The following is a 130,108-nucleotide window of genomic DNA, read 5'->3' as shown; positions in this document are numbered from 1 at the left end:
GGTGGAAGCCAGGAGCCGGGAACTCCATCGGGTTCTCCCATATGAGAGGCAGGGCAGAGCACTTCAGCCGTCCCTTGCTGTCTCCCAGGGTGTGCACCAGCAGGAAGCTGGAACTGGGAGCAGAGCTGGGATTCAAACCCAGGCAGTCAGATGTGGGAGGCAGGCCCCAAGCAGTGACTTGACCATTAGGCCAAATGCCTACCCCTGTGTGTTTCTATTTTTAATATGGTTTCTTGCAAATTTTAAATTTAAAGTTGAAAATTCCTGGGGCTGAAGCTGTGGCACAGTGAGTTAAAGCCCAAGCCTGCAGTGCCGGTATCCCATATGGGTGCCAGTTTGAGTCCCGGCTGCTCCACTTCCGACTTAGCTCCTTGCTATTGCCTGGGAAAGCAGCAGAAGATGCCCCAAAGGCTTGGGTTCCTGCATCCCTGTGGGGACCCAGAAGAAGCTTCTAGCTCCTGGCTTCGGATCAGCACAGCTCCAGCCACTTCGGCTGTTTGGGGAGTGAACCAGCAGAGGAAGACCTCTCTCTCTGCCTCTGCCTCTCTGTAACTCTACCTTTCAAATAAATAAATCTTAAAAAAAAAGAAAGGAAGGAAGGAAGGAAGGAAGGAAGGAAGGAAGGAAGGAAGGAAGGAAGGAAGGAAGGAAAGGAAAATTCCTAATCTGAAAAGCCAAAATCTGAAACTTTTGATTTCACAGCCATTTTAGGCTTCAGGTTTTTTTAATTAGGGACACTCGGAGAGTGAAGTCCATGCAAACATTCCAAAGTCTGCAAGGCTGAAATCTGAAACGCTCTGTCTCGAGCACTCTGGGTAAGACACTCAGCCTGCACGTGGCTCAGGTTATCCCCTACCAAATACAGAGCCCGGGACCCGGTTGGTCGTACCAGGTTCTCAGGAACAGGGGACAGGGCCTCGAGCTCACAGAAGGTGGAGACCTGAGCCCCTGAAGAGCCACAGCAACTGCCGGGAGACAGTCACAAGGAGAACTCAGTAGCCTGCAGGAGAGCGAAAAGGGAGACAACGGAACAGGGCAAACTGAGCACAGGGAAAGAACAAACACATCCAAAATGAAATAAACAGAGCTTCTAAACATAAAAGACCTTAAAATGTAAAACTCCCTGGAAGGGTTAACAGCACATTAAACACCTACAGGTGGAGCCGTTTGAGGAACCCCTGGGACTCGGCACACCGAGGTTTTGGAATGGAAAACAGGAACAAGCAGTTGAGAAAATATGAACGGAGAAGCAGATGTGAAAGCCCCAACAGAGGCCCCAAAAGGACAAAGAAAATAGAGGGGAGATGGCATCTTAAAAAAAAAGTGAGGAGGCTGGCATCAGCACAGTGGGTTAAGCTGCCACCTGTGATACTGGCATCTACAGGAGCGCCTGTTCAAGTCCTGGCTGCTCCACTTCTTCTTCTTCTTTTTTTAAAGATTTATTTATTTATTTGAAAGAGCTACACAGAGAGAAGTAGAGGCAGAGAGAGAGAGAGAGAGAGAGAGAGAGAGGTCTTCCAACTGTTGGTTCACTCCCCAATTGGCTGTAATGGCCAGAGCTGGGCTGATCCAAAGCCAGGAGCCAGGAGCTTCTTCCAGGTCTCCCATGTCGTTGCAGGGGCACAAGCACTTGGGCCATCTTCCATTGCTTTCCCAGGCCATAGCGGAGAGCTGGATAGGAAGTGGAGCAGCCAGGACTCGAACTGGCACCCATATGGGATGTCGGCACTGTAGGCGGCGGCTTTTACCTGCTATGCCACAGCGCTGGCCCCAGCTCCACTTCTGATCCAGCTCCCTGCTAATGTGCCTGGGAAAGCAGTGGAAGATGGCCCAAGTGCTTGGGCCTCCACCACACATGTGGTAGATGTGGCTGGAGCTCTTGGGTCCTGGCTTCTGCCTGGAGGTCAACAACTAGATCTCTCTCTCTCTCTCTCTCTGACTCTGCCTTCCAGACAAATAAATAAATCTTTTTTTAACAATGAGCGAGTCCCTGGCTCCAGCTCCCAGCTCGAGCTTCCGGCTAGTGCAGACCCTGGGAGGCAGCAGTGGTGACTCACGTAGCTGGCTCCCTGCCATGCGCATGGGAGACCGGGATGGAGTTCCTGGCAGTGGGGGGGAGCTCTCACTCCCTGTGTCTTTCTCAGATAAGTAATTTTTACACAGAAGAATGGTGGGTGAATGTCTAGAATTACAGAACTACATGAGTCTAGACTTGAAGATTTGACTCTTCAAGATATACGGTTTGTAAAAACAAGCACATATGTGGGTAGCTGTGACCAAGCATTTCAAGGCCAAAGCAGGATAATTAAAAGTAAAATGCAGTGCTTGACACACATCAGTAGAAACGCAGAACACCAAAGACCAAGAGAACCTCAGAACCCACCAGAAAGAGGCGGCAGCTGCAGAGGGATGACGACAACGCTATCAGCAGCGGAGGACGAGCAGGAGCCAGCACAGAGCTCAGCACACAGGGAGGGGCAGGCGAGGCCTTGGGGTTTAGCTCACAGACCCTGGTTCAAAATCGACTAGAGGCAGGTGCTGTGACACAACAGGCTGAAGCCCTGGTCTGCGGTGCCGGCATCTCACGTGGGCACCAGTTGGAGTCCCAGCTGCTCTACTTCCCATCCAGCTCTCTGCTGTGGCCAGGGAAAGCAGTAGAAGATGGCCCAAGTGCTTGGGCCCTGCACCCAAGTGAGAGACCCAGAGGAAGCTCCAGGCTCCTGGCTTTCAATCAGCCCAGCTCTGTTGTGGCCATTTGGAGAGTGAACCAGCAGATGGAAGACCTCTCTAACTCTGCCTTTCAAATAATTTAAAAAATCTAAAAAAAAAAAAAAAAAAAAAAAAAGACTAAAGGCTTTGAATCATTCAGAAAAAGAAAAAGATGGGCCGACGCCACAGCTCACTAGGCTAATCCTCTGCCTGTGGCGCCGGCACCCCGGGTTCTAGTCCCAGTTGGGGCGCCGGATTCTGTCCCGGCTGCTCCTCTTCCAATCTAGCTCTCTCTCTGCTATGGCCTGGGAAAGCAGTGGAAGACGGCCCAGGTCCTTGGGCCCTGTACCTGCATGGGAGACCAGGAGGAAGCACCTGGCTCCTGGCTTCTGATCAGCGCAGCACGCCGGCTACAACGCGCCGGCCATAGCGACCACTTTGGGGGGTGAACCAAAGGAAAAAGGAAGACCTTTCTCTCTGTCTGTCTGTCTCTCTCTCACTGTCTAACTCTGCCTGTCAAAAAAAAAAAAAAAGAGAGAGAGAGAGAGAAAGATGATGATTAACTTCATGTTTTAAATATATGTGTTAAAAGAATCCAAGTGTAACTCCAGGAGGAAAGAAACAAACCATGCAGCATCTAAACTAGTAGAATGTATCCCTCCAAATCTGAGCAGGATTTGCTTTAAAATACTGCAGATAGAGATACAGAGACAGAGACAGAGACAGAGACAGAGACAGAGATAGGGAGAGAGAGAGAGAGAGAGAGAGAGAGAGAGAGAGAGAGAGAGAACTGAAATCACTAAAAGCAGGAAAGAGAGGAAGGGACATCACTAATGCTGTACAAAAATAAAATAGCTTACAAAGGAATACTATGAATAACTATCTAGTTAATTTGCTAACAAATCAGGTAACTTAGAAAAATTAACTTCAACAATTAGCTACCTAAATTAGGCACAACCAACCAAACAACTTAAATAAAAATGGGCAAATTCCTAGGAAGATACAAATTACCAAAACTGACTCAAGAAGAAACAGAGTAACTGAACAGATCTGAAAGAAGCAAAAAGATCAAATCGGTAATTTTAAAACTTTCCACCCATGCCAGTACAGAAACAACAGCACAAAAGTCAACTTTCTCAAAGCCTTGGCAAAGACTCAAAGCTTCACGGCAACCAAAGCAACCTCATCCAGAACAAGATGACAGGTGCCGGTGTTGGGAGGCAGCGAGGCAAGTGGGTGCCTGTGACGCCCGCATCGCACATGGGAGCACCGGTTCAGGTCTCAGCTGCTCCACTTCCGATCCAGCTCCCTACTAATGCACCTGGGGAGCAGCAGAAGACAGCCCAAGTGCCTGGGCCCCTGCACCCACATGGGAGACCTGGATGGAATTCCTGGCTCCTGGCCCAGCCCTAACTGTGGTGGCCATTTGGGGAGTGAACCAGTGAATAGTTCCTCTCTTTCAAGAAAATAAATAAATAAATCTTTTTTAAAAAAGAAGAGACAGAAACCCAGCAGGAGCAGAGCTCTGTGGCATGTGACCTTCCCCTGGCCCCATCTCCCGCCCCCACTGAGCAGTGGACATGAAGGTAGCAGGGTATGTGGCCTGGGTTCCTGGGGCCAGAGCCAACAGAGAGGAACTCAGAGCCATCTGAGCTGCCAGTGGGGCCCTCGAGCCAGAAGCCGAGGTCTTGTCTTTACTCTACCTCGGGTCGGAGTAGCTATGGGGAGGGCAGATGAACCAGCTGCCACAGCCTGGGACAAGGATATAAATTGGGACAAACAACTGAAAGGTGGAGGGCAGGGAGGAAAAGCCGGGCAGCAGGTGCTTTGGAGGTAAGGGCTGAGAAGCTTCCACACTGGCAGCTTCCCGCAGAGCCTGACACAGCCTCACCTGCAGTCCAGCAATCACTCTCGTAGATACCGACCACTGAGCTGAAAACTACGTCCACAAAAATCCTGCACACAAAGGTGCATTGCAGCTTGATCTACAACCAACCAAGCTGGAAGCAATCAAGAGATCCCTCAGTGCCTGTGGCACAATCCATCCGGACAACACAACACCATTCAGCAGTGCCGAGCCACAGACGGACATGGGGGAACGCCATGTGCAGATCACTAGCTGCAAGAAGCCAGTATGCACGGGCTCGGTATTGCATGAGCCAGCTCCACAACATTCTAGAGAGGGCAACACCATAGCGACGATAAAAAGATCAGAGGCTGCCCGGGTTTGGAGTGAGGAGGGGTGAGCTCAGCATGATGCCGTAGTGGTCGGCGCGTGACATCACACGCTGGTCTAAACCCATGGACAGAGGACACTGCCGTGTAAAACACACTTCATTTACTGAAACAAAACAAAGCAAACCTCACACATTCTGGGAATCCAGATGGCCACGTGGTCAGGGTAGGGACATGCTCAAAATAAACAAACAAACAAACCCAAAACTCAGAAGGGTCTAGGCTCTAGCCTCTGGCTGACCTTGGTTCTGTGCAAGCTAAGGCAGGGCTGAAGGCAAGCCCCAGCTCTCACACAGCAAAGGGTGCAAAGCTTTGTTTTGTTTTTGTGGCTCCAGGCATCTAGGGGCAGCTCTGAGTCACTAGCTCAACACGGCAGTAACAGGACACAGAGCACTGACTACACACAACAAGGAATACAGTCCTTACAATATTCACTCAAGAGAGCCACTAAACCAACAAAAATGTACAGCTGACAACAGGCAAAAACCAACTCCAGGGGCGTGGGGAGGAATGTGATTCCCAGCGTCAGCAGATTAATCGTCTTTAAAAAAAAAAAAAAAAAAAAAAAGACAGGGCACACCAAGAAACAAGAAGTACGGCCCATCCAGAGGGACATCCACTTCAGACAGATGGACTCGTACGAGTCTGTGCCTGGCCTCCTTTGCCCCTGTTGTAGTGTCATCAGCACTGCATTCCCTTTCTTTTCCTTTTTTTTAAAATAAAGATTTTATTTATTTATTTGAGAGGTAAAGTTACAGACAGAAAGAGGCAGACACAGAAAGGTTTTCCATCCACTGGTTCACTCCCTAAATGGCCGCAATGGCAGGAACTGAGCTGATCTGAAGCCAGGAGCCAGGAGCATCTCCCAGGTCTCCCACATGGGTGCAGAGACCCAAGCACTTGGGCCATCTTCTACTGCCTTCCCAGGCCATAGCAGAGAGCCGGATTGAAAGAGGAGCAGCCGGGACATGAAACAGTACCCATATGGGATGCCAGAGCCGCAGAGGGAGGCTTAGCCCACTACGCCACAGCGCCGACCCGATGTATATATATATTTTTAAGTTGAATACAGGTCTATCATCCTATACAACTCTGAAACCCAAGTGAGTTTCAGAATCCAGAGTTTCGGGGAATCTTAGAAAGGTAAGCCAATGCATTCACTGTGTTCCTAGTAACCCCAGGGGTAAGAGAAGCAGCCTTTTCATGTAAAGACTTAGACATCTGTGGGTTTTGGTGCTGTGGCGGGTCCTGAGGCCACCTCTGGTCAACGTTGGCGACAACTGCACTGTCAACAGCAACAGAGGGGCAGGGTTGGCCGCTGAGTTCTCAGAGCTCGGGGGCCGGAGAACAAAGTGTGGATCTTTAAGCAAAGCGAGTTTCTCCACCCGCTCCAAAGTGCCTCCCACAGTGCTCCTCCTCTCCCACCTCCCAATAATAAAAACAGGCCAATACAAGCCATGTTTGTGAAGCCCTTCCTCCATGGCAGGAACTATGCCAAGAGCTTCGTGCCCCGAACTCGCTCCTCACAACAACCCGCACGCAGGTTCTGTTGTCACTCCCTTTCCGCAGGTCACGTTCCTAACAGGAGGCTGGGCCAGCTCTCCAGCCCCAGTGTTCTGACTTTGGAGTATGTGTCCTCACCTATACAGCGCTGACTCCGCTATGCTAAACTGGATGCTGCCCCGCTCCAGCTAACCCAGGAAACATGAAGGGCATGGGGCTGGGGAGACGCAATGTCTCTGGACTCCCAAACACAGAATCACCTGCTTCCCAACACGCTCCCACAGTCCACACACCCAACTGGTCTGCTTACAGCCTCAGGAAGGCAGGCCAAAGGCCCAAAGGGCATGCTTTGATATTTATATTATTTTCCAGATAGCAAAGCAACCCCTCCCTGAAAGCCAAGTTCCAAGAGTTTTAGCACCTGCCTCGGTACAGAGAGCTCCTGCAGGACCTGTGGTGGTTCCCAAGGGCGCAAACACTCCTAAGAATTTTATAGCTTGGGGCCGGCGCTGTGGGTTAACGCCCTGGCCTGAAGCGCCGGCATCCCATATGGGCGCCAGTTCTAGTCCTGGCTGCTCCTCTTCCGATCCAGCTCTCTGCTATGGTCTGGGAAAGCAGTGGAAGATGGCCCAAGTCCTTGGGCGCCTGCACCCGTGTGGGAGACCCGGAGGAAGCTCCTGGCTCCTAGCTTCAGATCAGCACAGCTCCGGCCATTTCAGCCAATTGGGGAGTGAACCATTGGATGGAAGACCTCTCTCTCTCTGCCTCTTCTCTTTCTGTGTAACTCTGACTTTCAAATAAATAAATAAATAAATCTTTTTTTTAAAAAAAGAATTTTATAGCTTTGTTTCCAAATGAGAATAAGCTAAGAGAGAAAAGGCCCAGTACATGTGGACCACAGGATGACACTGCATACCCGAGCAGGACAGACCGTGTGGTCTCAACGCCTGGGTGTGCTGGCGATGGCACGTGTGAAGCACCATTTAACTGCCACAGGTGAATGAGAAGGGGGCAGGTGTGGATTTAGCTCATAATAATGTCTCCGGGGCCGGGCAGAGGCCAGCAGGCCCCATGGCACACAGGGAGCTTCTGCTGCAGCTCACACGGAGAGGAGGGCCAGGAGGACTTGCCGTGATGGGCCCTTCCAACCCCAGGCGCCAGGCAGGGAGCAGTGACTTCTCAGCGAAGCCCCATCCCTTTCTGGGACTTAACACTGTCACTTCTATCACATTGGTCCGGCTGCTTTGCTTGCAATTGATTTGCAAGTTGATTTTGGCTTTATAGCTGTAGGAGAGTCACACCTTGTTTCCTTGTTTCATCATCATTTATGCCTTTTTAGTAGTGTTTTTTTTTTTTTTTTTGACAGGCAGAGTGGACAGTGAGAGGGAGACAGAGAGAAAGGTCTTCCTTTACCGTTGGTTTACCCTCCAATGGCTGCCGCGGTAGGCATGCTGCGGCCGGCGCACCGCGCTGATCCGATGGCAGGAGCCAGGTGCTTCCTCCTGGTCTCCCATGGGGTGCAGGGCCCAAGCACTTGGGCCATCCTCCATCTGCACTCCCTGGCCACAGCAGAGAGCTGGCCTGGAAGAGGGGCAACCGGGACAGGATCGGTGCCCCGACTGGGACTAGAACCTGGTGTGCCGGCGCCGCAAGGCGGAGGATTAGCCTGTTGAGCCGCGGCGCCGGCCGCCTTTTTAGTAGTTTTAAAAAACAATTTAAGGGGCCGGTGCTGTGGTGTAGCAGGTAAAGTCACCGCCAGAAGTACTGGCATCCCATACGGGTGCTGGTTCGAGTCCCGGCTGCTCCACTTCTGATCCAGCTGTCTGCTATGGCCTGGGAAAGCAGTAGAAGATGCACAGGTCCTTGGGCCCCTGCACCAATGTGGGAGACCCGGAAGGAGCTCCTGGCCTCAGATTGGCCCAGCTCCAGCTGTTGCAGCCATTTGGGGAGTGAACCATCAGATGGAAGACCTCTCTCTTTCTCTCTCTGCCTCTCTAACTCCTTTTCAAATAAATAAATAAATCTTTTTCTAAAAAAATTAACTCAACACCAGAGATCTGAAGCTATTTTAATTTTTTTTTAAGTCCTGTCACTCCATGGCTGGTGGGGGTGGAGGATAAAGGACTCTCCTGTGAAATGCTACAGCCGCCTGGGGAAGGAGCCCACTGTAAGATTCTCCACTGCAGAAGCAAACCCACACAAGTCTGTAACACTCACTGTCGCATTATCTGGAGTGAACAATCTGAAATCCTACCTTGTGTACAGAGATATTTTATTAAAGCCTGCAGTACACTGAAACATTTTCAACTAGTTATCAAGGAAAAAACAAAAAACAAAAAACACAGAGCAGCACTGTCCAAAAGAACTTCCTGTGCTGATGGAACATTCTAAACCTGCCCTGTCCAGTACAGATATGCAGCTACTGCCACTGAGGAGCTAAAGTCTCCATCTTAGTGGACTTAAATTGAATTTAAATAGTCTCAAGTGAGGGGGCCGGCGTCGTGGTGAAGTGGGTTAAGCTGCCACCTGCAGCACCGGCATCCCGTATGGCCACCAGTTCAATTCTTGATGCTCCATTTCTGAGCCAGCTCCCTGCTAAAACACCTGGGAAAGCAGTGGAAGGTGGCCCAAGTCCTGGGCCCCTGCACCCACATAGGAGACCCAGAGGAAGCTCCTGGCTTTGGTCTGGCCCGGCCCTGACCATTGCGGCCATTTGGGGCGTGAACCAGCAGATGGATGCTCTGACTCCCCCTCTCTCTGTAACTTTGCCTTGCAAACAAATAAAATAAAGATTTTTAAAAATATATAAACAGGGGCCAATGCCTTCAGTGCCAGCATCCCATATAGGTGCTTGCTAGAGTCCCGGCTGCTCCACTTCTGATCCATCTCCCTGCTATGGCCTGGGAAAGCAGTGGAAGATGACTCAAGTGCTTGGGCCTCTGCACTCACGTGGGAGACCCAGAAGAAGCACTTGGCTCCTGGCCTCGGATCAGCCCCGTTTCGGTTGTTGCAGCCATCTGGGGAGTGAACCAGTGGATGGAAGACCTCTCTCTCTCTCTCTGCCTCTGCCTCTTTGTAACTCTGTCTTTCAAATAAATAAATAAATCTCTAAAAATAAATAAATAGATAAGCAGATAGTCACGAGCGGCTAATGGCAACTACACTGGATACTGCAGGTCTAGAGACTTCTTGTTACATTCTGCTTCCTGAGTTCCGTTTAAATATCTGAAAATAAAACAAAGCTGAGTGCACATCCCCCCACAGCAACAACTGGCTGGAGCGTAGGCTGCAGCTGCCTTCAGATGGGGCACGTCACTCTCTGCTCTGCCATAGACCCCGCCGCTCCCTCCTCTCTGTCTCCAGCTCCCACTGCCCTCACTCACACACCCGCCCGGCCCCTGTGGCCTCTGAGTTGACGACCCTGATTTGTGCCATTTCCCTGGGACAAATGCTCTTGGCAGCTCTACGAAATGAACCCTTCAACCCCAGCCTGCATGCCACCTCTGCACTAGTCTAAGATCTGTTCTTCCGCCCCAAATCCTGGCAAGCACCTGACAACCCCCCTCACACACATCCTATTCGCCTGTGGAAGTGGGCTCCCTGGCGCGGCCAGGCTCTGCCTCGTGTCTATACGCCTCACATCTCGCCAGGCCCAGAACTTTGATCACAGAAGGCCCGCAGCCCCCTTTTCTCTCCACCTCTTTCCTCTGAAAAGTTCCAACCCTTGTTCCCCCGAGCAGCCCCCTCACCTTCCCCTCGGGGTCCACCACCAGGAAGAGGGTGATCAAGTCTGAGCAACCGAAGGTTGTTGGCAGCTGGGAGCTGGAGCTGAGAGCTGGGAGACAGGAAAGACTCGAAGCTTCACCCTCACTGTGCACCCTCCTTCCCCACTGTCCCACTCCCAATAGTCATGCGAATTGTAGACACATCCTGTTCGGTCGACGCAGACTTTTCACAAATTGAATTAACTGTGAGGTTCCATCTACAAATGCAGATTTCTGGGTTCTCTGAAATTACTGGCTTTGCTATTCCCTGACAAGGATGGAGCTGAGGCCCAGCTGTCGGCCTCCAGTCCCCACAATCCTGCCTGGCCCTTGCTTACAACAGCCATCTTTGTGATAAGAACATCAGGTACCTCAGCCAAGGTTTGTTGCGGTCTTACATGGCAGGTACAATTATAATCCCTTATGTGTTCTTATTTAATTTCTACATCTCTTTGAGGCATATTCTGTACTGTCAACTCTACTTCATGGATGAAGTAAATAAAGTTCAGAGAAGTAAGCTGCTCAAAATCAGAGTTAGAAGGGACCATCGCCGTGGTATAGCAGGTAAAGCCGTTGCCTGCAGTGCGGGCATCCCATATGGGCACCAGTTCAAGTCCTGGCTGCTCCACTTCTGATCCAGCTCTCTGCTATGACCTTAGAAAGCAGAAGAAGATGGCCCAAGTCCTTGGGCCCCTGCACCTGTGTGGGAGACCCAAAGGAGGCTCCAGGCTCCTGTCTTTGGATTGGCCCAGCTCCAGCTGTTGCAGCCATCTAGGGAGTGAACCAGTGGACAGAAGACACACACCCCTCTCTGCCTCTCCGTAATTCTACTTTTCAAATAAATAAATAAATCTTAAAAACAAAAAAATTCATGGGGCCAGTGCCGTGGCTCACTTGGTTAATCCTCCACCTGCGGTGCTGGCATCCCTTGTGGGCACCGGGTTATGGTCCCGGTTGCTCCTCTTCCAATCCAGCTCTCTGCTGTGGCCCAGGAGGGCAGTGGAGGATGACCTGAGCCCTTGGGCCCCTGTACCCATATGGGAGACCGGGAAGAGGCCCCTGGCTCCTGGCTTCGGATCAGTGCAGCGCTGGCCGTGGCAGCCATTTGGGGAGTGAAACAACGGAGGGAAGACCTCTCTCTCTGTCTCTCTCTCTCACTGTCTATAACTCTACCTGTCAAATAAAAAAAAATTCACCCTGGTGATCTGATCCTAGAGACCTGAACACCTCACCACTCCACTAGGCTGTTATTACGTACTTGAGACTCCTGCCCTACACTTGGTACCCACATTTTTAAGTTGAGCAACTAACAAAGATTCCTACCTGCAGCTATGTAACCAGTATGTTATTTTTAAAAATTATTTATTTACTTCATTTTATTTTATTTGAGGGAGACAGAGAACTCCCACCCACTGTACACACCCCAAATACCCACAACAGCAGGGGATGGGCCGGGCCAAAGTCAGGAGCAAGAAACTCAACACAGGCCTCCAGTGTGGGCGACAGGAACCCAGACGCTTACAGCCTCCCTGTGCACAAGAGCAGGAATCTGGGATTGGCAGCAGAGCTGGGACCCAAACCCAGGCCCTCCAGTGTAGGATGCTGGGCTTCCCAGCAGCGTCTTAGGCCAAACACCGCCCCCAATGTATAATTTTAACCAGAATTAGATGAATTGATCGATTCAGTTCCTCTGATGCTCATTAAAAGAGTGGATTTAAAGCTTATATTGGGGGAAAGGAAGACACAGACGAAACAGAAGGATACTAACTAACTGACCCAGAGGTAAGTAAAGGGGGGGGTGTCTTACTTTTACAGAGAGCGAATAAGCATTAACATCTACAACAGTGATTTTCATAGTGAGGTGGAATGGGGACTCCTCAGGACTCTCAGGAGCCTTCCAGGGAGTGGGTGAGGTCAGCAGCCCTTCGTAAGAATACTCTGACGGTTCCTGCCTCTTGCCTTCCCAGTGACGCTTCCCAGAGGATGGCGCCAGGACTGCAGAAGCAGATCCGAGAATCCAGATCACCGTTAGAGGGAAATCACTGCCATCCTTCTCACCGGGTTTTTCCAAAATGGTTTTTTTTTTTTTTAAATAAAAATATCAGTTACATTTGTACATAATGGGTTTATGATTGCTACTTTAAAATCAGATAATAATGGCCGGCGCCATGGCTCAACAGGCTAATCCTCCGCCTTGCGGCGCCAGCACATCGGGTTCTAGTCCCGGTTGGGGTGCCGGATTCTGTCCCGGTTGCCCCTCTTCCAGGCCAGCTCTCTGCTGTGGCCAGGGAGTGCAGTGGAGGATGGCCCAAGTGCTTGGGCCCTGCACCCCATGGGAGACCAGGAGAAGCACCTGGCTCCTGCCATCGGATCAGCGCGGTGCGCCAGCTGCAGTGCACTGGCCGCGGCGGCCACTGGAGGGTGAACCAACGGCAAAAAGGAAGACCTTTCTCTCTGTCTCTGTCTCTGTCTCTCTCTCACTGTCCACTCTGCCTGTCAAAAAAAAAAAAAAATCAGATAATAAATGCCTTGAGAGTTTATTAGTATACACCTCTACCACAGTAAATACCAGTAGGTATAGTTCACGTAAACAAAAATTCTCTGGGATCCTCAATGATTTTTAAGTGTTCCGGGTCTTAAGAGCCAAAGTTTGAGGAGCACTGCTTTAAGGAGATATGTCTTGCATGTACACATGTGCCTAAGCGGGTGAAATTTAACACAACAAAGAATCCTTAACCCCAAACTCCAAACTGGTATTCCATTTTTAGATAACTAAATATGTGGTTCACATTGAAACCAGGTTTAGGCCGGTGCTGTGGCTCAATAGGCTAATCCTCCGCCTTGCGGCGCCGGCACACCGGGTTCTAGTCCCGGTCGGGGTACCGATCCTGTCGCGGTTGCCCCTCTTCCAGGCCAGCTCTCTGCTGTGGCCAGGGAGTGCAGTGGAGGATGGCCCAAGTGCTTGGGCCCTGCACCCCATGGGCAACCAGGAGAAGCACCTGGCTCCTGCCTTCGGATCAGCGCGGTGTGCCGGCCGCAGCGTGCGGCTGCGGCGGCCATTGGAGGGTGAACCAACGGCAAAGAAAGACCTTTCTCTCTATCTCTCTCTCTCTCACTGTCCACTCCACCTGTCAAAAGAATTTAAAAAAAACAGGTTTAATGGATAAATACAGGTTCTTTTTAAAGATACTAAAGCAAAAATTAGAAAAGTTCACATCATTTTCGGGATTCTTCTCCAAAAAAGAAAAATCAAAACTGGCAATGCCGGCCTAGCATTTCCACATGGCTACCTTCACATTGGCGTCAACCAGATGGGGCACCTGATCTTCAGTTCACCACGAAACCTACCACTACCGTCCTCCACCTTCCCACCCCTCTAAGTATCTGACTGGCTACCTGAGCCAGAGAAGGAAAAACCCTGCAGTCAAGTTTGCATTCCCCAGAGGTCAACATGTGGCTCAATAACCCTTCTCCTTCTCCGACTTCCCAGAGCGACAGCTTGCTGGCGCCTCCAATTCGTGGGAGAGGTGGGTGTCTTTGGGCAAGCCCAAAGGGAGGAAACTCACCAGGAGACGAGTGAGGCAATCTCCCAGGGGGTGGTGGGGTCCAGCTCTGGCCCTACAGGGAGGGGGTGCAGGTGGCCGTCAGAGCACTGGCTACTGCCTCAGAAGCTGGGTGGTCATGTCAGGACACTCATCCAATTTCTACTGCCCTAAAAACACGGGGTGGAGAGGGAGGCCCAATCAGAACTTGGGTCCCCAAAGGCACAAGGCCGCAGAGGTGAAACCGGGGGGTGGGGGGGGTGGGGGTGGGGGGAGAGGGTCAATGTTCCAAAGAAGCAAGAAAGCAACACTGAACTGGGGCTGTCTGGGAGGCGGTGCAGGGAAGAGGAAATTATTATTTTTTTCCTTTCTTTCCTTATTGTTCCCCCAGGGGGAAGGGACTTGGTTTTGTTGGGAGAAACCAAATTCGGGGAGGGGGGAGGCGGGAAAGGTGAAACTGGCGGTGAAAAGGGATTTTTGTTGGAAAGTGTTTTGGGGGTAGGGAGGAGAGTGTTGGAAAAATAAAATACTAAATGAGAGAGAGAGAGAGAGACTGGAAGTATGGAGCTGTCTAAGTGGAAAGATGTTCCCCAGGGGGAATCTCTAGGTGATAAAAAAAAAAAAATCGCTTTTGCTGGAAAGTGATCCTAAACGGACGGGCGGGGTCAAGCTTGGGTATAAATACGATTTTTTTCTTGGCCAGGGAAAATTCCTACGAGGCGTGGGGGAGGGGCGCAGCCAAAGGCAGACCCCAGAGCGTTTTGGTTTTGCTGGAAGATTCTAAAGCGAGACCCAGCTGGGTCCCCTACAGGGGGGGGACTGAAGGGGAGCCAGGGGCTTTCAGCAGAAGGGGCCCGGACGGGGGGGACGGCGGCTGCAAGGCCGAGGTGCAGAAAGTGCGGAGGTCGGGTAGGGCCCGCGCGCGAGCTGGGGGGCCTGCGGGGGGCAGTTGGGGCCTCGGGGGCGGGGAAGGAAGGGAGAGGGGGTGCAGCGGGCCCCGGGGCGCCCGAGGAGGCCCCTCCAAGAGGCGAGGCGCTGCGGGGGTGCAGCGGGGCCGGGAGCTGTTGGGGTGCAGAAGGTGCGTGCGTGACGCGGGCTACGGGGCGCCCGCCGCGCCTGCTGCGCCCCTCGAGAGGGAGACGGGGCCCCCTAAAAAGGAAACACAGGAGCGAGGGAGGGCGTCAGAGGAGGAGGGGGTGAAATACGAGGAAGGGGCAGGAAAAGGGGGGTAGGGAGGAAGGGGAGGGGGCAGGGGCAGCAGCAACCGGGTTTTACCCGCCCCCGGGGGCTCGCGCGCCGGGCCTCGCGCCTCGCGCCTCGCGCCTCGCGGGGCTCCCAGCGTCCCCGCGCCGCCCGGCCGCCCGACGCGCACGCGCAGCCCCGGTCGCCCCCGGAGCGCCCCGCTCCCCCGCGGCGCAAGCGCCTCGCGCCGGCCTCGCGCCGGCCTCGCGTCGCCCCGGCTGCCAGCGCGTGCCGCCCGCCGGTCCGCGCAGACTCGGTGGCTCGCGCGAGGGGCGGGGCCGCGCGAGGGGGCGGGGCTTTGCCGCGGTCAGGTGACCTGCCGCGGGCGGGAAAGGAGGCAGTTGGTCGCCATTTTGGGAGCGGGGAAGCGGTTGAGGCGGGAGAGTGTGAAGGAGACCGGGAAGGGGTTGCGGGGGAGGTGGGGGAGGGGCCGGCGCCCTACCACCCGTGCGACGAGGCCGGGGGAGCTTCGGCTGCGGCCATTGTTCCTGGAGGGCGGCGTTAGAACGCAGTGGCGGTGGCCTGGGGAGGCCGCACTGGGAGGGTCGCGGTGCCCCCCCACACACACCCGGGAAAGCCGCGGCTCCTGTGCCCCAGGCAGGGGTCGCAGGAGGCACGGAGTCCTGCCCTTCTCCGGGGCCGGGGCATATGCCAGGGACTGGAGCTCTGCCGGTTTGGGGCGCCGCTCAGTGCCTCGGCGGCCCCGGGGGAGGGGCTGCTGGCCGGGCCCAGGAGCGTGAACCCCAGCGGCTGAGCTTGGGGGAGAAGGGGTCGTGCCTGAGAACTTGAACATGGGTGGGGACTGAGAGCAAATTAGCGGGTAGCCTGGGGGTGGGAGGGGTCTTCCGGGGGGCGATGGTGGCTGGACTTTCTAAAGCTAGGTGACAGGGGTGGTCGCGCGTCTCTGTAATGTGCCAAACCCTGTAGTGTTATCCGAGGGAAATGGGTGCCTTGTAAGACCTCAACGTTTAAGATCGACTTACTTATTTGAAAGGCAGAGTGACAAAGAGAAAGGGAGAGGCCGAGAGCTTCCCCTGCTGGTTCACTCCCCAGATGGCCACAGGAGCCTGGCCCTGCATCCGGGTCTCCCACGTGGTCGGCAGAGGTCCACGCCCTTGGCCATCTTCCTCTGTCTTCCTGGAAGCATTCGCAGGGAGCTGCATCGGTGGTGGAGCAGGGACTGCACCAGGGCTTACTGTGCCCTCACGGAGGCCCTGATAAAGCTTGTGTTTTTGTTGAGTTTGCGCTCTAGTGCTGAGAGAAGCCATGCCTGGGTCGAACATCCCCAAAGCTTTTCAAGACCCAGAGACTGGCAGAGAGCACGCACCCATTGTTTCACAGCCCAGATGCCTGCACGGCCAGGGCGGGACTGGGCCGAAGCCAGGAGTGCAACATTCAGGTCTCCCATGTGGGTGGCAGGGACCCGCTGCCTCCCAGGATCTTCGTTAGCGGGAAGCCAGAGTCAGGAGCCGGAGCTGGGAGCTGACCCCAGTCACCCTGCCGTGAGACGTGGGCTGGCACTGGCTTCCGGAACTTAACGTTTTAGACGAGTGCTGTTCAACAGAAATATAATGCAAGGGGGCCGGGATTGTGGTGCTGCAGGTAAAGCTGCCGCCTGCAAGTCCCGCTGTTCCACTTCCAATCCAGCTCCCTGCGAATGCACCTGGGAGTGCAGCAGAAGATGGCCCAAGTGTTTGAGGCCCCGCACCCACACCCACATGGGAGACCCTGAAGAAGCCTTTGGCTCCTGGCTTCCGCCTGGCCCAGCCACGGCTGTTGAGGCCATTTGGGGGATGAACCAGCAGGTGAAAGATCTCTCTTGGTAATGCCGCCTTTCAGATAAGTAAATATTAAATATATAACTCAAGCCCTGCGCACCAGCAGCATGTTTTACATTCTCTAGTAGCCAGGCTTATAGCTAAAAGGACGAAAAAGGTGAAACCGATTTTAGCATTAAAGTAGTATTTCAGTGTTACCTATATGAACATTTTTAATAAAGTAGTTGACAGTTTTTGGACTACATCTTTAAGATCCAGCGTATACTGGACATTCGCAGTACATCTTACTTTGGACCAGCCACAGTGAAGATCCCATAGCCGTGCACACCTCCAGAGGGGAGACGGGCAGATGCGTATTGTAATGCAATGTGGTTGTCCTCCTATCGATAGTATCGGAGAGTGCTGTTTTATCCCCCACCAGCACGGGCCTCTCTGGTGAGAGTGCGTTCCACAGGCGCCTCAAGGAGATGACGTAGGTGCCTACCAAGATACCTAGGGGGAGAGGAGCGGGAGCAGGAAGCGCAGAGGCTCTGAGGCAGAAGGATGTGGGACCCCCATAGAAGCAACAGAGAGCAGCGTGGCGAGAAAAGACACGGCCAAGCAGGTGTGCAGGACCTCGTGGTCACGGAAGGGGTCTTCCTTTATCTAGCACACATTGAAAGAAACGCTTCGCTGCAGCCATGCGATAAATGCTCCTGGTGGAGGAACTGACCCTGACTGCTGGGAAGACGGCAGTTTAGTTAGAGACAAGAACGTAGCCTCTAAAGTAAGCTGACGTATTTCCTCGGAACACCTCGTGGATGGAGACGGGAGACACCCGCAACAAAAACACAAAGAATTAGCATCAGGATTTGTTCTAAAAAGCCACAAATGAGATAAAGTAATTTGAAAGGAGTAAAAATCAGGAGAAGTGCTTCCTACCAGAGGAAACATGAAATCAGGGGGTAACCACAGTCAGAAGGGAATGCAAACTGAAACCACAAAGAGCTGCGGCTCGCTCACCGGCTCAGCCCGTCTCTGTTTCTGCTCTGACGGGCAAGCGCAACACACACAGCGCTGGGCACAGGTAGAACTGGAGAGCAAGCTTGTCTTTCTGTGTAAGATGAAAGACGTTACACGCCCTGTGCGCCACCAGATCCCACACGCAGGGGCTGACTCTGGAGAATGTTGTTGATAAACAGAGGTTTCTCTAGGCTCACGGTTCTGGTGCACGTTGGAGGGCTGCATCGGGTGATGGCCTCGCTGGCAGAGGCCTGAGGTGCCGGGCATCACATCTCTATAGAAATTCTAGATCCGGGGTACCAGCAGATGCACGCAGAGCAGTCATGAGCTGCGGTGATGGTAAGGGTTAGGCCGGCTACAAGCCCAGGGCCCCTGCCCCCTCAGTGCAACAAGATTGCTCTCTATTGAGAACCTCTGCAGTAATGTTTTATTTGTTTCTGTTTTAGAGAGGTGGAGAAACATATATGGAAAGAAACCACATCCGCCAGTTGGCTCCCGTAAGGTCCACAACGATCAGGGCTGGGCCAGAGCTACAGTCAGGAGCTGGGAACCCAATCCGGGTCTCCCAGGTGGGTGGCAGGAGCCCAGTCACTTAAGTGGAGTCAGGAGCCAGAGCCAACAGTCTACCCGGGCACCATGTGGACCGAAGCCCGCTTCCCCAGTGTCCTGCCCGCTAGGCTGAGCCCGCCCGCCCTGCAGCAGTGACTTTTGAATAGTAGAGGGACAGAAAAGGAACCTGGGCCTGGAATGACAGGTCTGAGACGTCAGACTTAGGGCTCAGGGCTTAGTGGATCACTCGCTCAGTGAGCCACGCTCAGGCGGCTGAAAATAAGTCAGGGTTGGCTCCAAAATGAGTTTTCAGACTTTCTTCTTCTCTCGGAGGGGAAGGGAGGCTCGGGGAGGAGGACGGAGGGACAGGTGGGCCGGCATGACCGGAAGGGCGACACCGCACGTTAATGGCTGTGGTTCAATGCCCCTGGACTGTGCCTGGGGCCAGTGATATGCTGGGACTCACGGGAGTGGGCAGAGCTGTTACACTCGCGGTTACTGGATCCTGGCATTAGATACAGATCAAAAGCACCAACAGGGAAAGGTGCCCAGGGCAGCGTCCAGGGGAGACCAGCGGCAAGCTCTGGGTTGTCCCCGGCTAGTGGAGTCCCACACACCGCGCTTCTACCTCCCAGGAATAACGAGGGACAGACAATAGGTAGGGACGCGGCCCACAGGGGGCGCACCTGAGCCTTGGTGTCCAGGGTGTTTGTAGGCACCGCTGAGTCCCCATGTGCCTGACCTCGAAGGCCACCCCCGCAGAGGTCAAGCTGCTGCTTCGAAGGCCAAAACCCCACCGTCCATCACACTGTTGCATGGCCGGCCTGGCATAGTGCAAGGCCCCAGGTGGAAAACAAAACAAAACAAAAAAACAGGGTAAGCATCTGGTGCGGCAGGTCACTACTTGGGACACCTGCATCCCACAGCAGAGGGAGATTTGAGTCCCAGCTGCTCCACTCCCCAGCCAGCTCCCTGCTAATGCTCTTGGGGAGGCAGTAGATGGTGACCGGTGTACCTGGGCCCCTGGCATCCACGAGGGTGGAGTTCCAGGCTCCTGGCTTCAGCCTAGCCCAGCCTGGCCATTGTGGCCATTCGGGGAATGAACTACTGGACGGAAAATATCTCTTTCTCTCTCCCTCTCTCCCCTATCCCCTGTCTCTTTTCCCCACTCTTTGATGCTCTGCCTTTCTTTCTTTCTTTCTTTCTTTCTTTCTTTCTTTCTTTCTTTCTTTCTTTCTTTCTTTCTTTTTTTTTAATTTGACAGAGATAGTGAGAAAGAGACAGAGAGAAAGGTCTTCCTTCCATTGGTTCACCCCCCAAATGGCCGCTACGGCAGGCACACTCTGCCGATGCGAAGCCAGGAGCCAGGAGCTTCCTCCTGGTCTCCCATGTGGGTGCAGGTGCCCAAATACTTGGGCCATCCTCCACTGCACTCCCGGGCCACAGCAGAGAGCTGGATTGGAAGAGAAGCAACCGGGACTAGAATCTGGTGCCCATATGGGATGCCGGCGCCACAGGTGGAGGATCAACCAAGTGAGCCACAGTGCCAGCCCCTGATGCTCTGCCTTTCAAATAGATAAATCAGTCTTTAAAAGGAATGAGTGGTGAGGGTGTGGAAACAGTGGGGGGGTGTGGGGAGCAGATGACAGTGTGGGGCACAGCCATGGGCTTTGATGTGTGGGTAGCCAGTGACCCGGGTCCTGCAGGCAGTGTGGTAATATATCAAGTTTTGCCCACCTGGTCACCAGGGTTGTGTCTTTGTCCATGATACTATAACAAAATGTTGGGGCTGCCATCTGCAGTGCCAGCATCCCATATGGGCGCCGGATCAAGTTCCGGCTGTTCCACTTCCAATCCAGCTCTCTGCTATGGCCTGGGAAAGCAGTAGAAGATGGTCCAAGTCCTTGGGCCCCTGCACCTGCGTGGGAGACCTGGAGGAAGCTCCTGGCTTTGGATTGGCATGGCTCTGGCCATTGTGGCTGATGGGGGAGTGAACCAGCAGATGGAAGACCTCCCTTCCCCTCCTCCTCCCCCCTTCCCCTCTCTCTCTCCCTCTCTCTCTATTTCTCTGTCTGCCTCTCCTCTCTATGTGTAACTCTGACTTTCAAATAAATAAATCTTTTTGGAGCCGGTGCCGCAGCTCACTAGGCTAATCCTCCGCCTGTGGCGCCAAAACCCCAGTTCTAGTCCCGGTCGGGGCGCCGGATTCTGTCCCAGTTGCTCCTCTTCCAGTCCAGCTCTCTGCTATGGCCAGGGAGTGCAGTGGAGGATGGCCCAAGTGCTTGGGCCCTGCACCCTCATGGGAGACCAGGAGGAAGCACCTGGCTCCTGGCTTCAGATCGGCGCAGTGTGCCTGCCGTAGCGGCCATTTGGGGGGTGAACCAATGGAAGGAAGACCTTTCTCTCTGTCTCTCTCTCTCTCTGTCTAACTCTGCCTGTCAAAAATAAATAAATAAATAAATAAATAAATAAATAAATATTTGTTAAAATTTTATTTTTCACAATGCAGGAAGCTGCGAAGTTCAAGATGAAGGTGTTGGCTGCTCTCTTTCCAAGCTGGTCGCTTGAACTCAGCCCCCTCTACAGGAGATGAATGTCAGGTCCTAAGGAGGCAGAAGCCACAAGGGCACAGAGGGAGGAACTCCCTTTGTGAAGCCCTTTTGTACATTTAGAATAAAGTTAATTTTGTGTTTCTATCAGAGGCAGAGAGTTAAGAGAGGCAAAGAGAATGCTCCCATTTGCTGGTTCACGTCCCAAGTGCCCGGAGCCGAGAAATGGGTCCAGATCTCTCACATGGGTGCCAGGGACATGACCACTTGTGCCAGCCATCCCCACTGCCTCCCAGGGTCTGCAGTAGCAGGGAGCTGGAGTCAGGAGCCAGAGCCGGGCACCAGACCCGGGTGCTGCTATGAGATGTGGGCATCGTTGTCACCGCCTGGCTTCAGCCTGGCCCAGCCCTGGCCGTGGTGGCCATTAGGACAGGAAGCCAGTGGATTGAGGATCTCTCTCTCCCTTGAGTGCGTGTTACTGAGTGAGAGAAGCCGATCTAGAAAGGCCCCACGCTGATTGCAGCTCTGCAGCACTCTGGGACAGATCAGCTGTCGCCAGGGCTGTGGCTGGGGTGGGGTGGGGGAGCGGGCACACAGGGGGACGTTCAGAGCCAGGAACTGCTCTGTAGGCTCCCCAGTGGTGGGCTCGTGTTACGATGTTTTCCTCCAAACCCACAGGACCTGTGGCACCAAGGGTGAGCCCCAGGAGAACGGTGGCCCCCAGCTGGCAGTGGTGGCCCTGTGGATTCATCAGTTGCAACCGGTACACTCCTGTGGTGGGGGTGGGGGTGGGGGTAATAGGGACAGGGTGTCCATGGGAACTCTTTGTGCCTCCTGGCCAGATTTTCCTGTCAAACTAAAATTACAGAGGCTGGCGCTGTGGCGTAGCCGGTAAAGCAGCCGCCTGCAGCGCCAGCATCCCGTGTGGGTACCGGTTCAAGTACTGGCTGCTGCACCTCTGATCCAGCCCCATGCTCATGGCCTGGCAAAGCAGAGAAAATGGCCCAGGTTCCTGGGCCCCTGCACCTACGTGGGAGACCTGGAAGAAGTTCCTGGCTCCTGGCTTCTGATCAGCCAAGCTCTGGCTGTTGCGGCTGATTGGGGAGTGAACCAGCGGATGGAAGACCCTTCTCTTTCTCTCTCTCTCTCTCTGTCTCTCTCTCTCTCTCTCTGCCTTTCCTCTCTCTGTGTGTGACTCTGACTTTTAAATAAATAAATCTTTAAAAAAAACTGCATAAAAACATTACAAATGGCCAGCGCCGTGGCTCAACAGGCTAATCCTCCACCTTGCGGCGCCGGCACACCAGGTTCTAGTCCTGGTTGGGGCACCGGATTCTATCCCGGTTGCCCCTCTTCCAGGCCAGCTCTCTGCTATAGCCCGGGAAGGCAGTGGAGGATGGCCCAAGTCCTTGGGCCCTGCACCTGCATGGGAGACCAGGAGAAGCACCTGGCTCCTGGCTTCGGATTATCGAGATGTCCCGGCCGCAGCGGCCATTGGAGGATGAACCAACGGCAAAGGAAGACCTTTCTCTCTGTCTCTCTCTCACTATCCACTCTGCCTGTCAAAAAAGTGAAATCTAAATTTATTGATTGAATTAAGATGTGACAGTGCGGGCTGCACGCAACAGGACAACAGGGCTCAGGGGTGTAGGGGGCGGAGTCTGAGGAAGAGCTTACTCCAACATTCAAAGCGGGTGGAGCTGGAGGCGGGCTTGAGTACCGAGAATTTCTTCACCCTTTTCTTGGAAATGTCAAGAGTAGGTCAAGCTTCCTCCTGCAGTGCAAGCATCCCATATGGGCACCGGTTCGGGTTCCGGCTGCTCCACTTCCAATCCAGCTCCCTACTAATGCACCTAGGAAAGCAATGGAAGTGGCCCAAGTCCCTAGGTCCCTGCACCCCCATGAGAGACCCTGAAGAAGCTCTTGGCTCCTGGCTTTGTCCTGGCCCAGCCCTGCCTGGCTCTTGTGGCCATTTGGGGAGTGAACCAGTGCATGGAAGACCTCTCTCACTCCCTCTGCTTCTCTCTGTCTGTAACTCTGCCTCTCAAATAAATAAATCTTTAAAAAAAGAGAGAGAGAGAGAGAGAGAGAAAAGCCCATGGTTCACGTGCATGATGGAAATGGCAGTGTGGGCCTTGCTAATTTTATTATAATGGTCTTATAATTAAGTAAGGTCATCCCGGGACACTGGCTGGGGGAGGTGCTGGTCCCCTCCTGCCCACACTGGTAAGACGCCTGCGTTCCGTTCATGGCTCTGGCTCCTGCCTGTATCCAAGCAGAGAGCAATGATGGGTCAAGTAATTGGGTTCCTGCCACCCCTGTGGGATGCTTGGATTGAGGTCCTGACTCCTGGGTTCAGCTCTGGCCCAACTCTGCCTTCTGTGGGGTCTTGGGGACTGGAGCAGCAAATGGGAGCTCGCTCTATGCCTCTGTGCCCTTAATATTTTTTAATATTTATTTATTTACTTGAAAGACAGTTACAGATAGAGGGAGGGAGAGACAGAGAGAGAGGTCTTCTATCCGCAGGGTCACTCCCCAAATGGCCATAATGGTCAGGGCTCGGCCAATCCGAAGCCAGGAGCATCTTCTGGGTCTCCCATGTGGGTGCAGTGGCCCAAGATCTTCTACTGCTTTCCCAGGTGCATTAGCAAGGAGCTGGATGGGAAGTGGAGCAGCTGGGACTGGAACCCACACCCATATGGGATGCTGGCACTGCAGGCATCAGCTTAACCCGCTGCACCACAGCACCGGCCCCCCTCTCAAACATTTTTTTTTAAAATTTATTTGATAGATAGAGTTAGACAGTGAGAGAGACAGAGAGAAATGTCTTCCTTCACCCCCCCAAATGGCTGCCATGGCCAGAGCTGCACCTATCCGAAGCCAGGAGCCAGGCGCTTCCTCCTGGTGTCCCATGTGGGTGCAGGGCCCAGCACTTGGGCCATCCTCCACTGCCCTCCCAGGCCACAGCAGAGAGCTGGACTGGAAGAGGAACAACCGGGACAGAATCTGGCACCCCAACCGGGACTAGAACCCGGCACCCATATGGGATGCTGGCGCTTCAGGCGGAGGATTAACCAAGTGAGCCCCAACGCCGGGCCCCCTCAAACACTTTTTAAAAATTTAAATATGTTAATTATTAAACTTAAAGGCACAAATTAAGCTAAAACCTGTGTATTAAAATTACATTAAAATGGCCAACGCCGTGGCTCACTAGGCTAATCCTCTGCCTGTGGCGCCGAAACTCCAGTTCTAGTCCCTGCTGGGGTGCTGGATTCTGTCCCAATTGCTCCTCTTCCAGTCTAGCTCTCTACTGTGGCCCAGGAAGGCAGTGGAGGATGGCCCAAGTGCTTGGGCCCTGCACCCGCATGGGAGACCAGGAGGAGACACCTGGCTCCTGGCTTTGGATCGGCGCAGCACGCCGGTCGTACCGGCCATTTGGGGGGTGAACCAACGGAAAAGGAAGACCTTTCTCTCTGTCTCTCTCTGTCTGTCAAAAAAAAATACATTAAAATGTATTAAGTGAAAACATCTTGATTAGAATTAAATCTAACATCATTGATTTAAAACAAAGATATATTAATTTAAACGTATTGATTAAAACTAGGTTAAAGCAAAGCAGTTAAACTTGATTTAAACGTTTCCTGCTGATATGTTCTGTAATTACAATTACAAGAGTTTGGGCCACGTGCACACGGAAGCAGGGTCGCTGGCACCTGGGAGGTGCCCGAGTGAGTTCCAGGGCAGGCCCTGACCTGAGCCTCAGTGGGGAGGGGACACAGGCCACAGGGGACGGAGCCGATCCGAAGCCAGGAGCCAGGAGATTTTTGCAGGTTCTCTGTACATAGAAGCTCCAGAACCGGCAAACTCCCAGAGATGGAAGGTGGCACTGAGTGTGTCGGGGGAGACAGGAAGTGACTGCAGCTGCTGGGATGGTGCAGTTGTCCTGAAAGTAGGTGGTGGCTGGTTCCTCAGCAGCTGTGAATACGTGAAAAGACCACGGTTACTGGCCGGCGCCGTGGCTTAACAGGCTAATCCTCCGCCTTGCGGCACCAGCACACCGGGTTCTCGTCCCGGTCGGGGCACCGGATTCTGTCCCGGTTGCCCCTCTTCCAGGCCAGCTCTCTGCTGTGGCCCAGGAGAGCAGTGGAGGATGGCCCAAGTGCTTGGGCCCTGCACCCGCATGGGAGACCAGGAGAAGCACCTAGCTCCTGGCTTTGGATCAGTGCGATGCGCTGGCCGCAGCGGCCATTGGAGGGTGAACCAACGGCAAAAAGGAAGACCTTTCTCTCTGTGTCTCTCTCTCACTATCCACTCTGCCTGTCAAAAAAAAAAAAAAAAAAAAAAAAAAAAGACCACGGTTACAAGACAGTGATGGCTGTGATGGCTGTGAACTGCCCTGGCCAGCCTGCAAGGCCACCCAAGCCTGCCCTCCTGGGGTGCCAGCCCAGGGCCCCTGCTCTGAGGCTAACTCTGTTCAGCTTACAAGTGACCACCTTCGGGGAGGCCTGCCCAGGGCCCCAGGCCCCAGGCCGTGTTGGGGCTGGTTTCTGGACAGCTTATGTTCATGGCCATGGGTTCCCTTCAATGCAAACAAAAAGCATTTGTATTTCAGCAAGAATAAGCAGCCTGTTCCCTCTGTTTAAGGTGAGCCTTAAGCAGGCACTTGGAGGCCCCGGGTGAGGGCAACAGGAAGAGGTGGGCCTTTGCAGTCACAGCCACTTGGGGAGTCCTGGGTGCCACCAACCCCAGCTCTGCGCCCCATCCAGGAGGCGGCCTGGGAATCTTCATCTTTATCCCAGGTCCTTTTTTTTTTTTTTTTTTTGAGCTTTATTTGTTTTGAAAATCAGAGTTACAGACAGAACAAGGGAGAAACAGTGAGAGGTCTTCCTTTTGCTGGTTCACTCCCCAGATGGCCACAACAGCCAGGGCTGAGCCAGGCTGAAGCCAGGAGCCAGGAGCTTCTTCCAGGTCTCCCACGTCGGTGCAGGGGCCCAAGGACTTAGGCCATCTTCTGCTCCTTTCTCAAGCCTCTAAGCAGGGAGCTGGATTGGAAGTGGAGCGGCTGGGGCTCGAACTTGCATCCATATGGATATCAGCCTGGTAGGCAGCAGCTTTACCTGCTCGGCCACAGCACTGGCTGCAATTCCAGGTTCTTGCCCACAGAGATAAGAATTCAGAGCAGAGGCATCCACGTACAGTGGACAAGTGAGAGCAGGATTTATTTAAGAGAGAGAGAGGACATACATGCACAGGTGTGTGTGGGCCACCCACACGGAGACAACCACCACAGGTGGGCCTATGGGGAGAGAGACGGAAAGGAGGCCCGACAAGGCCCCACGCATGATCGAGGGCAAAAGAGGGCCACTCTACCAGTGTCAGTTCCTTTTATGGGGAACAGGGTGGTGCCTTAACTGAATCAACTAATGGGTAGGGTCTTAGCATGTGTGAAGCTTTCTGGGATTTTTTAAAAATTTATTTTAAAGATTTATTTATTTATTTGAAAGGCAGAGTTATAGAGAGGCAGAATTACAGAGTTAGAGAGAAGTCTTCCATCCGCTGGTTCACTCCCCAGATGGCCACAGCAGCTAGGGCTGGGCCAGGCTGAAGCCAGGAGCCAGGAGCTTCCTCCGGGTCTCCCACGCGGGTGCAGGGGCCCAAGCACTTGGGCCATCTTCCACTGCTTTCCCAGGTGCATCAGCCAGGAGCTGCTCGGGGAGTGGAGCACTGGGACCTGAGCCAGCACTCCCCGATGGGCAGCGGCTTTACCCACAGCACCCACGCCCTGTTCCTCTTTCGCTGGTGGTCATCCTGGTGGGTGTGGCTGGTATCTCACTGTGGTTCTGACTTGCGTTTTCCTAAAGACCGCGAGGTCTTGTCACGTGCTTGTGGGGCACCTTCTCGATTTCCGCATTCACTGGTCTTCATGGCTGCTCCCATCCTCCCCGCCCTTCTCCGTCCCCTGTCTCCTGCTCTCCCCACCCCCTCCCCCCTCCAGCCAGGCTCCATCTTCCCCTTTCTTTTCTGGAGAGAAATGTGGGACCTCAGACTTTTTTTTTTTTTTTGAAAGAGTTAAAGGAGAAAGAGAGGAGATCGATCTTCCACCGCTGGTTCACTCCCCAAATGACTGCAACTGTCAGGGCTGGGCCAAGTAGAAGCCAGGAACCAGGAACTCCATCTGGAAGCCAGGTGGAGGTGGGGGTAGGGGTAGGGAGCCTTGGCGCTGTGGCATAGTAGGCTAAACCTCGGCCTGCAGCGCCGGCATCCCATGTGGACGCAGGTTCGATTCCCGGCTGCTCCACTTCTGATCCAGCTTCCTGCCAATGTACACCTGAGAGGCAGAGCTTCAGCACAGGGCCCTACCACCCCCACGGGAAACTCAGAGTCCAGGTTGTTGTGGGCATTTGGGGATTGAACCCGCGGATGGCAGATTATCTCTCTCCCTTTGTGTCACCCTGATTTTGATGTGGAAAACGGAATTAAAAGATAATGGGCTTTAAAAAAATAAGATTATTTGTAAGGCAGAATGCCAGATAGAGGCCTTCCATCCTCTGGGTCACTCCCTAAAATGGGCACCAAGGCCGGAACTGGGGCTCCCACGTGGGTGCGGAGGTCCCAGCACCTGGGCAGGGAGCAGGACTGGAAGTGGAGCAGCAGGGGCCCGAACCAGCGCTGCCACGCGGGGTGCAGGCGTGGGTGGTGGGCTCCGTGTGTGTTGGCCGTGGCTTCGGGCACCCCCGGGGGTCGGGTGCGGCGCCTTCAGGGGTCTGGAGCTGGGCCCGCGGCGCCTGAGCCGGGGCGGGACGGAAGGGGTGCGGGTTTGGCGGCCGCGACCCCCGAAGTGCGGCCCAGAGCTCTGCAGGATGCTGGGGGCGGGGGGGGGGGGGTTCAGACTTTTTTTTTTTTTTAATTATTTACATCGCGTGCGTTTCTGCGACCGGGGAAAACGCCTACCATTTCGCGCCCCGCGTCCGCACGCGGCGCTCATCCCGTGCGGGTTCGCGGCACCGCTTCCTCACGTCACGGCCACTCGCGGCCCCCAAACACGGACAGCCGGGCGGTCCGGTCTTAGGATTTTTTTTTTTTTTTACACAAACAAAAACACTACCGTCACCCTCGCCCCGTAGCGCGTATCAGGAAACGCGCTGAAGCCCCGACCTGCGCCTTCCACGTTTCCCGCCCCCGGCGGCCGCCGAGGGTGCCCTCATCTCCTCCCGGGCGGTGCTCGGGGCAGCGCCGCCCGCGCAGGCCCGGCCTCCGCGAAGCTGTCAGGCGCCGGCCCGGGCCCCTCCGAAGCCCCGCCCCGCGGCCCGCCCGCAGTCGGCCCGATTCAAATCCAGCCAATGAGAGCGTGTAAACAAACCCAAGCTCCGCCCCACGATGAATAATTCCCCCGCGGCCGGGCGTCAGGCCCGTTTAACACAGCGGGGGCGGGGCAACTCCTTGTCCCGCCTCCACGCTTGGGCCAATAGGCGGGCAGACTCCGCCCCCCGCACTTGCCGCGCTGAGGACCCGAGGCCGGGCTGGGCTCGCAGCTGCCTGATTTGGTTGCAGCTCGCGGTGCGCGCGGCGCGGGCGGGTCCGCGGGGTCCGGCGGCTGGGGGTTGCGGGCTCTGCGGTAAGCAGCCACATCTGACGGACGCGCGGTCCGAAGGCAGAGATCGTCTGGGAGTCAGTGCCCTCTGAGTCCCCTTGTAACCTCCCGCCCGGCAACCAAAACCCGGATCCCAGTAGGATCTTTAGAGGAAACCCTGATTGTCCGGGGGAGCTTTGGGGTCGCGCAAGGCTTTGCGTTGGTTTCTCCCTGTTACTGGATGTTAGCTTGCAGGCAGCTGAACGCAGGAATCAGGAGCGCCGAAGACGGCCTGTTTTGAGCCGTTTGAAGTTGCTTTTGTTCCAAAACTGCCAGCAGCCTGCCAGCTCCGAGCAGCCGGTCAGGGGGGCCCCGCGTCCCAGCCGCTCCCCAAGAAAGGGGTCGCACAGGCGCGGCAGCCAGGCCCCGCCGGCCGGCAGGGGTGGAGGGGATTCGGCCCCGGCTGGGAGCGCTTGAGCTGGGCTGTGAGTGGGAGGGGTGGACAATGCCCTGGCTCTTGGCCAGAAGGGGAGCTCTTGGGACTGGATTTGGCACCGGGCACTTCCCGGGGACCAGACGCCTCTACAGCAGCAAGTCCCAAAGTGGCAGACGGGGACCTGTGCCAGCCGCAGACACGCGTAGGGCATCCTTGCAGGTGGGGGCTGGGCAGGGGAGCGCTCTCACCTTGTGTTGCCTGGACTCGGGACAGACAGGGCCGGGATGAGTCTCCAGCTGTGCCATCTTGACCTAATCTTTACCCTCCGTGAACCCATTTCTCCTTCAGCAAACGTGGACAAGTGTAGAATTGAGGTGTAGGGCTTAGAAAGGCATTCCGATTGCCTGGTTAATGCTGTGCAGGTGCCGGGGGGGGGGGGGCAGGGGGCGGTTAAACAGATGTTACAGCTTTCAAACCATCAAAAAAACAAGACAGGGGTGGTGCGAGTGTTTGGCCCAGCTACAGAGTTGTCGCTTGGGACTCCTGCATCCCACATCTGAGGACCTGGCTGGGAGTCTTGGCCTTGGCTCGGCTTCCAGCTAGCGGGCACCCTGGGAGGTGGCAGGTCCCTAATACCATGTGGGAGATATGGATGGAGTGCCTGGCTCAGGGCTGGCTGTTGTGGGCATTCGGGGAGTTAAACAGCAGATGGAACCTGTCTCTCCACCTTAAGTATAAATTTTACAACTAGGATGGATTCGGTGGACCGCACAGAGTGACAAAGCAAGCAGGTAACAGGCTGGTCACATGGAGTGGTGGGAACTGGAGTGTTGTTTCTTCTGAAAATCTCAAGATTTTCACACTGTAGTGTTTGGCGGGGAGGGGAGATTTCGGTTCTGTGCCGAGATGCCCACCCGGGCGCCCTCTTCATTCAGCTTGAGAGAGGGTCCGTGCTGCTACTCCTGCCTCTTGCAAAGACAAAGACCTCAAATCCAGCTGCCTCTGGAGGCACTGATAACCCTGAATGAAGCACAGCCAGTCGAGTCGAGGGGGCAGGTGCTGTAGCCTACATGGGAAAGCCGATGCCTGACGCCAGCAGCATCCCTTATGGATGCCGGTTCCAGTCCCGGCCGCTCCACTTCCGATCCGGCTCCCTGCTAACGCACCTGGGAAAGCAGCGGAAGATGGCCCAAGTGCTTGGGCCCCTGTACCCATTGTGGGAAACTGAGAAGCAACTCCTGGCTCCGGGCTTCTGCCTGGCCCAGCACCAGCCATTGCGACCATCTGGGGAGTGAACCAGTGGGTGGAAGATATCTCCTCCCCTCCACACCCCGTAACTTTGCCTTACAAATAAACAATTTTTTTTAAAGCATTTTATTCTCTGGGTGGGATTAGACACAGTGGCTAAGACGCTGTCCGGGTGCACACATCCCACACCACAGTGCCTGGTGTGTGTCCCAGCTAGTCCGCTTCTGACCCAGCTTCCGGCTAACAGCAGGCAGATTCCTGACGCTTGAGATGGGAGACCCAGCTCCTGGCTTTGGCCTGGCCCTGCCCTGGCTGTTGCAGGCACTTGGGGAGTGAACCAGAGTGTCTCTCTGCCTCTCAAATCAGGAAAGAGAAAGCACATTACTCTCTTGCTGCATGGGAACTGCTGAGCCAGGACTCAAATCCAATATGGGATGACCGCACAGTCCCACAGAGCAGATGGGAAAATGGAGGCACTGCAGCGAAGAGGTAGGTCATGTGACTCAGGGCAGCCCGTCAGGTCCGGCTGGACTGGATTAGTCCCCGCCCAGCCTGGGGAGCCCTGGGGCGTCAAACCTGTCTGGGTCCCATTGCCCAACTCGGTTCTTTCTTACCTGGGATTCCTAGCCTGCATCTGATTTCCAAGGGAAGATCTGTGTCACCCCCAAAGGCCTACAATGGTGCCCCCACGCTGGCCCCTGCTTCTAGAATGGTGTGGACAACACTGGTCTCCACTCTGAAACCCGGATGGGCTCTCAAAGATGCCAAGAGCCTGACTGCCTGTGTCCCGCAACCCTTTCTCCAGCACCTGCTGAGTGCTGGGTACCTTCCCGGGGGGCAAGGGACATACTACAGTGCAGTAAAGGAATCCGGCACAGCCCAGGGGGTAAACTGAGGCTATGGGGCTTACCCGCCTCCTCACTTCCTGTGTTGCCTAACAGACTTGGGAGCTGTGTGGCATTCAGGAGCCAGGGTGCCCACACACACACACACACACACACACACACACACACACACGACACTCAAGAACTACTTCCTGCATGAACGAATAAGCACAGGAAGTCCTCCCCACTGCCTCTGGGCTTGTCAACCCCCCCACCCCAAGTTCAGGTCCCCTGGGGCTGGCAGCTATGACACCCATTACCAGGTGTGCCAGGTCCCACCAAATACAATGACAGCGTCAGCAACTTCCTGGCTGGTGACCTTAGACAAAACACTGGCCCTCTCCCAGACAACTTAGGGCTTCGGGCAGCTCTGCGCTGGAAAAGGCCAGGCTGCACCACAGGCTGCGCCCGCCCTGTCCCCAGGGAGCCCCACGTCCCTCCAGTGGGCTGTGGGTGACCATGCGTAAGTCGCAGCGCACCGCGCTCTCATGTCTGGGGCACCCCATCTTGTGCCCACTTCCGGAACCCCCCCCCCACACGTTCTATAATCGGCCCCGGTAGCGGGTATAGCCGGTCAGGTCTGGTTCTCCCCCCACCCCGGCCCGCTTTCTCCCCATCCCCCCCACGAAGTGCGGCCTGCGACCCTCAGCCCTGGAGAAGCGGGGCGCGCCCAGAGGAAAAAGCAATCCGCCCAGCGCCACACAGCAAGGAGCGGCACCGGCCGGGGGTGAGCCGGGGAGGGGCCCTGGACCTTCGGGGTCTCTCCCAAACAATACGCCTCAGGAAATGTCGGCAGGCCGCGCCGAGGCCAGCCTCGCTCCCGCTCCTCCGGGGCCCCCCGCCGCGTGCACCGGCTCCCTCAGAACGCCGGGGAGGCTGCCGGGCGGCGCGGGGGGCGCTCGGCCGCTCCGCGCCGGGCCCAGTCCCGCCGGCGAGGCGCTCGCGACCGCGTGGGGCGGAGGAAGCCGAGCCGTCACCGCCGAGGCGCCCTGGGGCTTCCGGGAGTCCCACCGGCGCGGAACCCGAGGCCCGCGGCCCCGCCAGCTCCTCCGCCGGGCTCCTCGCCGTGCCGCCCTTCCTCCTCCAGCCCCGACTGCTGCGCCGCTGCCCCGGGACGCGTCCTCAGGGCCCCCCGAGCCCCTGTCCCCCGCCTCGGGGGCGCTCCGGGCGGCCCCTCCCCAGCCGGGCCGGGCGCCGGGGGTCTGCGAGAGCGAATCCCTGGAGCTGCTCTCCGCACTACCGGGAGCAGCACGGCTCGAGGCAGTAGACAAACGGTCCCGGAGCCCGCCAGGCGCACCCCGAAACCCCGAGACTAGGGCTGAGGAGGGGGCGGCGCCGGCGCAGGGCCCCCCCCCTCCTCCCCGGGCGTGCGCAGCCTCCCATTCGTTGCCGGGCCCGCCGCTCCGCCTGGCCGGGGCGTGACTGGCTCGCCGCGGCGTGGGGCGGGGCCTCCCGTAAGCCCCTCCCCCGGCGAGGGCGGAGGGAGGAGGAGGAAGAGGAGGAGGAGGAAGAGGAGGGGGGGCGGGACACAAAACCTGCAAGGTTTTTTTTTTTTTTCTTTTGCATTTAATTAAAAAAAAAAATTTTTTTTTTTTGCACACCCGAGGGGCGCTCCCCGGAGCGGGCGCGGGCCCGGGGCGCGCGGGCCGCGGCGCGGGGCGGCGGCAGGGGCCCGCGGCGCAGCCGAGCGGCCGCCATGCGATCAGGCAGTGCGCTGACCGGCCCGGCCGCCCGGCCCCGTCTGGGTCCTCCCTTTGCAGCCCGTGCGGGGCCGTCCCGGAGACCCCGCGCCGACGGCTGCTCAAACATCAGGGTGAGTTTCTCACAATGTAGCAATTTCTCTTTAAATCTCTTAACTCTCTCTACCTGCGAGTCGGGGCTGTGACAGGGCGCAAAAGCGAGGGGGGAGTGGGGGTTGGCGGCGAGGGTGTGTGTGGGGGGAGCCGGAGCCGCGGCCGAGCCCACCCCCCCGACGCTCGCACACTCAGCCCCCCAGCCGGGGCGCAGCGCCCGCCGCCGCTTGTTCTCCCGATCGGCGCCCACCGCCCCCGGCGCCCCCCACCCCGCGTCTCTCCCACCGTCACCGCCGCCCCGATCCGGCGGGAGCCCCCCCCCCGCGCCGCTCCCCTGCCCAGCCCTGGCGCCCGGTGCTCCCCGGCCCTCCCGCCGGCCGCCGGGGATACAAATGGATCGGCGGAGCGGGGAGACCGGCGTTCCACGGGGGGAGGGGCGGGAGACCCCCCCCGGCCCGGGCGCCCCCTCCCCTCTCTCCGATCCCCGCCTTTCGGGGAAGGCGAGGGCAGCGGGGCAGCGGGCGGTGATTTCCCGGCCCGAGGCGGCGAGTCTTCCCTCTCCCCGTCTGGCTCGTCCCCTGCAACCCCCTCCCCAAATCCCTCCCGGGGGTGCTGGGGAGGAACGGGGCCTCCGGCGAGCCGGGGAGCGCTGGATGGGGAAGGAGGCCAGCAGGTCTCCCCCTCCCCACGGCCCCTGAACAATGAAAGGGGTTCGCTTGGCCCCCCAGCCCCCAGCGGAGAGAGGGGTGGACCCCCGCCCACCCCCACCCCCGCGGCGGGCTGGGCCCGGGGCGCGGGGCGGGGGGAGGCGCCGCGGGGGTCGAGGGTCGAGGCGATCTCCGCTCCTGTCACCTCCCGGGGCCCGGGGCGGCCCCCACCTCCGCCGCCCGGCCTGGGAACCGGAGGCCAGGCCCGGCCCGGGCGCCGAGCTCGGGTGGTGACCTTTAGACAAAGGCGGCCCTCTCCCTGGGGTGAGCCGGGCCGCCCCGGGCTCCCGCGGAGGACGGCCAGGCCCGGGCACCGGCGAGAGGGACGGAGCCATCTGGTTTCCCCATCCCCGGCCGCCCCTCGCCTGGCTGCTCCGGCTCCTGTCAGGGGCGGCCGCCGGGGGACCAGGGGCGGCCCAGGCCTTGGTCGGCGGCCAGGCTGGGAGCCGGGCGAGGAGCCGCGGGCGGGCTCGGCTCGGCCCAGCGCCGGCGGGCAGTGGAAGGCACCGTAGCTCCTTCCTCTCGGCGCCCCTTTGTTTTGCTTTGTGGTTCTGAGCAGCTGAACTTCCCGGGAGGTGGGGTCAGAGGCCGCCGTGTCAGCTCTGGCGCTGGTGCCCGGTGACAGCCGCAGCCCTCAGGGGTCCGCAGCCCGCGTCCACACCTGCACCCCACTGCGTGGCCAGATCTGGGGGGTGAATTGTTGGCCCCTCGATTGCACTGGGTCAGGCAGACTGCAGGATGCCCAGGTTCTGGGCCTGCCACTCAGGATGGATTTAGCCTGGGCTGAGGGCCTGGGGTGTGGGGGGCAGGGGGGCTCCAGCGACTCCTATGTAGCCCTGGTGATGGAAAAAACCGGATCGGGTTGCCAGGGGAGGTGGGCAGCTCAGGACCTGCTCCCACCCCCAGCTGGAGGGACTGGTGGACTCTGCCTTCCCCGGACCACCCCCCTCCACCCACAGCTGGAAATCCCAGCATGTCCCTGCCCTGGGAGCTCTGTATTGGCTCCTGCTGAGTGTACTGTGGGCCGGCCACCATCGGGAAAGGAAGTAGAGGCAGTTGTCATTCCCGTTTTCCAGGCAGGCTCATGGAGGCTCCAGGGGCTGGCCCCGGGGTGCCCGACCCCAGGTCACGCCGAGCCCAGGTTGGTGCCCGCCTGGGTTTTCTCTGACTCAGTACAGCACCATCAGGGTCGCTTGTCTCTCTCTTTGGCACTTTGTCCCTTTGACTTCACTTTGACCTGGGTTTCAAATATACTTAATTCCTGGAAAGAGCTGCCGGGTTCTGGCCGCCCATTGTCCCCCCCCAGATCTGGTTTGGGGAAGGGATGAGGAATGCCTGGGAGCTGGGCCCAGGGTAGGTTCATTTCACCTGGGCTGGAGCAGCGCCTCTCACGCGCCGAGCTGACACTTGGAGGTGTGAGTTGGAGGAGTGGGCGCCCCAGGACCTGGCTGTGTCGGGGCCTCTGGGGAGCCTGGAAGCTGGCCGTACCTGAGTAGGGACTTAGCTACCTGCTGGGCTGTGTGGCGGCAGTGGTGGTGATGGTGATGCGTCTGCCCTGTGGCCTGCTGCTGGGGGAGACACGTGCCTGTCCGTGTCCACTTGGCCTGGGCCTCGGCCTTAGGTTGTTGACTGCTTGTCCTCAGTTTTCTCATCTGCAGAGTGGGATAACTCGTTGCCCTAAACTGACCTCCTAAGTGGGCACCGGTGCCCTCCGAAGGTGTGCCCGCACTTCCCACTCCGGTGACCAAAGGCCTCTGCCCCAGAGGAACTCCTGTACTGGGGGACAGCAGGCTTCCCACCCCGTGACACTCCCCGCTGGAGCTCTGGGGGCTGGGACGCCATCCCTGGGGCACTTACCGCTGCTGGAGAAGCGTGGGGCTGTGGGGGCTGGGAGAGTTGAAGGAGGTAGTACAGGCGAGCGTGCGGTTTTACAGGTGGGAGAACTGAGGCCAGGGGAGGCATGTCCCATGGCCGAGCTGGCTCCCTTAGCCCGACTACAGGGGCTGATGGGAGAGAGGGCCCCCCCACACTTGTTAGCAGTGCCTCAGCACTTCCCTGCTTGGTGTGACCTGTCTTCCTTGGTGAGACCACCTTGGGGGAGGGGTGCGGGAGCAGAGCAGAGGTCTCTGTCACTTCTTGAGAGTGAGCCGGGCTGGGGATGCACAGGGCAGGACCCAGGGAGGCAGCCCTGCCCCTCCCTGCTGAGTTCCTTCCCAGAGGCCTCTGGGGCCTGCCCAGCCTCTCCCCCTCCTAGCCTGCCTTTGGGATGTGAGGTCTGCCAGAGGCTACAGAAAGGCCTGGGGGTCCAGCATCAAGCCCCAGGGCTATGGGGAGCAGCCCCAGGGTCTGGGGGGTGGGAGAGGTCCCTGAGCCCCTCCGGGAGCAGCCCCAAGCCTTTCCAGCACCCGCTGTGTGGCCGCCTGGGCTCCTGGTCTCAAAGAATGCGAGGGCTGCTGGGGTGGGGGAGCTAATTGGAAACAGGAAAGCAGGGCAGTCCTTTCCAGCGGCCTGGGTGGACGGCGGGGGCCGCCGGATCCTGGCGGGGTCTTCTTTGGGTCCCCTCCCCTCGGGCACGACAGTGGAGCTCCGTACCCAGGATGCAGCGTCTCCCGCGGAGCCCCACGGAGCCCCACGGAGCCCCACGGCTCTTCCTCCCTCCCTCCCCTGAGTGAATCCCCAGCCAGGGGGGATGTGCCCACCAGAGTCACAGGGATTCCTGGGGCTCCTTGCCTGGCTGGGTCCCCTGCCTGCAGCCCTGTCCCCGCTGACTTGAGTCTTTGTGTCTCGGTGACACGCTGGTTCCTCCCCACGGAGCGGGAGCGCTTGCTAAGGCGTTTCTGGGTTGGTGACAATTAGCTCTGTGTGTGTGTGTTGAGGGGGTGGGGATTCGGTTGGCCGAGGAAGTAGAGTGCCTTTGTGAAACTTCCCGGGACCTACTGTGTGCTGGTCACAGTGGGACCCAGGCCAGGCCGCCTGGGTGGCCGGCAGGAGGCAGAGCCTCTGGCTCTCCCCCTGCCCCCTCTTGCTCTGGGAAGGACATGCGCAGCCGTGGGGTGTCCCCAGCCCCCCGCCCTCCATGCCTGCACTCTCCTGTGGGACGCCTGTCTGGAAGTGAGGCCATGGCTTTGCCTTTCTTCCAGCTTCTTCTTGCCTGCGTGGTATTTCGCTGAGCCTGCTACTCTGGTGCCTGGAGAGGCGCAAGTCTGTGCCGTGGGGCCGGGGCTTCCGGTCTGGCTCTTGGTGGCTCTCCCAGGGGTCTGACCCCAGGTGCCCTTGCCTCCGGTGGCCGCCTGCTGGCAGAGGAGCTCAGGAACCTGGTGGTGGGTTTGTATTCTGGCTCTGCCGCTTGCTGGCTGCCTGCCTGTGGGCAAGGGCTTGCGGAGCTGAGCCTCAGTCTTCCCCTCTGTGAAGTGGGTTCATCTCGGAACCTGCTCTGCGAGGTTCTGAGGGTTACATAGCACCCATTCGGTACCTAAGGCAGGCTTTCTGCCACATTGCAGCGTGGCCTGAGCACGTGATCCTTTCTCTGAGCCTCAGTTTCTTTGTCTGTAAAATGGGCCCACGAGGTGCTGCAGGGCTGCTCTGAGCTGGCCGTCGTCATCACTGCCTTTTTCTCCCGTGGGACCCGTGCTGACTCCCTGGTGATGCCTCGCTCCCCCCAGTCATCCCTTTGAAAGGTACAGGAGGTGCAGTGTTCAGGATAGATGCCCCAGGGTTTTAGGCCAGGGCCCTGCTCCAAGCTTCACTCTGCTTATTATTATTATTTTAATCTCTTATTATGGAAATTGTAACACCCCCCCCACCACCACCAGGCATCGAGAACAGCATCGGTCCCTGACCAATCCCCATGCACCATCCGAATTTTCCTCCTAGCTTTTCGGTCTCTGCCCTTCCCCCACCCCACACGTTATTTTATTTTATTTTTTTTTGGGGCTGCAATATTTTTAAGCTTTTCTGTGATTTTTTTTTTTTTTTTAATTCTTGTCGTTGATGGTGTTACGATTTCTGGGAATATCCAGAATGTGTCTCCAGAGGCTGTCCTGTGCCCTTGGAGGTGGCGGCATCAGCTCATATCACAGGCTGGGAAGACTGAGGCAGCAGGAAGCAGGCTGTGGCCATTTGTCTCCGTTCCCTTGAGGTCTCTGTCTTGGCCGCCGCAGGCCTGGCACCCTGGGCAGTGGGAGACAGGGAGGGAGTGTTTCTGCTGGTGCAGGTTTGGGGGTTCACACCTGGATGTGTGCAGCCTGGGGTGCAGTTTCTGCTCCTCCAGGCAGAATTTGTCGCTGTAGAGGAGGAGTCAGAGAAGTGGGATGACCACCTGCGTCTGCCTCCTCGCCCTGCGACTGGGGGGCAGGCGGCACCCTGCCCTGAGCCCAGGCTGAGGTGCTGCACACGCAGCAGTCACAGGTGCTGCTTTGAGCACCGCTTCTGAATCCGCTCTCGCGGGGAGCACGATTGAGCCTGGCTCAGAGTGCGGGCGGCAGGTCGCGATGGGCGGCGTCCTTGGTGGTGCTGGGACTGTGGGCACGCCCCAGCTGGCGGGCAGCAATGCCCTTCCGAGGTTGAAGAGGCTCCCAGGGGAGCTCAGTGACCCTGCTGCCCCCCAAGCCGGGTGTACCTGCCTTCACACCCCCCCCACACACACACCCCGGCCTGCCACTCTCCCTCTGAAGGGCTGCTCTGCTTGGGGGGGAGGAGTGCTGCTGGCTGCTGTGTGTGACCCTCTCTCAGCTTCCTGTGGACTCCCTGTCACAGCCTGGCAGCCCTGGGAGCTGAGCGAGCGGATATGGCTGCCAGAGGCTTCGGGACCCTGTGTTTTGTTTTTTATTTACTTGAGGGGACAGAGACAGGCAGGTGTATCTCCTATCTGCTGATTTACTCTCTTGCAAAGTCTGCAACAGCCAGAGCTGGGCCGGGGCTGGGAGCTGGGAACTCAGTCGAGACCTCCCTTGTGGGTGGCGGGTGCCCAATTATGCCAGCCACCACCGCTGCCTCCCCGGGCGCACATTAGCAGGACGCTGGGGAGGGCTGTTGAACCCAGGCACTTCCGTGGGTGACCCGACCTCTCACTGAACTGTGGTGCCAAATGCCCACTGCCGGCCCTCTTGCTAGTGACCCTGTGGGCCTCCCAAGCCCGGACATGGAGGGTGGCCCTGGATCCTGGGATCCACACAGCCGAAGCCCCCCGGAGTCACCTTCCCAGAGAGTGGAAGCTGTGTGATGGCAGAGTGGGCGGGCGATGGCCACAGCCCCCACCTCAACGGAGGCTGTGACTCCAGGTTTGGGGTGGGGATCTCCCTGGGGGAGACCTCAGCCCCTGAGCCCTCAGGTGCGGCTCCTGACGCTGCAGCAAGCCCTGGCCACCTGGCCTTGCTCCTCTCCCTGGAATGTGCCGGTGCAGTCGCAGTCGGGGCTGGCTGTGCGCATTTCCCCATTCGAAGTCTTCCATAGGCACTGAGCCCCCCTTACCTGGGCTCACGTCCCCAAAGCCAGTTAAGAAGGTGAGGGAGGGGTCCCCCAAGGCAGCTCGAGAGGGAAAACCGTGGCATTCAGCTAACTTTTATGGCAGTGTGCTATTGCCATTGTTCTATTTTATGATTAGTGTTCATCTCTCCCTGGGCCTCTTATAAACTGAACTTTATCACAGGTTGGGGGAGGGGGTGCTGGGTGCTGTGCCTGGATTTGGGCCTCCGCTGGGGGGGTCTAGGAACGCACACACTGGCCGAGGAGGAGGAGGAGGAGGAGGAGGAGGAAGAGGAGAGCTAGCCGCGTGTGCTTTCCCTCCGATCCCTGCTCACCTCCGTGTACTTTATAACAAGAGGCCTCTCGGTGAGGCCCATGTGGGTGACGCAGGCACATCGGGATCCGGCGTGTTGGGGCTGGCATTTGGCTGGTGGCTCAGGTCCAGATCAGATAGCACCGCCCACATCAGAGCGCCTGGGTCCAGCTCCCGGCCCGGCTCCTGCCTCCCGCTTCCCTCCATGGCAGACCCCAGGAGGCAGCGGCGACGACTCACGTGGTTGGGTCCCTGCCAGCTTGCGTCCCCGGCTCCTGGCACGGGTCTGGCCTAGTCCTGGCTGTTGCGGGCATTCGGGGAGTCGATGGGAGGTCTCTGTCTGTCTGTCTGGCAGCCTTTCAGATAAATGAAAAACAAAGAAGTTCCCTGTGCTGCTTTGACAACTCTGCCCAGAAGCAGGGCTGTGGACCCGCTGCCTCTCCTAGAATCTTAGGGACCCCAGGCGGGGTGGACATTACTCGGGGTTGAGCCCCTTCCTCTGAGACTCTTCTTCCTCCCCCATCCCTTTGCCCCATTTCCAGGCCCCCTGCACCTGACTGGGGCTCTCATCCCACACCCAGCCCCACCCCCTTGTCCAGGCACAGGCTCCGTTCCCTGCAGCCTGGTGGTGAGGTGGCAGGTGTCCCCGCAGGCTGCACCGGAAGCCGGAAGCCGAGGCTGCGTTCCCCGCCCTCTCAGCTCCTGGCTGGGCTGCCATGGGAGCCCAGGGATGCTCACCCAAAGAATGACTGGATGATGGTTGGATGAGTGCCTGGGGACCATGTCACCAGAGCAGAGAGCCCATGTGTGGAGTCCCTACCTGTTTCTCAGAATGGAGCTCACCTGCTTCCAGAGGACCAGCAATGTTTGCTAAAAAATGCCCGGCCCCGGGCCCCACCCAGACCCATCGGCTGGGATGCTCCAGTGGGCAGGCCCAGGAACCAGCATTTTCCCCCAAGGCCCATCGCTCTGCACTTTTGTTGCCTGGGCAGCACCCAAGCCTGAGCCTTTGTCTCTGTGGGCACTGTACGCCCTGACCTTAGCCGCCTCCCCAGTGCCCCCTGTGTGAGCCTGGAGCCCGTGCTGGCTGCTGAGGGGCCCTGCCTGGTGCCCGCCTCTCGTCCCTTCTCCAGCGCGTCCTCTTCGTGGGCCTGGAGAGAGAGAGAGAGAGAGAGAGAGAGAGAGAGAGAGAGAATATGTGTGTGAGAGTGTGTATATGTGTGTTTATCTGAAAGACAGACAGATCTCCCATCTGCTGGATTAGTTCCCAGTGGCCTGGCCAGGCCGACGCCGGGAGCTAGAAGGGACCCAAGGAGTCGATCTGTCGCCACTGCCTCCCGGGTACCTGTTGGAGTCGGGACTGGAAGCCAGGTGCTCTGGTGTGGATGTGAGAGTCCCGAGGGGCATCTTAACTGTGGTGCCAGACGCCGGCCCACACGGTCCTGTGTTTCCAGTAGCAGGGACCACACCCTCATCTGTCACAGCACACGGAGCGAGCTCTGGACCTTGGGAGACTGATTGAAAGGCAGAGTTACAGAGGGAGAGGGAGAGGGAGAGGGAGAGAGATCCTCCATCTATTGGTTCACTCCCAGCTGGCTGAGACTGTTGGGGTGGGCCAGGCTGAAACTGAGCATTAGCCTCTTCCAGGTCTTCCACATGGGTGGCAGGGGCCCAAGCACCTGGGCCATCCTCTACTGCTTTCCCAAGCCATGATCATGCTGCTGGATCGGAAGTGGAATAGTTGGGTCTCGAACCAGCACCCAAAGTCTGCCTTAAAAACAAAAATGTGCCGGCGCCATGGCTCACTAGGCTAATCCTCCACCTGCGGTGGCGGCACCCCGGGTTCTAGTCCTGGTTGGGGTGCCGGATTCTGTCCCGGTTGCTCTTCTTCCAGTCCAGCTCTCTGCTGTGGCCCGGGAGGGCAGTGGAGGATGGCCCAGGTCCTTGGGCCCTGCACCCACATAGGAGACCAGGAGGAAGTACCCGGCTCCTGACTTTGGGTCGGCTCCTGCCTTCGGATCGGCGCAGCGTGCCGGCCGCAACACACCGGCCGTAGCAGCCACTTGCGGGGTGAACCAACGGAAGGAAGACCTTTCTCTCTGTCTCTCTCTCTCTCTCACTGTCTAACTCTGCCTGTCAAAAAAAAAAAGTGTATATATACACATACGTGATATAGGTTTGTGTTGGTGTATATATTGGTACATATGTATATATAGCTATACATATAGTATATGAAATATATATATATTGAACCAGTGAATGGAAGATATCTGTTTGTCACTTTAAAGTAGCTGAAAATGGTTATTTTTTTTTTAAAGTTCATGGAAAAATGGAATTAAAAGCTAAGTTTGGGATGGGCATTTGGCACAGCAGTTAAGACACTACTTGGGACAGCCACTTCCCTGGAGGCACAGGTGGGTCCCTGCCGCCTACTTGGAGACCCAGGTGCAGTTCTGGGCTCCTGGCCTTGATCTGGTCCAGTCCTGGCTGTTTGGGGCATTTGGAGTGTCAATGAGTGGGTGGATGATGTCTTTCGCTCTCTCCTTTTCAAAAACGGTGAAAATCAATAAAAATTTAAAAACAGATGATCTGAATAAGGAAAGGGTGAATTTTAGCGCAAACGTAGTTTTTTCATAATCCACGTTCGTGGCGAGGATTGCAACAGTTTTCCTGCACCACAAATAAGCAAACTTCTGTCCTCATCCCTCCAGGGGCTTTTGGAAGCTCCGCAGGAGGTTCTCCTTTGCCTTGTGTGTGTGTGTGTGTGGGGGGGTTCTTTGAGACAAGTCCTGCCCGCTGTGCCCCCGCCTCTGGCCTCACAGGCCCACGCCCACACCCATGCCTTCTCCTGCTTGGGCCTAGCCCCTCTGCCCCTGGGCATAAACAGCCCGGCGGCGGGTGGGGGAGGGAGATAAGGCAGGCTCACACCGGCCTCCCCCCACCTCCCGCAAGGTGCAGTCAGTGTTGGGATTGCCAGTGGGGCAGGGCGGGAGGCCTTGCTATTGGGGCAGGCTGGGGCAAGGGGGCGGGGCTTTGGGCTAGAAGTCTGGGAGAGCCCAAGGTGCCTTGCACAAAGGCCATTTGTAGCTGGGGGTGGGGTGGGGTGGGGCGGGGCGGAGACGCTGGGATCAGGCGGTGGAGCCCTGGGGGTGGGGGAAGAAAGGGAGGCAGGACCCAAGGTCAAGGGCGTGAGAGAGTTCCCCCTTCTAGGGCCAGGTTTTGAGGGCTGTGATGGAAACGGACCCCCAGGCAGTAAAGCCCTGGGTAGAGGGAGATGGGGGGGGGAGGTGGCCTTGAGTGATGGGGGTCAGGCAAAGGTCAGCATCTCCCGCAGCAGCCCAGAGTTTCCAGAAAGGTCTTAGCCCAGGTGGGCTGGAGGTCAGGCTTCCTGGGTTGAGGCCGGAGCCAGACGATGCGGTGGGGGAGGGGAGGATGGTGGGAGGAAGGAGAGGCAGCCAGGGAGTTTTAAACGAGGTTTAATTGATTTTTATCTACTTGAAAGGCTGAGAGAGCTCGCTTCCATCCGCCGGCTCATTCCCCAAATGCCCGCAGTATCCGGGGCTGGGGCAGAGCACAGCCGGGAGCCTGGAGCTCATCTGGGTCTCCCTCACGGGTGGCAGGGGCCCGAGCACCTGAACCATCATTGCCGCCTCCCAAGAGCTTTAGTGAGGAGCTGGGTGGGAAGCGGAGCAGCCGGGACCTGGAGCTCAGCTTCCGGACCCTGACCCTGAGGCCCTCAAGAGAAGACCCCTGCCCGCCCTCCAGAATCCTGCTCTGACCTCACGTCCTGCCCCGTCATCTACCATGCGCCGTTGGGCACCTGCTCCCAGCCCGGAGCCATTTCCCCCGGAAAGCCCTCCTTGACTGCCCCGTCCGGTTCCCTTTGCCTCCTGTCGTTTGTCTCTGCCTTGGGCCGGGCACTGGGCTCTGATGCGGGCGTTGGGAGCATCCCCATTGGACAGAGGAGGAGACTGAGGCCCCGAGCGGCTCCATGGCAAGCGGGCAGCCCCCGGGGCCCTCGTTCCGCTGGGAAGCAGCCTTGGGTTTGCAGAGGCCGGAGCTCCGCTCCTCGCTCCCTCCTTAACCTTCAAGCTGCCTTCCCTAAGGTACCCGTGGCTGTGCCACTTCCTGCAGCCAGCGGGACGGGTGACAAGCTGCTGCCAGGGGCCTTGGTTACCCCATCAGCGGGAGGACCGGCTGCCTTCCCCTTGGGAGGTGGCCGGCATTGTTGGCATGGGTGGTGCGGGACACCCTGGCCAGGCCGCTGAGCTCAGCAGGGAACCCCAGGGAGAAAGGGCTGGCACTTGGACATTTGCAGCTCCGGGGTCTCGGGTCCACCTGGTTAAAAGGAGACAGAGACACAGGGCTCTCCTGTCCACCAGTGCACCCAACAAAGACCCTAACAGTCAGCGCTGGGCCAGTTCGATGCCCCAGGTCGCTCTGGGTTCTCCCACGTGGGTGGCAGGGACCCAAGCACTTGAGCCATCACCTGTGCCTCCCAGGGTGCGCCGTGGCTTCTGCACTGCTGGACGCCACCTCTGTGGCTCTGGAGTCCGCTCTGTGGTGCTGGCTTTGACTCACAGCGGGCAGGTTCTAAGCCAGGAAGTGCCCGGCCGGCCAGTGCACCCTGGGCCCCCAGTGCGGTGCAGGAGTGCGCCCCCCCAGATTCCTGGAAGAGGAGCCTCAGAGGCAGAGGGGCGCGCGCTTCCACGGCCAGGGGGCGTTCCAGAGAGGCCTTGCCGGGCCCACCCGCCGCGCGTGCGCAGCAAGCCAGGGGTTCTGAGTGGACGCCCAGTGCCAGGCCTTTGCTGGCCTCTGGGGACACTGCAAGAATTCACCCGGGTCTGGCTGCTTCATGGCTTTTGATCCGCCAGGCTTCTGGATATAAAACAAAAGAAAGAGAGAGAACCAGAGAATATTCTAGAAGGTGGTGCCGCTTCTAGGTGTGTGGTCAGGAGGTGTTAGCCGGTGTTGGTCTGGCTCCCACCCACGTCGGGTTGAGGCTTCTCCCTTGAGAGGCTTTGTGTGGACGGGTCAGGACCCCAGCAGCGGTTGGGTGCAGCTGTCACCGAGTTGGAAAGGGATCACCTGGATTCTCAGGCAGCACCCAGCTTCCTCCTTCCCTGTCTGGCAGGTGAGCCCCTGCTTCCCGGGAGTGGCCGGAGGGCTGATAATTGGAGTCACCCCCAGGCATCCCCCAGAGTGGGAGCTGGGCGGGGCCAGAGCTGTGGCCAGGCGTGGCCGAGGCTCCTGCTGTCACCTTGCATTGTCTTGTGGCCGGCACAGGGTGAGTGTCCCTTGTCGGAGATGCTGGGCACCGGAAGAGTTTCACATTTCAGAGAGTTTGTTTTTGATTTTAGAATTGTCTTGGTTAACTTTATTTGCGAGGTAGAGGTGAACAGAGATGGACAGGCAGAGCTGCCCTTCACCGGTTCCCGCCCCAAACGCTTGCAGTGGTTTGGGGTTGGGGCAGGAGCTCCGGCCAGGTCTCCCACGTGGGTGGCAGGGAACCAAATGCTTGAGCCGGAGCTGGGTGTTGAACCCAGGCACCTCGATGTGGGACGCAGGTGCCATGACCAGTGACTGCTGGACTCGATGCACGCCCTGGATTTTGGAACATTTGCCTACACTTGGCCAGTTGAGCCTCACGAATCCCAGATCTGAAATCCGCAGTGCCCCCAGGTCGGAGGCCTTTTTGAGTGTAGCCTCGAGAAAGTCAGATTTCAGAGCATTTTGGGTTTCGGAATTTTGAACCCTGGATGCTCAACCTTTGTTAGGATTCAAGGCGATAGAGGCGAGGGCCCCTGGTCAGGGTCAGGATCAGGGTGTGGCCAAGGAGGGGTCTGAAGCCAAATTTGTCTTCTGCATCCCTGCCTTGGGGAACTTCAAGGCTTAGTTGGACCGGGACTGGTATCGGGACTGGTATTGACAGTGACCACCCAGCTGCCGCACTGCTGGCCACAAGACCTGCCCGAGGCGGCGCTGCTGTAGGCTCACCCTATTCCCTAGTGGGTGCGCTTAGACACAGATGGGGCTGTGGGAGTGTCAGCGCTGGCTGTCACCGCCCGGTGCTGCCTGTGCTCCAGGGAAGGCCGGAGAATCCTGTGTTTGTGGCCGCGTCACACCCGTGTCCTGTGGCCCTGGGTTTTGTCGTTCACTGCTCCGTTCCACGTCTCCGTCGCACCTGCAGGGTAGGGGGGGCACAGGTGGGCTTCAGGAAACCCGATGCGGGAAGGCTCACCCTCCTCGGGGGACTGGAGGGGTCGCGCTGGCTGGAGCTTGGCTGGGACCGAGAGAGCAGCCTAGCAGGCGACACTTCCCCTCTCCCTGCTGTGCCTGTGCCTTGCCTCGGCCTGTGCCGCTGGCCTGGCAAACCCTCGGCACGGCTCCCCATCCGCCTCTCCAGAAAAAACCCAATAACCAAGCCTGCCCCCTTACAGGCTGTCACTGGCTCCTTAATGGGTGCTGCATCCCCCCGTCACCCGCGGCTGCCGGGCACTTTGGCGTCTTCAACCTCTCTTTCTCCCTCTGTTGAAATTTCATTATAGTCACACAGGCACACACACACAGTATAAAAGTTAATTCGTTTATTTTCATCTGAGAGAGAGTTTCCATCTGCTGGCTCACTCCTCAAATGCCCTCAACAACCAGGGCCAGGCCGGGCCGAAGCCAACAGCCAGGAGCTCCACCCAGGTCTCCCTGGTGGGCGGCAGGGACCCACGCGATTGAGCCGTCATCGGCTGCCCCCCGGGGCGCACAGTAGCTGGAAACTGGATGGGAAGCGGAGGCGTGGACGTTGAAGCCATGCGGCTGGGCCTGGGCCGCGCCCAGCTGGAGCCCTGCCCCCCTACCCTGTGCCCGACCCCATGTCAGCCTGTTGAGTGGCAGCTCCGCCTACAGGGTGTGAGGGGACTTCTGGGGTGGGAGGGTGCACTCACCTGGCTGTGAGGCCAGCAGGCAGCGGCCAGTGGGGGTGGGGAGAGTCATGAAGCCCACTCTCAACCCCGTGCTCAGGGGGGGCATGGCTGAGCAGGGACTGCGGCAATGAGAGGGAGACTGGGGCGTTAAACCGCCCGCCCGCTCCGCCGTCCCTGGTCCAGCCACCTCGACGCCTCCCTCCCTCCTGGGTCCTGCGGCTGTCACTTCAGACTCCCAGCCCCAACCCTGACAATGACACAGAGCACGTCCGGGCCCCGGACATTTCAGCTAAGGGGCGCTCAGCCCACGTGGAAGGCTCTGTGGGTGCGGGTGTGTGGTGTGCATGTGTTTAGGTGTGCGTGCGTGTGTGTGGCTGTGCATGTATGTGTGTAGGGGTGTAGGTGTGTGTGTATGTGTAGGGGTGGGTGTAGGGGTGTGTGTATGTGTAGGGGTGTGTGTATGTGTAGGGGTGTGTGTGTATGTGTAGGGGTATGTGTAGGGGTGTAGGGGTGTGTGTGTGTAGGGGTGTGTGTAGGGGTGTAGGGGTGTGTGTAGGGGTGTAGGGGTGTGTGTGTGCGTGCAGTGCAGAGGTAGCCGTGCCTTTGAAGTCAGCTGTGCAGATGGAGGACGTTCTGCCTGCCCCGCACACTTCCTGTTTGGAGAGAGGCGGAGAGAGGGAGGGAGGGAGCGAGCGAGCAAGCTCTCATCCACTGGTTTACTCCCCCTGCAAAGGCCCCTGATGCCGGGCTGAGTCAGGAGCCAGCTCTCCCCCATGGGCGCCAGGGACCCAGTACTTGGGCCATCCCCGCTGCCTCTCCAGAAGCTGGAGCTGCAAACAGAGCCTGGACTCCCACACAGGCGCTTTGACAGGGGACTCGGGCATCTCGGGGCGCGCCCCGACCGCATCCACCACCCTTGTTTCTCTCTAAGTGGGGGTGAGAGTCATGAAGCCCACAGCTCCCCTCAGCCCAGTGGGTGCAGAAGGGGCTGCCTGGGAGGGACCGGGGGTGGGGGAGCTCAGCTGAACCAGGGAGACTCAGGAAGTACAGCCAGGACTGAGGCCAGGGTGGCCGTCCCCTCGCTCATCAGCTGCTGTGTGGCAGGCTGGGGCGGGGCCTTGTGGCTCCGCCCAGGGGAGGTGTTCCAAGCATGAATGACCCTCCCAGAAGTGCTGGCTGGAGTCAGCTGCCAGGTGGGGTGGGGGTGGCAGGTGACCAGCTTCTCTCTGCCCTTGCTTAAAATGTTTTTAAGCAACTTTGGGGCCGGTGTCGCGGCTCAGCAGGTTAAGTCACCACTTGCAACACCGTATCAGATAGCTCGTTTGAGTCCCAGCTGCTCCACTTCCCATGCAGCTCCTTGCCAATGCGCCTGGGAAGGCAGAGCCAATAATGGACCAGTGCTTGGGCCCCTGCACCCACGTGGAGACCCGGATGCAGCTCCTGGCTTCAGCCTGGTTCAACCCCGGCCGTCATGGCCATCTGGGAAGTGGACCAGAGAATGGAAGACCTCTCTCTGTCTCTGTCAGTCTACCTTTCAAATAAATCTCTAACATTTTTTGGAACAGCTTTATTGAAACATGGTCCACGTGGCACACAGCTCATCTCTCTGAGACGCACAGGCCAGAGCTGTCCAGTGTAATCACAGAGGTTCGAGGCCGCCACCACTTCTGGTTCCAGAGCATTTTCACCCTCTGCCCGTTCTGTGAGTCCTGTATACACAGCATTGTGCAGCCTGCGGCCTCTGTGTGGCAGGCAGTGAGTGCCGTCAGGGGCGTTCCTGCTGGAGCCGGTGCTGCTGCACTGTTCCTTTTCAGGGCTGTGTAATATTCCCCTGGGGGCTGCAGACCAGCTGTGCCCATCCATTCATTGGTTGACGGACGTTGTCAGGAATGAGTCTGCTCGGGGGCCACTTCTCCTGCCTCTGCCCTCCACCATGTTCTCCCCCCTCAACCCCTCCGGCTCCACCTCTGCAGGCTCAGCCCGGACGTCACTCCCAGGGAGCCCCGGGCAGGCGCAGGGGTGTCTTTTACTCTCCCTCAGAGGCCTCAGCCTGCTGCTGCCCCCCCCAGGGAGGGGGCAGAAGGGCCGGTGGGCACATGCTTGGGAAACAGCTGCCCTTTGGGACTTTGAAAGTTGCGTGCACTGATGTTATTTTTGGACACAAGGTGCAAGTGCCCACGTGGGAGACTGGGACAGTGCCAAGCATTTCAGTGTTGCTCTCCCTTCCCCGACACCATCTGAACCCGCTGCCCCTTCCTGGGCTCACACGGGTCCAATTTGATCCCCCCCCCCCCATCCAGAGAGATGTTCTGTGCACCGATGAACACTTTCCCTCTCTCCCGTCTCCTCCTCGCATGTGTGCCTAAAAGTGTTTTTTGTTTTTAATATTTATTTGAAAAGTGGAGAGAGAGAGAGAGAGAGGTCAGTCTTGCATCTGCTGGTTCACTCCCCAAAGGCCCACAATAGCCAGGGCTGGGCCAGGAACCAGGAACTCCATCCAGGGCTCCCACTTGGGTGGCAGGGGCTGGCCCCATTAACATTCTAATTTTAAATTTTCATTCCAATTGAAAGACAGAGACAGGAGAGATCTTCCATTCCTGGTTCACTCCCCACAGGCCCACAACTGCGGGAGCTGGGCCAGGCCAAGTAGTCTCCTGGAACTCAAGTCTGGGTCTCCCATGTGGGCCAGGGACCCAAGCACTCGAGCCACCCGCTGCTGCCTCCTAGGGCGGAAGTGGAGGAGCCAGTACTGGAACCAGGCGCCCGGATGGACCTGGGGTGCAGGTTTGCTTTCAGTCTGAGTGCACGCTGGCACCGTTCTGCCCTCTGCTGGTGGCTCTTAGTAACGGGCGTGGTGCTCCTCTTTGCTGCACCCTTAGGTTAGCTCCAATCTGTTACAAACGAGGCTACGGGTGGGAGTTTGCACCGATGTGAGAGGGGCTGTCGGTGCAAGAGGTGCAAGAGCTTGGGCCGAGGGTGCGGTGCGTATGTGAAAAGCATAATGTAAATTTCCCAGTGTGCATGGGATAAGAGGGCATGGCAGAACCGGCCCCCTCTGCTTATCAAAATGTGTCACCCTTGCTCCCCTGATCCCTGAAGCGAGTTCAGATCTCCTGCGGTTTCATCGCCACACACTGAGTGGGGATCTAAGAAATGCAGCATCTTCTCGCCCGGCCACAGGAAGCTGTCAAACCCGGTGACGGCGACAGCTAAGGTCAGCTCTGGGGCACAGTGGGTTAAGCCCTGTCTGGGACAGCTTCCCATATCTGAGCACCAGTTCAAATCCTGGCTCCTCCTCTTCCAACCCAGCTCCCTGCTAACGGGCCTGGGAGGCAGCAGATGGCCAAAGTGCTTGGGCCCCTGCACCCACGTGGGTACCCCGGTGGAGTCTTAGGCTCCTGGCTTTGGCCTGGCCCAGCCCTAGGCTATTGTGGGCATTTGGGGAGTGAACCAGCAGATGGAAGACCTCTCTCTCTCATTCTCTTTCTCTTTTTCTCTTTCAAATAAAATCTTATAAAAAGAAAAGTAACAATTGTTTTGTATAGCAAGGTAATTTTTTTTTTTCATTTTTAGAATAAGAAACAATTCACACACGGGAAAATTCACCCCCACCCCATGACAGAGAACTCGGGTGGCTGACGCATACAGCCCGTGGCTCGGTGTCTGTGTAGCGCCCAGGGAGGTGGGCAGCCGCCACGATTATCACCCCATGCCCGTCAGCAGTCTCCCCACTTCCGCCCACCTCCCCCATCCCGGCGCCCAGCGGCCTTGCCTGCTGCCTGCCTTGGGGATCCGCCTGCCCTGGACGGTCCCCAGGGACGGGCTAATGCGGTGTGCAGTGTCCGTCTCAGAGCCAGGAGACTGCTCCAGGGCCATCCATGCAGCAACAGGTGTCAACGCTGTTTTTCTTTTGCCCTCCCTTCCTTCCTTCCTTTCTCTTTTTTTTCTTAAGGATTTATTGATTTATTTAAAAGTCAGAGTTTTAGAGAGGCAGAGAGAGAGAGAGAGAGTCTTCCATCCATTGGGTCACTCCCCAGTTGGCTGCAATCGGAGATGAGCTGATCCGGAGCCAGGAGCCAGGAGTTTCTTCCAGGTCTCCCATGCAGGTGCAGGGGCCCAAGGACTCCAGCCATCTTCTGCTTTCCCAGGCTATAGCAGAGAGCTGAATCAGAAGAGGAGCAGCCGGGACTTGAACTGGTGCCCATATGGGATGCCGGCACTGCAGGCAGTGGCTTTACCTGCTACATTGGCCCTGTTTCTCTGTCTTACTGTTCCTGCGTAGTAGGTGTGCAGGCCCGGGCTCTCTGTCTTACTGTTCCCGCGTAGTAGGTGTGCAGGCCCGGGCTCTCTGTCTTACTGTTCCCACCTAGTGGGGTGAAGGTGCTCGGCTGTGGTCTGATTTGCGTTTCAGAATTGCTCCGGCTGTTGGTGGCTTCCATGTAGTTCCCTCTGGACACTGGGATCTGTTTTCTGCCTCTGTGCAGGTCTTTGCAATCTTGGTGGAGTTGCAGTGACCGTGTCGATGGCTTTGGGGAGCAGAGACATTTTAGTAATAAGAAGTCTTGGCCGGCGCCGCGGCTCACTAGGCTAATCCTCCGCCTTGCGGTGCCGGCACACCAGGTTCTAGTCCCGGTTGGGGCGCCGGATTCTATCCCGGTTGCCCCTCTTCCAGGCCAGCTCTCTGCTATGGCCCGGGAAGGCAGTGGAGGATGGCCCAAGTGCTTGGGCCCTGCACCCCATGGGAGACCAGGAGAAGCACCTGGCTCCTGGCTTCGGATCAGCACGATGCGCCGGCCGCAGCGGCCATTGGAAGTTGAACCAACGGCAAAAGGAAGACCTTTCTCTCTGTCTCTCTCTCTCACTATCCACTCTGCCTGTCCAAAAAAAAAAAAGTAATAGGAAGTCTCCCAGTGCAGGAACACGGGCCGTCCTTTGACGCATCTGTGTGTTAGGATCCCATCAGCGCGGTGCAGGTTTCAGGGTCTCTGGCATCCTTGCAAAGATTTGTTCTTAAACATTTTACTCTTTTTATAAACATCTTACTTATTTGGAAGGCAGAGTAATGGAGGCAGAATCGAGATCTTCATCCGCTCCTTCGCTCCCCAAATTCCTCAACAGCCAAGGCTGCGCCAGACCAAAGCCAGGAGCTAGGAGCTCCATCTTGGTCTCCCATGTGGGTGGCAGCCGACCAAGTACCTGGGCCATCGTCCACCCCTTCCCAGGCGCATTAGCTGGAAGTGGAGTTGGAAGTGGAGCAGCCGGGATTTGAACCCGCGCTTCCGTATGCTGGCATCACATGCGGCGGCTTAACCCACTGTACCACTAGGCTGGCCCCACGTCTTATTCTTTGTGCCACTGTTGTAAATGGGATCTTTTACTTCTTAATTCCCTGTTTTGGCTGGTCTGTGGTGAGAGTGTAGACAAAGAAGCGTGCTGATGCCGCGTCCTGCAGTGTTGCTCAGTTTTAGCGTCTTTTTGGGGGTTTGATGTGCGCGGCGTCGTGTGGCTCCTGTCACCCAGCCTGATGCTGGGAGCGGTACCCCGTTGGGCAGCAGACAGTGCGTCTAGGGGCCTCTGGGTAGTTTGCAGCCCGTGGCTGCTGCCCGTGCCACCACTGTGAGCATCTGTGGCCGAGCCGTGGTGGCGTACGTGTGTGCTGCCCTTACTCCTGGGCAGACACGGCAGGGGTGGGTGGCCCAAGAGAGTGGGACTCCACTGGAAGCTACCGCAGGGCCTCAGAGGGCTGGGGACGCCGACCATCAGCAGCCGCCAGGAGCCAGCCTCCTGCGACCCCACATCCGTCCCAGCTCCAGCTGCCATCACACCTTCTTGGGGGCTGGTCTTTAAGTTCCTCCCATGACTCACAGTGCTGGGGTCTTAGTGGCTCAGGGGCCTCCCTCGGATCTCCTTTTGCCTGTGTTCCGTGGCCCCTAGTGGCCGTCTAGCTGAGCCGTGTGTCTTGTAGCCGACGCATGCGTGGGGCCACCTCCACCTGCCACCAAAGGCTCTGGTTTTCTCTTCCTGTCGACCCTGCAAGGATTTAGGTGCACCTGGCCCATTTTCCAGATGAGACAAACAGCCTGGCAGACAGAAAACCATCAGCTCCAGGTGCTTTGGCAGAACCAAAAGCCAGAGCCCCTGACCTGGACCTGCTGGGGAAGTGGGGTGTGCGTGTCCTCCCAATGACAACAGCTGGTGCTGACCGGGGGTTCTCCCCGTCAGGCTCACGAACTCATTCAAAGCAGGGCTGATGTCACGGGTATTTAAGTGCCCAGAGCCCACCAAGACCCGGCCCGGGGGGCAGGCGCTGGGCACGGTGGTCAGTTGCCATTGAGGATGTCCGCATCCCATATCAGTGCCAGGCTCGAGTCCCGCCTGCCCCACCCCAGCTCCCTGCTAAGGCACACCCTGCGAGGCAGCAGGTGCCTGGGCTCCCGGCTTTGGCTGCCCCAGTCTTGGCCGTTTTGGGGTGTAAGCGTGGCGTGTGCGTTCAGCTGGATCTCCATGGCCAGCGCTGTGGTTTGGTCCCAGAGACCTAGGAACTGAGGTCCAGCGAGAGGAGGGAGCTGGCTGACCAGTCATTCTGAAATTTCTAGAACAGTGGCAGAAATGTACAAGAGCCTTTTATCTGCAGTCACCAACGTGGAACGTGTTTGCCACGCGCCAGCCGGGCCGTCTCCGTTGTTTCTGCAGGCGGCAGAGGAGAAGGTCCTCAGTTTCCTCTTCTGGGAAATGGAACAGCCCCCCGGCCTCTGTGCACACACATATACATGCTCACACACATGCCTGGTGGGCCCCTCCCTCACCACTGGAGAGTAGGAAGTGTATGAAGTTCCTTTAACAAGTTTCTGGAAAAGAATTAAAGGAGAAGTCTATTTTGCTGCAAAACCATGTTTTTTTTTCAATCCACGCCTATGCAGAGGTTCCAGAAAGTTCATCGGAATGCACATGATCTGGGGGCGGCGCCCTGACGCAGTGAGTTACGCGCTGCTCACACCCCGGCACCCGAGCCCCAGCTGCTCCGCTTCCAATCCAGCTCCCTGCTGGGCTCTTCCTGGGAGGCTGCTGGTGATGGCCCAAGTGCTTGGGCCCCTGCACCCATGTGGGAGCCCTGGGTGTGGCTCCTGGCTTCAGCCTGGCCCAGCCCTGGCTATTGTGAGCTCCTGGTCCTGGCGTGCGTGCAGGGTCACACATGGTGCTTCTGGCTGCCCTGCGTGGGCTGTCCGTGGCATGGGTGGGTGGATGGGTCCGGAGGCTGCTCATCTCTGTTCTGCTGGGGTCTTGGTTGCTCTGGGACTGTCCACGGTGCCCGTGGTGTGTGCGTTCCAGGCCATCTGATTTGAAAAAGAAAAGTTCAAACAAAAACACAGCCTTTTAGTATAAAAGAAACAGAGATTCTTAGAAAGAGCCCATGGGGACAGGACAGGGCGGGGAGGGAGCCGCGGTCCCCAAGGCCCCCCAGTGCCGTCCTCACCCCTGGGGTGGGGCAGCCGAGGCCCAGCTCTCCCTGGCTCCCGGTGGATTTGCACTTCCCTCGCAGCCCTGGAGGTGGAGCTCCCAAGGTGGCGCTAGAGGGGGCGGGACGCACCGCCTGCCTGGGGAGGGTTTGTGCTTTGGGGCGGGGTTGTGCCTGCTGGGTGGACAGCTGCGTCCCCTATGCTCCCTGGAGAGGACTCGGATGCCTGGCTCCACTCCTAGGCAGGGCTGGGTCATCCCTGGATCCCTCACCAGCCAGAGAGAGACCTGCTGGGCTCAGCGTAGGGACCCTAGGGTCCCTGGACTCAGCCCAGCATCCCCGTGGCTGAAACATCACACCTACAGGCCTTTCTCCCAAGTGTTTTTTTTGTTTTTTGGTTTTTTTTTTAATATATATTTTCAGAGAGAGAGAGAGAGATCCTCCATCCACCGATCCACTCCGCAGATGCCCACAACAGCTTGGGCTGGGGGCCAGGCTGAAGCCAGGAGTCAGAAACTCCCTCGGGGTCTCCCACATGGGCGGCGGGGGCCCCACTCCTCAGGCCATCAGCTGCTGCCTCCCAGGGTCTGCATTAGCAGGGAGCTGGGTCAGAAACAGAGTGGGCGGACTCCCAGGCACTCAGGGGTGATGCAGCAGCATCCCAAGCCTGAGCCTCCGCTGGTGACAGCGCCCGCCCCTCCAGCAGCTGCTGAGTGCCAAGGTCATGACCTCAACCCCTGCTGATGGCTAATCCTCCGTGGCCCCAGGGAGGTGATACTGGGACCTAGGCCCCAAAGGGCAAAGTCACTTGTCACGGAGGTGCGGGATTTGAACCCAGCCAGCCGGTCGACGTGCCAGCGTCAGACTTCCTGGCGGTGTCTACATGGCATGCCTGTTTGTTTAGCCAGAGCCGCCACCAGCCCACGTGGTGCTTTTGTGGAATTAGAAACAGATGCCCTCGCTTGCAACCTTATACTGCCATCTGCCAGACAGCCGTGGTCATCTGCGCACACAGAAGCACAGTGGCCCAGGCTGGAAATGCCACCCCGCCCCCGCCCCCACCGTGCAGTGTGCAGCCTGCGCAGCTGTACCTGGCGGCTCCCCGAAGTTGAACAAATATTTCCCAAGCATCTACTTCAGAGGCAGACGATAAACTTGAGATAAGCCAGTAAAATATTTACTAGGTTGGATGTGGGTCAGTGTTGTTTTTTTTTTTTTTTTAAGATTTATTTATTTATTTGAAAGGCAGAGGTACAGACAGACACACACACACACACACAGAGACAGAGATCGTCAATTCGCTGGTTCACTCCCCAGATGGCTGCAATGGCCAAAGCTGAGCTGATCCAAAGCCAGGAGCCAGGTGCTTCTCCTGGTCTCCCACGCGGGTGCAGGGCCCAAGGACTTGGGCCATCCTCCACTGCCTTCCCGGGCCATAGCAGAGAGCTGGCCTGGAAGAGGGGCAACCGGGATAGAATCTGGCGCCCCGACCAGGACTAGAACCTGGTGTGCCGGCGCCACAAGGCGGAGGATTAGCCTGTTGAGCCACGGCGCTGGCCAGGTCAGTGTTTTGAGATAAAGGTACACCAAGGTAAGGAGGTTAAGGTGCAGGGAGCTGGGCTGCATTTTTTAAAAAATGTATTTACAAGGCAGAAAGAGAGAGCTCCTATTTGCTGGTTCACTCCCCAAATGACCGCAGTGACCCTGGGCTGGGAGTTGAAGCCAGGAGCACAGAACTGAATTCAAATTCAAGTCTTCCACGCTGGGGTGCGCTGTGGTGTTAAGCTTCCTCCTGCAGTGCCGGCATCCCATATGGGTGCCGGTTCTAATCCCAGCTGCTCCACTTCCCATCCAGCTCTCTGCTGTGGCCTGGGAAAGCAATAGAAGATGGCCCAAGTCCTTGGGCCCCTGCACCCATGTGCAAAACTTGGAGGAAGCTCCTGGCTCCTGGCTTTCAGATTGGCCCAGCTCCGGCTGTTGTGGCCATCTGGGGAGTGAACCAGCGGATGGAAGACCTCTCTCTGTCTCTCTCACTCTCTAACTCTGCCTCTCAAATAAATAAATAAATCTTAAAAAAAAAAAAAAAAAAGCCTCCCACGTGGGTGGGAGGAACCCAATGGGTTACCAGGGCTGTCCTTTTAAAGCTGGTGATCAGAGGTGGCCTCAGCGAGGTGACACGGGAGCCGAGACCTGCAGGAAGAGCAGTCTCGGCCGAGGGAACGGCCAGCACAGAGGCCCGGAGGCACGTCCCAGCATGCCCTGTTTGAGCCACAGCAAGGCGGCCAGTGTGGCTGCACCCAGGGAGGCGGATGGGAACTCTTCCCCTGAGCGAGCCGGGGGCGGATCTGGGTTCTCTCTGGACCCCCCGGGGAACTGCACTGGGCAGGCCAGCGTGGAGGCTGTGAAGACGTCCGGGCCCCGTGTGCACCTGGGAAGAGCATTTGCTGCCCAGGGGGCCCAGGGAGCTTGTTGGGGGGTGCTGCTCACAATGGAGGTGAGGTGATGGTGCCCCTAGGAGGCTGAGGGGATGTTTACCGGGCATCCCAGCTGCACCCACAGCCCTCCCAGGATGGAACCCAGTTTGTGCTGGAGGGTGGGGCTCAGTTTTCCATCTGTAAAATGGGCTCAGTGCACTGGGTCTGGCCAGGTTGTTGACTCCTCCCCTTTTCCTGTCTCCCTCCTTTTCTAAAGGTGTACAGGTAGATTGAGGAGGGGAGAAAACTTCCATCCTTGGTTCTCTCCCCTAGAGCCACAACGGCCAGACTGAAGCCAGGAGCCAGAAACCCCATCAGGGTCTCCTACATGGGTGCAGGGCCCAAGCACTTGGGCCACCCTCCGCTGCTTTCCCAGGTGCATTAGCAGGGAGCGGGATCGGAAGTGGAGCAGCCGGGACTCGAACTTGTGCCCACAGGGGATGTGGGCCCTGCAGCACTGGGTCCCCATCTTCCCCTCTCTCTGCCTCCCTGCTCACACTGGCCCTCTTTGGGCCCACAGTGGCCTCCCTGGCTGGGAGCCTTCCCCTTGACCACACACCTCCTCCCCCACCTTCGCTGACACCTCTGCTGGGGAGGGGACCTCACCCCACCCCCAGGGCAGGCCTGGGTCAGGTGCCTCCCACGCCTTCCTCAGCTGCTCAGAGTGCAGAGAGCAGGAGCTGGCGGGATTGTAGCTGTAGGCGGGTCAGCTCGGCCCTCACGGTCCAGGCTCAGCCCAGGCTCGCACACGCTGCTCCGGCAGGAGGCGGAAGCGGCCGCTGGGCAGAGAGCCACTTGGAGTAGATGTGGGTGAGGTCGCCCTCCTGGAAGGAGGCGGAGGCAGAGCCCTACCTCTCGCCCGGTGCCAGGTCCCTCCCAGGGCTCAAAGTCAGGCCGAGCCCGGGAGCAGAGCTGGAGCGAAGCCGGGCGTGGCGGGGAGGTGGAGGCGCTGCCGGCTCAGGGCCTGCCTGCCCTGTTGGAAAATCTGAAATCCGGATCGTTCCGAAATCTGCGACTTTTCTTGAGTATAATTTCTTGACAAATGTCAGAGCCTCGTGCATTTTGGATTTGCAGATTCGGGATGCCCAAGCGATGAAACCCAGGCAACTGTTCTAAAATCTGGGGCAAAATAGCTGGAATTTGGAGCACTGGTGTCAAGCATTTGGGGTAAGGGATGCTCGGCCTGTGCTCCTCTCGTCCCTTCCACCGGCCTGAGCAGCGGGACCCTCGACCCTCGGCACCCGGAGGGGGATGGAGACAGACTGCTGGCTGCCAGAGCAGGGTGCGGGACTGTGGCTGCGGCTAAGGCACCACTTAGAAGCCTCCATCCACCGCGGGGTTCAAGTTCAGCCTGACTCCTGATTGCAGCCTCCTGCTTCTGCAGCTGGGAGGCAGCAGGCGATGGCACAGGGACTTGCATTCCTGCTCCCATGTGGAAAACCCTCGATGGAGCTCCCGGCTCCTGGCTTCAGCCTGGCCCTGCCCCGGCTGTTGGGGGCATTTGGGGAGTGGACCAGCGAATAGAAGATCTCCACCTCCTCCCCTCCCCTCTCCTCTCCTCCCAAGAAATAAAATATGTTTAGAAATTAAGAAAAGGAGAGAGAGCATAGCATCAGGGCTATGGCAGGAGCTGGAGCAGTGCTGCCCTCCGACTGCATCTCACGCCCCGGGCTCGCCTGGGACCTGCCGTGGTGGGGCGGGGCGGGGCTTGAGCCCAGGCATCTTCACGTGAGGCCTGAGGCGGCCGCCGCCCACTCTTGCCTCTCTGGACACTCAGGTTTTGTGCATTGCATCAGGCAGCGTGAGCGTAATCAGGGGTAATTAGAAAGGTGTGGCTCGGGAGGGTGGGGGCAGGGGACTGCCCTGGCCGGCACCGGCTGTAGTTCCGGTCCACCCCATGGAGCAGTGGTTGCCGCTGGCTTCAGACACCCTTAGGTTTTAAGTCTGTTTTTCTTTTGTTAAAGATTGTTTTATATATTTGCTTCCATCTGCTGGTTCACTCCCTAGATGGCCACAAGGAGCCAGGAGTTTGCTCCAGGCCCCCACCCCCCACCCCTGTGCAGGGCCCCCAGCACTCCCGCTGCTTTCCCAGGTGCACAGCAGGGAGCGGGATCAGAAGTGGAGCAGCTGGGATATGAACCGGCACCCATATGGGGGTGCCGTCTCAAGCAGGGGCCTAACCCACTAGGCCACAATGCCGGCCTCAAGTTTATGCCATTTAAACTTACTTTTCCCAGTGGCTGAAAAACCATTTTTGAAAGACACTGTCCCCCCCATGGCTCCCATCTGCCAGGTCCCCTCGTAGGCAGCCAGGGTCGGGTGCTCAGCGGATCTGTGCCCACGGCTTCTGGAGTGCCCTTGGGAAGCAGATGGTAAGGTTCCGCCTTTCCCGTGGAACAATAGCCCGGGAGACCACCCCCCACCCCATCGGGATACGGGGAACATCCCGGTTCTCTGCTCCTTCTGCCGCCTTTCTTAACTTGGAAGCCACACGCTGGGAACGCCACCCAGCCCACATGTGCCCATCCGTGGCCAAGCAACCCCGGCCGGCTCCCAGCGCCCAGTGTGCGGCAGCAGGTGTACCGGCGTCCGCGCCTCTGCCGCTCTGCGTCCCTCCCTGGTCCCATGGTCCCTCAGCTTTCTCCAGGGTCCGCCCGTGGGAGCCTCGACCTCGTGGTCCTGCTGCAGCGGGCGTGCCCGATCTTCCCCATCCTAGCTCATTTGTGCCTGCCCTCTGCCATCCTGACCCCAGCCACACTGACTGGCCACCCGCACACCTCGTCCTGCTTGCGCCCCGCCCCCCCCCCCCCCCCCCCGCCGCCCATGCACTACTGGGGGCCCCTGGCTGAAGCCTCCTGGGTGGGTGGCACCTGTGAGTCCCACGGGGCCCTGAGTGGAGCCACGGGGGAGGGGAGGCTGAGCCGCTGGCCTGGGAGTGTCCCCTGGGGCCTTGTTTGCAAATTTGTCTTCTCACTAAAATGGATCTGTAACCCCCAAATCTGTACTCAGAGAACTTTAAGTTTTATTTTATTTATTTGAAAGGCATAGTGACACAGAGACAAAGAAAAGAGAGAGAATCTCCCATCTGCTGGTTCACTTCTGCATTGGCCAAAGCCAGGAGCCTGGAACCCCATCCAGGCCTCCCACGTGGGTGCAGGGACCCAAGCACTTGGGCCATTTTTGCTGCTTTCTCAGGCGCATTAGCAGAGAGCTGAATTGAAAGTGGAGCAGCCGGGACCTGAACCGGCGCCCATGTGAGATGCTGGGTTCTTTCCCACGGCATGTCAGCGTCACCTGGATGGTGTCCCAGGGCGTGGCAGCTACCTGGGCGGGTTCCAGCGCGGGGGCTTTTGCGAATAAGGCCATAGGTACCCTTTCTCTCAAGTGGGGTGGTGATCTTTGTGTGGCCTTCAGTTGACCTGGGCTGCAGGTTCTCTTCTGGGACAAGTCGTGCAGCAGGCAGGAATGTGCGATGTTTGCCAGGCCGCTGGGTCTGTGTCTCTGTGACGCCCTTGACCTTCGGGAGTGTGAAACGGCTGCTGCGGTGCCGGTCATTGCCATCCTGCTCACTGTAGTCTTTCACCAACACAGTCTCCCCGAGGCAAGGCTCTGCCCTTTCTCCTCTTCCCCGGTCCACGCTTAGCTGCAGGCAGCCCGGGGTTTCTGGCTAGCAGGCAGAGCTCTGCATGGGTTGTGATTCGTCCTCGTAGGCAGGTGCAAAGCAGCAGGAGGCCGGACCCCAGCTCTGAGGCAGGACTGGACCCTGTGCTGGGGTCTCGAAGCTTCTAGAACTGCGGTTCTGCGACCGTGGCCTGGGTGCTCAGCCAGAGGCTGTGAGGAGCGCAGAGGCTCTCCAGGTGGCCCGGGCATGGGGTGACTTGGGGGCCGATGTCTCAAGCCGCCCCCCCCCCCCCCCCCCCCCGCCATCCTGCCTCCTGATCTAAGGGCCTCTCTGTTGTGTGCTGAGGAACTGGAGGTGGAGCCTGGGGTCTCCTGGGGCCACTAGCGACAAAGGTGGTGTCGATTTTCACTGCTCCCTGTCCCCAGAGACTGGGGGTGGAGGAGGAATCAACCTCTCCCCCTCCCCCGTTTTTCTTTTCCTACCTTGAAACAGACACCGCTCGCCCCGCGGCCCCTTTGTACAGTGAACAACCTGCGCGGCTGTGCACAGTCGCCTCGCACACACATGCATGTCTGTACGCAGGGTTCACAGGCTTCTGTCCCACAGGCCCACACGCTACGTCATTTTCCCATAACAACTGACCATTATGTTCCTGACGGTTCCAGAGGTCCAAAACCAAGGGGCCAGAAGGGCCGCTAGGACAGTCAGCGCCACCGTTATCTCTGCAGTGCCCAGGGGAGAGCCCTGGCCTGCCCCGTCCAGCCCCAGTGGCGCCAGCTGTCCTTGCTTACAGCCATGTGGCGCTGGTCTGTGCCTCCAGCTTCATGCGGCCTCTCTCTCTCACTCACTCTTACATTAAAAAAAGAGGGGAGGCATACACAGACAGATCTCACATCCTCCAGTTCAGTTCCCAAACACCTGCACCAGCCAGGGCTGGGCTGAGGCCGGGAGCCAGGAGCTCCTTGTGGATCTCCCAGGTTCTCCAGCCGTCACCTGCCGGCTCCCAGGTTGTGCCCTCACAGGATGCCGGTGTGGAAGCAGAGCTGGGACTTGAACCAGCAAATGCTGGCCTTCCACTTCCCATCAGTCCCCCCGCCCGCCCCTGACTTCTCCGTGTCTATTACAAGGGCACTTGTCAGCAGATTTAGGGCCCGCCCACATCGTCCTGAGATCATTGTTAATCAGAGACCTTTCATCTAAATAAAGATGGCTCCAGGCTCCGAGCCTTGGATATGTATTTTTGGGACCACCGCCACCCACCCCCCCAATCTTATTGCAAAATGCACCGTGAAGCTGGGTGGGAGTGGGGGCGGGCAGCGCAGGTCCATGCAGCCTCTGTGGGAGATGGACACATGTCGGCCCCAGCGGGGGCCTGGGGAAGGAGGTGGCAGTAGGTGCAGCCCTGCCGGGTGGGTTGAGGGAAGATGGCCAGGCTGGCACCCGCATGTTGGTCCCAAGGGCCTGGGTTCAAGTCCCCCGCCGGCAAGCGCCCAGCCCTTGCTGTGAGAGGGGGATGGGGGAGGTGGCCAAGCCCCCCAGACATCAGGCAGGGTGGGGCTCAGGGTCACGACAGGGCAGGCTGGTGGCCAGTGAGGGAGACCAGTGGCGCCTAGGCCGCGGGGCAGGCTCTATGGGGTCATTCGCGTGGACGGTGGCCTCCACTGGGTGGGGTCCGTGGCCGTGGAGGGGCCTGCGTGAGTCAGCTCTGGGCCCAGGAGTGCCTGACAGCCAGCCCCGCCGCTCAGAGGCCCTTGTGGTCAGTCGTGACCCTGGCCGCTGGAAGGACCCGCGGCGTAGGCCTGAGGACTCGGGGCCGGTGGCCGCTGAGACGATGCCCGGCCGGGGCCAAAGGCTGGTTCTCGCGCACGCTGAGCGCCCGCCACGGGATGACCTGAGGCGACTCTGGCCTCCGAGGTGGACGTCTGGTGGGCAGGCCGAGGGCGGAGCTCCAGGGCCTGCAACGACCCAGCCTCAGCGGGGACCGCCCGTGCGCCGCGCGGTTTGAAGCCGCCCCAAACTCCTGGGTTGCAGGGAAGTGGCGCGGTCACGCCGTGGGGGGGTCGTGCGGGGCTGAGAGGCCAGAGTAGCGGGTCTGAGGAAACAGTCTGCGCATGCGCCCACAGGGGACACCCCCCCCCAACACTGGGCGGGGCCGGGGAGTCGGCGGGGCGGGGCTGGGCGGCCGGCGGGGCGGGGCAGGACCGGGCTCTGCTTCCGGGGCGGGGCTGGGTTATTGGGCCGGTACAGCTGCCGGGCTGAGGTCTCGTCCTCCCGCAGGCTAGCCCGGGCTGCCTCGTGTGGTTAGAGGCGAGCCGGCTCAGCAATGCCCGCCTGCGCCGACACCGCATTCCAAGGCGGGTCCCAGAGCCGGCGCAGGGGCGGGGCCTGTCCCTGTGGGCGGAGCTTCCGAGAGTGGCAGCAGGCGCAGGGGTGGGGCCTGTCCCGTGTGGGCGGGGCTTCCGAGAGTGGCAGCAGGCGCAGGGGTGGGGCCTGTCCCGTGTGGGCGGGGCTTCAGAGAGGGGGACGGGGAGGGGGGACTCTGGCCGCCTGCGCGTCCACCTCGGCGAGGGGCCGGTGGGGGTGGGGCTTGGTGTCCCCCGGCCAGCACCTTCTCCCGTCGTGCAGGGCCTCGGCCCTCGTGGGCTGCGGGGGTCCTCGCAGTGGGCTGCAGAGATGTCTAGAAGTGCAAGCTCTGTTGTGTCAGGTTTTGTTCGGCTGCAGGCAGTGAGAAAGTGCTCAGACGGAAGTCAGGAGGCAGGCAACCCTGAGCACAGTCGTTTGCCCCGTCTTCTGCAGGTGGGCTCACCAACATCTTGATTGCTGCCTCCTGGTTGCAAAATGGTTGCCACAGCTCCAACCGTATTCAAAATCAGAAGCAGGGAGAATGCTTTCTTCTTAGAAAAGCTCTGTCTTAATATTCTGGAAGAAAAAAAAATTCCCAAGTCTCCTAGTCCGCTGGCTACAAAGCTGTGTCGGCCACAACTCAGAGTGGGAGCGTTTGAACCGGTCCAGGCACGCAGCACTGGACTGACTCCACACGCTGCACTTGCCTCACCCTGTGCATGCACTTCAGGATCCCTGCCCTCTTCCGCCCCCTCCTGATCCCATGCCATCGAAATCTTTAAAGAAATCCCTGCGCCCAGCATGCTCAAGGTGTGACCCAGCCTTTGAGAAAGACCGACGCAGAGCTGTGTTTGCGCCGGGAGCGTCAGCCTCGGAGAACGAGGAGGGAGCCCCAGCCGGGCGAGGCTGTAGATCGGGGCCTTTACGACCTGCGAGGACCACTGGGAAGTGAGGATGCCCCTGACTCCGGAGCTCAGCGGGGACTCAGCTCCGGCTGTCGGCTCCCAGTGACAGCGGTGATGGCACTGCAGGCCGGGGACGGGCATCCCCACGGTTTCCTGGGAAGGCACCGTGTCCTTGTCGCCTCGCTGCTGTTCTCCAGGGCTGGCCACGGTTTCTGGGCCCCACCATCCCTGCTTTTTATCGCGTGGTGGGGAGGAGTGAGGTCCCACAACCACGGGGTCAGGGTTCGAACTCTGGCCCCGCAGTGGGATTTGGGCCAGTGTCCGGAGCGCCTTAGAGTCTCTGTTTGCTGTTGAACTTGAGTCACCTTGTCCCCACCCCCCTGGGCTGGGAGTCAGCTCTGGGCTGGGGCGGCTTCCTGGCTCCCAGGCAGAGTTTGTGACTCCTGGAGGGCGTCCTGGGTCCCCTCCTGTTTTCTCCCAGTCCCATAGGATCTGCCCTGAGACTGGGGGTGTGGGCAGATGGCCCCGTGGTTGTTCCCCAACCCCAGCCCCTGTGTGGGGTGAGGAGGTTGTCCAGGGCCAGCCCAGGCCCGGTGTGTGTCTGCTCTTTCCGGCTGCTCAGCTGCACCCCCTGCTGGACGCAGGGCTGGCGCTTCATCAATGACCTTTCACTCCCCCCCACCCCGCCCTTGCTGCCCCGGGAAGGAATGAAGGAAGGGGTTTTCACAGCTGCCTGTTGACCTGCCATATGCTCTGTCTCCTGGTGGGGTGACACCCAGGACACAGACCTCGGCAGATGCATGAGTGAGGTGAATTTTCGCCATAGCATTGACCCCCATTTAAATTTTTTTAAAGGTTTATTTATTTGGGGCTGGTGCTGCTTGCAGTGCCGGCATCCCATATGGGTACCAGTTTGAGTCTGGCTGCTCCACTTCTGATCCAGCTCCCTGCTATGGCCTGGGAAAGCGGTAGAAGATGGCCCAAGTCCTTTGCTTCTGCCTCTCTAACACTCTGCCTTTCAGAAGATTGTTTTTGAAAGGCAGAGAGAGAGAGAGGCCGGCGCCGTGGTTCAACAGGCTAATCCTCCGCCTTGCAGCGCCGGCACACCGGGTTCTAGTCCTGGTCGGGGCACCGGATTCTATCCCGGTTGCCCCTCTTCCAGGCCAGCTCTCTGCTATGGCCCGGGAAGGCAGTGGAGGATGGCCCAAGTCTTTGGGCCCTGCACCTGCATGGGAGACCAGGAGAAGCACCTGGCTCCTGGCTTCAGATCAGCGCAGTGCGCTGGCGGCAGCGGCCATTGGAGGGTGAACCAACGGCAAAAAGGAAGACCTTTCTCTCTGTCTCTCTCTTTCTCACACTATCCACTCTGCCTGTCCAAAAAAAAAAAAAAAAAAAAAAAAAAGCAGAGAGAGGTCTTCCATCCACTGGTTCACTTCCCAAATGGCTGCAACGGCTGTAGCTGGACCAATTCAAAGCCAGGAGCCAGGAGCTTCTTCCAGGTCTCCCACATGGGTGCAGGGGCCCAGGCACCTGGGCCATCTTCTGCTGCTTTCCCAGGTGCATCAGCAGGAAGCTGGATCTGGAGCAGAGCAGCTGGGACTCAAACCCTTGCTCCTGTACGAGATGCTGTACTGGCTCGGGGTGTGGTCTCCCTGAGACTAGCTCTCCAGTCCCTCGTGGTACCCCCACCCAGGCAGACTGGTGTCCTGGGTCTCCCCTTGGGAGCTCCCTGCAGCCTTGCTGGTCTTATTTGGAAAACAGGACAAGACCAGGGTGGCTGGAAGGATTCAGGCAGCCCAGGTGCCTGGTGGTGTCCGTGGGACCTGGTCCTTAACCCTGGGTGGGAGCGTGTGACCCTCAGGCCCCGTCCAAACCTCTCCAGGGCCACGCGTGGCCACCGGCGCCAGGTGCCCAGGCTCTGGGAGCTGCCAGGATGGGCGATGTGCTGACAGCAGCGGCTTCAGGGTGTGGGGGCTCAGCGGGGCTCATGCTGATAGCACCCCCCTTTTCCCAGTGGGGAAACTTAGGCACGGGGGACTAAGCAGCTTGTCTTTGGGTATACAGCCAGGAGGAGGAGGCGCCTGGGATGGGAGCCCAAGACCCCCGGTAGAGGTACATTGGACTCCCGGCTGTTAGCAGCTCTGTTTGAGGGGAGGGAAGTGAAGACACCACCCATTTTATAGATGAGACCACTGAGGCCTGGAGAGGCAGTCACTTGCCCAGGGCCACCCAGCAGATATTGGGGCAACAGGGCCGTGAGCCCCTGACTCAGACCGTGCCAGGATGTGTCACTGTCACACACGCTGAGCCTCACGGCTCCACTGGTGGGAGATGCAGATGCCAACCTGGGTGCCCGAACCTTGCTGGGTGATGACGGGTTTTTCTTTTTATCCTGCAAACTTTCGTGATCGCCAAGGAGATGGAGCAGCATAACCCAGCCCCAGGTCCCTGTCACCCACCTTGCTGCCAGCAGCCCTGGCTGGTGCTGCTTCATCTCCACTTTTAAGTTTCATTTAAAAATAAAATACAGTCCATGTGCCTGGGCCATCCATTTTCAATCAGTTAGGTAACCCTCACGCGTCCCAGAGCCCAGTCTCTGTCTCCCCAGAGCATCCGCACACTGCAACTGGGGTAAAAGCCTGGGAACAAAAACTCTGACCTGGAGCTCTGGCCCCTCCCCCTTTGAAATTCCTCGAGGACCTCATTTGGAGATGCCCCTTGCAGGAAACGTCCCCCAGCCTGTCCCTAATTCTGCTGGTGTGAAGTTCCTGGGGCCCAGGCCACACCCAAAACTAGAGCCAGGGCACAGGGCCTGCCACGGGCTCCTCTGTGCACCTGCACTCCACAGGCAGGGATCCTGGACCTGTGTCTTGTGACAGCCAGATTCTGTCCAGGTCCTTCTGGGGTCTGGGACCTGGGAGCGAGAGGGGACGCTGCTGGATGTCCCCAGTCTGCATTACCCCGTCTCACTTTTTCAAATCTGAGACATCCCAGGCGTTTGGGAGATGACAAAGCCATGCACACCGTCAGCAGCCAGCCCTGTGGTGCTTGCTGAACGTTTTTGCCATATTTGCTTCCAGGCTTGTCTGTGGGAGAGTAGCTAAGGGCAGGGACTTGGCTGTGAGCCTGCCTTGGGTCAGATCCCGGCCTGGCCACTCTCCAGTTGAAGGACTTAGGACAGTCTTCCCCTTCTTATCCTCTGGGTACTCCAAGACCCCTGGCGGATGGTTGCAAGCCCTGTGCATATACTATGCTTTCTCTATACATAACATAGGCACCTGTGCCAAAGCTTAACTTACAAACCAGGCACCACGAGCTATTAACAAGAGAAACGGATGGTAAAGTTGTAACAGTGTCATGTCATAAAGTAAATGAAGCTGGGTGTACACAAGCCTGGTGACACTGCTACAATGTATACAACCCAGACCTCCAAGACAGCTCCAGCTGACCAATTGTTTCTTTCTGGAGTGTTTTCGTTTACTGTTTGTAGATGCAGGTCAACCACAGGTGTGTACACGTGTGTGTGCGCGCGTGTGATGGCATGTAGCTTTGTGTCGTGCCCTTGCAACCATCCATCCTGTCCCCTGTAGACCTTACCTTTCAGCCTGCCCGTGCCTCCCTCCGGTGATCCCCCCATCCCTGGCTGTCTGCCCCCCATTACTCCCCGACTTACTCATGGCCTCTCTCTCCTTCTCTGCCTGCAGCTGGCCCCCAAAAGGACGCTCTCCAAGTCCCCTGCGGGGGGCCCCGCGTAGACCTGGAGCGGACACCCCCTCCTTCCCTTCATGATTCGTTTGTAGCACAGGTAACCTGGGAGGAGCCGGCTTCCTTCTGCCCCAGCTGGCCCTGGGAGGGAGGCGCCGGGAGGGCGATGCTTCCTGCGGGGCCTGCCCCTCCTCCCCCGTCCTTCCCTGGCCAGGCCTGGCCCGCATCCTCCCTGCTGTTCCTTTTCTCCAAATCTTTGCAGATTGTGGCCTTTTCACTTCTACCACTGGCTGCTTGGGGAGGGCGAGGGCGGGGCCCAAAGGTGACACCCCCCACTCCCTACCCCCTGCCAAGGGAGCACAGGCAGGTGGCGTGGGGTCTGGGGCTGGAGAGAACAGGGCCTCAGATGCAGCCAGGGTGGGGTGTATACAGGGAAAGGGAGAGAGATTGGTGTGTAGGGACCCCAGGGCCCCTGGTTTCCATCAGGTCCCCCACCTGCTGAGCACGGGGGCAGGGGCTGGGGTAAGTGGGGTGGGGTGGGGTGTTGGGCGGGCGTTAGGAGGGGCGGCTGGGAACCAGCCAAGGGTACATGTGAGATCTAGTGTGTGTTGGGGGGGGGGGTGGTCCTCAGCTGTCAGGCCTTGTTCTCCTTGTGCCCTGCCTTCAGTGTCGGGTCAAGCTCGGCCCAGGGAGCGCCAGGCAGTGGCAGCATGGTGTTGGCGGCTTGGGTGTTGGGAAGAGGGGAGAGGTAGGGGATGGGAGCCAGGCAGGATGGATGCTGTTTGTTTGAGGCTCCAGTGGGCTGGGTGTGGGTGGATTCCTGGTTTGAGGGACAGGCTGGTGCTGCCCTGTCCCTGCCCTGTGGAAGGGGACCAAGCTCAACAAGTGGCGGCCATCCTTACCCTCACCGTGCCCACCAATGGCGCAGCCTCTCCCGAGTCCTCTCCCTTCCTCGGCCTGGGGCTCCTTGCCCCTTCCCTCCTTTGAGAACCTGCCGCCCAGCCCTCCATCTGTGGGACAGACCCTTGCACCCTAAGATTCTAGGCCTGACCCTTGTGTTCAGGGAGACAGGACAACATGGAGGCGGAGAGCCAGGCTTGGGGCCTGCACTTCCAGGGTTTAAGGCCGGGCTCTGCTGCCTGCCCGCTGGAAGCCCTACAGCCGAGTGGGCGCACAGCACTTAGCTCAGGGCCCGCACACAGCCAGGGCTCCTTATCACTTTCATCATCATTGGATGATGATGGGATTTGGGAGAGGGGGGAGGGAGCTGTCTCCAGCAAGCGTCTCTGTCTGGGAGGGTACCTGGGCAGTGCTCCCCCACCCCTACATGGCCCCATGGTGCTCCCCTGATTCTGGCAAGCCCCAGGGTCTAACCTTGTCTCCCTCGCCCTCTTCCCGCCCCGCCCCATCCAGTGGCGATGGATGATGAGGACGGGAGATGCTTACTGGACGTGATTTGGTGAGTAGCAGGCTCCCCTCCCCTCCCCTACTCCCGCTCTCTCCTGCCTCCCGGCTGCCCCCCCTCAGTGTCTTCCCCCCTTCTCTCTTCCAGTGACCCTCAGGCCCTCAACGACTTCTTGCATGGATCCGAGAAGGCAAGTACTAGGGCGGGGGGAGAGGCGCTCTCTGGGGTGGGGGGCAGGGGCGGGGCAGGGACATGGCCCCTCGATTCAGTAGCCACCATCTCCATGCCATGCCGTCTGTGAGCCAGACGCTGGAGTTGGGGCAGTGAGCCACAGGCATGTCCTCAGTTAACAAATCGACCACCCACGAAGATGATGGCAAAAGGCTCTGTGCAGAGCATTGTAAAGATGAATGTCACTCGCATAGCCAAGGTTTTCAAGGTAGTGGGGCATGGGGTCTCCAGCTAGTGAGACGGGAGCAGGCCGCCCTAGGAGGTGACGTTGCAGGTGAGGTGTGCAGGATACCTGGGGGGGAGTGGGAGCAGGCACGGAGGTGAGAGCAGGAAGCAGAGAAGGCAGGTTCGTGGAACAGAAGCGAGGCCCCCAGGACCTAACTGAAGAGGAAACTAGTAGGAGGTGAGACTGGAGCCAGACCTCCCCAGTTTGTGAAGGTGTGGGAGACCCCGATGCCGGGGGGCTTTGTTCCAAACAGCAGCTCTGACAGGCAATTCAGCAACGGAATGGGACAGAACTGTGGGGCCCCGAGCAACTCCCTGGAGTTTGCAGGCTGGGGGCAGCCACTTAGCTGGGTGAGCCTGGCTCAGGGACTCACGTGAGGTCACAGGCAAGGCTATGGCTGGGCCGGAGTCCTCTGAGTGCCTGCGTGCAGGGCCCCGCTGTACCTCCCCAGGTCCGTACCATGAGTGTCCTCAGCATGGCGGCTGGCTTCCTCCAGACAGAGCAAGGAGGGAGCCATGCGTGTTTTGTGACCAGCTCCCTGACGCTGCCACCTCTGTGGAACCGTAGTCAGCAGCAGCCAATCGCTGAGTCAGGGCCCCACTCAGAGCAGGATGGGACGAGGTGGCCGGGGGCTGCTTGGGAGCTGGAATCAGCTAGAGTTGCTTGTGCACTTGATACAGAAGGGGAGAGAACGCATCCTGATGGCTGCTGGGCTCTGGCTTCGTGAGCAGCTGGGTTGTTTGCGGGAAGATTCCAGAAGGCCAGGTGGGGCTGTGGATGGACAACCGGGCCCTGCGAGAGAAGCGAGGGCGGCCCCAGCCACACACAGATGTTCAGTGGGCACTCATGTGGGGTCCGGCCTGGTTCTGGGGGCTGAAGATGACCCTGGGAATCAGAACAGGTCCCTGCCCCCCCCCCCAGGTGCCCAGCTGTGGGCAGGAAGGACGCTGTTGAGAGGAGGGGGCACGGCGACAGCTCCCGAGGCAAGCAGTGTGGGCACTGAGGGTGACAGGCACAGGGCGCGGCTCAGGCAGAAGCAGAGGCAGGGTTCCTGAGCTCAAGGCAGGCGGGTCAGGTGCGGGTCAGGTGCGGGTCAGGTGTGGGTCAGGTGCGGGTCAGGTGCGGGTCAGGTGCGGGTCAGGTGCGGGTCAGATACACACCTTGCAGTCAGGTGCGCTCCCTGGAGGTCAGGCCAGAGGCTTCCCTTTCGAGCACTGTGGGTTTCAAGCCTGCAGCCCCTTTCCTGGGGCCCTCTTCCAGGGAGAGTTTCTCACCCTTCCCCACTTTACCCCTCGTCTTTTTGCCCTGAGTAACACTAAATTGGTTTCTGTTCTAGAGCGCGGGCCTGCCCCGCTGACCTTTGACCTTGGGTGGGGCGGGTCTTGTTGCAGCTTGATAGTGATGACCTCCTGGACAATCCCGGGGAGGCCCAAAGTGCCTTCTATGAAGGCCCGGGGGTAAGTGGCCACGGCTGGTGGTGGCAGCCAGGGGACGGGGAGGGGGATGAGGGCCTGGGAGGTGGGGGTGGGGGGGTGAGAGGAAGGCTCTGGCCTGTCCCTGGGAGGTCCCTGCTGGGAGGAGGGCAGGGCGGTAACCGAGGGCCGTGTGGAGTAGAGGCGGGACAGTGGCTGCTGGGCCACGCGGGCTGCAGAGGTGAGGGCTCTGAACCAAGGTGGGCGAGGCGGCCCCAGTCAGTCCCAGAGCGGCAGCCGAGGGTCCACAGGGCAGTGTGGGAGTCGTGGCAGGTGCCCGCTCTGGGGCTCACAGGGACCGAGGCCTCCCACTCCCCCACCCCACCGGCTATGGCCTTGATGGTGGCTGTGATGTAACTTTCCAGTGGCACAAATGTTTAAATCCAGAAACACAGCAGCAAGGGGGCCGCATTTGTAAGCCAGCAACAGTGACACTTCTGCAGGGCTGCTGGCTGGCCATCCTCCATCCTCGCTCTCATTCCTTCCTGGCTGTGAGGCCCCCACGGGTTCTGAGCGCTGCCACGCCTGGGGGCAGTGAATTTCAGAGCTGTCCTAGGCACTCTAATTGCACTGGGGCGCACAGAGGGCACAGTGCCCCACCTGGCCTGCAGTCCGCTGGGAGCCACTCCCCCATCCCCCTGCCCGCATCCCGCTCGCCTCTCCCTCTGCTGCGGTGCCACGCAGTCTCCGCCCACCTCCTCGGGCTGTCTCCTAACTACAGGGTGGGGATGATGGCAGTGCGGTAGCAGAGGAGGTTTCTTGTGCACCTGCTCGGGGCTGGCACCACAGCCTGCCATGTGGGTTGATTCAGAATCTTTTTTTTATTATTATTACATCAAACTGGTTTTACATTTTTAACTTATTTTCATTCTTTTTATCTGAAAGGTAGAGAGAAAAGCAGAGAGAAAGAGAAATCTTTGATCTGCTGGTTCACTCCCCAAATGTTCACAACAGGCAGAGCTGGGCCAGGCTGAAGCCAGGAGCCCAGAATGTGGGACGTGGCTGGCAGGGACCCAAGTACTTGGGCCATCACCTGCTGCCTCCCAGGGTGCACATTAGCAGGGAGCTGGGTTGGACGCAGAGTAACCAGGCGCTCCCATACGGGATTTGGGTGTCCCGAGCAGCAACTTAAGCCACCGTGTAAAACGCCCACCCAGAACCTGAGATTCACGTCCCACGAGCAGACACCACTCTGGAGCTTTGCATGATGTGCATTATTTTTATTTTTTTTTTAAAGATTTATTTATTTATTCGAGAGGCAGAGAGAGAGAGGTCTTCCATCCACTGGTTCACTCTTTCAAATGGCTGCATCAGCCAGGGCCGGGCCGGACCGAAGGCAGGAGGGCAGAACTCCATCCGGGTCTCCCACGCGGGTCTGACGCCTTCCCGGGCCACTAGCAGGGAACTGGGTCAGAAGCAGAGCAGCCGGGATTGGAGCTGGCACTGGGATGTGCATCCCAGGCGGTGGCTTAACCTGTCCCAGAGCACCAGCCCTGCTGCCCGAGTTCGTACATGCATGTCTTGGATTACGTGTGTGATGTCACACACAGTGCACGCTGGAAACGTCACAGCACAGCACGGCTCCTCGGACCGCTGTGGGGCCAGGCGTGCATCAGAACTGGAATCATTGAGATTCTGGACAGGGGCTGCGATGCGTGTGCGTGTGCCACGGTCAGACGTAGGAAGAGGCACGTGACTTGGGCATGCCGTGAGGCCGGTGGTTTCCAGGGCTCTTCTGGGATTTGGAACCACAGATGCGTAGTGCAGGCTGGTACAGCTTAGCAAAAACAAAAAAAAAAACTGATTTTTTTTTTAAACCTTTGAGAGGTGCCATAGGGAAACGCAGGTCAGGGCAAGCGGCAGCCAGGCACGGAATGTTCTGGAACACAGCCGCTCCGCCACCCGGGCATCCCGCCCTGCGGCCCCGGCTGAGCTCCGCCTCTTGCTAACCTCCCTCCTTCCTTCCTACCCTCCCCGGCCTCAGCTCCACGTGCAAGAAGCCTCCGGTAACCACCTGAACCCGGAGCCCAGCCAGCCGGCCCCCAGCGTGGACCTGGACTTCCTGGAAGATGACATCCTGGGCTCGCCCGCCGCCGGGGGCGGGGCGGCGGGCGGCGGGGGCGCTGACCAGCCCTGCGACATCCTCCAGCAGAGCCTCCAGGAGGCCAACATCACGGAGCAGACGCTGGAGGCCGAGGCCGAGCTGGACCTGGGCCCCTTCCAGCTGCCCACGTTGCAGCCGGCGGACGGTGGGGCAGGCCCGGCGGGGGCCGCGGGCGCTGCCGCCGTGGCCGCGGGGCCCCAGGCCCTGTTCCCTGGCGGCGCAGACCTGCTGGGGCTGCAGGCCCCGCCCACCGTGCTGACGCACCAGGCCCTGGTGCCGCCCCAGGACGTGGTCAACAAGGCTCTGAGCGTCCAGCCCTTCCTGCAGCCCGTGGGCCTGGGCAACGTGACCCTGCAGCCCATCCCGGGCCTCCAGGGCCTGCCCAACGGCAGCCCTGGGGGTGCCACGGCGGCCACGCTCGGCCTGGCGCCCATCCAGGTGGTCGGCCAGCCGGTCATGGCGCTCAACCCGCCCGCCTCTCAGCTCCTGGCCAAGCAGGTGCCTGTCAGCGGCTACCTGGCCTCGGCGGCCGGCCCCTCAGAGCCGGTGACCCTGGCCTCGGCCGGCGTCTCCCCACAGGGGGCCGGCCTGGTCATCCAGAAGAGCCTCCCGGCCGCCGTGGCCACCACGCTCAACGGGAACTCCGTGTTTGCGGGCACGGGCGCCGCCACGGCCGTGGCCGGCGGGACACCCTCGGGACAGCCGCTGACGGTGGCCCCGGGCCTCGGCGCGGCGCCGCTGGTCCCGGCACCCAACGTCATCCTGCACCGCACGCCCACGCCCATCCAGCCCAAGCCGGCCGGGGTCCTGCCCCCCAAGCTCTACCAGCTGACGCCCAAGCCCTTCGCGCCAGCCGGCGCCACGCTCACCATCCAGGGCGAGCCGGGCGCGCTGCCGCCGCAGCCCAAGGCGCCGCAGAACCTGACCTTCATGGCGGCGGGCAAGGCCGGCCAGAACGTGGTGCTGTCCGGCTTCCCCGCGCCGGCCCTGCAGGCCAGCGTGTTCAAGCAACCGCCCGCCACCACGACCGGGGCGGCGCCGCCGCAGCCGCCGGGGGCGCTGAGCAAACCCATGAGCGTGCACCTCCTGAACCAGGGCAGCAGCATCGTTATCCCCGCACAGCACATGCTGCCCGGCCAGAACCAGTTCCTGCTGCCGGGCGCCCCCGCCGCCGTGCAGCTCCCGCAGCCGCTCTCCGCCCTGCCGGCCAACGTGGGCGGGCAGATCCTGGCGGCGGCGGCCGCAGCGCCCCACGCGGGCGGACAGCTCATCGCCAACCCCATCCTCACCAACCAGAACCTGGCGGCTCCGCTGAGCCTGGGCCCCGTGCTGGCCCCGCCGTCGGGCGCGCACAGCGCCGCGCACATCCTCTCGGCCGCACCCATCCAGGTGGGGCAGCCTGCGCTCTTCCAGATGCCCGTGTCGCTGGCGGCGGGCAGCCTGCCCACGCAGAGCCAGCCGGCGGCCGCGGGGCCCACCGCCACCACCGTCCTGCAGGGTGTCACCCTGCCCCCCAGCGCCGTGGCCATGCTCAACGCCGCCGATGGGCTGGTGCAGCCCGCCACACCTGCTGCCGCTGCCGCCGGGGAGGCCACCCCAGTCCTCACGGTGCAGCCCACGCCGCCAGCACCGCCCGCAGCCAGCACACCGCTGCCCCTGGGCCTCCAGCAGCCGCAGGTGCAGCAGTCCCCGCAGGCCACGGCCCCTCCGGCCACCGCCCCACCTCAGGCCAGCACCCCCCAGCCCAGCCCGGGCCTGGCGTCCAGCCCGGAGAAGATGGTCCTCGGCCAGCCGCCACCTGCAGCCACCACAGCCATCCTCACTCAGGACTCCGTGCAGATGTTCCTGCCCCAGGTACTCGGGGCCCTGGGCGAGGGTGAGGGGTGCTGGGGACTGGGAGACCCCCGAGCTGAGAGAGGCTGGCCAGGGTCTGGTGGGGTGGGGCTGACACGTGGCCGCCCCTGGCTGAGCTGGACAGACCGCGGGCTGGCAGCCACGGGGAGGGATGGGCTGACAGGCGAGGGGGGGTCTCGGAGTGCACAGCAGGTGAGCGTGAACGCGACGGCCAGGTCAGGAAAGCAGGGGTGGGACCAGCCAGCCGGGTCATGCTGCTGCGCCCGCCATAGCCTTCCCTGCAGCCCCGGGACAGGGGCGGTGTGGACGGGGGTCCCTGGGCGTGGCCTTCTGACCCCTGTGCGGGCTGCCCCGTTGCAGGAGAGGAGCCAGCAGCCTCTCTCCACAGAGGGCCCCCACCTCTCCGTGCCCGCCTCGGTCATAGTCAGCGCCCCGCCTCCTGCCCAAGACCCAGCCCCGGCCACCCCCGTCGCCAAAGGAGCTGGCCTCGGCCCTCAGGCCCCCGACAGCCAGGCTTCCCCGGTGCCGGCCCCCCAGGTAGATGACCCCAGCAGCCTCTGTCCTCAGCTCAGCCCCAGCCTCGCCCCCTTCCCCCCTCACCGCTGTCCGCCTCCTCGCTCCCGGCCTGCCTGCCTCTGTCTCGCTGACCTGGGGATCGGTGCTGTCCTCTCCTACTGCCACCCCCACCCTGCACTGCCTGTGTCTCCTCGCCCCCAGCAGGCAGGGGGAGGGCTCCACATGCTGGATAGGGCTGCAAGACACACAGCAGGAAAGGCGGTCTTCCCTGAGGTGCTGATGCCCACGTCCAGGCAGGGAGCATGCTCGGAGAGTCCACGGGGCGGTAGAGTCAGGCACGCAGGGACCAGCCCTGGCCTTGACCCGTGGCCTCCTGCTGGGGCTTCTGGCATCCTGTTTTGTGCATAGACGGTCACGTGCGTGGATTTCCTCTTCCACGTCTATAAAATGCGGCACCCTCCCCTGTGGTCCTCACCTTGCTCCTGTCCTTTGAAAGTTGACCTGGAAGATGGTTCTTCGCCTTTCTGAAAGCTGCCAAGTAGTCCACCGTGCAGACGGCACGTTTTCCTCTAAGCAGTCCCTGTTGTCGGGCTTTTAGGTCGTTTCCTGTCCTTGGTTGTTGCGAGCAAACCTGTACAGACTGCATTAGAAGTGGGAGGGCCTGCAGACACGTGCGTTTGTACTGTTGATGGACATTGGGCCACAGCTGGGTTCAAGCTTTCCCAGCTGTTCACAGTTCGCGTCTGTTTTCTTGAACTTGACCAGTCTGATAAGTGAAAATTAGTATTTTGCTTTAGTTTTTTTTTTTTTTTAATTGTGGTTCAATGCTCTCTGTACTTTCTGTTCTACGAAATTGTTCCTACCTTTTGCCATTTTCACATTTGGCTTGCCGATCATTTTCTTGTTTATTCGTAGAAACTCTTTACATATAAAAGAAATTTAGCCTTTTGTCTCACAGGAGAGGGGAGGGTAGGCTGTGTCCTGGAGGAACAGGTGTTGTACTTATCCAGGAAGGATAGCGGACAGGGAGAAGGAGGAGGAGGGACGTCACAGAGGCTGGAGTGGTAGCGCGCGATCGGCACGAGCTCAGGCTGGAACAGCTGTGATTCCTCCGGCAGGCTGTGCCACTTACTGTGTGACCCTGAGCAGCTGGTGTCTGAATTCCGTAGCCAGATGTGAGGGGGCTTCGGGGTGGAGTAAACGAATTCACAGTCGGGGTGCTTCACAGAGCTTGTGGGGAGTGGACTGAAAACATAACTTTATTCTGGTGCAAAGGAAAAAAAAAAAAAAAAAGAAACCCATGCATTGTTTTTTTCTTAAGAGGCATTTTCCGTGACTGCTAGGCACAGACTATGCACTGGAGAAATGTTCCCTGGCATGGTGTTGAAGTTTATTTATTTGAAAGTCAGAGAGACAGAGAGAGAGAGGTCTTCTACCTGCTGGTTCACTCCCCAAACAGCCACAACGGCTGGGCCACCCTGAAACCAGGAGCCGGGAGCTCCATCCGCACTTGAGCCTTCTTCCACTGCTTTCCCAGGCGCGTTAGCAGGGAGCTGGATTGGAATGGAGCAGCCAGGACTCAAACTGGGTCTTTGATGTGGGAAGCTGGTGTCAGGGACTGCGGCCTAACCCACTGCGCCCCGATGCTGGCCGGGAAGCCCATCTGGGTCTCCCCGTGGGTGGCGGGGCCCCGAGCACTTCCGCCGTCCCCTGCTGCCTGCTGAGGTACGCATTAGCAGGGAGCTGGAATCAGGGGTGCAGCCGGGCCTCGCACCTGGCACTGCGGCGTGGGGTGCAGCCACACAAGCACAGCCTCCCGCCACACCAGGCACCCACCTGCCTCTCACTGTTAAATCGGAGGCAGGGGGCTGCCGCTGTGCAGCAGGTTAAGCCACCGCCTGCAACGCCGGCACCCCAGGTGAGCTCAGTCCAAGTCCCGGCTGCTCCACTTCCGAACCAGCTCCCTGCTAGGGCGCCTGGGAGGCAGCAGATGATGGCTCAAGTGCTTGGGCCCCTGCACCCGCATGGGAGACCCGGATGGGGTTCCTGGCTCCTGGCTTGGACCCGCCCCAGTCTCGGCTGTTGTGGCTGTTTGGGGAGTGAACCAGCAGGTGGAAGACCTCGCTCTCTCTGTCTCTCTGCCTTTCAAATAGCAAAACTGAAGCAGATCCAGATAGGCCGGTGGGAACCAGTCCGTGCCTGCTCCTTCTGGCTTTCCCCGGCCCTCTCTTCCCGCTCCACGTAAACTCCAGGAGGTGGTATATATGTGTGTGTGTGTACGCGTGCGTGTGTGCGCGTCTGCTCCATCCCAGCGGCCACTCAGAGCCTGGCAGGTAGTGGGCACCCCGCGAGTGTTTATTGAATAAATGAGTGGAGGAATGAGTTCCCAACTCTGAAACTGAAGGGGAGGACCTGCAATTCGCCACCAGCCCAGCAGGTGAAAGTGTTGCTTGCTCTCGGCAGTGTGAGCCGGAGGCCTCTGGGAAGGAAGAGATGGGAGCGTGGCATGTGCCAAGGCCCTGAGGCAGGAGCCGACTTGGAATGAACAAGGAACAGCAAGCAGGCTGGAGAGCAGTAGATGGAGGGAGATGGCGTGGAGGAGTTGGTGGGGCCCTGTGCGCCAAAGCAAGGAGTTTGGGCTGGAGGCCAGGGGCAGAGCCTGAGTCCCTGATGGTCCACCCTCCCTCCAGCTGCCCAGCAGGGGCCAGGAGGTGGCTGCTTTAGCCCCCTGGGGACGAGATGCCGGTGGCTCGGAGACTCCGGAGCCAGCTTGGAAGCTAGGCAGCTGTGGCTGTTAACATAACAGGAAGTGACCTTTCTGTCACTTTCTGTCGTGTCCGGCTGCTGTTCCAGGCACTTTGCAAGTGGCCTCCTGTCTAAACCTCAGCTGGGCAGCGCCAGTGCCCCCAAAGTTTCTTGAGCTCAGACTCCATACAGCCAGAGGAAACAGGCTCCTGTGAAACTGTCCCGAGCACAGAGTCACTGACAAGCTGCGAAATGACCTGCAGGCTGGGTGTGCCTGAAGCGGCAGTGCGTTCCGGGGACCGTCTCGGGGCGTCTCCAAGACCTCTCGCTCCCCAGGCGCGGACGTTCCGAAATCTCCAAACCCCTGGAATCAAAGCTTCTGCGGCCCCGAGCCCTGCAGGTGTAGGATTCTCAGCCTGCCTGCGAGTCCGGGCTGGAACGGGAGCCGCGCTGCGTGCTGCCTGCCAGTCTCTGTTCTCTTTCCTCTGTGCCTTCGCCGTCACAAGCAGGCACCGCTGGGGCGGGGAGGAGCCAGGCACTGTGGGGGACTGTGGGCGAGTTGCTTGCGTCTCTGCCTCGGTTTCCCTCGCTGTACAATGAGGGCAGTAGCAGCAGCTGCTTTAGAGGGTTGGGAGTTAACACGGGGCTGTGGCTGGGAAGTGCTTAGAGCAGGGTTGGGCGGGTCCAGAGCTGCAGACTGAGAGGAGCTCAAGTCGCTGCTAATGACGGGCAGCGCTTCAGACAGCTAGAAACCATGTGTCAGTCCGCCAGCAGGAGCGCCAGCCAACAGTTATTTATAGACCCTGAAATGCAATTTTGTATCGTTCTCATGAGTCACAAAACCTTTTTTTCCCCCTCTTCCAATCATTTAAACATGTAGGGGTAGGCATCCCGGCCGGCAGTGAAGATGCCCCTATGGTAGTGCCTGGGTTTAAGTCCCTGCTCCGCTTACGGTCCAGCTGCCTGCCGCTGTGGGCCCTGAGTTGCAACAGGGGATCTTCAAGTGCCTGGGCTCCTGCCACCTACCTGGGAGACCCGACTGCAGCTCTGGGCTCCTGGCTGCAGCCCAGCCCAGCCCAGCCCAGCTCTGGCTGTGGTGAACATTTGAGGAGTGAACCAGCCGCCGGCAGATCCATCTCTGTCCCTCTGCCTTTCAGACAGATAAAATCAATCCGCCAAATAAGACCTTAAATAAAATTAAGATTATTCCTACCTTGGGGACCCTACGGACTGGTCAGCGGGGCGCACGTCCGTCCCTCGAGGCCCACCAGGGTACCCACAGATGCTGCTGGCCGGGTGAGGCGCTGGGAGCCCTGTGACCGGGTCCTTGCAAATTCAGGGAGTGGGTAGCAGGCTGATTTCCAAGGGGGTCGTTTTGTGTGGCCCACGAGTGGTGAAGACCCACAGAGCCCGGGGCAGAGAGGAGAGCTCCCGCCCCCGGCTTCGGGATTGATGGAAGGAATGGTCAGTGCACACAGGCGTCTCCTCTGATGTTTTCACTGTGTGGTTGACCGAATCCCGGAGGATGGGACCGGGGTGTGGACCCCTGATGGCGAGCGCCTGGGGTGGGTTTCCCGTGGTTTGCCCATGCCCATGCCTTTTGCACATACCTGGGGTGGGTTTCTTTTTTTTCTTTCTTTCTTTCTTTTTTTTTTTTTTTTTTTTTTTTTGACAAGCAGAGTTAGAGAGAGAGAAAGGTCTTCCTTTTCCGTTGGTTCACCCCCCAAATGGCCGCTACGGCCGGCGCGATGCGCCGATCTGAAGCCAGGAGCCAGGTGCTTCCTCTTGGTCTCCCATGCAGGTGCAGGGCCCAAGGACCTGGGCCATCCTCCACTGCCCTCCCAGTCCACAGCAGAGAGCTGGAATGGAAGAGGAGCAACCGGGACTAGAACCTGGGGTGCTGGCGCCACAGGCGGAGGATTAGCCAAATGAGCCGCGGCGCCGGGCTGGGGTGGGTTTCTAGAGGCTTGGGGGGTCAGGATGTCTGTGGAGAGCATTTGCCAGGGGAGCCCCGGGCCGCAGAGCCGCACTCCCACCTGCTTGTGGCTGCCCTGCGCTGCCCTCTGCTGGGGCGGGAGGTGGAGGAGCGCCCTCCATCCGCACATGGCTGCCACCTCAACAGCCCCCCCCCCCATGCTAGTTAAAAAAAAAAAAAGATAAAAATGACTTCATGCAAATTCTGAAAATTTAGAAGACTCTGAAAAGGACAAAGGAAATGAAATCCCCTCCCCATGCCACTGGGAGGAGGCGATTGGTAACTGTGTGATAGGTCCCCCCCCCCACCTTTTTAAAAATATTGATTTATCTATTCATTTTTGTTTGTTTAAAAGGCTGAGCCACAGAGAATGATCTTCCATCTGCTGGGTCACTCCTCAAATGCCCACAATTGCTAGGGCTGGGCCACGCTGAAGCCAGGAGCCTGGAACTCCATCCCGGTCTCCCACGTGGGTGCAGAGGCTAAAGGACCTGGGCCATCTTCCTTTGCTTTCCCAGGCACATTAGCAGGGAGCTGGATAGGAAGTGGAGCAGCCGGGACTTGAACCGGCAACTGGCATCTATATAGGATGCCGGCACTACAGGCTGGGGCTTTAACCTCTGAGCCACAGCGCTGGCCTCTATCATCAAAAGTTTTTTGTTTTTGTATTTGTTTTTTGTTGTTGTTGTTGTTGTTTTGACAGGTAGAGTTATAGACAGAGAGAGAGACAGAGACAGAGAGAAAGGTCTTCCTTCCGTTGGTTCACTCCCCAAATAGCCGCTACGGCCGGCGCTGCGCCAATCCGAAGCCAGGAGCCAGGTGCTTCCTCTTGGTCTCCCAAGTGCAGGGCCCAAGCACTTGGGCCATCTTCCACTGCCCTCACGGGCCACAGCAGAGAGCTGGCCTGGAAGAGGAGCAACCAGGACTAGAACCTGGCGCCCATATGGGATGCTGGCGCTGCAGGCGGAGGATTAACCAAGTGAGCCACAGAGCCGGCCCCAAAAGTATTTTTTTTTAAAGTGCAGGGCAAGCGTCCCAGCCATCGCTCCATCCCCAGCCCACTGCTGCCCCACTGCCACAGCCCCCTCCGACAAGCCACTGACTTATGCTCGTTTTGTTTTGTTTTTCATTTCCATCTTACTGATTTGAAAGGCAAAGAATTCTCCTGTCCATGGGTTCATACCCTAACAGCCAGGGCTGCATCAGGCCAAAGCCAGGATCTGGGAACTCCATCCAGGTCCCATAGGTGGGTGGCAAGGGCCCATGCACTTGAACCGTCCCCACCCCCTCCCGGAGCACACATGGGCAGGGAGCTGATGTTGGGAGCGGAGCCGAACTTCAGCCCAGATGCTCTGATGCGGGCCGCGAGAGCCCCGGGCAGCATCACCGCGGCACCTGGTGCCTGCCGCTGCTGTGTGTCCTGCAGCGCGGGGCACCTCCTCGCCCGAAGTCTCTCCTGCTTGTACCCAGAAGGCAGCGCAGTGCCCGCTGTGGTGGGCTCCCAGGGAGGGCTTCCCAGGTCCTCTGCTGAGGTCGTCAGCGCTCACCCTGTGCACTGCGTGTGTGTGTGTGCGGCCACATGTAGGTGTAGGCGCTGGCCTCCATCGCTGCCAAGGCGCCCCACATGCCCGGGCGAATTTGCTTGCCTCCTGGAGCCTGTTTGCAAATGTGCATTTGTGCCCGGGAGTGTCTGTGTGAGACAGGGCTTACTGCTAACGTGAAGGGTAAATACGGACCTCCAAGACGCCCGGATGTACATGTGTGTTGTTGCAAGTGACGCTGCGTACCTCTTGAAATACCTAAGCTCTTCGTGTGTGCTTTTTATGTGCAGCATCTGAGCCGATCCTTTGCCTTCTTCTCGCTGGTTGTTACTTTTAGTGATTTCTAGAGGCTCTTTACATATGAGACGACGAGCTTCGTGCTGTGAGCTAGAGATTTTTATACCTCCTGTCTGTCATTTGGATTGCTACTTAAGTGTTCAGAGTGTGTGTGTGTGTGCGTGTGAACATTTGTAACGCGAATGAAATGTTTGGATTTGGAGATGCTTTTGAACTTCGCATTTTTAAAATTATTTTTTATTTATTTGAACCACTGGTTCACTCCAAATCCCTGTGATGGCCAGGGCTGGGCTGGGCTGAATCCTGGAGCCTGGAACGCAGTGTGGGACGCAGGTGTCTTAGCTGCTGGGCCACACACCTGCTCCCCACGTTTTCTCCACTTTCAAATTTCAAGCATAGGGGTCAGCGCTGTGGCGCAGTGGGTCAAGCTTCCACCTGCGGTGCCACCATCCCATGTGGGTGCCAGTTTGAGTCCCGGCTGCTCCACTTCTGACCCAGCTCCCTGCTAATGCACCTGGGAAAGCAGTGGAGGACGGCCCAAGTGCTGCCCACGTAGGAGACCTGATTGAAGCTCCTGGCCCAGCCCTGACCACTGTGGCCATTGGGGAGTGAACCAGCAGATGGAAGATCTCTCTCTCTCTCTGTAACTCTGCCTTTCAAATCTTTTTTTTTTAAATTCCAAGCACCTAGAAGTTTCAGGATGAGTACAAGGAGGTCCCAGGCGTGTCGCTTGCTAACGCTCGGTGGTGGAGCCGCCCCCCCAGACTGGGCAGCCTCAGACAACAGTCGCGAGTGTGCCCGAGGGGCCTGGCTCAGCTGCCTGCCGCGGCTGCCATGGCGTCAAGGGAGTGGGGGGCCCACAGCCTGTATCGGAGGGCCTGGGCTCCAGTGCGGGCTCTGCCCCCAACCCCGGCTTCCTGGTCATGCTCACCCTGGGTGCCTGCGCCCACGTGGGCGTGCCCAGCTCCAGCTGCTGTGTGCATCTCTGTGTCTGTCCGTCGGTCTTCCTGCCCTTGATAACAAGGTGTTCTCCTGGGTAACCATTGCGCTGGCCCCGTGGCCAGCATGAGCAGTGGCTGCTCCTTGCCGCGTGGCCAGGTGCTGTGGCCTCTTCCTGAGCGTCCACGCAGTGCTGGGAGCACGGGGTGTGGCCGGCAGCTCCTCATCACTCAGTTCCCTCTGCAGCCAGCTTTTTGAGGTCTTCCATTTTCCTCTGTTGCATCACCCCCCACCCCGTGTTCTTCATCAGATTCCTGGAGGCGGGACTACCAGGTCAAAGGTCATGACCCTCCCAAAGCGCCCCCCCCTCAAGCTGCTTGCAGAGGGTTGTCCAGGGGACATTCCTCCAGCCATGTCCTAGAGCTAGGAGCCCCCCCCCCCCTTAGAGGTGGTAAACCTTTGTGTACGTCTGGGTTGATTGATTGATTGATTGGGTTGTTTTTGTCTTGGAATTGCCAGAATTGGCTCAGGGCTAGGCTTGGAAGGGATGCTGGACCCATCCTGGAGGCTACAGCTAATGGTAGCCAGGAATCGTGAGGTGGCCACGTAGGAAGCTCCCAGCTGGGTCCTCCTGAGTCTCTGAGCCGTGTCCAGGTGGGGAGGGGAGGGGCCCAAAGCTGGAGCTCCATCTCTCGCCCCTGGCCTCAGTTTCTCAGCTGTAAAATGGGTCCAGGGTCGCCACTGCTCTTAGGGCCCTGTTCAGACCCCGTGAGTCAGTGCGGTGCCCGTCTGTGCTGTCAGAGGGGCCACTGCTGGGTTGCAGGTTCCGTGGTACACGCGTCAGGCGCCAGCCCAGTGTTAGGTACACAGCTGGTGCCACCTGTGGCTTCCGTGGTCGGTTCTGAGGGCAGACAGTCCAGCCAGGCGTGTCTTAGGTGAGGTTGCTGCGTGCGTGTCAGCACAGCTAGTCCCAGGGTCCAGTGTCGCCTGCCCGCACACCCATGCGGCACCTTCACCCAGGGCCACCCAGGCACATGGAGGCAGAGGTCCTGGACACTTGGAAGGGGGCCCCGGACTCAGGTGTTAGCATCAGAAGGCGCCCCCAGCTGTGGCCGGGAGCCCAGCCCCGGGAGCCGGCACACAGCAGGCAGGCACTGGCAAAGGGGATGCTGCCTGCCGCCCCTCCCCCGCTGCTGCGCTGGCTGCTCCCTGGCCTCCTGCCGCTGGGCGCTGGGCGCTGGGCGCCGTGTGCTCACTGCTGTGCTGCTTCCTCTGCTGCTGCCACCCACCCCGCGGGGCCCAGGGCACTGGAGGGCTGAGCCGGGGGCGGGGGGGGACCGAGGGGCAGGGCGGGGGGAGGTGCTGGCTAACACGGGGAGGGGGCGGCCAAGGCAGCTTCTGACCCCTGCCTCTCCTCCCCGCCCAGATCCCGGCAGCCGCTCCACTGAAGGGCCCCGGCCCCTCCTCGTCCCCTTCGCTACCTCACCAGGCCCCCCTGGGGGACAGCCCCCACCTGCCCTCCCCGCACCCTGCCCGGCCCCCCTCCCGCCCGCCCTCCCGCCCCCACTCGCGCCCGCCCTCCCAGCCCCAGAGTCTGTCCCGCCCGCCCTCGGAGCCTGCCCTGCACCCCTGCCCGCCACCCCAGGCCCCACCCGCTCTGCCGGGCATCTTCGTGATCCAGAATCAGCTGGGTGTCCCCCCGCCTGTCAGCACCCCAGCCCCCACCGCCCCAGGCCCCCAGCCACCCGAGGGGCCGCTGCCTGCCGCCTCCCACCTCCCTCCAGCCTCCACCTCCGCTGCTGCCGCCGCCGCCTCCTCCGAGGCGTCCACCAGGCTGCAGGCCCCCGCGCCATCTGACTTCCAGCTTCAGTTCCCGCCCGGCCAGGGGCCCCACAAGTCCCCCACGCCCCCGCCGACCCTCCACCTGGTCCCCGAGCCCACGGTGCCCCCGCCGCCTCCGCGGACCTTCCAGATGGTGGCCGCCCCCTTCCCGACCCTGCCCCAGCCGAAGGCCCTCCTGGAGAGATTCCACCAGGTAACCAGCCAGGGGCCCCGGCCACGTCCTGCCTGCCTGTCCGCCACCCGCCTCTCTGCCCCCGGCCCTCAACCGCCTTCCCGCCCTCAGGTGCCGCCCGGGATCCTGCTCCAGAACAAAGCGGGCGGGGCACCCGCCGCCCCACAGACCCTCACCAGCCCCACTGCCTCGGTGCTGGTCAGCAGCCAGGCCCCCTCCGGGACCCCTGCTGCCCCCAGCCACGCCCCTGCCCCAGCACCCATGGCCACGACAGGTAGGGGAGAGGTGGCCACGTGGGAGGGCTGGGGCAGGGCTGGGGGTGTGCATGCCCAGGGCAATGGGGGGAGGTGAGGGAGAGAAGGCTGACTCCGTGATCCCAGGGGCACTGGGGGGCTGCAGGCCCAGGAGAGGCCTCTGTCTGTGCCGTGACCCCACAGCTCTGTATCTCCCCCCTGCCGCCCGCCCCAGGCCTCCCTCTGCTTCCCGCCGAGAGCAAAGCTTTCGCCAGCAGCCTTCCGACCCTGGGCGTGGGCAAGGCTAACACTTCCGGGCTGCAGGTGAGACCCCTCAGACGGGTGAGGGTGCAGCGGCACACAGGAGGTGGGAGGGGTGAGGGCAGGGGGTCCTGCAGTGGAGCCCCAAGTCGGGGAAACACAGCAGGAGGTCAGGAGCCAGAACCCAGGAAGCCAGAGACCGGTGCACGCTGGACACACCCCCTCCCCTCTCTCCCGCAGCTGAAGAAAGCCCCCGCCCTGCAGCCCAGCAAGGAGGCCTGGTGAGTGGCAGCCCCCATGCCCAGGCTCCGCCCCTGGCCTCCCCAGGGGGCCGCCCTGAGCCCTGGTCAGCTATGTGTGGGCTGCGCCAGCTCTCCATCTCCCCCGTGGGTGATGGGGTGCACCCCAGGCTGGGGGCATCAGTAGCACACAGCTTACATTAGTTCCCTCAGACACAGCTGGGGCACGGCAGCCTCACCGGGTGGGCGGGCAGAACCCAGTGGGTAGACCCCCCCCCCCGTGTTTGAGATAAGTGGGTGCAAGTTTGGGTGCAGGGACAGAAATGGGCAGGGGGGAGAGGCAGCGGTGGGTGGGTGTCTGGGCAGGCAGGCAGATATTGGCAGGATGCGGGGTGGGTACCTGAGGGATGCATGGGGACCAGGTGGGGGTGCACGGGGGAGGGGTCCATGCTGGCCTGCCTTCCTGCCTGCCCGTTCTTCCTCACCAGCATTTGTTAAATGCTCAGTTCCCAGCCTGTGCCAGGGGCTGGGGACACCGTGGTGGGCAAGGCTGGCTGTGGCCAGAGGCTGCCGGCCTTCAGCACAGGGTGGAGGCCGGGCTGGACCTGAGGCCGAGACCCCCACCGTCCGGCCGGCCTCGCGGGGTCGCCCGGCCGCAGGCAGGTGGTGACACACTGACCTCTGGCGGCGGGACGCAGACTAGCGGTTAGCCCGGGTTTTTCCGGCGCTGGCTTCTGCCTCCTGAGTGCTGGGGACCATGACTGCGCCCCCCAGCCCGGCCTCAGTTTCCCTTACTGTAACATGAGGGTGCCCACAGCACACACCTGTGCCTCTCAGCGCGTGTGGTCTCTCCCCTTCCCCTCCGCACCCCAGTTTCCTGGAGCATTTGCACAAACATCAGGGCTCCGTCCTGCACCCCGACTGCAAGACCGCCTTCCCCTCCCTGCGGGACGCGCTGCAGCGCCTGCTGCCCTACCACGTCTACCAGGGCGCCCTCCCCTCCCCCAGCGACTACCACAAAGGTGAGGCCCGTGCGGGGGGCAGGCCGGGGGCTGCCCCGCGCCCGCCTCCGGGAGCCCGACCGCCCCAACCTCGCCTTCCCTCCTGGCAGTGGACGAGGAGTTCGAGACGGTGTCCACACAGCTACTGAAACGCACCCAGGCCATGCTCAACAAATACCGGCTCCTGCTCCTCGAGGAGTCCCGGGTAGGGTACCCGCCCCCCCCACTCCTGGCGACCCCTCCCCCTCTCCCACCCCCCCCACTCATCCTGTTCCCCTCCCCCGCAGAGGGTGAGCCCCTCGGCTGAGATGGTGATGATCGACCGGATGTTCATTCAGGAGGAGAAGACCACCCTTGCCTTGGATAAACAGCTGGCCAAGGAGAAGCCCGGTGAGAGGGGCGGGGCGGGCCGGGGGTCCCCGCTCCTGTCTGTGCCGAGGGCGGCCTAGGGGGCTGGGTGCTCCATCAGGGAGCCAGGTGCGTGGCCTTCCCCGCCGCCGCCGCTAGGGGGAGCCCGAGTCACTCCCCCTTGGTCTTGGGTGGCAGGACGGACCAAGGCTACCCAGGGCCCTGGTCGCAGCCCCCCCCCACCCGCCCCACCCGCCCTCCCCGCACTTGATGGCTCTGAGAAGCATCCATCGATCCATCAATCCAGACTTGGTGGCCTGGTCTGCCTCACCCCAGTCCCAGCCCCAGGGACTTTGCAGTTCCCCTGGCCCTCACCCTGCCCTCTGCCCTGGGCCCCGGCTTATCTGCACACTGTTCCCGTTGGTTATCGAGTCCGAGAGAGGGCCAGCTCCTGTCTGCTGCTTCCCTCCCTGAGAGCCTGGGAGGCGGGAGCCCAGTCACTCCGGCTCTCAGTCATGGAATGCAACCTGGGCACTCTGCCGTGGGACCCCCGTGTCTTAACACTGGGCTCAATGCCCACCCCCTCATTTTTCTTTAATTTTTAATTTTTTTTAATTTTTGACAGGCAGAATGGACAGTGAGAGAGAGAGACAGAGAGAAAGGTCTTCCTTTGCTGTTGGTTCACCCTCCAATGGCCGCTGCGGCCTGCGCGCTGTGGATGGCGCACCGCGCTGATCCAAAGGCAGGAGCCAGGTGCTTATCCTGGTCTCCCATGGGGTGCAGGGCCCAAGCACTTGGGCCATCCTCCACTGCACTCCCTGGCCACAGCAGAGAGCTGGCCTGGAAAAGGGGCAACCAGGACAGAATCCGGCACCCCGACTGGGACTAGAACCCAGTGTTTCGGCGCCGCTAGGCGGAGGATTAGCTTGTTGAGCCATGGCACCAGCCTCACCCCCTCATTTTTAAAAAGTAGTCAAAATTCTTATTTATTTGAGAGGCAGAGTTACAGACAGAGAGAGAGGTCTTCCATCCACTGGTCCACTCCCCAGTTGGCTGCAACAGCCGGAGCTGAGCCCATCCAAAGCCAGGAGCCAGGAGCTGCTTCCGGGTCCCCCACATGGGTGCAGGGGTCCAAGCATTTAGGCCATCCTCCGCTGCTTTCCCAGGCCACAGCAGAGAGCCCAATGGGATGCCGGCATTGCTTAACCTACTACACTGTAGCACCCGTCCCACATGGGTGTTTTTAAAAATACTTTATTTGAAAGGCAGAGTGACAGAGAGAGACATGTAGACATCTCCTCTCCCTGGTTCACTCCCCGAGTGCCCATAACAGCCAGGGCTGGGCCAGGCCGAAGCCAGGAGCCGGGAACTCCATCAGGGTCTCCCACGTGGGCGGCCGGGGCCCAGTACTTGGCCCGTCCTCAGCTGCCTTCCCAGGTGTGCTGGCCGGGGCTGCATGGGAGGTGCAGCAGCAAATCGGCATCTTACTGGCTGCTACTGTCCCAGGAGCTGGCTCAGCCCGCTAGGCCCCAACATCCTGGTCACTGGTACTTAGAGGACACCTTGGTGCAGGGGATCAGCGGTGCGGGAGGGCGGGAGCCGCGAGCCTCGCCGCGGGGGTGTGTAGGGCTCTGGTGAGCTACTTTGCCTCCGCGTGCACACCTGTCCGTCAGGTGCAGCGCACTGCGGCCCGTTCCCAAGCCCGCCTGACGCTGCCGGGGCAGGTGCGCTCTGGAGCAGTCCCTGGCGGGTCCCGGGGCAGGCAGCCTGCTGGAATCAGGCGGTAGGGATTACTCCCAAGAAGCACAGGTGTCCGACTCGCGTCGGGCGAGGGCTGGGCAGCGCGGGCCTCCTAACACCCGCTCGTCTCTCTGCCCCCCTGCCCCCCGCAGACGAGTACGTGTCTTCCTCTCGCGCCCTCGGCCTGCCCGCGTCCGCCGCCTCCGACGGCCACCGGCTCCCAGGCCATGGCTCCGCGGCAGCCTCCGCCGCCTCGGCCCAGCCGCCGCCACCACACCTGCCCACCAAGCTCGTGATCCGGCACGGCGGGGCGGGCGGCTCCCCGTCGGTGACCTGGGCGCGGGCCTCCTCCACCGCCTCGTCCCTGGACGCCGACGAAGACGGCCCGATGCCCTCCCGCAACCGCCCGCCCATCAAGACCTACGAGGCGCGGAGCCGCATCGGGCTCAAGCTCAAGATCAAGCAGGAGGCGGGGCTCAGCAAGGTCGTGCACAACACGGCGCTGGACCCGGTGCACCAGCCGCCGCCGCCACCCGCCGCACCCCAGAGCGCCGAGCCCCCGCCGCGGCCGCCGCCGCCCCCACCGCCGCCGCCCCCGCCGCCGCCGCCGGCCCCCGGCCAGATGAACGGCACGGTTGACCACCCGCCGCCGCCTGCAGCCCGCAAGCCGCCTGGGCCCGCGGCGCACGGGCCGCGCCTGCCGCTGCGCAAGAGCTACCGGGAGCACACGGCCGCCAGCCCCGCGCCGCCGCCCGCCAAGGTGGACGAGGCCACGAGCGGGCTCATCCGCGAGCTGGCGGCCGTGGAGGACGAGCTGTACCAGCGGCTGCTCAAGGGCGCTGCGCCCGGCGAGCCCGTGGCCGCCCACGCCGGCGGCGCGGCGCAGGGCGGGGACCCCGGCTGGGAGGCGCCCGCGCCGCCGCCCAGCAAGCGGCGCAAGTCGGAGTCTCCGGACGTCGACCAGGCCAGCTTCTCCAGCGACAGTCCGCAGGATGACGCGCTCACGGAGCACCTGCAGAGCGCCATCGACAGCATCCTGAACCTGCAGCAGGCGCCCGGCCGGCCGCCCGCGCCCGCGCCCGCCGCCTCGCCGCCGCCCCCGCACAGGCCCGAGGCCTACCCGCCCTCCAGCCACAACGGCGGCCTGGGCGCCAGGACGTTGAACAGATAACAGCGGGCCGCCCGGGACCCGCCCATCTCCCCCGCCTAAGTTATTGCCTTCGTAAAGGCCGCCAACCCCCCTGCCGCGCCGCGCCGGGTGGGTGGGGGGGCGGGCAGGGCGCGGACTCGGGGGAGGGGGCCCCCGGCGTACCCGCCCCCGCCCCGCCCAGCCACAGGCGGGCTCCCCCCCGGAGTGCCAGTGCCTGCCTGTGCGCCCCCTGCCACATCTGCCGCCTTGCGGGGCGCGCGCAAGCCTTTGCCAGGGAGGGTCCTTCCAGACCACCCAGCCCCCACCGCCACCGCACAGGCTGCAGAAGGAATCCGCAGATGGGGCGGGGGCTCCCCCGGGGCCCGCATCCTCTCCGGGGCACGCGCTGCCTCCTTGTGCGCCCACGCGTCCAGGCGAGAGCAGGCCCGCGCGCCCAGCCGCAGCTGCGGCTCCACCGCGATCCGAGCGAAACCGGGGTCCCCCCCCACGCCCCCGCCACGCAGCCAGTCTTCCTCCGCCCTTCCTGCCTCCAGCCGCCCACGCCACATTTTGAAATCTTGGAGAAAAAACTAGTACTGTAAGATAAATTTTTTTGTACTGTATTTATTGTGTATAAGGATTTTTTTAAAGGAGAATTCTGTACATTTAGAACTCTTGTAAATTAAAAGCCGATCCTTTTTTTAAAACTGTACACATGCCCCTTTGGCCTTGTTGCTTGGGGAGGTTATGGGGGAGGCCGTGGTTTGGGGGGCTGCCCAGGTGTGCTGGCTGCACCTGCCTGGGCAAGGGGCTCCCCGGCTTGTCGGGGGTGGTGGGGAGCACACCAGAGTACTGATGGATCTGACTCACGGGAGGGGAGGTCTCCGTGGGCCCTGCCCCCTTTTTTTTTTCTTCCTTCCTTCCTTTTTAGATTGATTCATTTATTTGAAAGGCAGAGTTACAGAGAGGTAAGGGCAGAGAGAGAGAAAGAGAGAGAGAGATAGAGAGAGAGGTCTTCCATCCAGTGATGGCCGGAACAGCCGAATCTGGGCCAATCTGGAGCCAATCTCCCGGGTCTCCCATGGGGGTACAGGAGCCCAAGGACTTGGGCCGTTCTCCACTGCTTTCCCAGACGTGTAAGCAGGGAGCTGGATCAGAAGTGGAGCAGCCGGGACTCAAACTGGCGCCCATATGGGATGCTGGTGTCACAGTGCTGGCCCCTTTGCCCCTTTCAGAGTAGCCAGGACCTCACCTGGGGAGCTCAGGTGCCTGCCTGCTTTGGGCTAAATGTTGTCAGCCAGGCAATATGGCCCCTTGGTGATTTATTTTGTAAGAATTACAGGGAGAGGTTTTTCCATCCGCTTTTCCATCTGCTGGTTCACTTCCCAAATGCCTTCAACAGCTGAGCCTGGGCCAGATGGAAGCCAGGAGCCAGGAGCTTCATCTGGGTCTCCCATGCAGGTGTAGGGGCCCAAGAATTTGGGTCCTCTTCTACTGCTTCCCCAGGCACATTAGCAGGGAGCCGGATCAGAAGAGGAGCAGCACCCATATGGGATGCCCGTGTCACAGGCAGTGGCTTTTCCCGCTGTACCACAACACGGCCCCTAAACATAATTCTTTGTTTCATATACACATAGCCCAGAGGTGGTTTTAGACAATATTTTTGGTGCACCTGCATTTTTCAAAAAAAAGGGGGCTTTTTTATTTATTTGAAAGGCAGAGTCACAGAGAAAGGTCTTCCATCTGCTGGTTCACTCCCCAGATGTCTCACCTGGGGCTGAGCCAGGCTGAAACCAGGAGCCAGGAACTCCCAGGTGGGTGACAGGGGCCTGGGCATCCCAGGTGCATTAGCAGGGAGCTGGATGGGAAGTGGAGCAGCAGGGAGCTGGGCAACGTGGCAGCACTGCATGCAGGGGCGCTTAGCTCGCTGTGTGCACCTGCGCTTTGACCCTTGCCTGCCCCCGGAGGCCAGGTTGGAGTTTTCCAGGGTGGCGTCCTGTGGGTGTTCAGGCAGCAAGACTGGGGGCATTTCAGGCTTTGGGTCAGGGCTTCCCAGCCTGCACTGCAGGTCTGCACTGCGAGCGCTCGCTCTCTCTCACTCTCTCTCTCTCTCTCTCAGATCAGTAAGGCACGGCAATGCCTTCTCGCTGTAGAAACTTCAGACTCACACGGGGGGCCCAACCCTGAGCGCAGGACTGAAGGTAGATTGGGGGTGGCCAGCGCTGTGGTCAGCAGGTTGAGCCTCCGCCTGTGACGCTGGCATCCCATATGGGCGCTAGTTCAAGTCCTGGCTGCTCCATTTGCTATCCAGCTCCCTGCTAATGTGCCTGGGAAAACACCAGAAAATGATCCAAGTCCTTGGGCCCCTGCACCTGCGTGGGAGACCGGGATGAAGCTCTAGGCTCCTGGCTTCAGATGGACCAGCCTAATCCTTAAAAAAAAACACCTGAAAACGGGAGTGCCACCCAGACCTGGAAGACTGAGCTGTTTCCCGAGTGAGTCCAGAACAAAGCAGAGAAACTGAGGGAACGAGCGATCAGCCCAGCCGGCACCTACAGACACCGGGAACCGGCACGGTGGGCACATCCCCAGGGCTGCGGGGATGGGGGCGGGGGAGGCAGCTGCTGCTCCCCGGGGCCTCTGGATGAACTTAGGGGTGCTTTCTCCTGGCCCGCGGACTGGGGGAGCTGCGGAGAGTGAGCTGGATTCTGGCCCCCGCTTACCCAGCGCGGCCAGAGAGGACCTCGGGCTCCGGGAGCGCCGGCGCCCCCTGGCGGCCGCGTGCGGAGCGGCGAGGGCCGGGCCGGACACAGTGGGTCCGGAGGCCACGGGCGACACATAGCCCCGCGGGAGACCCGCCCTTGGCGGCAGCCACGGTGACTACCTGCAGCCGGGGCCGCGGACCAGCGACGGGGTGTCCTGCACGCTGAGCCCACCTGGGTGGGCTGCGAGGAGGCCCTCGCTGGGGGCTGAGAGCTGAGGGCGGCAGCAGGTGCGCACCCCCACCCCCACCCCTGAGCCAGGGGGTCACATGGGCTCCTCTGGGACCCACGAGTGAGGACATCCGTCCACTTAGCTGCCAGCTGCCTTCTTGCTTTAGACGCTGTGGCACAGCGGGTAAAGCCATCGGCTGCGATGCAGGCGTCCTGTAGGGGCGCTGGTTTGAGTCCCAGCTGCTCCACTTCCTATCCAGCTCCCCGCTAATGTGTCTGGGAAGGCAGTGGAAGATGATCCAAATCCTTGGGGCCCTGAACCCTTGTGGGAGACCCAGAAGAAGCTCTAGGCTCCTGGCTTTGGCCTGCCTGGCCCCTGGCGAGTGAACCAGCAGGTGGAAGATCTCTGCCTTTGAAAAAAAATCAATAACATTTTGAGCAATGCTATAACGAGTACCTGGAATGGACTGGCTGGCGGTGACAGATGCCCAGCAGGAGATCCACGCAGAGACAGCGGCGTCGGGGCTGGGGAAGACTGAGGAGAGGCCATTTCAGCAAAGACCCTAGGGAGACGTGGTCCCAACAAAGGCCCATTTTACAGATGGGAAAACTGAGCTACTTCCCTGTGTGCTGCGAGCCCCGGCGGTGCCGGCCCCCGGGGGAGGAAAAGCCAGCTCCAGGCCCAGATGATGAGACAGGGTGCTTCTCGAGCACCCAGTGCAGGCAGGCACGGGGCATGACCTCTGGGCTCGGCTGTCTCACCTGTCAAATGGGTGCAATGTCGCTGAAGGGTTCTGAGGATTCAGTGAGACTCCCCCCAGGCCTGAAGAGCACAGGACAGACCCCTGCACAAACACCGGCTGGGCCCCTCCCCCAGGCAGACCCCGCCCCGTGCCCAGTGCGGAGGTCACCACGGGTGGGGGGAAGTCCCGGCACAGGTGAGGCAGAGCAGGCAGACGGGGCAATCTGGGATGGGGCAATCTGGGAGGGCTTCTCCGAGGAGGTGACGTTTGCTCGGAGGCCTGAGGGAGGGGCGGGAGGGAGCCAGGCTGCTCCCTGCGGGGACAGCGCTCCAGGCAAAAGGACAGTGCAAGCAAAGGTCCTGAGGCCGGGGCTTGCTGGAGATTGAGAAGCGGTGAGGAGGCGGCTGCGGCTGGAGCCAGGGGAGCCTCCTGAACTCAACCCGCAGAGTCGCCATCCCTGTCATTACTGTTATCTTCTCTGCGGCCGTTGCTGTTATTTCCACGTTGAAAAGAGGCGCGGAGGAGGTCGGGGCGGCCCAATCCCAAACCCGGACTCTGAGCCGCCTCGCCGTCCGCCAGGGGGCGCCAGAGGCCGGGCCGGGCCGGGTCGGGCCGGGGGTGGGGGGGCTCCCGTCCCGCCCGCCCCGCCCCCCGCGCCTCCCTGCCCCGCGCCGAGCCCCACCCGGCTCAGACGGCTCCGGACGGGACCGCGAGCACAGGCCGCTCCGCGGGCACCTCACCTTCCCCGCGGGACCCCCGCCCAGCCCGGCCCGGCCGCCAGCGCTCCCCGTCGGTGAGTGCGCCCCCCGCCCCCCGGGCCGCAGCTCTGGCTCCCGCGGACGCCCCCGAAGGCCCCGTGCTGCCCGCCCGCAGCCTGCAGCAGCCGCCCCCGGCCCCCCGGCCTCGCCCCCCGGCGCCCCCGCAGCCTCCCATGGGCACCCCCCCACCGAGGTCCGCGGACCCTGGCCGCCGGGGACCCCACCCAGGTCCCTGGCCTCGGCCCAGGCTCCCGCCCGCGGCTCCTCTGCGCCTTGCCCCGGTGCCACGATGCTGGGGACTTGGAAGCCTTTGATTTGCGCCACAGTGACTGCGCGCTGTCTCCTCTTTGGTGGGGGTGCCCGCCGGGTCCGTGTCCCCCCCGGGGGAGGAGGACTCCTGTCCAGCGCTCGGCCCCTCCCCCTCTGGTGCAGGCTCGCTCCTCTCTTCCCCGGGCCCAGGAGCAGCCCGCTTCTCCAAGGAACGGTATTCCGAGACTGGGAGGTTCTTGGGGCAGCCGGGTGAATTCCCAGCCCGGGCTTAGAGATGGAGGGCGCGCGGGCGCAGGCGCAGGCGCGGGGTACCGGGGCGGCGGCGGGGTGGGGTGGGGGAACAGCACTACAGGTCCTACCGTGCAGCAGCGAGGACAGGCGGAGGACGCGGCCTGGGAGCTGAGCTCGGGGCTGGCATTTTCTCAGGCGCCCCTAACTTCTGGGTGTCCAGGGCCTCGCTGAGCGCTCTGGGCATTTGGCAGCTGGCCTGTGGCTCATTTCTGGGTCCACAGCCCCCAGAGAGTGACTTCCGGGAGAAACGTGTCCAGTGATGGACAGAAGGGTCAAGATACCCAAGGTTCCCGCAGGCGTCCAAGCCCCTTGTCCACCCAATCTCCGTATCTATTTATCTTTAATCTATTGCATTTATTTGAGACACACAGATCCGTGGGGAGGTTCACTCCCCACGTGGCTGCACGAGCCAGGGCTGGGCCAGGCTGCTTCCTCCTCCAGGCAGTCCGCCATCAACACCCTCTCCTCTTGCAGGCACCGGTTGCCCCTGCGTCTGTCTCTCTCTCTCTCCTCTCTCCCTCCCTCCGTGAGCCCAGCGGTCAGCGCCCAGCCGCCATGTTCAGCTGGCTGAAGCGGGGCGGGGCGCGGGGCCAGCAGCGCGAGGCCATCCGCACGGTGACGTCCTCGCTCAAGGAGCTGTACCGCACCAAGCTGCTGCCCCTGGAGGAGCATTACCGCTTCGACGCCTTCCACTCGCCGGCCCTGGAGGACGCCGACTTCGACGGCAAGCCCATGGTGCTGGTGGCCGGCCAGTACAGCACGGGCAAGACCAGTTTCATCCAGTACCTGCTGGAGCAGGAGGTGCCCGGCTCGCGCGTCGGGCCCGAGCCCACCACCGACTGCTTCGTGGCCGTCATGCACGGCGAAGCCGAGGGCACCGTGCCCGGGAACGCCCTCGTCGTGGACCCCGACAAGCCCTTCCGGAAGCTCAACCCTTTCGGGAACACCTTTCTTAACAGGTGCGGGGCGCGCACTTTGTTTCTGTGCTGATGCTGCCCGCCCCTCCTCCCTGGCCTTATGGGTGGGGCCTGGGTTCAAATCCTGCCTCCCTTGGGCAAAGGCCTCCGCCTCTCCGTGCGCCTCTTTGGGTGCATCTGTGCAATGGGCACAGCCGTATAGTCTCCGCCCCTCCAGAGCTAACGGTGCGCGGGAGGGCGCTGGCCCCGCCTCCCTCCCTGGCTCAGGCTCCACCCCCCTGCCCTCTGCCGCCAGGTTCATGTGCGCCCAGCTTCCCAATCAGGTCTTGGAGAGCATCAGCATCATTGACACCCCCGGCATCCTATCGGGCGCCAAGCAGCGAGTGAGCCGGGGTGAGTGAGGCCGGCGGGGCGGGGACCCGCCATGGGCGTGGGCCTGGGCGCCTTGTGGGGTGCGGAGGGAGAGCCAGGCAGATGGCGGGGGTCCCGGGACACCCAGAGAGAGGGCCTAGTGCAGGCGGGGAGGCCCTGGGGCCCGGGAGCTCCCTGCTGGGCGGAGTGTGCGCCGCAGATGGGGCTGCGCGGGGGCTGGGAGGGGGACCTGGGCAGGGGCCAAGGCCGGGCCTGGAATTTATAAACAGCTGTGCAGGGGAGGGCTGGATTCCAACGGGGCCCGCGGCGCCCGCCCCGCCCGCCCCTGCCCGCCCCCGGACCCCCCCCCCCCCAGCACCTCTCCTCCCCTCCCCCTGCGTGCCGGGAACTGGGGCAAAGGAGGCGGCCGTGTGGGGCAGAGGGGAGCGCGGCCCTGGCGGCCGTCCAGCGGGCCGGCGGGCGGGCGGGAAGAAGGCGGCGGCAGCTGCCCAAGCAAACGGGGTGAGGAGCGGCTCCTGGGGCCCGCACCTGGGGGCTGGGCCAGGGATGGCCGCGCCTGGGTCCCAGGGACTGGGGTCTGTGTCCTTGGCCTTGACACAGAGCGAGGAGGGCCTGTTGACGCTGATGTGTGTGTGTGTGTGTGTCTGCACCCATGCACGGACTTTGGTTCATTTTCTGCACCAAGATAAACTTATTGTTTAATTCCATCTGTTTTAATGATTTATTTGAAAGAATTAGAGAGGGAGAGAGAGAGAGAGGGATCTGCTATCCACTGGCTCACTCCCCAAATGGCCACAATGTCCAGGGCTGGGCCAGGCTGAAGCCAGGAGCCTGGAGCTCCATCGGGGTCTCCCACAGGGGTGCAGGGCCCCCAGGCACTTGGGCCATCTTCTGCTGCTTTCCCAGAGCATTAGCAGGGAGCTGGGTGGGAAGCGGAGCAGCCGGGTCTCGAACCGGCGCCCCTATGGGATGGTTCTCTTACCCGCGAGGCCACAGGGCTGGCCCCTTCAGTCCACCTACCAGCAAGTTTCTGGAGCGGCCTCGCACGTGTCGGTGGATGTGTGTGTGTGCGTGCGTGTGCACACGCGTCTCCCGGACGGGGAGCGAGGGTTGTGTCTCAAACTGCGTCTGGAACGTGAGACTGTGCGTGAGTTTACCCTGCGTGTGCCGCTGGCTGTGCGTGGCGGGGCTCCCGCCTGGGCTCTGGGCCAAGCCGCTCCCCCACGCCGCCCCCTGGGGAGTAAAGTGGGCTCAGCCGGCGCCCCGGGACGGCAGCGGTGCTGGGTGCTGGCCGTGGCTGTCATCCTCGGGCCAGTGCCGCGGGGCGCCCCGTCCTCTGTGCCACGTCGCCCGTTCCCACGCTGACTCAACCCCCCTCCCTCCCCACCCCAGGAGAGCCTATCTGAACCGCAGCCAGTGTGTGTTTGTGCAGACTTTGGGGGGAGGGAGGGGGCCCAGCTGCCGTCCCTCCATGACCTGGCCCTTTCCTCTCCCCAAACAATGCCCCCACCCCACCCTCCGAGCCCAGTGTCCCTGGAGCAGAGCTCCCAGGAGGCCGTGCGGCCTGGGGCTCCTGCTCTGGGGGAGATCCAGTGAGCTCCTTCTGTCTGGGAGCCGGAGAGGGCAGGTGACTCAGTGACGGCTCCCCGTACTGCCCCCCAACTTTGTGTTTCTTCCTCCAGGAAGCCCTCCCTGACCGCCCCCTCCCTCCACTGCCCCTGGCTCCCACAGGCTCCTTGATCCCCTGAGCCAGTCTCACCGCTCTAGGGGTGGGTCTGTGTCTCCAGCCGGCTAAGAGCCTGGGAGGACAGGGCTGGGCTCCCTCCGCCTCCTCCACAGAGCCAGCAGCTGGAGAGAAGGTTCTAGAACCATTCTCCACACCTGATTCACTGCCCTTCGGCCACGGTGAGGCAGAGGGTCCAGGGCGGGGCGTGGTTTTCGGTTCGCCTATGCCCCTGCTCCTTTGTACAATTTCACTATCCCTGAAGTCCAGAGAGGTCAACACACCTTCCCAAGGCCACACAGCTGGGGGGGCAGACCGGGGTTTCGCACCCAGGGCTCCTGGCCACGCCCCCTGCCCACACCAGCCTGGCGTCCTGATGAAGGGATGTGTGAGCAAGCCAGGACGACAGTGGGTGAATGAATGCGTGATGAGTGAATGAGGAACGAGTGAATGAGGCAGCATGGGAGGGGGGGCACCCCGGCCAGGAGCCTCGGCTCTGAGTCCCCTGTGGTCTCCCCAGGGCCCGGACAGGAGGACGGGGCCTCGAGCGTGAGCTTCTCAGTGTCTTTTTTTTTTTTTTTTAAATAAGATATTTATTTGAAAAAGTTACAGAGAGGGAGAGATTTTCCATCCACTGATTCACTCCCCAGATGGCCGCAATGGCCCGAGCTGAGCCAGGCAGAAGCCAGGAGCAGACGGTCCATCCGGGTCTCCCACGTGGGTGCGGGGGCCCAGCCACTGGGGCCGTCCTCTGCTGCTTTTGCCCAGGCGTGTTAGCAGGGAGCTGGAGCGGAAGCAGAGCAGCCGGGACTCGAACCGGTGCCCCTAGGGGATGCTGGCATCACAGGTGACGGCCTGTCCCGCTGCGCCACCCCAGCCCCTCAGTGTCTATTGTCCAATAGATTACACATATTTGACATCTGTGAGGGCGAGGGCACGGCTACGGCCTGGGCGAGCGCCACTCGCTGGCTGTGGCGGGGTCGGACAGGCCCCGGGAAGAGGCCGGGGCACAGGGGATCCGCAGGAGCATGGGGTTCTCTTGGTGCCCTGCACCCAGACCAGGGCCCGGCACTAAGCTGATGAGTGGATGAGAACGCGACGGGGAAATTCTGGGGGCTGGCAAGCCAGAGCTGCGGGCTATGCCAGGGGCCTCCCAGACAGGGATCTGTACCATTGAGAACCCCAGCAACCGTACAGCCCGCGCTCTGGGGCTACCGAGGAAGGGTCACGCCCCACGCCTGCCGGTCTGACCCGTGCCCCTGCCCTCCGCCGCCCCAGGCTACGACTTCCCGGCCGTGCTGCGCTGGTTCGCTGAGCGCGTGGACCTCATCATCCTGCTCTTCGACGCACACAAGCTGGAGATCTCGGACGAGTTCTCCGAGGCCATCGGCGCCCTGCGTGGCCACGAGGACAAGATCCGCGTGGTGCTCAACAAGGCCGACATGGTGGAGACGCAGCAGCTGATGCGCGTGTACGGCGCGCTCATGTGGGCGCTGGGCAAGGTGGTGGGCACGCCCGAGGTGCTGCGCGTCTACATTGGCTCCTTCTGGGCGCAGCCGCTGCTCGTGCCCGACAACCGGCGCCTCTTCGAGCTGGAGGAGCAGGACCTGTTCCGCGACATCCAGGGCCTGCCGCGCCACGCTGCGCTGCGCAAGCTCAACGACCTGGTGAAGCGGGCGCGGCTGGTGCGGGTGAGCGCGCGGGGCCCCCGCGGTGGGCGCGGGCAGGGGGGAAGTGTGCGTGCTCGTGCAGCACCGTGCGCCTCCCAGGGTCCCTCCGGCCCCCTCCCTCCTGGCCTCCCCCCACCCATCGCGCTGGTCTCACCAGGGTGGCCCCCTCCCCAGGCATCTCCTCCTCCTTTTGCTTCTTTCCCTGACTGCACTTCCCGCCGGCCACCTCCATCCTACCCCAGGGCCTTTGCACCTCCTGGAAACCTGCTCGGCTTCCTCTCCTCCCGCAAGTCTCTCCCCACACACGGTCCTCACCTCTCTAGCCCCCCTCCCCTCCCGGCGGGTCCTGCCTGCTCCCCGCCCCTGCCCGGCTTTCTCCCCAGCCTCATCCTGCTCTCAGACAACCGGGCTTCTGCTGAGGCTCCTGCCTCCCGGTCTCCGGCCACTTGGAATTCCTTCACGGATGTGGTCCCCGCGCCTGGAGAGCAATCGGCTCTCAGTAAATATTTGGGGAACGAATGCCATGGAACAAACCCCCCCAACCTAACAAAATCCCCTCTGTGCCTGGCCGCCCGCTGGGCGGTGCCGGGACACAGCAGTGACCAAAGCAGGCCTGGTGCTGCCCTGCTGGGCTCCTGGTCCCAGGGCCCAGTCCCTGTCCTGGGGAGGTGGAGACCCCCGTCCCCATGCATAGTCAGGGCTGGGGCTGGGTAGTCCAGGGGGAGTCAGGGAGGGCTTCCTGGGGGAGAGGGTATCTGAGGTTGCCCGTTGGTGTGGAACCAGCATAGACAGTGCAAGTAATGCCGGGGAGGTGGGTGGGAGCCGGGACGCCCAGGGTCTTGTAGGCAGCGCTGTCCCCAGGGCACTGTGGAGCGAGCTTAAGGCAGGGCTAGGGCCCAGCTGCCTGCCTGGAGGCGGTGCCCAGGAGAGTGGGACTGGGGGCTGGAGAGCAGGCAGCAAGGGGGCATGGAGGAGGCGTCCAGGGTGGAGGTGGGCCAGGAAGCGGGCAGGCGGGGAGGCCAGGAAGGCTCCAGGGCTGGAGGAGCCCCAGGTGCTGGCTTCGGGAGCAGCCAAGAGGGGGTGAGTCAGAGCCCCACCCCACCCCCACCCCAGGAATCCTCCTCGGGAGCGGCCGAATCCACCTAGCCCTGCGCTCCTCAGGGCCTTCCCCGCCGCCCCCGGCCCTGGGCGCGCCTTCGCCCCCGCTGGGGGAAGCAGAGGCGGGAGCCAGGGCTCAGAGCCGACCCGGACACCTGGTGCCCCGCAGCCCGGGCGGGAGGCGGCTCCGGAAAGGCGGACAAACCCCGGAGTCCCGGCCCCGCGGCCCCGCCCGCCCGCCTACTTATCTCTTCCTGGCACCTTCCCCTGCTTCCTCTCTGGAAAAGCCATCAGCGCCCTGGCTTCGCCTGCTCTTCGGGGGTCCCCAGCTGGCCACGCCCCCTCGCCCCATTGGTCCGCCTCTCAGGCCCCGCCCACCAACAGGACCCCACCCCTGCCGCGGTTGGTCCGTCAAACCCATAGGCCACGCCCTCCCACGTTTCTGGGGCCTCCCCGGGGGCCACTCGGGACACACTAGGCACGCGAGGTCTGTCCTGGCCTGCTCTCCCCACACGCCCCACACCCACCCTCACGTGGGATTCTGCCACTTTGGGTCCAGTCACTCTGCCCGCGTCCCCTCGTGCGCCCACCCCCAGGGGCAAGGTCACCGCCGCTCCTGCCTCAGTTTCCCGGCCTGTGCCACATTCGGTGTGGCTGGGACTCCCCCCTCCCCTGGCCCTGCCCTCTGTTGAAGTGGCCGCTGCTGGAAGGGACGGCCCTCTGGGAAGCCGGCCTGAGGCCGGGACAGCGGGGACGGGGAGTGGGGGGCCATGCAGGGCGCTGGCCTGCAGGCGGGGCCGGGCTGAGGGTGCACAGCTTGGCCGGCGCGGCCCGAATCCCCCTTGGGCGTCAGCAGGCTTGGGGAGGCCTCTCCGCTCCCAGTGCCCCAAGCCTACATCACCGCAGGGCCAGGGGAGCCAGCCCCGGGCCACAGCGCGCCGGGCTCAGGCGCCGGCTTGCTCACGCAGGTGCACACCTACATCATCAGCTACCTGAAGAAGGAGATGCCGTCGGTGTTCGGGAAGGAGAACAAGAAGAAGCAGCTCATCATGAAGCTGCCGGTGATTTTCGCCAAGATCCAGCTGGAGCACCACATCTCCCCCGGCGACTTCCCCGACTGCCAGAAGATGCAGGTGGGGGCGGCGGCGGGGGGGTGGGGGCTCGGCCAGGAAAGCACCTTCCTCACCCGGCATCCTGCCTTAGCATAAGGAAGCAGAGCGAGCTCAGGGCAACAGAGGGCTAATGAGGATAGCAGCTCCTTTTGGTTCCCCTGGGTGGATTTGATGCTTTCTGGAGAGTGCCAGGGGCCTGGCCTCCATGCCTGAGATGCCTCATGGCACAAAATAGCCGTGGAAGCTCCGGCCAGTGTCTGCATTCTAGTCGACCAGAATGGAGGGAGGGTAAGAGGAGGGTACAAGAGCCTCTCTCTTAAAAAAAGAATTATTTTATTTGAAAGGCAGAAACACACACAGACGGAGGCAGAGACTTTCCACACGCTGTTTCACTCCCCACATGGCTGCAACAGCCAGGCTGGACTAGGGCCGACACCAGGAGCCCAGAATTCATCGGGGTCTCCCATATGGGCAACCGGGACCCCACCGAGGATCTGAGCCGACACCTGCTGCACATCGGGAGTGCACGTGGGCAGGAAGCTGGCCTCAGACGCGGAGCTGGGACTCAGACCCGGGCACCTGCTACGGGATGCAGGTGTGACAATGCCTAGAGTGACACCTTGTCCATCACACCGCCTAAGGGCATGGAAACGTTCCGATACGGTAGCCACGGGCCACGCTAAGACTTTACATTTCCATTTTAACTAATTTCATAAACACAAGGAACTAGTGGCTACCATATTGAACAAGATGATCCCAGAAATAGCGCGTGCACCATTATGCCAGCATCCAATTGGCTGGGCTTAGTCACGTGGCTGTGTGCCCACCTGATTGGCTGCATTTGATCACATGGCTGTGGAGGTGCAAAGGAAGCTGGGAAGTGTAGTCTTCCTTCTGGGTGGCCAGGCCCCCTGATAATCAGGGAATCCAGTATTGAGGAAGGGACAAGTGGATAGTGGGGGACCACAGGGAGGCCTCTGGCATGTTCAGTGCTGGATCTGGGTGGGGTGGCTTGGGGCAGGTGGATGGGGCAGAAGTGACCAAATGAATGTGGAGACGGGGACCGGCCCCTGGGCCGACCTCTGCTCTGGGGCCCGGGACTCCTGGGGCTGGTGGTGGTGGAGGAGCCCATGTCGCCTTGGCCACTTCCCGGCTCTGTGAACGTGGGCAAGCCAGACCCTTCCCAAGCCTATTTTCTCGGCTGGAAAATGGGCATCGTGTACCCGCCGTCATGGGTGCTGAGTCACCCCCCACGCCCCAGAACCTCACCGGGCACCGGGCTCTCTCCCGGGGGCCAGATCATGCTGGGACGTGGGGCCGTGCCGGGCTCCGTGGAGGCCAGGCAGCAGCCCTGGACTGTAGCCCCTGGGCTCCCTGGCCCTGGAACCTTCCCCGCCCCAGCCTGCCCCGGCCAGCCCTGTCCCGTCTTGCTCTGGAATTTACCGCGATGCCGCAAACTGTCCCAGTGTTTGCATAGCCTCTCCCTGAGCAGGAGACTTACCCGTTGCCTGGGTGGGGGGCCGGGTCTAGAGCCAGCGGGTGTGGTTTCTGGTGGCGCTGGACCCACCCCAGCCTGCCCTGGAGTCCTGCCCTCTAAGCTGACCACCAGAGGGTGGGACCGGGCTGTTCAGCCGCTGGGATGCTGGGATGCGTCGGCCCCCGAGCCCGACCCCGCAGCCCTGACTCCTCCAAGTCTCCCCTCCTCCCCGACCCCGGCAGGAGCTGCTGATGGTGCACGACTTCACCAAGTTCCACTCGCTGAAGCCGAAGCTGCTGGAGGCGCTGGACGAGATGCTGACCCACGACATCGCCAAGCTCATGCCGCTGCTGCGCCAGGAGGAGCTGGAGAGCACCGAGGTGGGCGTGCAGGGCGGTGCCTTCGAGGGCACCCACATGGGCCCGTTCGTGGAGCGCGGCCCCGACGAGGCCCTGGACGACGGGCAGGAGGGCTCGGACGACGAGGCCGAGTGGGTGGTGACCAAGGACAAGTCCAAGTACGACGAGATCTTCTACAACCTGGCGCCGGCCGACGGCAAGCTGAGCGGCTCCAAGGCCAAGAGCTGGATGGTGGGCACCAAGCTCCCCAACTCGGTGCTGGGGCGCATCTGGAAGCTGAGCGACGTGGACCGCGACGGCATGCTGGACGACGAGGAGTTCGCCCTGGCCAGCCACCTCATCGAGGCCAAGCTCGAGGGCCACGGGCTGCCGGCCAACCTGCCGCGCCGCCTCGTGCCCCCGTCCAAGCGGCGCCAAAAGGGCTCGGCCGAGTGAGCGCCGCCGCCGCCGGACACCTCGCGGGGCCCCCACGCTGGCACAACTCACGGACGCTCACCCGCAGGCCCCCGGCCGCATTGCGGCCACTCACGTATTTATTATGGCCCACTCGCCTGGGACCCGCACGCAGACGCACCTGTTCCGAGCAGGCCCCGCCCAGGCCCCGCCCACCGCACCCACCCGCCCTCCTCCGGCCACGCCCACCGCTCATACCCCGCCCTTATCCGGCCAAGCCCGCCACAATGCCCCGTCTTCCTCTGGCCACGCCCTCGCTCGTGCCCCGCCCCCCTCCTCGCCCCGCCCACCACAGACCGCCTAGGCCACTCAGCCCCGCGCTGGGGGAACACCCCGAGTTCGAATCCCGCGGCAGGCAGGGGAAGCCCCGTCCTCCCTCAGTCGTCCAAGGTCAAGGGCAGCCCCCACCAGACGGGAGGGCCCCGGGGGGGGTTTCCCTCAGCCCCCAGCTCCGGGGCCGCCGTGGGGTGGGGGGCGGGGGTCCTTGGTGCTACAGCCTCCACCCTCGCTCAGGGGACTCCCGCCCCCGCGCGCCTTCCCCACCGACGGTGGCGGGGACCCCAGGAAGACGCCAACAGGAGGAGACGACGCCCACGCCCACCACCGACCCCAGCCCTGCCCGGGGGGTGGAGGGGCCTGTGCTCGGACCCCCCCCCCGCAGCCAATAAAGCCAAGCTTGGCCCCGGAGTCGCGCTCGGGCTGTCTTCGGGGTCGGGGACGCCCCCGCCCGCGGGAGGGTGCGGGGCGGGTGGGGCCCGCGGCGCGGCGCGGCCCTGGTGACTCAGGCCCGGGCCCCCGGCCAGGCCGGCACATATTTTCCGAGGAAAAGTGACTCGGCGGCCCTCCCCGCGGGACGCCCCTCCCGCCGCGGGGCCTGGGAACCGAGCCCCGGGACGTGCGGCTGCGCGTGCGAGCCCGGGCCCGCGGCGCCCCCTGGCGGACGCTCGGGGAGCCGCGGCCGCTGTCCCCCCGGAGCGATGGCCGCCGGGGCTCTCGGGCCCGCAGCCCGGGGCTCCTGCCTCCCAGTGTGTGGACGGCCAGGGCGCGCGGACTCTCAGAGGCGGGAACACCAGGGCCACCCCCGCGCCACACCGACGGGGAGACTGCGGCGCAGCCCGGCCAGCTTGCGCAAGGCCGAGGGACGCCGAGGTTCCGCCCCCGGCGCCCCGCGTGGAACGTGCACGTGCAGCGGCCACACTGCTGTTCTCAGGTGGGAACTTGTGGCGAATCTGCCACAGAGGATTCTCATCTTTCCTTTTTAAGCAAATGAGAATAAAAAATAAATATATAAGCAACAACTCGAGCAAAGACCTCGGAAGGCCGCGAGAGACTGTTCGGCCTAGGGTGAAAACCAAAAACCCTACAACACACCGCCGCCAGGAATCTGCAGATCCCGTTACACAGACTAAGGGCATTGAAGCCGGTTATCCTGTACCAAGATGGCTGCCACCGGAAGTGCGTCACAGGAGGGGTGGGCGCTCTGCGCGGGCACGCCCCGAACCGGATTTCCGGACGCCCGAGGTTGGCGTCTTCCTTTGACAAGATGGCAGCGCCGAGTGGAGGTGGTGGTGCCGGGAAGTCTTCGAAAACCGATGGCGATTCTGGCTTTCTGGGGCTGCGGCCCACTTCGGTGGACCCTGCGCTGAGGCGGCGGCGGCGAGGCCCGAGGAATAAGAAGCGGGGCTGGCGGCGATTGGCGCAGGAGCCGCTGGGGCTGGAGGTGGACCAGTTCCTGGAGGACGTGCGGCTGCAGGAGCGCACGAGCGGGTACGCCGGGCTGGACTTCCGGGGCCCGGGCCGGGCTCTGTGCGGCCAGGTGCGGAGCCAAGCTGGCTCGGGGGGCGAGGGGGAGAGTGCTGCCAGGTGCACCTGCCGCGACGGCCGCCGAGGGGATGGGCCGGGGTCGCGGGGTGCGGGGGTGGGGCCGCAGGGGATGCTTAGCTGGACCTGGATTTCAAGCGAACGAGGAGTGGTCTGGGGGGTGCGCGCGCCTGCTGCGTCCGCTGTAGCTCGGAGGGCGTTAAAGGTGGAGTTCTGGGGGCGGGGGCCGGCCCGGGAGAAGCTGCTGTAGTTGAGGACGAGAGGAGAGCGGGACCCCCGGGCCGCGGGGCTGATTGCGTTTCCGTCTCCCAGGGGTTTGTTGTCCGAGGCCCCGGATGACCGTCTCTTCTTCGTGGACACGGGCTGCAAGGAAAAGGGTGAGCCGGGGCCCCCGTGGCGGTTCGGTTTCCCGGCCGGCAGCGGCATCTGGTTCACTTCGCTGGGCCAGGCTGAAGCCAGGAGCCAGGAGCTTCCTCCAGGTCTCCCACGCCGGTGCAGGGGCTCAAGCCCTTGCTGCCTTCCCAGGCCATAGCAGGGAGCTGGACCGGAAGTGGAGCAGCCAGTGGCGGCTGTACCTGCTGCCCCAAGGGTCGGCTCTAACATGAGACCTCTGAGTGGGCAGAAAGGGCGCCAGGGCCGACCTGGGGAGGCCAGGGGTCTTGGGCGTTTGAGATCCGAGGGCCTGGCGGGGGTCAGCTCTGACGGGCAGGCTAGGAGCGGGGTCAGCTGGAGGGAAACAAGTGGAAGTTCGGGGTGGGGGACACTGGCTCGGGCAGGAGAGGGGAGTGTCCGGGAGCGGTGAGAAGCCAGCGCCAGCCTGCGTGCTCACAGTGGCTCTCGGGCTGGGGGCTGCTGCAGAGACAGCGTTCGTGCCTGGGGGCCGACGGTGACGGCGGGCTGTGGGGTAGGCCGGGGAGCAGCAGGTCTGGTGGCTCCCGTGGTGCCCGGGCGGGTGGGTGGGAGGCCTGAGGCCCTGTCCCCCCTCTCCCTCCGCGGCCAGCGCTGAAGAGGAAGCCGAGCAGGCTCCAGAGGAAGTCGCTGCTGCTTAAGAAGCCCCTCCGAGTCGACCTTGTCCTTGAGAACACATCCAAGGTCCCCGCCCCCAAAGAGTGAGGCCCCCCCCCCCAGCTGGACCCTTTGTTGCTGCGAATCCTGGCCTTAAAAGGCTTGGCTGGGTAGGGTGGGGGAGCCAGGGTCCCGGAGCTGGCGAGGGAGGGGCTGTGCTGGGGAGACCCCAGGGGCAGGGGGAGGAGGCCTGTCACACCTGCCACACCTGTGCCGCCTGTCCCGCCCAGTGTCCTCGCCCACCAGGTGCCCAACGCCAAGAAGCTCAGGCGGAAGGAGCAGCTGTGGGAGAAGCTGGCCGCGCAGGGGGAGCTGCCGCGGGAGGTGCGCAAGGCGCAGGCCCGCGCCCTCCGCCCGCCCGCGGCCAAGGCCCAGCCAGGGCCTCAGGACGCCGTGGAGCGGCCCTTCTATGACCTCTGGGCCGCCGACAGTGAGTGGCCGCCTGGGGCAGGGCCTACCCCCCATCCAGCGGCTCCCGTTACTGCACGGGGTCGGGGGCGCTTTCCCTCGCTGCACCCGGGTTCGCGGTCCCCTGGGGTGGGAAGGCCCACGCTGGAGGCCCCACAGCACCTGCTGTCCCCACAGACCCCCTGGACAGGCCCCTGGTTGGCCAGGACCCGTTTTTCCTGGAGCAGACCAAGAAGAAAGGCGTGAAGGTGAGCGTGGGGGCGGGGTCTCTGGTGTGCCCTGTCCGTGGGGCGGGGTGGCCCGGAGCTGGGGCCCAGTCCCAGCCCAGCACCACGCATGTCCGCTGCTGTGGGTGGGCAGGGGCCCTGAGGGGCGCGTGAGCGGCCGGACAGCACCCTCGGGTGCGGGTTGTCTCAGAGGGAGTGCCACGTGGGGGCTTTGGGCTCTGGATCTGTTCTGTCTTCCCCGTGCAGAGTGACTGCTCTGCCCCTGCTGGCCCAGGGTGGGGCCGGGGTCTCGCCCTTGCCCGGGCTGTGGTCTGTGCCACAGGAAGGGGGACCAGGCCCATGGCCGCTGAGTGGGCCGCGCTCTGGGAAGGAACCGGAGTGAGGGCTGGGCAGGGGCGCAGGCGGGTGGCGGGGTTCCTTCTGAGTGGGCTTGGGGGGGCACCGGACGGCTTTGTGAGAGAGGGGTGTGGAGAGCAGAGGCTCCTGTGGCGGCCGGGGGTGGGGCCCACAGACGAGAGGGTGGGGTCTGGGGTGGGTGTGGCCGGGGCCTTTGTTGGGGTGGGGGGAAGACCCTCGGAGTGGGCCCTGCTGTGATGGAAGGGGGGCTGCCTAAGGCTTTGTGTGCGGGTCTCCCCCGGCTGGAGCCCAGGTCAAGGCCGAGGCCAGCGGGGTCTGTGTGGGTAGGGCTGGGGCTCCGCTCCCGGGACAGTGTCCTGCACGCCCGGTCCCCCACTGGGCAGAAGGGCAGCACCCCCATGACGAGGGGGACACACCCTGGCGGCGGGGCAGGGCTCACTGCCGGTGTTGTCCCGCAGCGGCCGCCGCGTCTCCACGTGAAGCCCTCTCAGGCACCTGCTGTGGAGGTGACGCCTGCGGGAGCCTCGTACAACCCCACCTTCGAGGACCACCAGGTACCGTGCTCCTGTCCCTCCTCGGCCGGCTCCGCCTGGGCTTGGCCCCTGCTGGGTGCTCCCTCCTCCAGCCCCAGAGGGTGCACCTGGCCCGGCCTGGGGGAGGGGGCAGCTCACCTGAGGGGTTGGCTGCGTCCAGGCAGAGGGAATGGCGTGTGCGAAGACTCGGGGCGCGTTTCAGGGTATTCTGTGGCCGGAGATGGGGACGGCCCTCAGCAGTCAGCTGGCTCCGGGCTGTGAGGGCTCTGCCTGCGCTTGGCCGGCGTCCGGGGAGGGCAGCCCTGGCCCTTGGCGAGCCCACTTTCTAACGTCCCCATGGCAGAGTTCCCCACCACGTCCGAGGTCTGCGGTGTCTGCCAGGGGTGGGCTGTGGGGAGGACGCGGTGCAGGGTCCCCTGACGTCCCTGTCCCCTGGGCCTGTGTCCTGGGCACCTTGGAGCTGGGGCTGCTCTGCAGAGCCAGGGCGGGCGGGGACAGAGCAGGCCCCCCTCTGTCCTGCCCAGAGCCTGCTCCTGGCCGCCCACGAGGTGGAGCTGCAGCGGCAGAGGGAGGCGGCGAAGCTGGAGCGGCAGCTGGCCCTGCCCAGCGCGGAGCAGGCCGCCACGCAGGTGAGCTGGCCGGCCCGGGCGCGCCCCCGCCACCCGCAGCCTCCCCTCGCCGCCCTGACCCCGCCCGCGCCCTCCCCGCAGGAGTCTGTGTTCCGGGAGATGTGCGAGGGGCTGCTGGAGGAGTCGGACGAGGAGGGGGAGCCGGGCCAGGGCGAGGGGCCTGAGGCCGGGGCCGCCGAGGCGTCGCCCGCCGCTGCCCGCCCGGCCACTGCTGGGAAGAAGACGGAGCAGCAGCGGCGGCGGGAGAAGGTTGCCCGCACGCAGGTGAGCGCGGGGCCCCGGGCCACCCTTCCCGGACACCACAGGGCCCTAGGACACTGCCCTCCCCGGACACCACAGGGCCCTAGCACACCACAGGGCCCTAGGACACCGCCCTCCCCGGACAGCACAGGGGCCTAGGACACCGCCCTCTCTGGACAGCACAGGGCCCTAGGACACCGCCCTCCCCGGACACCCTGGGGCCCTCCTGCTGCTGAGGTGGGGGGGCGGGGCGGGAGGCCCAGGCGGGCAGCGCTCACTGAGGCCGCCCTGCCCGCCCCAGCGGGTGCAGCAGGCTGCGCTGCGGGCCGCCCGGCTGCGGCACCAGGAGCTCTTCAGGCTGCGCGGGATCAAGGCGCAGGTGGCGCGGCGGCTGGCGGAGCTGGCGAGGCGGCGTGAGCAGCGGAGGGCGCGGCGGCTGGCCGAGGCCCACAAGCCCCGCAGGCTGGGGCGGCTCAAGTGAGGCTTGGGGGGGCTGGGGGGGCACGCCTGTCCCCTCCCGGTCCCATTACCCTGTTCCCTGTGGGAGGGGCCGTTGGGCTCCATCCCCTGACGCCCCCATCCTGCAGGTACCAGCCCCCCGACATCGACGTGCAGCTCAGCTCGGAGCTGTCTGACTCGCTCAGGACGCTGAAGGTGCCTGCTGGGGGTGGGGGTGGGGGTGGGGGGTGGGCTGCGGGGACCCTGTGCCCGGTGATGACCCCATCCTTGCTCCCCGTGCCCCCTGGGGCTGTGGGCGACACCTTGGCTACCCCTGGACTGGGCCAGGTGGGCCGGCGTCCGGGGGCTGAGGGCACAGGGTGCTGAGGGGCGGGTGGTGGTCCCTGGTTTTCCAACATCCTGCAGGGGTCGTCCTACGCCCAGAACCGCAGACCCCTCCCCTGTCCTGAGCCCCCCTCTCCCCCCTGCCCCGCAGCCCGAGGGCAACATCCTGCGGGACCGCTTCAAGAGCTTCCAGAGGAGGAACATGATCGAGCCCCGGGAGCGCGCCAAGTGAGGGCGGGGCCTGGGGAGCGCGCGCTCGGGTGACGGTGGGGCCAGGCAGGCGCCGGGGCCTGCGGGCTCCGCCCTCTGCCCTGACCGCTCCTCCCCTTCCAGGTTCAAGCGCAAGTACAAAGTGAAGCTGGTGGAGAAGCGGGCGTTCCGGGAGATCCAGTGAGTGGGGCTGGCGTTTGGGCTGCGCTCCCCCGGGCAGCCCACGGGACGCCCCAGACCTGGAGGGGGCCTGGCGGGGCCCCCAGAGGGAAACAGGGCCGAACCGAGGGGCCCCTACTCAGCCCCTGTCCTCCGTCCGCAGGTTGTAGCCAAGCGACGCCGGGCTGCCACCCCCAATAAAGCACCTGTGATCGGCCGCTTGGGCTCCGCGTCTGGCTGGTCTCCCCTCCCCCCACCCCCGAGGTCGGGGAGGCCGTGAGGGGCCGAGCAGGCAGGGGGCTTCCACCCGTCCCAGGCCCAGTGTGGGTGCGTGGAGCGTCCCTGCCTGGTGCCCTCAGCCCCACCCTGAGTGTGGCCCTGCAGGTGTGGGAACGGCCATGGTGTGTGTGTGTGTGTGTGTTGGTGTGGACGGTGGGCGGCAGCCAGAGCTCAGGGGAAGCCAGAGCCCGGGGTGCAGCCCCCTCGCAGGAGCGGGGACGAGGCGCATGCCCAGGCCGCCGGGAGCTCAGTGGGAGGTGGGGCCCAGTCCGCCCGGCGGGGCAGGAAGCTGACTGGCAGCGCTAGCGTTTGGGAAGTTCCCGCGTTGTCGGGAGAAAGGTTGGCTCCCTGGGGTGCTGGTGGAGCTGACTTGAGTCTGGCTTTGTGGTTTGGCTAGAAGAGGTCCCCCCAAGGCTTCCAGGACCCCAGACTCCAGTTGTGCCTCTGACCGCACGGCACGTGGGGCGGGGGCAGCAGCTCGGGGCCATGAGGAGCCCGCACCCCCCTTAGGTGCCCGGGCCGGGTTTGGGGCAGTGGCTGGGACGCCTGCGCCCAGAGTCAGCGCCCGGGTTTGGGTCCCGGCTCTGCTTCCCATGCCGCTGCTTGCTCCTGGCACCCTGGGAGGTAGCAGCCGAGGGCTCAGGCACCCGGGTCCCTGCCCGCCATCTGGGAGACCCCGTTTGAGTTCATGGCTGTCTGTCTCCTTTTCCCATTAAAGCAGTGAGCGTCCTGGCCGCGTCGTGTCAGCTGTGTGACCTCATGTGGTCGCTCGGCTTCTGCACCTGCACGCGGGGTCGTGCCTGGCTCCCCGCGGGTTGTTGGGGGGGCACGGGGATGCACGCGTGTGCTCAGGACGTGGCGCGCTCGTGCAGCTGTGATCACGCTGGGGGCAGGGTGGGCCGGGGCCCCAGTGGGCCCCCTGACTCCACGCCCTGGAGGAAGCAGCACAGTGCCTGGGCAGCACTGGTGAATAGGGACAAGGGACAGGCCCTGTGCCCCTAGTGGCCATTAACCACCAAACAGGATGTGCCGCCACCTCCGGGAAGCTGCTCTATTCTCCCCGCATGTCCGTTATTCTCACGGAGCAATTAAAGTCCAGGGCAAAGATGTCTGCCCAGTGGAACAAAGGAGAGCAAGGAGACCGGGCTCTGGGGCTGGGCCTCGAGCTGCATCCGGGTCTCCCAGGCGGATGGGGGGGTAGGGCAGCTTCTGGGGGTCTGGGAGCCCCTGCTCCGCACATTTGGAGCACCGGGGAGTGCCTTCCTTTTCCCCTCTTCTGCCCAAGGCAGTCAGTCACGGTGGAAAAGAATTCCAGGATCTCTGCAGAGAGCGAAACCCTGGGGCCCGGGCCGCACCTGCTGTGCTCCCTCTGGGGCTTAAGGGCCGCAGGGGAGCCAGGATTTCCGCCACCTGTCTCCTATCCTTGGGTTGGCCCCAGGGAGGTGCTATTGTGACTCCGTATCACAGCTGAGGGCCCTGAGCCACAGAGGCGGGAAATGACTTGTCCAGATGGAGATTCCAACCCAGGTCACGTCCACCCTGTTTGCAGGCCCCTCTTCTCCACCCGAGCCGGCAGTCCTGGGTCCTGGCCCAGGAGTCTGCATTTGGGCAGACTGAGAAAAGGAGAGCGCTTCCTGGATAGGACAGCAGGTGCAGAGGCACTGGGGTGGAGGGCCTTGGAAAAGCAGGGGGCCAGGGTCCTGCAGCCAGAGGAAGTGGGGTGAGAGGTCTGTCAAGCCGTGGACTGGGGCTCTGGCTGTAGAGGAGCAGGGGGCGGCTGTGGCGGGGAAGGAGGGAGTCAATGGTGCTGGAGCAAGGTGGAGTCATTGGAAGCCTGGGAAGGTGGAGTGCCCAGTGGGGCTTTGGGGACCTGCAGGCTGCAGCTTGGGGATCGGCAGGGAGACCTCAGTGATGTCCCCACACCAGTCATAAGCCCCCCGTGTTCCAGCCTGGGCCAGGACCTCGGCCTCGAGGCAGGGAAGGGGGGAGACTGTGGGGAGGTCGTGGGTTCTGGCCCTGGACAGGGGTCCCTGGTCACAACGGGACCGTGAGTCGCCTGCACAGGTCTGATGTTCAGGTCCTGGACTCCCGCAGGCCTCTGTGCATCCGCCCGCCTAGGTGCTCCCCTGTCCAGCAGCCAGAGGGGCCAGCCGGAGCCGCTGCCATCCAGGAAGGGCTAGGGGCTCGGGGCAGCGTGGGAGGCTGTGGGAGGCTGTGAGCTGGCGGTGGGACATGGGGCCACCTCAGGTCTCCATGGAAACAGCACTTGGCTGGCTTGCTGCCCATAAACTCATCCCTCCCTCCCTCCCATCCACCCTTCTGTCCTGCCATCTAGAACCCAGCAGGGTCTGCTTCCCGGCCACTGTTGCACAGCGGGCAGGCGGGCGCAGCTTCTGGGGGGAGGCTGGGTTTCTCACTGGCTGCTCGGGTGACTTCCCTACAGCAGATGATGGGAGAGAGCAGGGCAGGGGCCGTGGAGTCGCATATTGCTGACTTGCTGGAGGAGCCCACACAGGTGTAGACCAATTGGGTGGCAAAGATCCGCCCGTCCATGTAGCACCTGTCCACCTGCTCCTCTGTCCATCCACTCAACAGACACACCCGTCCACCTGCACACCCATCACCCATCCACCTGCACATCCATCGTCCACCTGCACATCCATCGTCCACCTGCACATCCATCGTCCACCTACTCACCCATCATCCATCCACCCACCCTCCTGCCCTTCACTGAGGGCCGGCATTGGTCCTTGTCACAGCACCACCCAGTGCTCCCAGACCCCTGGCGGTGCCGTATGCCTCTGTAGCCTGCACCCAAATCCGCCGCACCTGGGTGCTGTGGTCCTGACAGCCAGGGGCTCTGGGTCTTTGGGGAATTCTGCCACGGATGGAAGAAGAGTGTGTAAGTTCACATTGAAAAAAAAATCTGAAATGTGCTGCTTGCATTCCAGGATGCAACTGGCCAAGGGTGACTCTGGACAGGAAGTGAAATCTGACACCCCCCACCCCCCATTCCAAGGCCTGATGCTGGCTGGAGAGAGATAAGCTTAGCCCAGAGGGAGATAAGAACTCTCCTGGTGCTAACAGATGATTGCTTTCCTGTCCCACATGGGGGTGCACTCCGTTGTTCACAGAGGGTTTGTAAAACGGCCTCGGAGGGTTTTGTGAAGACAAATGATATTCAACGGGAAGCTTCCTAGATGTGATCTGAGTGCCCAGGGCTGTTCCCGGCTTTCCTTGCTGGGCACAGGGAAGAGGCTGGATGGATAACATCAGAAAATCAGAGTGTCCATCCGCTGGTTCACTCCCCAGATGCCCACCAGGAAGAGGGGACAGGAGATGCAAACTGAACAGGACACAGCCTGCACCGCGGGGGAAGCCGGTGACGCCGTGCCGAGGCCACGCTGGGCCCAGAAGGCCTCCTACTCTGTGGTCCTGTTTGCCCGCATTGCCCCGTTGTCCGCAGAGGCAGAGATGGGCGGTGCCAGCAGCCGGACACAGAGACTGGGAACAGATGAGAAGGACTTGGAGGTCGAGGTGAGGGCTGCACACACGTTGCCATGGCAGCTTTCGCCTTGTGTGTTTTTTACCCTAAGTGTACAAGCTGTGCCCGGTCACTTTCTCACCCAGCAGTGAGACCCCAGCCCCAGCTCAGAGCCTGGGTTCAACTCCTGGCTGCGGCTCCCTGCTGATGCGTGCCCTGGGAGGCAGCAGCCATAGGTACCTGCCACCCACCTGGGAGACCTGGGTGGAGTCCCCAGCTGTGCATTTAGGGAGTGAGCCAGCAGTGGGAGCTGTCCATCGTGTGTGGGTGTGTGTATCTCGGACTCTGTCCCTGTGACTGTATTTTTTTTTAAAAATGACCATTTAAAAAGGAAACTGAATGTTAAATGCTACTGACTCACACTTTAATGCAGTTAATTTTTAAAAAAGGAGAATCAGGGCCGGCGCCGCGGCTCACTAGGCTAATCCTCCGCCTTGCGGCGCCGGCACACCGGGTTCTAGTCCCAGTCGGGGCACCGATCCTGTCCCGGTTGCCCCTCTTCCAGGCCAGCTCTCTGCTGTGGCCCAAGTCCTTGGGCCCTGCACCCCATGGGAGACCAGGAGAAGCACCTGGCTCCTGCCATCAGATCAGCGCGGTGCACTGACCGCAGCGTGCCTACCGCGGCGGCCATTGGAGGGTGAACCAACGGCAAAAGGAAGACCTTTCACTCTGTCTCTCACTGTCCACTCTGCCTGTCAAAAAATAAAAAATTAAAAAATAAAAAAGGAGAATCAAACAGGGGGCAGTGCGCTCGGTCTGGCCGAGCTGGAGCAAGGCGGGCAGGGGCAGGGGTGGCTGCGAACAGACAAGGTGCCTGGTCGCAGGGCCAGGCCATGGCTTGGACTTGGAGTGATCAGCGCCCTCTGGTGGCCGTCTGGGGTACAGGTTGTAGGAATTGGGAATTTAGTATTTTCAAACCTTTCTGGAGACGACCCATTCCTGGTTCACTCTTCAAATGGCCGCAATGGCTAGGGCTGGGCCAAGCCAGGAGCCAGGATCTCCATCCAGGTCTCCCACGTGGGTGCAGGGGCCCAAGCACTTGGACCATCTTCTACCGCTTTCCCAGGCCTTTAGCAGGGAGCCGGGTCTGAGGTGGAGCAGTCGGGACTTGAACCGGTGCCCGTGTGGGAAATAGGTGCTGCAGGTAGGGGCTTAACCCGCCCCAGGCCACGGCGCCAGCCCCACTGGTAGAGTTCTGTGTTGCTGTGTGTGTGTTTAGACTGGGTGTTCGTGAGCTTGTTCAGGTGCACAGCTGTGCTGTGGGGTCAGCGGCGTGTGCCTGGGATGGACCTCTGTGGCCCTGGCTGGGGGCGTGGAGTATGTTGTGTCGCTGTGCGTCTGTGTCCGTGTGCTGCCAGTGTGTGCCGTGCATGTGGCTGTGCAGTGTGGCCGCCCGCTGGGCCTCTGTGCTGTCCCCGCGGCAGAGATGGGGGCCGCCGGCTGGGCTGGGTCGTGTGGCCGGCTGAGTGCCGTGTGTCACCTTGGCCCCTGTGCCTGTGGGACACAGAGCCAGCCCAGTGAGCTGTGGCCGTTGCGTCCATTTGGGTAGGGAACCAGCAGGTGGGAGACCTCTCTCTCTCTCTCTGTAACTCTGCCTCTCAAATAAATAAGTAAAAGATCTAACAGGAGCACGGGTCGAGAGGGGGCTGGGCTCATGAACCCGGAGAGGGTGGGAGGACCAGGCAGGCACACCAAGCCCGGCAGAGAGGGGCGGCCGCACAACGGTGGGCACCTTAATGAGGCCTGGGACGGCCTGGGGCACCTGCCTGTGAGCCTTCCACTCCACCCAGCCCCGTCCTAACTGCTCTCCAGGCAGGACACGCCCGTCATTAAATTCCTGGCTCGGGGAGCGGTCACACAGCCTGCCAGGGACGCGAGTTGGCCCTGGACGTGGCTCGCCCAGACTTGTTCCCCTGCCCACGGGTGGGGCTGATTCTTCCTCTGGTTTCCCCCGCTCCCCCTGGCTCACGGCAGCCCCACTCCCACGCGGGTCCAGGCCCTGGCTCCGCACTGCCCCGCACTCCCCCGGGTGGTCCCCGCAGCCTCCAGCGGGCCTGGGAATGCAAGCGAACATCCCCTGCTGGGGCCATCAGGCCCATTTTCCAGGCAGGGTAACTGAGGTTCAGCGGAGGGGCAGTGTCCGCTTCCAGCACCTTCCACGAGCGCCTCTGCTGGGAGCCGCAGCAGCGCGCCAAGGGGCCTGCGCGGCTTCACGGCCACAGCCCTGCTGTCCACCCAGGACCCCTTCGGCCTCGCCCCTCTGACCTCTCGCCCAAGCGGCGCCCTCTCCCCAGGTCCCAGCCCACGCGGCCCCCGGAGCCTTTGGGGCCGAGCCACCGCCCCGCTGGGCTGTACCATTCCGGTCCGGAGGGGGAGCCGGGTGGGGCCGCGCAGAAGGCCGCTCCCGGAGACCCCTCTGTCGAGACGCCCCCCAGGCCAGCAGGGGTACAGAAAGGAGCCTCTGTGGGGGCTCGGGGCTGGGGGGTGGCGGGGCCCCCATCCCCGGCTCGGGCCCCCTCGGGTCTCCGCGTCCCCCCATCTGCCGGCGTTGGTTCGCGCCGTGGGAGGCGGAGAATCGGCCTCCTGGGTTGGCCGGGCGCGTTAGCCTCCCGCAGACCCCGCGCGTCCGCTCTGCACCGGCCCCGCGGCGGCTGCTGCTGCGATCGCCGGCCATGGCCCTCGCCGTGCGCGTCGTCTATTGGTAACGGGGGTGTCCGGGGTAGGACGCACGGGCAGCGGGCTCGGCCCCGCCGCCGGACCCTAGGCAGGGCCTTGCGGGAGCCGAGTCGTCCCGCACGCGCGGTGCGGGTCTCAGCCGGAGCAGCTTTGCGCGGGGACCCCCGTCTCCCCCTCCCCCAACACCCTGCGCAGCCTCTGGGTGGTGGAGCCGCCTGGAGTCGGCCCACGTTCCAGAAGGTTCCTGCCTTTGGGGGAGGTTTGAATGACGGCCTGGTGGCCGCGCGTGGCCTGACCCCAGCGCCCGCATCTGCGGCAAGGGGAGGGTGGGCTTCCAGGTCACCGCGCCCCTAGCCCCCGGGGACTTGGTCCTTTGTTTAGGCCTCTGGCACCGAATGGCGTACTGGTATGCAGCAGGCGCTTAATACATAGGTATCCGGTGGCTGTCCCCTCCCCCGCTGAGAGGGGAGAGGAATCGGAGGAGTGGGGGGCTGGTGGTGGGGTGGTGGCCCGGGCCCCAGGGCGGCCCCGAGGCGCCCACCTGGAGAAGCGCCGTGGGCACCGCACCGAGCAGAGGCGGGAGCTCCCTGGCGGCCGGCGCCCCGGACTGCGGTCCCGAAATGGGTGGGGGGGAGCTCGAGTTTCCTCCGGGGGCTGGGGCGCCCCCGCGCTGACCAGGCCTCTCTCCTCCCCGGCCCCACCCCTCTGCCGCGCGGGGTGTTGGTTTTCTTCGAACCTCCTGGTGTACCCAATGTGTGCGTCTCCGGCCTCTGCCTGGTCCCCCGTGTCCCCTCACGGGCCCTGCTGGACGCCCTCAGTGGCGCTTGAGGCTACAAGCCCAAGGTAAGGGAGTGGTGAGGGTGGGGGCCGGGTGGCAGCCTTGGCGGGGGGGGGGGGCCTTGATCCCCGCCGAGGTCGTGACCTCTCACCCCACCCTCAGTATCTTCAACTCAAGAAGAAGTTGGAGGATGAGTTCCCCGGGTGCCTGGACATCGTGAGTCTGGGGACGGGGCGGGAGCCTCAGTCAGGGTCGCCTGGGCCAGCCCTGCCCCCCACCCACGGTCTGCTTCCCCTGGGAGGGGCTGGGTGCCCTCAGGAGGGCCCCTCAGCCTCCCCTCCCCCTCCGCAGTGTGGCGAGGGACTCCCAGGTCACCGGATTCTTCGAAGTGACCGTAGCCGGGAAGTTGGTCCACTCCAAGAAGGTGCGTCTGTGGGCGGCGCTCTGCTGGCCTGGCGTGGGGGCGGGGCCGGGGCGTGGACCCCAGCCCACCGCCCCCCTCCTCCCTCCCCTCCCCTCCCCAGCGCGGTGATGGCTACGTGGACACGGAGAGCAAGTTTCTGAAGCTGGTGGCTGCCATCAAAGACCGCCCTGGCTCAGGGCTAGGAGCCCTGAGGGCAGAGGTGAGGGGCTGCGGCCCGGGTGTCCCCAGAGCAGTAGGCGGGAGGGGGCAGCCCTGACTGCTCCCCGGGGCTGGGGATGGAAGGTGCTAGAGACCCAGCCGGTGGCTTTGTGCCCTGGCCAGGAAAACCTGCCCAGTCCCTGGGCCGTGACAAAGGCAGACGGACTTCCCACTCCCAGCACTTCGGCTGCATGGCTGTCAGGCTGCACCTGAGAACATTCTAGAACTGGCCCCCGCTTCAGAACCGACAGTTCAGGAATACTCTAGAAACAGACGCTGACTCACTCCGCAGCGACCCCAGAACCAGTTCAGCTCCCCAGGAGTGTGTGGCTCCCAATGCTAGGCCAGCTCCTGGCCCGCGTCCCAGCCTGGCCCCTAAATACCAGCATGTACCAGGAGTTCCAGTGTCGCAGCCCTGTGTGCAGCTGCGGGTTTCCAGGCCCTGTGCTCTGGCCCTGGTGCCCGGCCCCGCCCAGTCCAGCCAGGCCCCGTCCAGTTCCGCCCCAGGGAGGCCTGGCCCACTGCCCTCGAAACTGCCCTGGCTCCAGCCCCGCCAGAGGTGGCGGTGGGGGGTGGTCTTAGCCCAGCTGGCCTGGTGGGTTCTGCGTTCCTGTGCCTGTTTCCCTCTGGCCTGCACCTCCCTGGCTGTCCTGCAGCCCCACCCACTCATCCCCTCTCCCCCAGTCCAGGGACCTTGACCGGCCCCGCCCGGCCGCCGCCTCATGACAGGAAAGACCGAAATGTCTGCAGGACGCCTGGTCTCTCCCTGATGCACCTGCGGCTGCCGCGTGGGGGCGCAGCTCGACGCCCCTGGGCTCTGCCTCTGCGTGGGGGCGCGTGTGTCCCCCCTGGAACCCACCTGCACACGCTGCCCAGCCCCTCCCCGCACGCCTCTGTCCCCGTCTGCCCCCCGAGTTTGGGCGAGTCCGGCCTCCGGCTTCCTTCTAAGGGGAGGCCGAGAGAAGGGGGGTAGGGGAGTGTCGGATGGCGGCAGTGGCTGCCGCGCCTGGCTTGGGTTAATAAACGTTGGATGAACATAAATCTGTGTGTGCGTCCCGGTGCGGGTGTCTGTCTCATCCCCGCAGCCCCTCCCTCCAGCCCCCAGGCCCAGAAATTGGCGACCACGTGTTGAGTGCCCCCAGCGGGCAGCCCTTGCTGATAACAGCTGAGACCATGCAGAGGGGAACAGGTGCAATGGCATTTTTATTACTTATTTAGATTATTTATTTGAAAGGCAGAGAGGCAGAGATCTTCATCCATCCACTGGTTCACTCCCCAAAGGGCTGCAACAGCCGGGGCTGGGCCAGGCTGGAGCCAGGAGCCAGGAGCTCGCTCCGTCTGGGTCTCCCACATGGGTGGCAGGGGCCCAGGAACTTGGGCCATGACATGCCACCTTCCGAGGCGCATCAGCAGGGAGCTGGCTGGGAAGTGGAGCAGCCGGGACTCTGGTACAGGATGAGGGGGGCCCAACCTCGGCCGAACCCACGGCTCCATGCACAACACCGCCCGGGGGGGGGGTGATAAACAAGAGCCGGGCTGCGCACCCTTCAAGGAATCTTGCCGTGGCTCCCGGTTCCCTCCGGGAGCTCCCACCGCGTCCTCCCTCTGGGTGGAAAATCTCTGGAAGGTCTGGAAGGTTCCAGGTCAGTCCACTGCCTGCATGTTACACTATTTATAGCATATTATAAATGTCATACTCATCTATTGCGCTAGAGCTATTAATATATGTCACAAAAATAAGTGTTCATTGGCTCGCCGGCCAACGTTAAGGTCTCGGGGCATCGCAGGAGCTTCCTTCCCGGCCTCAGTGGACGCCAAGTTCCCCTTCACAGCCACCCTCCCCCAGGTGTGACCTGTTCTTCCTGTCTCTTACCTGTTTGGGTTGGGCCACACCCCCAGCTGGGATCAGCCAGTTCTTTCTAAAAATTTTAATTCAGAGAAAGCGGGGGATATCTTCTATCCGCTGGTTCCATCTGCAGTGCCGGCGTCCCATGTGGGCGCCAGTTCGAGTCCCAGCTGCTCCTTTTCCAATCTGGCTCCTTGCTAATGCTCGTGGGAAAGCAGTGGAAGATGGCCCAAGTGCTTGGGCCCCCGCACCCATGTGTGAGACCCAGAAGAAGCTCCTGTCTCAACCCCAGCTGCTGGTGGCCATTTGGGGAGTGAACCAGCAGATAGAAGCTCTCTCTCTCCCTTTGCTTTTCAAATAAATAAATAAGCCAGGAGCCTGGAACTCCATCCAGGTCTCCCACATGGGTGGCAGGGGCCCAGGGACCTGGGCCATCACCTGCTCCCTCCCGGGGTGTGCATTAGCGGGAAGCTGGAGCCAGAGGCGGAGCTGGGGCTCGAACCCAGGCTCTCGGATACGCAGCATCCCAGGCTGCATCTCAACTACTACCTGAACTCCCACCCATGCTGTAATTAAAAATAAACAAATGACTAAGACGATGCACAGGCCATTGGAGTCGCTCGCTTCAAGTGCACACCTCACCACACACAGGTGCAGCCAGTGAGGCAGGCACCTTAGTCGACCTCAGGACCAGAGAACAAACCTTGAGGCCCCCAGCCCTCAGCAGCCTGCAGCCATGTCCTGGATGGTCCCGCGTGTGGTCCTGCAGCCCGCGGGCTCTCAGCGTCCTGTCCCTAGGGTGCCTCGCTGCGCATCTCATTTCTGTTCTCGGTTAAGGAGCGGCCCTGGATCGACTGCCGCTTGCCAATGCCTTTTTTTTTGGCTGCTGCCACCCCTGCTTCCCTGAACGTTCTGGAAGTTCCTGAAGACTTCAGTTCTGCCTAGTGATGGGATGGTGAAGTCGGCGTCAAGATTTTGTGATCGTGGCCCTGGCAGGAGGCCCTCGGAGACCATGGGACAGTCACGAAGCACACACACGTGCGCATGGCACATACGGCGCTACCCGATTAACTCATGAACTTCCAGCCATTCATTCTAAGAGGATCCGAGAGGGAATAGTCCCTCGATGACTGCTGACCCACCAAACTGCCCGCCATCTGCGGATCTGTGCCCAGCGTCCCCCAGCCAAGGCCACAGGATAACCCCAAAGCCATCCTCTGTCCACTTATAAGGATTTGCATGGTTTTCTCAGCATAGCAATTATTCTGTTCTAGAGGTTTTATTATTATTATTATTTAATTTTTATTTAATTTTTTAATTTTTGACAGGCAGAGTGGACAGTGAGAGAGAGACAGAGAGAAAGGTCTTCCTTTTGCCGTTGGTTCACCCTCCAATGGCCGCCGCACCGTGCTGATCCGATGGCAGGAGCCAGGTGCTTCTCCTGGTCTCCCATGGGGTGCAGGGCCCACGGACTTGGGCCATCCTCCACTGCACTCCCTGGCCACAGCAGAGAGCTGGCCTGGAAGAGGGGCAACCAGGACAGGATCGGTGCCCCGACCGGGACTAGAACCCGGTGTGCCGGCGCCGCAAGGCGGAGGATTAGCCTAGTGAGCTGCGGCGCCGGCCATTATTATTATTTTTTAAAATTTTTATTTGAAAGGCAGAGTTGGACAGAGGGAGAGAGAATTTTCCATCCACCTGTTTACTCACCACACGGCTACAACGGCCGGGGCCTGAGCCAGGAGCCAAGGACTGGGGCCACGTTCTGCTGCTTTCCCAGGGGCATTAGCAGAGAGTAAGTGGAGCAGCTGGGACTCAAACCAGCGCCGACATGGGATGCCTGCGCTGCGGATGGTGACCTGACCCGTGACGCCACAATGCTGGCCCCTGGTTCTAATTTCTAAGCCAGCAGGGCCAGCGTCGAGGCACAGCGGGTTTAGCCACTGCCTGTGCCCCTGTGTCCCACATGAGCACCTGCTCCAGCCTCGGCTGCTCCACCTCCAATCCAGCTCCCTGCTAATGTGCCTGGGAAAGCAGCAGCAGCAGCAGGTGGCTCAAGCAAGGCCCCGCACCCCCAGGGGAGACTCGCCTGGAGTCTGGGGCTCCTGGCTTTGGCCTGGCCCAGGTCTTGCTGGGAGCATCTGGGGAGTGAACCAGCAGACGGGAGATCTGTCTCCCTCTGTAACTCTGCCTTTCAAATTATTAAACCTTACAGACAAAAAACAAGTTCCAAGCCAGGCAGAGGTCCAGCGCCCGGGCCCTGGCGCAGGCGGGCCGTGAGTGCAGTCTGGAGGGTCTCCGAGGCCGGGGCTCTCCGCCCACCCTGCGCGCACCAGGCCCCGTGACACAGCCCCCGCTCAGCAGGTGCTCCGGCAGGGCCTGGCCTTGCAGCTCAGTGGACTGACCGAGACGCACCTGCAGCGACCCGGCCACCACGGCCACAGGCGTCACGCGGCTTCCGGGCGCCTGAAGTCCGGCAAGCTCACAGCAGCACCTACACCGCCTGCGCTGGAGCGGAGCCCGGCTCTCCACGGGGCTGGCCTGGACGTGACGCAACCGCCTCGCGCCACAGCCCATTGGCCGGGGTCGGGCACGCGGCCCCGCCCCCGACACGCCCCGCCCCCCACAGCACCTGCGCCGGAGGCCGCGCGTGCGCCTGCAGAGCAGGCCTAGGGGAGGATCCCTCCGAGCCCACGAAGGGGAGGAGAGCCGGGAACGCTTGCCAGGGTCGTTTTCTCCGTAGTTTGTGCGTGAAGGCGCAGCGCCCCCAGGGCGCCCCCCGACCGCGGGCCTCCGGGGCGTCCCTGCCCCACAGCGGCGACGCCTGGCTGCATCTCCTCGGGGCACCTCGGTTCTCCACCCAGGGTCACTCGCTGCGGGATCCCAGCGGCTTCCCAGGGATCCCGTGGGGCTCCTTCGGGTCGTGGAGATTTGGTGGGCTCGGCCACGTGACCCTTTTCAAGGAAACGTGGGACTGCTCTCGTCCACCTCTCTCTCTCTCTCTCGGCCCCTCCCCAGCGGCTGTGGGAACTCAGCCCAGTGACCCCGTCTCCCTGGGGAAGATGGGTGTGGAGAGGAAGAAGGGGCCACCCGGGCAGTGACCAGGGCCATGTGCGGAGTGGGAGATTTCGCCCTGGCCACCGCGGTGGCTTCCGGGACCCTCCCTTCCAGCGCCCGCCTCCATTAGCCCAGCTCCTCAGCCACCCCACGGTGACCGGCAGCTTCCTCTGGTCATAAAATGACAAAAGGACATTCATCTGTTGTCAGGGCGTCTGGTTGGCGGAAGCTTCCGGAACGTTTCTGTCTCCTCACCCCCAGCCTGCTGGATGGTCACTGGCTCGGGTTTGGGACTTGTAAACCAATTACCATGAACTAAGATAGGAATTTCAGTCCCTTGGTCACATTGGCCACGTTTCAAGTGCCCAACGGCCACCCGTGGCCACTGGCTACTGAACTGGAAGGCAGTTGTAGCCTACAAATAACTTCATCTTCCCAGAACGTTCTGGGCAGCACTGCTCCCTTATTTTCATAGATTTCCTGAATTCTACTCACTCATTGTTATTCTCCCCACTTTATTTAAAAAATCATTTTGCTTGTTTGAAAGGCAGAGGGAGAGAGAGGGAGGCAGAGGTTTTCCATCCACTGTTTCACTCCCCATGTGCCCACAAGAGCCAAGGCGGGGCCAGAACAAAGCCAGGAGCCAGGAGCTCTAGCCAGGTCTCCCACGTGGGTGCAGGGGCCCAAGCACTTGGGCCGTGTTCCGCTGCTTTCCCAGGTGCATCAGCAGGGAGCTGGATTGGAAGTGGGGTGGCTGGGACACACGGGATGTGGGTGTTGCAGGTGGCAGCTTTACCTGCTGCACCAGGACACCGGCCACCCCCTGTTTTTTTTTTTTTTTTTTTTAAGATTTATTTGAGGCCGGCGCCGTGGCTCACTAGGCTAATCCTCCACCTTGCGGTGCCGGCACACCGGGTTCTAGTCCCGATTGGGGCACCGGATTCTGTCCCGGTTGCCCCTCTTCCAAGCCAGCTCTCTGCTGTGGCCAGGGAGTGCAGTGGAGGATGGCCCAAGTGCTTGGGTCCTGCACCCCATGGGAGACCAGGAGAAGCACCTGGCTCCTGGCTTTGGATCAGTGCGGTGCGCCAACCGCGGTGGCCATTGGAGGGTGAACCAACGGCAAAAGGAAGACCTTTCTCTCTGTCTCTCTCTCTCTCACTGTCCACTCTGCCTGTCAAAAAAAAAAAAAAAAGATTTATTTGAAAGAGTTACACAGTGAGAGAAGAAGTCGAGACAGAGACAGGTCTTCCGGCTGCTGGTTCACTCCCCAGTTGGCCACAGTGGCCAGAGCTGCGCTGATTGGAAGCCAGGAGCCAGGAGCTTCCTCAGGGTCTCCCATGTGGGTGCAGGAGCCCAAGCACTTGGGCCATCTTCTACTGCTTTCCCAGGCCATAGTGGAGCAGGTGGGACTCGAACCGGCACCCATATGGGATGCTGGCACTGCAGCTTTACCCACTACACCACAGTGCCGGCCCCACACTCCCTGTGTCTTGACCTGGAGTTGGCCTTTGTACCAAGAGCCCTGGTTCCTTTTGGCTAGAAATCTGGACGAGACCCAACAACACCTGCTGAGCCCTGCCCACCCCTGGGAGGTGGGGGAGAGAGCCTGTGATGCCTCTCTGCTCCCTGTCTTCTTCCAGAGAGGCAATGAGGGCTTTGTTGTCCCCAGCGCCTGCCCATCTGCTCTGCCGGAGGCCAGCCTGGCCTAAGAGGATTGGAGCATTCGCTAAATGGGACCAGGGAGGGGCAGAAGCGGCTGTGGGTAGACCCAGGGGCCACGGTGGCCCTGTGAGAGCTGAGGGCGGAGGGAAGGGGCTGGGCAAGGTCTGAGGGGGAGGGGAAGGGTGGCAGGAGGGTCGTGCCCCCACCCAGGCGGCTGGTGGTATTTACCTGGTCCGTGGGTGTGCGTTGACCAAGTCCGAGGAGACAGTAGGAGCAGGACAGGGACGGGAGGAGAGCTGTCGGGTTTGTCGCGGTCCGTGCACCCGGGCATCACGCAGAATGCTTGTGGCATCTCTACAGGCACATTATTGAGAGATGGCCCCAGGGCCCTGGAGGTAGGAGAAGAGTAATTGCAGCACCCAGCGCCTCTGTAAGGGCCTTAGCACCGGGGGAGCAGGCGTTGTTCTCCCAGGAGCTCGGCGTGCGCGGACCTCGGCGTGCGTCTCCGCCGCGAACAGCGCTGGCTGGCGCGCTCACAGAGTGACGTCCGTCCGCTGGGACCCAGACGGCTCCACGCTCCCTTCCAGTCCTGGCCCTGCTCTCCGGTCTTTGCTCCCTCGGCTCCTCCCAGCTGGGCCGTTTCTCCCACTTCGCCCAGGTCAGGTGGAGGATCCGCCTCCATCGGAATGTGGTGGATGCCTATCTCAGGGTCACGCGGTGGGTCTGGGCATTGGGGAGGGGACTGCAGAGGTGAGGTGCCTTTACCTGCGCAGGGGTGATGTCTCCACCCGCACAGCTGTGCTGCCTTTTGTATCCGTCCCATCATCAAGGGTACATGCCAGGCTGCCTGGATGCAGTCATGTGGTTGGATTTCTTTGTGGCAAAGCCACTCTTCCCCACATCACACTGCACAGGGGCCTGCGCTGTGGCATAGTGGGCTCAGCCTCTGCCTGTGGCGCCAGCATCCCTTATGGACATCAGTTCAAGTCCCGGCTGCTCCACTTTGGAATCAGCTCTCTGCTATGGCCTGGGAAAGCAGTGGAAGATGGCCCAAGTGCTTGGGCCCCTGCACCCACGTGGGAGATCCGGATGGAGCTCCTGGCTTCGGATCGGCTCAGCTCCAGCTGTTGTGGCCAATTGGGGAGAGAATCAGTGGATAGAAGACCTCTCTCTGTCTCTCTGTCTGTAACTCTGCCTCTCAAATAAATAAATTGTTAAAAATGAGGTTTATTGCCGGCGCTGCGGCTCAATAGGCTAATCCTCTGCCTTGCGGCGCTGGCACACCGGGTTCTAGTCCCGGTCAGGGCACTGATCCTGTCCCGGTTGCCCCTCTTCCAGGCCAGCTCTCTGCTGTGGCCAGGGAGTGCAGTGGAGGATGGCCCAAGTGCTTGGGCCCTGCACCCCATGGGAGACCAGGAGAAGCACCTGGCTCCTGGCTTCGGATCAGCGTGGTGCGCCGGCCGCAGCGAGCCTACCGTGGCGGCCATTGGAGGGTGAACCAACGGCAAAAGGAAGACCTTTCTCTCTGTCTCTCTCACTGTCCACTCTGCCTGTCAAAAAAAAAAAAAAAAAAAAAAAAGAGGTTTATTAATCCATCTGAAAGGTAGAGCGGGAGAGAAAGAGAAAATCTTCCACCCGCTGGCTCACTCCCCAGATGGCCGCAATGACCAGGGGTGCGCCAATCCAAAGCCAGGGGCCAGGAGCTTCTTCCAGGCCTTCTTGGGTGCAGGAGCCCAAGCACTTGAGACATCTTCTGTTGTTTTCCCAGGCCAATAGCAGAGAGCGGGACTGGAAGAGCAGCAGCTGGGACTTGAACCGGCGCCCATATGGGATGCTGGTGCCGCATGCAGAAGCTTAGCCCACTACGCTGGCCCCACACTGCCCTGCAGGTCAGTACGTGCAGCTGTCAGTCACTCCGGTCCTGGTCCTGACTCCGCCGTGGCTGCTAAGGTTCAGCGATGGGTAGTGGCTTGCCCTGGGCCACACAGCCAACACTTGGTAGGCTGAGACGGGCACAGGCAGCCAGAGGCGAGAGGCAGAGATGGAGAAATGGGAAAAGGAACCGAGTGGCCTGGGAGGCAGGTCAGGGAGGAGAGACGGGCGCGGAGGGCAGCGGGACAGAGAGAGGGGCGTGGGGAGCGCGCGGGCAGCTGCTCCTGACCTTGGTGGCAGCAGAAGCCAGTTCTGGAGGAGGGGCAGGCTTGGCTGAGACTCCCACGACCCGGATCCCCTCAATCCTTCCAGATCCCTGGCCGCTCGCAAATGCCCCGTATTCGCAGTTTCAAAGCATGCGCTTTTTAAACAACACGTGTTTCTTTTACACGGGATCTGGACGACTGGTTTGATACATGCGTACAGCGGTGAGAGCCAGCACCCAGACAAGAAGGACCCCGCCGCTCCCCCAAGAGTCCCTTGGGGCCACTTAGTGGTCATTTTCAGGGGGTGGGGATCAGGGGGCAAAGGCCACCCCCCTAGCTTCCCCTCACCTTCCCGGGGCAAGGGGGCAGGGCAGGGAAGAGACCCTGGGTAGCCGCCGCGCTGCTGTAACGGAGGTCCCTGCCTCTAAAGATGCCCAGAGCGTGGGTGTGGGCGGAGTCTGCCAAGACGCCCCGTGTCCCCTTCAGCCCCCCTGACCTGCTGGGATTCTGCAGACGCTGGCCGGGACAGGTTCTAAGAGGATTGTGGCAGGTGGGGAGGTAGACGGGGTCAAGGCCAGGGACACCTGCTCAGGAGAAGTCCGGGGAGGAGGGGGGTGCGGGGGTCTGTGCTGGGAGGGGCGGGGGTGGGGGCTGCCCCACAGTGGCAGGAAAGCCAGAGCAGAGGCTGCAAGGAACTTGGCTGCAGCTCCCCCCCCCCATCCTGCCCATGGGGCCGAGGCACAGTGGGTGCTGTCTGGCGGGCGTCCGGCTGCACACGCGTCTTTCTCTGCACTGTCCAGGGAGAAGCGAGGGGAGCTTAGGGGCTGTGCTCTCCGGGGGGTGGTGGCGGCCGGGGCGGGGGTGTGTGTGTGTCCACGCTCGGCTGTGCGGTTTGCTCTCTGCCCGGGAAGGCACTTAAAAAGGCTTGCGTTTGGGGTCAGCCCCGCGCTGGGCTAAGGTTCCTCAGAGGACCTCTCTGTAAGGATATCGGGGCACACGGGGCAGCCGCTGTCCCATGGGAAGGCCCGGCGCTGGGGGCACCCTGCCGGTTCTGGCTCTGAGAGAAAGAAGCCCCCTGTCTTGGCCTCTCCATCTAACCCCACCCCTGCCACCTTTCCCTCTGCAGCCCGGTGCCATCTCTCCCTCCCACCGTCTGCCAGTCTCCTTGGGTGGGGGGAGTGAGACCCCCACCAGGTCTCTCTGGGGGAGCAGGAGGGTTTCTCATTGCATCCTGGCTGTCGGTGCCCCCGTCCCCCGCGCCCCGGTCCCCCGCCTCCCCGCCACGGCTCCTCACACGTTCCTCCAAATCCCCACTAATTCTCTCGGTGCTGTGCCGAGGCCGGCCCTGGCCTAAGAGGATTGGAACATGTGCTCCATCAGTGGGTCCAGAACAGGGTCAGAGCCAGAGGCCGCGATGCCCAGGACGGCCACAAGGGGGCAGGGTGTTGCTGGCACAAGGGGAGCGAGCCCACAGAGCCGGTGGATGTGGCAAGACAGGAAGAGCCGAGCATTGAAGAGCAAGGAAAACACCGCAGATGGCAGCCTGTGAGCTGTTGTGAGGCAGAGAGAGATAGAGATAGGGGGAGGAGGAGGGGGAGGGAGAGGGAGAGGTCTTCTGTCCGCTGGTTCACTCCCCAATTGGCCGCAATGGCTGGAGCTGCGCCGATCCGAAGCCAGGAGCCAGGAGCTTCCTCCAGGTCTCCCATGCGGGTGCAGGGCCCAAGCACTTGGGCCATCTTCTACTGCTTTCCCAGGCCACAACAGAGAGTTGGATCGGAAGAGGAGCAGCCGGGACTCGAGCCGGCGCCCATATGGGATGCCGGCACTGCAGGCAGAGTCTTAGCCCACTACGCCACGGCGCTGGGCTCCACAAATCATTTTTAAACGATTTTACAACAATGAAGACTGAGGACTTTGAAATGGCCTTTCTATTCTTACACCGTTTAAAATGTCCTTTACGTGTGTGTGTGAATGTTTTATCCGACACCAACCACACAGCTGTCAGTCACTTCACCTCTGGCATCCAGGGCTCTGCACAGATTCCGGGAAAACCAGGCCCTTCCAGAACATTCCAAGCCCAGGCATCCCTGGGCTCATCTCTGAGGGCGCTGCTCAGATGCCCCCAAGGCTCCTACCCCCCAACTTGTTTCCCATTACCGGAACCCCTTGTTACCCCCAAAAAGACAGAGAGAGGGGCGAGTGGGCGGTCAGGACAGAGGTTCAGAATAGACGTTAAAAGCCAGCGACGCTGGCCGTCTCTTAACCCTGTGAACGTTCCTAAGCTGCCAGGGAGGGCTGGGCGCCCGCTCCCCCCACCCCCGCCCCGCACCGGCTGCCCCGCACCACCCCGCACCGCCCCGTCAGTGCGCCTGCTTCCCCGGGCGCCCCCTGGTGGCCGTGGCCGGTGCTCTCGACCTCTGGAGGAAGGAACTGAGCCAGGAGCAGGCGGGTGAGGGGCTCTGGGCCAGGGCTGCCCGCGGGGCTCCACAGCGGTTAGATTTGGGCGCAGTGTCCAGCTGCCCCCGCGTGCACGCCGCCTCCCTGGATTCCCACCCAGCACTGCAGGGAGACAGGTCGGAGAGGGGAGAGCCGAGGGGTCTGCACCCCAGTGTGGCACCCAAAGCCAGAAACGGTCCTGGCTTTCTTGCTTGCAAACTGTCTTTAGAAGATTTATTTATTTGAGAAGAGGGGGGAGACAGAATGAGAGATCTTGCATCCGCTGGTTCACCCCCTAAATAGCTCCAATAGCTGGAGCTGGGCCAATCGGGAGCCAGAAGCTTCTTTTGGCCCTCCCACACACAAAACATGAGCCAAAGCACCTGGGCCACCTTCTGCTGCCTCCCCAGGTGCATTGGTAGGGAGCTGGATGGGATGTGGAGCAGCTGGGACTTGAACCTGTGCCCGTAAGAGATGCAGGTGCCACAGATGGTGGCTGAACCTGCTGCGCCACAGCACCAGCTCCCCAAGCAGCACCTTAACCACTGCACCAAACGCCTGCCCCCATATGTGGCTTTGGGTCTGGCTTCTTTCCCTGAGCACCATGGAAATAACAGGTAACAGCGCACGGCACAGCAGCCTGGCGTGCTGAGTTGGCCCCTGGCTGATGGATGATCTGATTGTTCCCCTGGGGTGAGTGGAGCAGCCGGGACTCAGACAGGCTCTGGGGTCGCAAGTGGTGTCCACCTGCCGGCTCCCAGCCTCTGGTCTTCTTGAAGCACACCTCCTCCCGTTGTGAGTCCCTCTGCCCCCCTTCATCCCACCCGTAGTCACCGGGTACCTGCTGCGCACCGGCACTGGGGACGCAGCTGAGCACAAATCAGACTAGAAAGAGGGAGATAAAAACAGGGTGACTGTGCTAGGAAGCTAAGGGCGTTGTAGCTAAGGGGTGCCGGCGTGAGGACACCTGTCTTGGGGTACAGCCTGGCCTAAGAGGTCTGGAGACCAGGACGGGGCAGCACTGGCCGTGGCCACAAGGGGGCGCCCAAGGAAGCAGGAGCCCGACGGGTCCCCCAGAGCTTCCCACCCTGGGGCTGCAACCCCACCCTGGCCTAACCCCACCCCCTCTTGCTTCAGCTTTGGCCCTGGGGATCCCGACACCACCAAGATTCCCTCTTTTGTCCCTCTCCGTCTTGGCCACTCGATCACTGAACAAACATGAGACTCCTTTTTGTGGATAAGGGAATGAGATGATGAATTTGATTTGGCTCAAAATAAAGACGAAGTTCATGCGTCATTTTCAGCCACAAGATGCATTTTTCATGAACTCTTTGAAGATCCTGCGAGTGAATGGATTTCTAAACTCATCGTTTAGTTCCACTTCCCAGAGCCTCAGGAGCCTCTGTGGTTGCTCCCTCCTCGCAGCTTTGTTTTGGTCCCCTTGGCTCTCCCTCCTCCCCCGGACGTCTGCCTCTTGCTGTTT

General features: G+C 61.2%; 4 protein-coding genes and 1 non-coding gene across 9 annotated transcripts; all 5 read left to right on the top strand.

Moving 5' to 3' along the window:
- Window positions 1-32,735: 32,735 nt before the first annotated feature.
- On the top strand, window positions 32,736-89,086 carry BICRA (BRD4 interacting chromatin remodeling complex associated protein). Of its 2 annotated transcripts, XM_062177268.1 has the most exons (16): window positions 32,746-32,824; window positions 57,209-57,301; window positions 66,709-66,809; window positions 68,123-68,168; window positions 68,262-68,304; window positions 69,963-70,028; window positions 72,028-74,001; window positions 74,362-74,538; window positions 83,441-84,049; window positions 84,140-84,302; window positions 84,497-84,585; window positions 84,763-84,803; window positions 85,635-85,783; window positions 85,873-85,967; window positions 86,050-86,152; window positions 88,003-89,086. In XM_062177268.1, exons 4-16 carry the CDS (start codon window positions 68,128-68,130, stop codon window positions 89,019-89,021), a joined length of 4,569 nt encoding a protein of 1,522 aa, XP_062033252.1. In that variant the 5' UTR covers window positions 32,746-32,824; window positions 57,209-57,301; window positions 66,709-66,809; window positions 68,123-68,127; the 3' UTR covers window positions 89,022-89,086. The 2 variants fall into 2 exon arrangements, with proteins under 2 accessions (XP_062033253.1, XP_062033252.1); XM_062177269.1 differs by lacking the exon at window positions 57,209-57,301 and having other exon boundaries at window positions 32,736-32,824.
- Window positions 89,087-93,350: 4,264 nt separating this feature from the next.
- On the top strand, window positions 93,351-103,873 carry EHD2 (EH domain containing 2). Of its 2 annotated transcripts, none has more exons than XM_062176740.1 (6): window positions 93,351-93,448; window positions 94,449-94,933; window positions 95,187-95,284; window positions 98,265-98,677; window positions 100,723-100,887; window positions 102,586-103,873. In XM_062176740.1, the coding sequence occupies exons 2-6, from the start codon at window positions 94,530-94,532 to the stop codon at window positions 103,135-103,137; spliced, it is 1,632 nt and encodes a 543-aa protein (XP_062032724.1). In that variant the 5' UTR covers window positions 93,351-93,448; window positions 94,449-94,529; the 3' UTR covers window positions 103,138-103,873. The 2 variants fall into 2 exon arrangements, with proteins under 2 accessions (XP_062032724.1, XP_062032725.1); XM_062176741.1 differs by lacking the exon at window positions 102,586-103,873 and adding an exon at window positions 101,211-102,562.
- A 412-nt stretch (window positions 103,874-104,285) lies between these two features.
- On the top strand, window positions 104,286-113,718 carry NOP53 (NOP53 ribosome biogenesis factor). 3 transcript variants are annotated; one of them, XM_062176841.1, is made up of 13 exons: window positions 104,286-104,922; window positions 105,289-105,353; window positions 105,977-106,085; window positions 106,272-106,471; window positions 106,627-106,697; window positions 107,492-107,587; window positions 108,091-108,195; window positions 108,277-108,459; window positions 108,737-108,912; window positions 109,023-109,089; window positions 109,370-109,446; window positions 109,552-109,608; window positions 113,179-113,718. In XM_062176841.1, the coding sequence occupies exons 1-13, from the start codon at window positions 104,699-104,701 to the stop codon at window positions 113,405-113,407; spliced, it is 1,659 nt and encodes a 552-aa protein (XP_062032825.1). In that variant the 5' UTR covers window positions 104,286-104,698; the 3' UTR covers window positions 113,408-113,718. The 3 variants fall into 3 exon arrangements, with proteins under 3 accessions (XP_062032825.1, XP_062032827.1, XP_062032826.1); XM_062176842.1 differs by lacking the exon at window positions 113,179-113,718 and adding an exon at window positions 109,751-110,595 and having other exon boundaries at window positions 104,295-104,922; XM_062176843.1 differs by lacking the exon at window positions 113,179-113,718 and having other exon boundaries at window positions 104,293-104,922; window positions 109,552-109,612.
- On the top strand, window positions 109,141-109,249 carry LOC133748916 (small nucleolar RNA SNORD23). The gene has a single exon (XR_009864522.1). It is a non-coding gene; the product is annotated as a small nucleolar RNA SNORD23 (small nucleolar RNA).
- Window positions 113,719-116,010: 2,292 nt separating the features above from the next.
- On the top strand, window positions 116,011-118,527 carry SELENOW (selenoprotein W). The gene is given in 7 exon segments (XM_062176352.1): window positions 116,011-116,111; window positions 116,905-116,929; window positions 117,027-117,080; window positions 117,216-117,232; window positions 117,234-117,288; window positions 117,389-117,487; window positions 118,171-118,527. Coding segments are annotated over 7 exon segments (321 nt in total). The 5' UTR covers window positions 116,011-116,082; the 3' UTR covers window positions 118,213-118,527.
- Window positions 118,528-130,108: the final 11,581 nt, after the last annotated feature.

The sequence above is a fragment of the Lepus europaeus genome, chromosome 19 (genome assembly GCF_033115175.1).
Source record: "Lepus europaeus isolate LE1 chromosome 19, mLepTim1.pri, whole genome shotgun sequence".
Lineage (NCBI taxonomy): Eukaryota > Metazoa > Chordata > Mammalia > Lagomorpha > Leporidae > Lepus > Lepus europaeus.
Note: the sequence above shows the minus strand (reverse complement) of the source record. Positions and strands in the feature narration are given on the sequence as shown.

Coding starts and splice junctions, on each gene's coding strand:
- NOP53 (XM_062176841.1), top strand. CDS start 104,699: ATGGCAGCGCCGAGTGGAGGTGGTGGTGCCGGGAAGTCTTCGAAAACC. Junction 108,913..109,022: donor CGCAGGCTGGGGCGGCTCAA/GTGAGGCTTGGG, acceptor CCCATCCTGCAG/GTACCAGCCCCCCGACATCG. Junction 109,609..113,178: donor CGGGCGTTCCGGGAGATCCA/GTGAGTGGGGCT, acceptor TTCACTCCCCAG/ATGCCCACCAGGAAGAGGGG.
- EHD2 (XM_062176740.1), top strand. CDS start 94,530: ATGTTCAGCTGGCTGAAGCGGGGCGGGGCGCGGGGCCAGCAGCGCGAG. Junction 98,678..100,722: donor AGCGGGCGCGGCTGGTGCGG/GTGAGCGCGCGG, acceptor TTGCTCACGCAG/GTGCACACCTACATCATCAG. Junction 100,888..102,585: donor CCGACTGCCAGAAGATGCAG/GTGGGGGCGGCG, acceptor CGACCCCGGCAG/GAGCTGCTGATGGTGCACGA.
- BICRA (XM_062177269.1), top strand. CDS start 68,128: ATGGATGATGAGGACGGGAGATGCTTACTGGACGTGATTTG. Junction 74,002..74,361: donor TGCAGATGTTCCTGCCCCAG/GTACTCGGGGCC, acceptor GCCCCGTTGCAG/GAGAGGAGCCAGCAGCCTCT. Junction 85,784..85,872: donor CCCCAGCGACTACCACAAAG/GTGAGGCCCGTG, acceptor CCCTCCTGGCAG/TGGACGAGGAGTTCGAGACG.